Below are 137117 nucleotides of genomic sequence, written 5' to 3'. Positions count from 1 at the left end.
TTTGGGAAGGAGGTTGCACCAAGACCTGGGTGTCTGGTTTGCCTCTTCCACGAATATGTTCATGGGCAAGGGTAACTTCAAGCTTGGCTCTGATGTAAGACCCCACACATTGGTGGCTGCAGGGTGGGAGGGGTGTGCTGCTGGCACGCACCACTGGGCAGCAGAGGGTCCCTCAGAAGCTGCTGCGTGGCATGTCCCTGTGGGAAGGCTGCTGTGCCCACCCCATGCCACTGGCCATGCTCATATGGCCAGTGACACCAATCTGGGGACCCTCTACAATGGCATGTGCTGCAGAGGAAGAAATTGGACTGGCATGTCATTTATTGTGGGGAGGTGGCCACTATAAACTTGACTTGTGTATGCTAGTAGTACATCACCTGCTGAGAAAGCCAACTGTAAAATTAATTGTCAGGAATACAAGATGTATATTTTTCTTAATTGGCTTCAGTGCAGTCATATCCAAAGGCCCTTTTTGCAGTCATTCACAAGCTTAATTGCTATAGTTTAATATTACGATCTAAAAAGGCCTGGAAGGAGAGCTGATATTAGGCTAGGTTCCTGATGAATTATAATTATCACTTTGTGCAGATGGGTAGAAAACATTTCTTATGAAATTAGTCTTGTTACCTAAATTAATATTGTATTCTGGATAAAGCAATTCTGATTTCACATCTAAAATATTTTTAAGAGCACCAAGTTTGTGCCAGAATTTCACTTGGCAGGTCAAATTGTCTTTTAAAATTACTTGACTTTTCAGTAGCATCTTATGATAGGTTTCTGCATTGAAGATGTTTGGCAATGACAGAATGATTCAAGAGTTGGACAGCAAATAAAGTAAAATATAATAAAATAAAACTATGCAACTAGCATAATTTCCTAGTTCTATGAGCATGGGGGATTCACAATCTGAATGACAGGAATTCATAGCATGACTGTCACACATTTTCTTCCTGTATTAATTTCATCTTTGTCTGAGGGTGTCTGCGAGACATGAACCACTAATCTAATACTTTGAAAACAGGAAAGCTCATTAGCAGCTCTAGGGAAGGGAGTGAGATGGGTGAGGAAGGTGCAGGTCATTGAAGGTTTACAAGTAAAGGAACTGTGAAAGTTTTAAGAAGGATTACTCCACACGCAATCTGTTTGTGCTTTGTAAAAACCCCAAGTTTTTTGTATATCTTGTATTTCTTTCTCATGAATGAGACCTGCAGTGGATAAAGTAAACAGGCACATGGAAAGGCGTCAGCTGAAGATGTCAGGCTGCATTTCAAGGAGTGGATTATAGACAGCCATTCCCAGACAACTGGCAGCTTTGTGGCCTAGTACATGCAGCCGACACGTCAGGTGTTGAACACGGCCCTTTCCACTCTCATCAGACATTCAGTTTAAGTTTCCAGAGCAACTGGAGTCTGTGACTCCAACAGGGTATTTTTCAAGAGCATAAAGTGGGAGCTAGATGGCCACTTTCTGGCAGAAGATAGTGGGAATATTGTGTCAAGACATTCTGTGCATATTGAAGACCGTTCCTGAAATTTTCTGCATGCATGCCCTCTTGTATATGCAATACATTACAGCTTACCATATATATAAAAATTTGGCACTACTGTATCTCCCTAAACATTGCATTAATCCATCTGTCTGTCACCATGGTAACAAGGCTCCCTATTGATGACTGAAGACGAGCTGAACCATTAAAACTAAATGTACACTGTTAAAAAAAAAAAAAAAGTAAGGTCACTTGGAATAGCACTACAGAGACACAAATGGTCAAAAATAGGCTAACTAATACTTTTAATGCATTATTTTTATAGAATATATATATTATAGATCTGAAATAAAGCCTGTTATTAAAATGATCTTTAAATCTGATCTTTGCTTCTCAATATCTATTTTTTATATAATATGCTGAACTCAATATTAAAAATTGTGCATTTTTTCAGAAATTTACATGTTCCATACTCATTTGTCCCAGCGGTTGGAAAGATGGAATTAATATCTTTAACACACCACATTCAAAGCAGATTAGAAATATCGCTGAATATTTTACTGCACTTTTTCTTTCTCTCTTTCTCTCTTGCTTCCATACTTGTAACTTTGCCAAAATAAAATCAGTAAAGTGCATGCATTCATTAAAGGATCAATGTCTAACTGAGCACTGTTAGTTAGTTGGACCTGAGATTTTGAGAATCACAACATTGTGGAAACTTTGACATGAATTACTGGACTTCATAAATCGTTCTTGGACAATGAATTTCCATTTTTTATTACACTGGCGCCATGCGTGCAATTAATGGTAGGTTTGAGTCTATAATTCTATTAGGCTTTAAGGAGGCCTTTGATTTTCAAGCCAAAATAGAACTTGAAGTTAACAGCCAACTTCTCATCTCCTTCTGTGTTCATTGGATGGTGCTTTTGATTCTCTAGAATTGAGACGACTAGGGAAAGAAATGGGAATACTGCATTTAAGAACGCTTTGTCACATTCACTGAACTGAAAGTATGAATATTCTTATTTATATCAGGATTGATACCTGGTTTAAACTATGGTTCTAATCTCATAATAAACCCTTGGGTCAGGAGGTAGCTCACAAGGGTACTTTCTCAGCCCCATGAAAAGTTGACAGGTTGGAAGGTCAGATGGGGTCATTGCTCTGTCTGTCTGTGGATGGGGATATGGAGTTTGTACACGTGCACGTATTTTGCATGGATGTATATCACGCAGATTTTATTAACTCTAACGTCCCAGTGGGCAAACATGGATGGTTTGCTCTGTTACGGGGTATATGAGCCCCTGGAGGATATGAAATATCAACCTAACCTAGAAGATCAACTTGGTAGAACCAGCTGGCACAGATGCAACTAAGCAGCCTAGAGTTTCTGATTAACATCTGTCCTGGTTTAGGGCAAATTTGGGAGAAAACCTCCAGTGGGGCTCCCCCCGGGAAGCAAACCCACATGGCCCTTTTCTCCCACCCCCCAACCGGTTCAGGAAGAGATTTCTCTGAGAGAAGTGGAAAAAACCTGTTTATTTCACAGGCACAGCACTACCCAGCACAAAAATGAATGATACCACATTACAAAACCTCTCGCCCTTCAGAAGAGATGACAAACTTCAGAGGGTCTCTTTCCTGTGGGTGTTCGCTCTGTTATCAGTCCCTCTGGCGCTGGAAAATGCCGCTGCCCAGGCTGGGCTCCCGGTAGTCCACGGGTGCAAGCTCCCGGTGCTCCCCCGAGTCCCCAGTCCAGAGCAGGTTCGATTTGTTTCAGAAAAGGGAAAGAAAACAGTCCAGGAAGACCTCTCTGCTCCGGCTAGTTGGAAAGCCAAGGCGATCTGTGTCTTGTTGTCTGTCTGTGCTGTAGTCAAAACTCCCGATGCGGGGGGAGCCAGTACAGTCTCTGATAACAGACTCGGTGCTTCTTTTCCACTCACTTTTACTCTTAGATGGAATTTTAAGAATACAAAACCTGTGTCTGGGTTAGGTGGACGAATGGGGATACAATTTAACATCATAATCAACCCAGGACACATCTGACATTTAGACTGCTTTCAGCTCAGAAGAAGCCACAGAAACTTACAGATGTGGAGGAAAGCTACCTCGCTCCCTTCTTTCTTTCCTCCCTTCCTCTTCAGATGGGTGAAGAACTGTGATCCCTTGAACTGATAGAAAAGGGTATTCCTGTCTGATGTGAAGCAGACAAGAAAGTAGCAACTGAAGAGAGTCTTCCTAATTTCGTCTTTGACAGAAAATTCTGAACTTTAGAAACGCCAGGGTTGTGACATGTATTACTCTGGGTGGACAAAGACATGACAAAATGATCTGACAGCAAATGCTTTTGGAGGGTGTAAAAGTAGCACTTGGCCATGCAGATGATGGGGCCGTGATGTATGTTGTGATCTAATTTGTCTTTGTTCCAAGCAGTACATCACTACCACTGGATCCAGCAGGCCTTCCAAAACAGTGGCAGCTACAAGCACAATTTCTCAGGGTTCTTCCAGTGAGCTAAGCTGTCTCAGATTTTAAGGAGATCTTTGTTGGTCAATACAATTTATTTTGCTTTCCCAAATGTTAAAACAGCAATGTAGTATGTTCTGCTGATACAATTAATTTCAAATAGTTTATTATATAAAGAATAATACAGTGCAATAGCATTCCTAAGGATGGAAGGAACTTTGATTTTTTACTTACATAATTATAAATTTTATCAACTTTATAATTACAGTTCCAAGGAGTGTGTAAATATTCAAAATACAAAAACCTTACCATTCAAAATTAGTGCTCCCATCCTATTCCCATCCAAATTATTACTGAAAAAAAGTATGTCTCTCAAAGAAAGCATTTTTAAAAAGAGTATTATTTTTTCATGATTTTTAGAAATCACATTTCTCTTTGATTTTTTTTTTATTTTGATTGCATTTTGCAAGATCTGGTCAACATCTTTTGTCACTCCACTGAATTCCTTCCTCTCTTGAAGAAAATAGGAAAATTTCCTTTTCTTCAGAAAAGGAAATTGTATGCCATTGTAATCTAAATTTGGTTTGAATCCTCACCTAGCATGAGAGAGTTATTTCCCCCTCAGATGTATTTCTGTCTTCAAGTCATGCTGTAGTTATGTCCTCTCACTCCTGCTGTAAGAAATTTGAGTGTTGAGGACATGCTTCTGCACTCCTGGCGGCTTTGGCTGCTAGTCATATACTATGGAGCATTTCTTCAAAACCTGTTTTGGCACCTTCCCCTTTTAACAGCAACTTTCACCTGGTTAAAACCCTATCCAAGGAGGAGCCACATGGGTTCTGTCAGCCCATCAAGCAACAGAATTAGCCCAAGCAGTTCCCAGCCTGAGCATCTCTTATCCATGGTGGCCAAATCCAGTGTTTCTTTCCTGGAGTGGTGTCTGCATAGCAACACTAGATGGAGACTTAACACATAAGTACTTGGGTTTATTTAATTCAAGAGGGTTAATTATGGTGAACTCTTCTACTTGTGGGAAGTACTTAGATCCATATGTATTGTACAACATGTTCTTAATTAAAGTTTTCTGCTTGCCATCCATTTTGAGTGAGGTCTTCAACAAAGGCAGGTGTTATCTTCTTTCATCTCAGCTCCATGGCTGGCCTCCTGGAGAAGGACATTAGGGAATATGGGCTGCCTCTATCTGGCAGGGATATGGAGCAGGAACAGAGCAGTGAGATACAGCTGATCTGCCCAAAAGAGTTTGAGTTTTGTTTTTGTGTGCGTCTCTCAAGATACAGGCCTGATCATTGACCTTCAAAAAGAGCATTCTTACTGCTCGGAGGCAGGGGAGGAGCTAATCTTACAAAATGTAAGAAGATGGAGAGCTGTATCCTTCAGGTAGGTTGGTGGAGAGAAGAGATAAATGATAAACTGGTGGTTTTCATGAGTTTGGAAGGATGTGGGAAAAGGAAGTGGGAGGATTTTCTTCTTTTTTTTTTTTTTTTTTTGGTCTTTTTGTATAGACAGGAAACTTGCATTTGTCTTCTTGAGGAGGTACAGAGAAAGGAAAGATATTAATACCTTTTTTTTATGTATGTATGAAGAGAACAATTATGCCCTGTAAGCACTGGTTGGAATGAACATTCATTGAAATAATGCCTTTCTTGCCCTACAGACTCAAGTGGTGCTTGTGAGGCTTTGTTGTTGCTAACACATACTTGCTTACCATCCCAGGGCTCAGAATTGCCTAGAGGCAGCAGCACTGCTGAGCTAGATATAGACAGACTGAAAGACATAATTTTACCAGGCTTTACCACATTGAAGGGTCACCAAAACAGAGATGATGTGGGATGTATCCAGTCATAGGGATTCTCACAGAACTTGGAAAATTGATATTCCATGAATCCTGGCAGCCCACGTGGTCAACAAGCTGAGTGCACAGTCCCTCACAACACAGTATGTGTGCAGCTTGGCTGGGTATGGACACTTCATCCAAGATAAAAAAACAGCAATGCCTGAAATAAACACAAGTTCTCCAGCTTTGCAGAAGCTGAGGTTCTGCAGTGGGAGAAAGAGTGCCAGCTACCCACTCTGGAAGAGTAGAGAATTGACAATGACTGATATTTTTTCTCTTCAGTGTAGTTGTAAGAACTGCATAGTCACATCCTGTGGGAATATGAATTCTGTCTTTTTTTCCTGGCAATGGGGGAGTCCACACTGGGCAGTATCAGTATTTTCAGTGTTGCTGAAGATTATGTAGGGATATAAGCTGTGGAGAATGGCTTTGAAGATCTTTACTGAAAACAGACCCACCTTAGATTTGCTGAAGCTAATCTGTACTAGATGCCTCCTGAATATGCATGGCTGCCCAAAATGCCAGTTTGTGCTGAATGGCAGGTGCTAACTCTGAGACAGGCATCTGGCATGCAGAGTGCTTTTGATTATCTGCTGCTTGTTCCAAATACAGACCATAACATAGTGCCACAGGGAATGCTAGTCTTCAAGATGCAAAACCTCATAAGTTATGAAGTTAAGTTATTGGAAAAAAAAATGTATTTTATGTAAGTCTGGAAGTTCTTGTGAGGTATTGAGATGTAATATCTAGAGTTGACTTATCTGGCCCAGGTAGGCTCAGGAGAGGCCCAAGATGCTGTCATGATTTCCTGAGTTGTTGCACAAGGAGCAGGTAGAGTGGCAGCCAGCAAGCAAAGCAAAATAACAGGAGGTGGGGTGTGTTTGTAGCGTAGGCTGCACAAAGGTGACGGATGTGTGCTAGGCTTATTCTGAGCAACATGCTGTGGTTAGGGACTGTGGTTAGAGCAGACAATTGCTGAACGTTGTGCATAATGCATGACAGGCAGGGCTGTGCCATGCAAATATAAACAGCGTGGGATGGGTTTTGCACTAAAATATGCTCTGTGAATGTGAAGAAAGGATGGAGCCAGTCCGCTAGGAAAGCCCTAGCTTTGACCTGTGTGCCAAAAGCTAGTCTGAGCCAGATGGCTTGGATGAAGAGAATCACCCGAAAAAGGGAAGTTAAATTGGGTTCTCATAAATCCCCGTGAGCTGCCCCTTCATGCCACCAGTAATTTGCTTTTTGTTAGAATTTCTCTGTGGAAAATATCTTCCTAATTGCAGTTATCTTCAGAAGTGGAAAAACAATGCAACTTTTTACAGATTATTTCCCCTCACAAGGTGTTCCTTCCTTCCACCTGCACTTTCTCTCTGTTGATGTCTTCTGCCCCTAGTCCTCAGCTCTGAGTAGCCACCTGAAGATTCAGCCATCAGCTTTACCAATTCACCATCTCTGAGGCATCATGGCTGATGCTGTTTGCATGAAGGACTCACACTACTCATGGAAGAAGACTTCATTCTTCTATATGAAACCCCATTTAATACATTTTTGCATATACATATTTATGTTTGTATCTCAAAGTTAGTTTTTTTCCTGTTTTATTCCCTCTCATATTCTGTACCTATACTCCTCTTAATCAAATAAAACATACCAATTCAGAATGCCTCTGAGACTAATCTTTGCATATTATTTACTGCATGAATAATTTTCTTTAGAATTCTGAATAGTTTTCCTTGTTTTGCTGGTTAGTTTTATTGGTTTAAAATGTGATTATACTCCAGACTGCCATTTGCTCATCAGAATTAATTTATATGAATGCTAATAGATTAGCACTAGAGTTAGGTTAAACTAACTCTACAAAAAATCAGATTGATAAACTCATTCTCCTATTATGGTGTAAAAAGCATATGTTCTAAAGTATTTACAATCATTCGCAGAACTGTGGCCAAGACATTCTCTTGATCAAACAAATAATGCCCTAGTTTTTCTTATAAGAAGTTCTTGAATTTTTTTTAGGAATAATTATTGGTTAAAATAATTTCAGTTAATAAACCATACAGGAAAAAATAGAAATAGGTCTAATGACACCCACATGGACATATTTGAAGAGGACAAACTTCTGAGAACACTTAAAAGTGAGCCATTATGTTGATTTCAATATGGAATATGCATTTATTAAGTGAAAATCGGATTTCCATCAGAAGATGTTGTACTAGTAGCAGAAGTAATTGCTAAAACTCTGCTTCCATAAACACATATGTAGTTGGGCACACACTCCTGAGCAAAGTCCAACCATTTAAGTGTTCACAGAAACATCAGAATGATCACTATAGTAAATACATAAACAAAAATAGCAGAAAAAATGTTTTTGTTTTATGCCTCTGACCACATTTGTGTATGATCAGTATCACATTTCTATTGATTGTCAGACTTCCTTTCTCTACTGCAGTGTTGTCAGCCATATGATTCATGAGTCATATCTAGTCCTTTGTATACAGAGCTCATTGAATATTCAGATTCCACAGAGTATAAATTACCAAGTAAATGAGCTAATTTTTTTTTATCCTGTTTGCTATAGGGGGAAGGGAAGTAACCCAGGCTTTCCAAATTTGAAATTAATTCAATCATTGCAGTGCTGCACCCCTGAGCAGCAGTCCTGGCTTATTGTCCTGAATACAATAGCTCTGAGAGGTGTAAAATGACATGTTCTCCCTTATTCTTTTTACTCATTGTTTTAGGCTAGGAAGGCGAGAAAGAGGGGTTGGTATGAAACCCAAGATCAACACTGCTGTTTTCTGAGATAAAGTATATGCAGTGAGGGAGGGCAGATCTAGAATAGACACAAAACCAAATGGAAGGCAGGGAAAGAAAGGCTCAAGAGAAAAGCAATGATATAATACTAAATCTTCCCCGTTAATGATGTTGAATGTGACAATGAAGAGATTTTCAAAAGCAGTTAGCTCAATTTTGAGATGGCCTAGTTAAGTGTTTAATGATGCAGGTAGCCCCACTCGGATTCACAGAAATCTCTAATTGCCTGATTCCTCCAGGAAAACTTTGACGTATTTTGTGTTAATCCATGTAAGCACACATCACGGATGTGTTCCACTGACAGCAATGGATGGTTCTTCTGTAAATGTTCAAAGTGTGTAGTCCAAAACAGTGAAACAGCCCACAACTATATTATGAAAAAGGCTTTTCTCAAAATGAGTGTCATGCTCCCACGTAAGCTGGATGGAGTCACTTTCTTGCACTCTGCAGCAAAGCTTAAGCTCCTACTTTCCCACAGTACTGCAGGCGGGTGTTTACTGAGGCAGCAAAGAGAAGGAAGAGGCACAAGGAAATATACACAGAGGGGGGCAAAAAAAGGCTGTATATGAGAGAAACCAGAGCATATCTGCAGTTGTTTTGTCAACCAGAAGTACAGTTCCTTCTATAGCCTCAAGCAGGAAACAGGAGGGAAAAAGAAAACTTGTATAAAAGGGATATATTTTTAAACAGGAGATACTTGCTAAAGAACAGCATCAAAACATTTTTACTATGTTAGTTGGTTAATTAAAATAATTGTAGTTGACAGCGTTCCTTTAATTGCATGACATTTTGTAGGTGTGTATTTTATTGTTCTTTGTTTTGTTTCCTATGGGAACAGACTTAGGCAATTGTTTAAAGTGTCAGTCGGACTTCACCGAGAATAAGTTGAAACTTGCTCAGCTGAATGGGAAAGTAGAGGCTTCAAGTTTAACTATCTTTTTAAAAAGTTTCTAGAAAAATCAATGAAAGAAAGACAATTTGATGCCAATGCTTTTTAAAGTAATTGGGTGTGATGTACCACCACCCTGTGCAAGTCATGATGAGCTGGCTTATGTAACAGCCCATCACTACGGGATGTGAAGGTCCTGCTCTCTCCCTTCCTTTTCTGTCTTTAAGCTGCATCTTGTGTCCTCCCATGTTTTGTCAGCTCTTGCATCCTATGAAATGCCTCCATGAGCACATCTGGTTGAGCCTGAAGTTCAGTGGCAGCCTAGACCAATCCAACTGCTGTCTACAGTCCTACACTCTGCCCCTTTATATATTCAAGTTTATATAACAGATATTTTTTAAAGAGGAAACTCTTTCCTCTTTCACTTCCCTTTCCCTGAGCATTCTGTTCCTGCCCCTCCCTTGTTGCAGTCCTTTGTCATGCTTTGTCATGTCCTTTGCCAAGCCATTTCAGCATGTTAAAGCAGCAGAAAATTAACTTGCTGAAAAAGAAAAAAGTGAACGATGTTTTTTTTTTATTTCTGCTGATATTATTGTACCAAGACAGCTCTGCAAAACATCTGATGAGCTGTGGTGAGAGTGCAAAGGAGAGGGTGGAAGGATCTGAGGAGAGGACAGGGCAACAGCCACCCTTCATTGCTGGTTCAGGTGCAAGGAAATGTGAAGCAAGAGGCCTTCCTGCCTTGGTGCTGGTTTTCTTTCCACCCATCTTTGTCACTTCACTTTTGGTCATGTGGTGGCAGCCAGCTGGCCCCTGGTCAGCCTGTGGGCAGGCTCCCATTAGCCACAGTGCGTGGTGCTGGCGTCGCGAAGGAAGCGTCATGCGGATCATGGGGCACAGTGAGGTGGCTGTGATGGGGAGAGGAAATCCAGCTTGCTTCATCCACTGCCCACACTGACAGCTGTCTTTATGTTAATTGTGCAGAACGCAAAGAACGAGACCTGGCTCGGTAAGGTAGGGAGTTGAAAACAGACAGAAAACAGCCAGAAACTGAAAAGCAGGTGTGTGGTAAAGTGTACAGATAGGTATGACCCATCATAATTTGTTTACTTGTCTGAAGTGCTACATTCATTTCCCATACACATCCCTAAAAAAAAATATTTATATATATATATATATATATATATATATATATTAAAGAGGAAGCCCACTGAAGAAAAACATCTGGTTTGATGGAGTGGGATTAGGATATTAGAAATTTCTGTATAGTACTGAATTATTATGCTGTTCTCCATCTACAAGGCTCTTCACGGGGAAGCAAAGAATCAAACAAACAGTAATTCACTCAGTTCTGTGCAGTGTACTCTACTAACACATGATAAAAAACTAAGGAAAATTATTTCCTGGCTCCAGTGAGGAAACTTTCAACGTGACTGGTAACACTGGAAAATGTAGGGGTTTTCTTCATGTAACTGTACTTTCTTGGCTCTTTCTTTTGGCTGGCTCATGTTCTGTGTAAGCTTCCCAGAATGAAAGAATTATATTTTTTTTCCCTTCAGTCAATTTAGAGCAAGATAAAATGTTCAATAGGCTTCAAACACCACACGGATAATTTCAGACAATGCTCATCTTTATTTTTCCAGTTGAAATTGTAAGATCTTGAGGCAGTCTACCTTCATATTTGGAAAGAGTCATTGATCAGGGAAGCAAGGCCAATTCTAAAAACTTCTGGAATTTAATTGCATTTTAAGGAGAATTCTTTTTTATTCTGTTGGAATAAATTAAAATATCCATAGATTTTGACTTCTATCCAAAGCAATGAAGTTGTATGGTAGAAGGCCAAAGTCAGAAGTTGAAAAGCTACCAAAATATTCCAGACTTTATATGATTAGGCAATTTCAGATTTTTTACTTTCAAACAACTGTGTTTCTAATGCTTCAAAACAGGAAAAAACAAGTCACTCTGATCAAGAGATATGACTTCAACATGCAGTGGATAAATGTAAATACAAAATTGTTTCTGGTCTCCAGAACTTGCCACGAAAAGCTCTCTTACCCCATCTTGCCTTCTAAATTCATCCACTGCAGAGAAGTAATATATGTTAGACCTTGTTAGGAGACTGTACAATGACAGTCATCTTGGTCTTTCAAAAGCAAGATTTAAGAGACACTTAACAGCTTTTTGGACCTGCTTAAGTTGATCACATTGCTGTAGTAAAAAACCCAATTTCTTTTTATTCTTTAGAGAGATTCTGATGTGCATTCTCACTCTCTGCTCCTGCCAACTCCTATGAAATGTAATATTTCTAGTTTGCACAAAACCTTTTTCAAGGAAATTAAGTATTTTCACAAAATGAATAGTTGGTAAGACTCTAAAATGATGGCAGGGAGAGGTAATTTCTGAAAAACAGCACAGAAAAAGGAGAGAAATATTTGGTCAGAAAACAGGTGTATTGTAGCAAACTCTTAGGATTATTTGCTCTTAACATTGTAAACTGGCATGTATGATGTACTGTAGCATTCAACAAATAGGGAATGTGCAAGACATTGTCAGTGTCTTGCATGGTAATGGTATTATTGCTAATTTGTTTGAATTTGTTTAATTTATTTTTCAAAATTAATTGTGAAAGGTGTCTAAAATGTGTCTAGAAAACATGTCCACAGCAGTGCCAACTCACTTTCCTTCTATAAGAATAGCAGGACTTTCAGTTCAATCTTTGACACTTCAAGTATTTTAGATATTTGTTTATATAATCCCCCTTTTTGATTGGAAGCAAAAAGCAATTTGGCAGTGTTGGATATATGGTATACAGAGACCTTATGACCAAAATGCTGCCGTTTGCTAGTTTGTGTTTATTTAACCACTTAAATACTTTTTCTGATACTTCTTCCAACATATGCAAGCAGATTCTGCTATGAAGCATGGTAACAGATATTCTATATATGTAAGGTGACGTGTCATCAGAGCAAATTAGCTTCCCTGTTGTTTCAAGATTTGCCCTTGTGAAACTTCCACACTGTAGACAGGGTAAGAGACAGGAATTTTCAGCAGCAACAGCTTTTTCATTAGCATTTGCCAAGATAGTCTGTCTTGGTTTCTTTTAAGCTGGGTAACATTACTACATCATATTCATCTTTTGCATGAGATCAACCTGAATCACAACTAAGAAATCAGAAGAGTACATACATAACACATGAATGCAACACAAAGTTTTATGAAAGAAGAATATTTCTCCTATTGTAAGATTTCAACTATTTAAGTGCCTCAAACCAATTTTCACTAATGTGAATAAATACTTTGAGGAATAATGTTGAATCGTGTGAAATATTACTATATTTAGTACTTTTTTTGAAGGAGTTTTTAAATAGTCTTGAAAAAAAAACTTCAAAGAGGTATTAATATAAAAGATATGATTAATACTTTGAATTCCAATGCAATACTAGTACTGATTATGGACTAAAATAGCCTATCATGAAAAGTACAATGTGTAGGACTGGATAATCCTCATAGAATCAAAACAGATTCACTATTGAAAATAAAAGTGTGTTTGTTCTCTGAGTTTGACTTTTAGAATTATTTTTCCCAGCACTCCTCAAATTCCTTTATGTATTTCTCTCAAGTTAATATGCTTGAGGTTCACTTCTCAACTACATTTTAAAACTCAAGGAAAGACTGTAGCATGAGACAGCAGCTTGAATGAGGTGCTGGTATTGTTTACAATTATTATTGTTTAACTTCTGAAGAGTGTTTCTGAAATTAGCCTGACTGCTACCTGTGAAGATAAGCCAACAATAACATTTTTGCATGTACCATTTACTCTATTTGTGAATGTCTAAAATATTCCGTAATCTCAGGAGAGAACAGTGGCATTTGACATGATACAGTCATTAATATTGTCAAAGCACTGAAGATAGAGCTCCAGCAATATGCTAATAGAAACCTGATGAAGACTAAGAATGCTTGTCAGTGAACCAAAAAAAATTGTCAGCAGCCTTCTGAATACATAGGTGTTGTATTCATTAAGAAAGAAAGAAAAGTTATTAACGGTTTATAAAGACCATTTCAAAGAATAAAAAATGCTGTGATATCTAAGTTATGAAATTGCAGGCAAACTGTTGACATCAGGCACTACAAGAGGAGGAGGAGACAGGAAGGAATAATGTAGCAGCATCTAATACATGTGTGGAAAAAGGATGCCAATGCATTTTCATGAGAGATGATACTAGAAATTATTTTTACATCCTGCTGCCAAAGGACTACTTCTTTACACCTTATAGAGGGAGACACCCCCCCATATTTTTGCCATATGTCATTAACATTGCCAAAATTATTTCTGTGTATCAATAAAACAGATTGTAGAATCACAAGGAGAGTGTGTCTACCATGCTACCCCGTGTAATTTGGTTACCAAAGTAATTAATTTCCTCCAAGGAAAGGGAAGTTATCCAGTGCTGGTCAGTCTGTTCCACGGTCCCTTTGTTATCAGGCACTGTTTATGGATAAAGAATTAGCTTATTGTATTAAAGGGATAAATATTCCATTTCAAAATGAAATTATGAAAACAGAAAACACATTGCCTGAGAACTCAGCTGCATCATTACATGTTTTTGCTGTCTCTCCAAGGACAACATTCAGCCATGAGAGATGCAGACAATTATAATCAACTTTTTTTCTCAACTTTTTACAGAAGTTTGCTCAGTTTGCTTTTGGCTTTTCTGAACTGTATTGATTCCTACCACATTTCCCTATTTCCAAACTAGTCCATTCTCTATAGCTTACACAGCTCTGCTAGTAAATTGCAAAACTGTAAAAGATGAATCAAACTGAATCTTTGTTAGCACTGGTTTATGCCTGCTTGCCCATTGCAGATCATAAAATTATAGAATCATCTAATTTGGAAAAGTCCTTTAAGATCATTGATTTCAACTGCAAACCTGGCACTGCCAAATCCACCGTGTCCCAAAGCACCACATCTACAGTCTTTTAAATACCTCCAGGGGTGGTGATTCTATCACTTCCCTGGATAGCCTGTTCCAATGCTTCCAGTGTAGAAATTTTTTTCTAATAGCCAATCTAAACCTTTCCTGGCACAAATTGAGGCTATTTCCTTTTGTCCTGTTGCTTGTTAGTTAGAAGAGACCAACCCCACCTGGCTACAACCTCTTTTCAGGTAGTTAAAGAGCAGTGAACTCTCCCAAAGCCCCCTTTTCTCCAAGCTAAACAATCCCTGCTCCTTCAGTTGCTCATCAGAAGGTGCTCCAGACCCGTCAACAGCTTCATAGCTCTTCTTTTGATACATATGGAGAATGTACTAGGCAGAAACAAGACCAAGCAACTTTGAGAGTGGCTCTGCCTCAACTGTGGGAAGCCTCCCTGGTGCTTCTGCAGGCACCCCTGCCACCAATGCCCATGTGAGAAGGGCTTGGTACAGGATGGCATTTATAGGAAAGCTTTCCCTTCTTGGGGAAGGGAAATATATACCTTTCTGGGATGTGATGTCAAGACACAGTGAGGGTCTGTACAAACATGTCGGCGTTGGTAGACAAACCTTGTACTTCCAGCAATGTGCCCGCGTGGAAAAGAAGGCCAATGGCCATCCTGGCCTACATCAGGAATAGTGTGTCCAGCGGGAGCAGGGAGGTTATTCTTCCCCTGTACTTGGCACTGGTGAGGCAGCATACTGAGTGCTGTGTCCAGTTCTGGGCCCCTCAGTTTAGGAAGGAGGCAGATTCAGGAACGTGTCTGGAGAAGGGCAACCAAGCTGGTAAAGGGTCTGGGACACAAGTCCTAGGAGAAGTGGCTGAGGGAGCTAGAGTTGTTTTGCCTGGAAAACAGGAGGCTCAGGGGAGACCTTATCAGTCTCTACTACAATCTGAAAGGAGATTCTAGCCAGATGCAGATAGGTCTCTTCTCTCAGGCCATCAGCAATAGGACAGAAAGACACAGTCTTAAGCTGCCTCAAAGGAAGTTTAGGTTGGACATTCGGAAATTCTTCAGAGAAAGGGTGATTGAACACTGGAACGGACTGCCCATGGAGCTGGAGTCATCATCCCTTGAAGTGTTTTTAAGGTAAGGATGTGGCACTTAGTGCCATAGTCTAACTGGCAAGATGGTGTTACTTCATAGGTTGGACAAAGGTTGGACACGATGATCTCAAAGGTCTTTTCCAACCTAGCTGACTCTGTGATTCCAGCAACATAATGGAGCATGTGGATGCCGCCGGTGGGGCAGTGAAGCACTGGCATGCACGAGAAGCAGGGACAGCCAAGCGCTGGCCCAGCACGGCTGCGGTCGAGCACTTTGGGCAGCTGGGACAGGAACACCTCCGACTTATGCCGAGTGACCCGACCGCGGGGGGCCGCGCGGCTCCCGACGGGACGGATCAGGACTTCCAGCGTTGGCCTTCCGGCCTGACTGAAAGAGAAACCCGGACGCAGTCCTCCGCCGCAGAGGAGGGCACGTAAGGCTAGCTGGGGAGAAGCGGGACCGTGCATGGGGATACGAATGCGGGGCACGGCCGGCGCAGGCCAGGCAAAGTCTCCGCCCGCCGAGAGCCGGTGGGGCGGGGCGGGGCGGGGCGGGGCGAGGCAGCTCAGCGTAGCGCAGCCCGGCCCGGCCCGGCCCCGCCCCGCCAGGACGGCTCGGAAGGCATGCTGGGGCTTGTAGGCCCGGGCGACTCCGTCCCACCTCCGGCTGCAAAACTACAAGTGAGCGAAACTACAACTCCCGGCGGGCGGAGAGGTGTGTCTCCAGCGCCGTGTCCGAGCCCGCACGGGGCGGGGGCCGGTCCCGCTAGGTCGGGCCGCGCGGGCGGGGCTTCTCCGTGCCCATCGTTCGCTGGCGGGACTCGCTCGCCCTCGGCCCGGCAGCGGGGCAGGACGCGGCTGGCGCCCGGGGCTGGCAGCGCACACCGCTCGCGGCTCAGCGGAGTGTGGGTCGGGGGCGGCTCGGCTGAACGGGAGGTGGCGGCGGGGGGAGCGGGGCTCCAGCGCGGACAGCCGCTGCCCGGCTCGCTGCCCTGCGGTTCCAGCCCGGCCGGCGGGCGGCTGCCTGCGGGGAGGTGGCGATGGAGAAGAGTTAGTGCAGTCACCGCGCTCCCGTGGCCGGGGAGAGGGCCGGGCCGGGCCACCTGGTGCATGGAACCAGCTGCCCTGTCGCCGAGAATCGCCTGAGTGACCGACCGGTCGAGGGCGGCGGAGGGTGCGCGCCTGTGTGGTGCCGTCCCCCGCCGGCTCCTCCCGCGGGCGGGCGGCCGGCGCTGCGGTGGTTACCGCCTCCCCCTGAAAATGAAGAGGTGGTGGCAGCTGCTGCTTCGGGGTCTGGCTGCCGGGGGGAAACCTGGATAGAGGCTCGTAAAGAAGGGTGAAGAGAAAGTCGTCGCTCTCTGGTTCGCGAAGGGGGAAGCCGGGCGTTTTTCTCACCTTGCTGCGGGGCCAGAGCAGAGCGAAGCCAGGGACGCCGGCGGGGGGCCGCTCCTGCGCGCCGGGGGAGGGGGCGGGAGGGGGGGGGGGCCCGGCCCCGCCGCGGGCCGTGGGCGAGAGCCTGCGGCGGGGCGGGGTGCGAGCGGCCGCGGCGGCGCTGAGCCGGGCGGCGAGGATGGTGCGGGGAGGGAGAAGTCCTGGCAGAGATCTAGCGGCGGCGGAGCCTCCCTGTCCCCTGCCTCCCAACCTCCCTCCCGCGGGGCCGAGGCGCTGGGGAGCATGAGGCGGCGGCGGGGACCTGTTGTGTAGGGGGAGGCGCGGGCAGGGAGGATGAGGAGGACCTGCTCCCGAGGCGCTGGTGTCTGTCGGCGACCGGCCGTGCCCCGGGCTGCCACGGGCTCGGTAGAATCCCTTGCTGTGGAGTGGTGACAGGGGAGCCCTGCGCGCCTAGGTCTGCGCGGAGCGGCGGCCGCTTCCCGCTGGACTGCGGCTTCAGGAAGAGGAGAGCTTCAAGTGTTCTTCGGAAGCTGGAGTTGCTGGTTCCTTACTTGCCTGTTTTTTTCTTTTTTTCTTTTTTTTTCTTTTTTTTTTTTCTTTTTCCTCCCCTCCCCCCTTAATGATTTGTTTCGCGTGTCTCTCGAGGGAACGTCTTAGGAATGGTCATTTTTAGCAGTGGAATCTGCTGCGCAAAGAAGGATTATAACAAATCTCTATGAATGATAGACTCGATTGCTAAACCTTGCCTTGACCAACCTTCTGACCCTCGGAGAAAACTCTCAGGGTGTGCGTGGGAAGGAAAAAGCTTTCCCACTTGAAAATAAACTTGATAAAAAAAGACTTGATTTTTTTTTTTTTGAGAGCCTAACTGATTTATAATTACTTTTTTTTTTTTCTTTTTGTCCTGTTTTGTGATAAGTTGTTTTTAAAAGGATTGTCCTACGTGGTTGTTTTGTACCTGGTGGAGGAAGGAAGGATCCCTCTCAAGCGTTTCTGATATGACAGCTTTGGTTTCTGAAGAGTTAAGTGGTGTTTGCATGATACACCTATTGCTAGTCTGGTAGCAGAGTTTTATTTGCTTTTTTTTATTAACTGGGGCTGGTGGAGAGGGCTCTCTTGGCCAGAAGAATATTTGCACATATATATTTGTATATATTTTTGGTGGGGTTCTCCCCACATTTTACTCTTTCTTGATGACTCCTGGAGGTGGTAGTGGGCCCATGAAAGACTGTGAATACAGTCAGATCAGCACACACAGCTCTTCGTCTCCCATGGAGTCTCCCCATAAGAAAAAGAAATCGGTTCCCAAGAGAAAATGGGAGGTTTTTCCTGGAAGAAACAAGTTCTTCTGCAATGGGAGGATCATGATGGCTCGACAGACTGGAGTCTTCTACCTGACTCTTGTTCTCATCTTGGTCACCAGTGGACTCTTCTTTGCATTTGAGTAAGTAACTTTAAAGTCTTCATGTATTCCTTCTCCTCTAGTTATTTATTTTCTGGCTGAAAGCAAAGTTAACATTTTTATTTAGGAGAGAATGCTGTCTGAATTCCACTCAAATTGATTTATGTAATTGAAAATATGATCTGATAAGATGCTGAGGGGTGCACAATACAGTTCAGGTTATCATGCTCTGTGGAAAACTAATGAGAATTAAGATTGAAGTTGCTTTTATACCACAGGTTTCCAGTCTTGCTGGTGTTGAAAGAGGAGTGTAAAACAGCAGATTTAGGATGACCACAAAATGATGAAGCTCCTCGTTTGTCACTTACTCTGAGAATCAAAGCTGGCAAAAATACTGACCCTTCATCACAGAACTGAATGCAAGAAAAGTGATATTTTTCATTAGTTTATGAATCAGGCATGTTTGGTTTTTTCTCTTGACATGATTTTAATAGCTTGTAGATGAGAATTTGAAGTGAGGAGGAAAAAAAAAAGCTGTACAATTCTGCATGTACCTAGCTTTCCACCACTAGGTAACAGCATTACTTTCTCTTTGTGATAACTTGTGAGTTTAGTCTTAGTTTAAGCTACTTTGGCTTTGGAGGTTTGGACTGTATTTTTTTTAAGTAAGCTTCTGGCATCCTTCTAGGGCCTTTTTCTCCGTAGCTCTCGAGTCCTTTTCATCTGTATGGAGTGAACACACAGTGACAGCAAATCAAATGTTCTGATTTTTGCTCTTATATTGTAGTAGTTAAATTAACTACACATGGCAGTAAATAATTAGACACTTAATGTGAGCAATATAGTGTAACTTTTATTTAGGAACCAAGTACAAAGAAGTTTACGCTGCTAAAACACTTCCTATAAGAACAGCTGAGTTTTCTTAAAGGGTTAGTGCTCCTTTACCTGCTTTAAATTATTGTAGTTTAACTTGTGGTAGAAAAATATCTTTAAATTACTTTTTTTTTTTCTGCAATACGAGCTATTGTTTATAGTTAAACTTCAGTACTGCCTCCAGAAATTGTTTTGCTAAACAGCACAGTTGAAAAACAGGTCGTTCATTACTTGGTGTCTTCAAGCAAGGAGATAGGGGCATTAACAAACCCTAGATTGTACCTGTTAAATGCATATCATCTTAACAATAGTGGTAGCAGTAAAGAAGATAAAAGTGCTCAGCAGGTAACTAGTGGCTAAATGTATATGTGAGCTCAGTAGATAAATTGTCATTAGTGGGCTCCAGGTTACTTTAGAGGGGCTTATTAAATGTAAATCTTCTGCAGACATTATGAAGCTGCTTGAGTATCATTTGAGTAGTTGAAATAACACAGGCGATGATAGTATCCACACTGCAAGTGTGTTTACTTTCCTGGTTTTAAACGGGTATTAAAGGTGTAACCTGATAGTATTGCATTAGGACTGGGTGCTACTCTATTCTGTTTGCCATGATTAAGCCTTTGCAAAGTGTTTCTATGTGGGCTGACACATCTGTCTGTGTGTAGTCTCATCACCTTCAGCACAGCCTCTGAAGCCTGCTGGACTTCCTGCAGATACCAGAACATAAATGTAGGATTGAAAGTATAATGTTTTATAATCAGGATTGTAAAACTGATTTATTAAGCCACCATTTGCAATTTATTTATATGTTTTAACACTTTGATCTTTAAGAGAGAAATTTCCCTTACAGCTGCATGATTCAGAGCTGCTAAAGCAAGATGAGCTGCTAGCTGTTCATCACCTTCTGATTTCATCACTGCTGTGAGCTACATGCTCTACCAGTGTTGAATTCTGCAACTTCCATCATGTCTTTGAGAATATTTGCAGTGTAACCATATGTGATTGACAAGATTTTTAGTCAAGGATTTTCATATATCGTTGGTGCTTATTCTTACTGTCAGTCTTGAAGCAGAGAGGAATCTTGGGCTTTATATAATAGAACTGTATAAATTCTATGTGTGTACTGGTCTTGAGTCATTCTTGTATCACTTGCACTCTCCTAAGGAAAATCAAAGAAGAGGGTGACAATGGTATCTCATTTTTATAATCATAAGGTAGATTTTGGTCTTTAGAAAACACTTGCATTGAAAAGTTATTACTCATGCTCTGAAGGCTAATTAAAACCCAAATCTAAAGACTATGAGAATGGTGTTCAATACATCTGTGATGGATAAACTGCAGAGGATTGTTAATGTTAGAAAAAAAGGGGAGTCTCTTACTGGAAAGTGTTACTTTCAAGCAGTTTCTACTTGTGTCTGTTCCTAGTAGTGTGAAGTTACTATTTAATGATGAGTGATAACATGCTGAGCGTTAAGTGTCACTGCCCTTATTGGGCCATTTGATTATGGCATACCTCATTAACCAGTCATTTATTGAATATGACAGAAAGGCTTTTCAATCCTTCATGTACCTGTGGAGCAAAGTGTTTTTTAAATGAATGTGTGCCGTGTGTATCTGAAACATAAGGTCAAACTGCCACTGAAGAGGAGGGTACCCTGTATGTTCTTGGAAATGTTTGTTCTTTTTTGCTACAGTGGAAATAAATTGTTTTGTTCCCTTTGGTTTTGGAAACTTGAAAATGGGTACTCAGGGTTCAAATCATTCCCCAGTTAAAGGCTGGGAAGGGAGGAAGTAGGAAAGGTTACTTTGACAGCTAATTCCTTGGAAAGAATCATGCTAACATAAACAGTTGTCCTTTATACTGTGACTTTGTTTGTTCCTTCAGTGTGATTTCCCTCCCTTCTATTTTACTCTTGACATCCATACATCCAGAGCTGTATCTCTTGCTTTGGAATACTCTCCAGGGGAGAAATACATTTCTCAGAGTCAACAAATCCTATGTCTCCAAAAGCAAACATATGTCACGCATCTTGACCTGTATAGCTTTTGACATTGAGTCATGCCTCTGTAATCTTTGTTTCTTTATATTTATGCTTTTGTGCTTTATTCCTGCCTACTTTCTCCAGCTCCTGCTTTCAGCTGGTTTTATTCCTTTCTCTCTGTTGACTTTTATCTCTCATATACTGGAAGTGCATCACCACTTTTTCCTTTTATCATTTCACTGTTCTTTTTCATTTTCAAAGAGATAAGCCAGAATTTTCTTAAAAGAAAAACAACAAACCATGAGTTTTCAAGTAGGTAAAATATTTATAACTACTGCTTCCCTCCCTTTCCAAAGGAAGAGAATGCAAATAACAAGCAGTTTTATTTCTGTAACTTGTTTATTAAATGTAACATGAATGATTGCAAGCACTTTTGGGTCCTAAGAGGGATGCTGTGCTGGGTTGTTCTTAAAAACTATTGCTCAAGACGAGACACTACAAATTACTGAATTTGTCTTTGAAGTTTGGGTATATTACTTTACCTTGAAACTTTTTTTCTAACCCTAACCTTGAGTTATTTAGCTGTTTTTAATGTTTTCATGTAAATTTGGCCTCATGTTACATTTTGGTTTTTCCCTTTGCATTGCACCTGTACACAGACATATATTTTTCCAAACTTTTTAGCACTCATTTATCAAGGTAGCTGCATTTAAAGCTTAGAAAACAAATTCCTCTCCACAGAGCAAAGATAGCATCTGTGACTGAAGGGCAGATCTGTTGCTGTGTGTAGCCAGTTCAACCATTGTATTTACATGTATGTGAAGTCCTTTATTTGTGCAATAGAGGCAGAACTAACATACTTCTTACTTACTGCACTTAGCTAGGTATACATATTTAAAAGAAATAAGAGCCCCTTATGCTCATGGTCATTTGGAGTCCTGTTTCTATAGATTACAGGAAAGCAAGATGGAGGCTGAATGACATATTTAACACAGTAGGATTTGTGAAACAAACATATTGTTGTTAAATGGCAAATTTTATGTGGATGCACAAGATCACAATTTCCAGAGTGGTGGCTGACGACCTCAGCTATGTTGCTACTGTGAGTTGCCTCTGAGTGCTCCCTTTCCTCTTGGGCCTCGCTGGGCAGGTAGCAGGAAGGAACATGTCTTCAGCTCAGGCTAGCAAATTAAACTTCCTATAAAATGTGGGTTTAAGTGAAGCTGCCGATTGAACTGAATTGACTCGGACACAGTCATGTTTTCTTCTGTCAACTTATTTGCAGGGTGAGTGGCTCTAGAAGAAGGTTGAAGCAGATGGTAGGATGCTGCAAGGGCTGAAGCAATGCAGCTTTTTTTCTCTGTAAATGTGAATCAGAGCCCTATCACTTCTGATACCATTTGACACTTGCACTGATTCAGCAAGCTGGAGGGTTTTTTAGTTTGTTTGTTTTGAGTTAACTAACACTTGATTTTTAATTTTTTTATATTTTTTTTTATGAGCATTTGTGTAATTGCATTTTCTTGCAAAAGATGCTTGCTGGAAAAGTATTTAAGCTGAGGCTGTTTATGTGCATACGTGTGTACAAACCATTGATTTCTATGCTCTCGCAGTTGCTGGCAACCTGCTCCATGCCTCCCACTTTGAAAACCAGTGTGACTGGAGGACATTCATGAGTCACACTTTCTGATGCTGTGTGCGGATTGTTCAATATTGAACATCTATGCCGAAGTGGTGTAACTTGCTGCTCACTGAGACAAACCTCTGTGTGTAAACAGTGATGTCAGTAAGCTGAGCATTTTCACTGTGGTATCAACAGCCCTTCTCATGTTATGGCAAGTGTTTTCTGCTCTTGCAAGAAGTGGTCTCTCAGCCTGAGGCTGTATGCCAAGTAGGTAGAATGTTCATCTAATAACCTCCTTTATCTTTGTTCTGCTCTTAAGACAAGTTACTTGTGTCTCTTGATGACCATGTCCTTAAACTGAGTTCCTTAGAAGGAAGTGGTACCAGTCTGACTTCAGTCCAACTGTTAAGGGCTGCTCTAAACTTATGGGGCATTTCCTGTTGAGGATGTCAAAATGGATTTTAAAGCAAAGATCATAGTATACAAACTATTATTCAAAGAGAGACCTGCATCTTTTTCTATGTGGAAGACAGTCACTGTCTAATTGTGCATGGTGACATAGGTTAGTGCAGTGTTGAGTAGGTGTTTTTTTCTCCCAGTTTTCTTTGTTGTTTTGTTTTTTTTTTTTAAAACCTGTCATTGAAATTAAACCAGAGGAACATTTCTGTTCCTTATTTTGTCATACTATGTATCTCTGATAACTTAGTGAAAAAGGCATGGAATTTCAGTAAGTCTGATCTTTAGGGTTTACACTTTGTATTGAGCAAATGATACCATGAATTTCTGAGGGACCGTATGCATTCCAAGCAGAATGTTTATTCTTTGTGCTTAACTGCCCTGAAAATGTTAACTGTCAGGATCAAATATCTCTCATGTACTAACTATATCTAATACTTTTTTCTTGACGAGGGACTTCCTTCATTGCAAAAGAGTTTGCTTAATCTCCTAAGTTCTCAGTGATCTGAGCAAGTGTGAATGCTGAAGTTTTTCCCTGGCCAAAAGAGTGTAGTTTCATACAACCATATCTCAAAAGTAGCATGTCACTGAACAGGTATGTCAGTATAAACTTGTAAACCTGCTTTGAATGAATTATATGATATAAATTGAAATCCTTCTGCCCAGAAATTAACTAATGGCATTTGATATTAGGTCATGCACTTCTGTTTTTCAAGGCTAGGTCATGGAAATGGACAATGATTAAATGCTTCATTTTTCAGAATAAAATTCTGTGAGGATAACAAAAGGAAGGATAACCTCTCATGTTTTTAGAAGCCATGTGTTCTTTACTTCTCCTGAAATTGCAGAAACTTTTAATGGTTTTGTAATGCTAAATTGCTTTCCAAAACAGCTGTTGAACAGCTTTTTTTTCTTTCTTTATGAAGGTATTTTGTTTATTGGTTTTTGGTGGTTTGGTTTGGTTTTGTTTGCATCTGGGTTTGGTTTTATTTGTATTCAGCTTAGTTGATGGCCTTTATCTGCTGTTTCATGGAAAAATTTTGAACACTTTTTTTTTTCCCTTCTACTTATATTTCCCTTTTTTCTTTGTGGAGGTGCAGGGAAATGAAAATAAAGACTATAGTGGTCTAATGGAATGTCAGCTTCTGGGTTGTTGGCTTCTCAGAGACTATATCATTTGGGGACCGTAAGGAAATCACTGTGTAGCTCTGGATCATCAATACACATGCATCTGCAGAGTGAAAAGTGAACGTTAGCAGTCAGCTTTGCCTGATGCTACCCTAACCCTTGGGAAATTCCATCACTGTTGGCTAGTGGGTGATTTCTAGGCTCACCATAAGTGTTGCAGATACGTGTAAATCCTTGCCTGGAATATTTTATATTCATTCCAGAGAAGGGGCAAAAATTTTAATAGTAATTTTAATAATTTAGTTATTTTAATAGTTTAGTTATTCCTGTATATATATGTATGTATGTGTGTGTGTATATATATGCATGTATGTATTTACAAATGCTGATGGCTAATACTTCTCTACATCTTGAATCTCCAGAATGTAAGTATTGACTTGTAATCTTGTGACAGTTGTTCGATAAAATCTATCTTATCACTCAAAAATTTGAGGTTTCTATTGTTGATATCTGCATATTATTCCTGTTTTATTTTGTCCTTCCCTGAGGAGGTGCTGCTGTCCCTTTTTCTGAATAAATGTGTGTTAAAGGCATAAAGTGTATCTTTTGGAGACTAGTGTGGTCATGTTAAATAACCTTACACTATTGAAATCTCTATCTGTTCTTCTTGAAAGACTGGTATTGTTATGTGGCTGTCTGGAAGTCTTCTCATATCAACTCTGCAGAGATTTCCATTTGTGTTTTAAAGGAAAGATGGTCTTTTCAGGTGTATTTTCAAGTTAGTTTCTCAGGAATCATGTTTAGGTTTGTGTAAAGTATTATTTTCATTCATGTTGAAAATTGGACTAATTATGCAAAAAATACCTTTTTTGCTACATGATTTCATTTCTGTCATAGCTGTCATATTGCATTATTATTTTTTAAATGGCCTTTCATACAAAACAAAGTATCTCTGGTGGATCTGGATGACCAAGAAGTTGCCTTCTGGATGCGGGTGGGGGAGGGGTGGAAAAATACTGTATTAAAAAATATCTGAGTTTTAACACCTAAGTTTTACTTTTTAAGTAGTTAAAAACCCCAGCAAAATAAAGTTTCTAATGGAAATGGTCTCTCTGTTCTAGTGGAGCACTGAACTGTTGACTGTAGCACTCAAACACAAACTAATGAGAAAGTGAAAATTGCTGCAGAAGAGGAGAAATCTAGGAATATTTTTAACTTTATAAGCTGCGTGCTTGTTTCATAATGGCCCAGTCAAAAAACTCTAAAACACTGGCTTAAAATACTGGAACATTTTGAAAAATTGCTTAAAATTTTAAACAGCTTCACCTAGAAAATTTTTGTTATCCTGATAGGTGATTCTTGCAAGTGAGGCTGTAGTAACTGATGATCACTTCAGGTCCAGGCTGCCAGTAAAGGTTTGCACATAGCAGTGCAGTTCATCTTTCATGTGACAAAGCTGATGGAGAAAGGAGGAAAATCCCCTGAAGTCAGCTGGAACTACCAAAAATTTATTAAACTTCATATAATTACAGCCCATTTGTTTTTCAGAGCTGAATACAAAACTGTAAAGTGGATAAGTTTTTTACAAATCAAAGAAAAAAATAAATTGAGAAATCAAGATGAAGCCTATATGTAATAGCCCCAAATAAAATTCTGTTTATATTTCTCACCTTGCAGAAGTACTAAATGATAGTAACATGAAACATACTTACGGAAGGATGCTGAAGTTGTTTTGAAGTTTCAGTTTTGGGAAACACATGCCCTGTCCCTTACTCTGTTAGTATTTGAGTTCCTGCTTATACTGCAGTGAATATGCAAAGGGGGCTTTGCATTTGCAAAGCCTGACCATGGGCTTTTTGCAGTGCGCATTAGTGGAGCTCTTACCCAAATGGATCCTAGAACTTCAGCTATGAAGTTGACAGTGTGGTGTAGTGCTATATGATTATATATGATTCTGCAGTTCTGTGTATGATCACTTCCATTTCATCAGTGTCCATAGGTTTTATTCACATTATTGTGGGATGGTGCCTAATGAGGTCTTACATAATGAGCTTGGCTAATGAGATCACAGCTGGTTTTGTTGTATGTTTTTCCACCCCTGCTGTCCCCTGAAGTTGCTTACTGCAATAAATGCTAGCAGTGTGCATTTGTTGTGGTAAATACAGAGTCAGTTAAGCTGCTTCTATACATTTTAGTCTTATTAAAAAAAATTGTGAAACAAATCAAATAGAATACTGAAAACCAAATTGAAAACAGAGAACCTGAACTCAGAAGCTGATGTACATAAAATCTGAAGTTTGTGAATTTCATGTTATAGTTTAAGTGCAGGACACCATTTTTACACTGTCTGCTTTGAATGAATCTATGAAATTAGTTTGAAGGCTTTAGTATACATTTCTTGTACATATGATCAATATATATCAGCTCTTAAGAGCAAGAAACAGATATATTGGAATTTGTTAGTATTTTAACATAAATATTTGGCATAGTACTACAAATTATGAATGTAGATTAAAAACAAGGTCAAGAATTGGAAGCTTCCTCTTCCCCCCACCTTGCAAATAGAGAACCAATACAAAATTTCCCTGATTTTGATAAATTTTGTATTCCCTCTTTTTTGAACTGTGTATCACTGTCTGTATATTAGGGACTTGCAGTCCTGGTCTTGCATGTTCATTACACTGTGAGATACTCCACTGGTTAAGAATGCCATGATTCTGGGCAGAGAAGCAAGTGTCAGACCAGCCTGTACTTAAATTTTGCTGGCACGCTTGTTTGTACACGTGGTGTGGGTTTTCATGGCACACCTATGCACGTTTCTTAGCAAATACTTTTATTAGCAAAAAGGGTTTTCTAGTGTTCAGTTTGTATATGGAAGAGTTATAATTGTGCTTTATTAGGAATTGTGTAGAGCAGTTATAAGTACTACAAAGAAAAGTAACAGCTAGAATTGCTGTGACTTGTCTCGTCAGCATTGCAACTCATTAATAAACTTGCTTCTTGTGAATATGGTTTCCTTAGAGCTGAAGCTCATAATGCTTCTATATGAGGAAAAAATACAATTTTTAAGATACTTTTATTATTTAACAGGATTTGAATTCTTTCCAAGGCTGAGAGACACTGAGTGTGGGAACAGCAGGTAAACTGTATCATTAGTCAGGGTAGATGGGTTCAAGAAGTGTGCAGCATGGTGTGATACCAAAGATTGGAGTGCACTGTTAAGAGCATATTCACTTCTGATTTGCTTCAGTGCATTAGTTTGGAGAAGAGGAAGCTCATGGGGGAATCCTGTTTAATAAGTACCTGATTGGGGAGAGGGAGTGAAAAAGAAGAGCCTTGGACACAAAATAAATTACCATTAAAACAGAAGAAAAAAGAGTGGAGGATTGGGGATTTTTTCTCTTTTTTTTTTTTTTTCTTTTAGTCTTTTTGCCTATTTGTTTTGATTTGTGGGGTTTTTTTTTCAGCTGTGAGGATGACTTGACATGGGCTTAGGCTGCCCAGTAAGACTATGGACTTACTGAAAACCAACCAGATACAGGCCTGAGCAGTCTCCTCTACCTGACCCTGCTTTGATCTGGAGTAGTTAGACTGAATTTTCAGAGGTCCTATCCTACCTCAGCTGCTCTGTGTTATCTGTGAAAATCAGAGAATTTATCATAACACAGCAAAGCAAGAGGTTTTACATCTAGCAAGATAATTTTAATCTTGTTTTGATGACTCATTTATCACCTGCATACTTTATGAGAACTTCAGTTTTATCTAGTCATAAAATGTGAACCTAAAGTCTCGGTCTAACGAAACTTAAAATTGCCAAGTAAAGGTCATAGCTGTTCTTCCTGACCCTTCTCTTTTCTCACCCTTGAATGTGGCTTTCTCAGTTCAAAGTGCATTTTCCAGCAGTTTTTGGAGGTTCTTTTCCTGTTTTTTTCTGCTGTTCCTCAACAAGCTTTGCCCTGTACTATTCATCTGGCTATTGCTGAATTATGGTTAGTATTTTCTTTTCTTATAAATAACAACATTAAATTTTAATAAATTTCATGCAGAAGAATGTCTCTATATACAACTGTTTCAGCAATGTTATATGCTCATCAGGTTGTCCTTGTCTTGCTTTCAACAAACTTTTCTCTCCTTCCATCAATATTCCTAGACACTTGTTCACTTTTAATAGGCTAAGATCACTGTTGCTGTAGAAGGGCTGTGAAGGCAGTAAAGTGATGTTGATAGACTTAATTTTTCCCTTTCATAGTCATAAAAAATGAATATATATTTTTTCTTTTTTTCCTATAATCTGCACTGTTTGCCTATATCATTATGCAGATATGTGAAATCATGGGGTCTGTCTCCTAGTGCTTGAGCCAGGTCAAAAAGTCCTTCAGATCCTGCAGGTTCAGCTTCCTCCCTGAGCCTGCTACTTGGCAAAAGCAGTTTCAGATCAGCTTCTGTACCTTAAGTGATAGTGTGTTCCAGCTTCTGAATGCCTAGATATCAATGAAATGGCTTGTCTGAAAAGCTGCTAAAGCTGGATTAGTTACCTTTGGGAAATGGAAAACACCCTAGATATGTCATATTAGTCCAAGCTCCTTTTAAAGGGTGATTTGCTTAAAAAAAAATTAATGTGTAAAAAATTCCAGCAAGGCAGGTGTCCAGTTCTGGATTAAAACCTGGAAATAAAATAATATGAAAGCTTAAATGATACAGAGTGTATTATATATATATATATATATATATATATATATATATATATATATATGTGCGAATCTCTTCTGTCCCATAGCAGTTATCAGAATTAAGTTTCTCCAAGACTGGTGAAAGCCAAGGGGGACATCTTCTTATACCACATAGCCAAAGCACTGGGTTTTTAAAGTGAACTTATATCTGTAAATCTGCCTGCTTTGTTTGAGAGGTCAGAAGTTGACATTCTGCCCAAGAATTCAAACAAAACTTGAGAGTATTTTATAGGAGCATCCCAGTTTCCTTTCTGTTTACAAGTCTCTGTTGTAGGAAGATGAATCAGATGGTTTTTGAGTGTTGAAAGGGATGCACCCACCTCTTCCCTTCTCCAGACCTTAGATGTCATTTCTTTAGTCTTGCTCTGCTGTTTTCCCCACCAAATGGTGAGCCACTTCAGGGAGTTCCCGTCCTGCACAAAGCCTAACCTTCCCTTCTGCCCACCCAAAGAAAAACCTGCTGCTGCTTAAGTCACCGAGCTGAATCCCTAAAAATTCAGAAAAAATGTTACTTGTGGGAGGTGGGAGGTTGTCAGTTCGTCTTTGCTGTGATTTGGCACTGTATCCCAACTTTAGGAAACTTGTTAAGTAGTCTTGGCTCTTTGACATCTGTGAGGGTGCAAACAGAACATCTTAGTTGCTTAATGAAAATCTACGGAGTTCTGGCTATTTCACCATCCTTTACATCTGAAGTAACTGGGTTGTATTTTGTAGAACTTGAACTGCAGCATCTTTCAAATAGCACCCCTTAGTTGGGCATATCTTAGGGCTTTTCTGATTTTTTTTTAATTTTTTTTTTAATAGACATCCTGTTTTTAATGCAACGTGGGCAGTAGCTGAAGCAGTGTTTCTTCCTGCATCTTTTCTTGGGTAGTCTGTTCCCCATTTCCAGACTGCAGAGGCAATGTATTGTATTGCATTTCCTAGCAGAGCCTATGGAAAGCTCCATGAATGGGTCTTGACTTTAGTCCTCATAAAAACAGCTGAGTTAGCTCAAAATATGCTAAACTATACCAGGAAGGGAGTGAGTATTGTCAATCCTTGCCGTTTTTCCCAGCTTCAGCTTAGATGGCATGTAACATAGGGAAGTAGCATATTCTTTCACAGTCCCATTTAGTTGCCTGCTTGGGTGGGGTTTTTGTTTTGTTGGTTTGTTTAGTATTGTAAATGTTGAAACTTTCAGCTTAGGAGGTTAAAAGAAGGACAGTAATGCAGTTAATGGAAATCTGAGCAGCCTGCATGCAAGAGACTGTCAGAGTGTATGTCTCTATTCACAGTGCGATTAAAAAATGGCCTTTAAAATGATTTTGTTAAATAAGACACCTAAAGCTAATTAGAGCAGAAGGAATTGTCTATAGAGCAGAAGACTGGGAAGAAGTTGTGGACTGAAATCTGACAGAGATTCATCTCATTCAGTATAAGACCTTGGAAGGGTAACCATTTTTTTATGAGACACGAAGCTCAGAAGGCTGTCTTCACCTTGAGGTGTGGAGGCTTTGAGAATTCTCATCACTGATGAGATCAGAGTTCATCTTTAGAGTAGAATATGGGTTTTTTTCCTCCACAGACTCTTTTAGGATCAAGCTGCACTGTGTATTGTTTTTTAATACTAGCCTCTGAAAGCTGGAATCTCATTTCCAGTACTTGAGTATATCAAAAGTAATGTGCTGCAAAAGGACATTGCAGAGGAAAGCTTATAAGGACTGGGTGGAGTAAAATAATTTTGCATTTTTACTGAGCTCATACTTAAGAAGAGTTTTGGAAACAGACAACTGACTATGAACGTGAAAATCCAAATAGTCTGATATGTGAAAAACAGCTGACATACTTGAGTCCCAGTAAGTGAAACTGTTATGGGCTGATATCCAGCTTGATTAATAGGTAAACATACCCTTCCCAATGCACATACCTTTCTATTATTGCATCCTAGAAAACTTTAACCAACAGTTCAAGTTGCTAAATGATAGTCTGAAGGTGCAATTACCCAGTGGTTGAATGTTCTTAATGAAAGTAAGTTTATTTTCTGTTCTGAAATTTTATAAGTAGTTGCTGGCACTAGTTCTTGCTGTTGCAAAAAAGAAATACCATTTGCGAAAAGAGATCAAAAGTTTGTTGCTTCTTAGTTCAATACAAAAAAGTGACATTTTATTGAAATAAGTCACATATAATAATATTCTAATTTCAGCTATATTGCAAATATTATTTCTGACTGCACAGTAAACGTTAAAGATTTAGGGAGCATATAATTTGTCACTGAAGTTGAGTCCTACAGATAAGAGTTGCCTAGTTCTGTTATTCATTCAGAATGTGTGCAACCCTAAGCCAGCTATAGTTGTCCTGATGAAAAGATGGACAGTTTTTGAAGGTTGTTCATTATTACATGCAGAAGAGTTGAGGGGGAACAAGGAGTGGAGAAGAACTGAACTGCTGTAGTATTTGCTTCTGGAAATAATTTTCATTTACTCAAGGGAAAGTTGTTTTGTTTCCATGTTTAGTTAGTACCTATAGGTAAGGCAGTAATAACTTTGGATACGCATGCTGGATATTTCAGTTACTGCATCCAGTACTGTAGACATAGTTGGACTGTACTCTTAAGGTGCTTATGCATGTTGTATCATATCAACATCCCGCTCACCTCAGAACCTGAAAGTAAGAAAAAATAGGTGTGCGTAGATACGAAATGTTGACAAGACTGAATGATGAAACACTGACAGTCCTGCTTCATCAGTACAGAGTCAAGAATGCTGGCAATGACAGCATGGGGCATAAAACTTTGTTATTTGACTCCTTTGGAGTTTGGTTATTTCTATATTTGTTTTAAAAGGGGGTCAGGAACGAGAGCTGTAATGGACAGTTATGCTGGTAATGCTTTAAGGTTTCAAATTCTTTTTGTGGTGGGTTTTTTTTTCCTTCGGTCAAGATATACTCTTCCCTTTTCTTACCATTCTTTATTTCTCCTGTGTTAATCTTTCATGACAGGGAAGCTCTGTAGCTCTGACCATTGTTGTTCTTTTTTTGACTTCCAGTATGACGGTGGTGAGAGAAAGACCTGGGAGATTGGCTTGCAGATTACTTATAGAAGAGACAGTGGGTTATTCTGACTCTTCGTTATACATAGACAGGAATCTGCAAGCGTGGTGGTCTCTCAAAGGTGTGTTTTGTGTTGTCTTCATAAAAGTACTGACATTTGCCAAGAACTTGATTTTTAACAAGTCAAATGTGATACCTGTGCCTATGCTGGACATGCCTTTCTGAGGGCAAGGCAGAACTTCTCCGAAATCACGGTTTTGAGCAATGCCAGGCTAACCACAAGTTTGGTAGCACAGCTGGTTTTGAGAATTAAGCTCTGCTCTGTGGAGCTATTTTCACCTGTGGCTGTAGGCAGCATTAATGAAGAATCTCTTTAAATTCCTTCATTCACCACTTGTCTTCCAGTTTCTGCAATCTCAAGTTCTGTATAGTCTTATTATGCAGAAGTAATCTTTGTGTAAACTCCAGTTCATTTCCAGAACTGTCCCATCTAAAGCTGTAAGGGAAGCAGGATTCTCTGGGGGGATTTGAGGTGGAGGTCTTAAAATAAAAGGCATATGACAGAGGAAGGGGGGAGCATGGCAGAAGAGTATCAAATTTAACTTCTCCAGGCATGCTGGCATTTTATTTCATTTTGGCAGTCTTGAATGCAGCAATCTCGTAGTTTGTTTTAGAATAGCTTTTCTATGTGTAACTATTAGTCCAGTGAGCTCCCAAACAAGCACTCTGTTCTTTTCCACATACTCCCTCCTAAATCATCCTCTCCCCTTCTTTTCTCTTGTAGTACTAACACTTGCATGTGCTTGCTCTATACTGTTATGTTCTATGGATTGATGCTTCTTCTCTGGGTCTTTTCAGAGAGCCATAAAAGGAGAAGCACTGCCTCTTCTGCTCAAGACAGCTTTTGAACCTGTTTCAGTGATGGGAAAGGTGAAGGCAAGGGCTTCATTAATTTTGTAGTGATGTTGTAGTCTTGCATATTTTTACTTAATTTTTGCAATTCCTCCAAATAAGTCAAAGTTCCTTTTGTTTTTCAGTGCTCCTCTAAGTAAGGAGGGAAACCACAGATAATGAGAGTACTAGAAAAGAAGAGTTGCTGCTCTTTGTAGTTTGGAGGTATTTGGCTGTTCAGGTGGCACTTACTTGCCACAGTTATCTTTCATAGTTCTCACAGTGCAGTTACTGGAAGAAACTGGAAGTTGTTTGAAGATGCTCTTAGCAGGCAACAGAGTACATTTGTGAATGAATAGAATTGGGTGCTCCGCACAGGAGGCTACTGCTGTGGTGTATGAAACAAGGTGGCTTGATGCATCACCTTTTTCTAACATGGTGCCTAATGCATTGTACAGAATACTTGATCAAGTGTGGCTAAATGCTGCTTGTATAGGAATAAAAATATAAACCCCACTTTGTAATCCTAAATACTGATACTGTTTTCAGTCAAAGTTCTAAGCATGTTGCATAAGTGCAGCTGTTTGATTTAAGTACACGTCAGTAGTGAACCAAGCAGTGCACCAAAGTGACCAGTGGAACTGCCTAGGTCTTGATGACATGGAATTTGTAGCAAATATAGGTTAGCAAAGTCCATGACATAATGGTGTTTAGTGTATACACTTTTCATTTTGTGACCATGTTATGTGCTTAAGACACTGTTCTTCACAAGGTAATGTAATGCAGATAGTTTGATAATTAGTCACACCAGCCCTATATTGACTGGTTTTGATTTTCATATTGTAGTGCTTCAGAACCTTCTTGTTTGCTATAATTTTTTTGTCATTACTTCCAACATAATTCTTGTGTTCTGATTCTGACAATCAGCTTTCATTTGTGCTTTTTATATATCAGCATTAAATATTAATTTATTATTTTTTTTGTTTTGAAGGTGCAGAAAATTTACTGCTTCAGCTTTGGTCATATATCATAGTTCTAAATTTATTTTCAGTTTGTAAGATGACTCTACCTTTTGATATCTTGTGTTGACGGAAGTGGACTAAATTTCATTTTGCAGTGGAAGAAACTGAGATCAGCTTGGTTTTCCAGTGATAGCATTGGTTTAGTATGTATGAAAAAAGAATAAATACATCAAAGTAGTGTTTAAGTAGTAGTTGTAAGAGGGTCAGGCGTTAATCAGACTACAGGCAACTCAGAGGTGTGTGCATGTGTGTGACAGACATGCTGGATGAAGATTTTTGTTCCAGTAGAGATTTTTCTCAGCTGTTGATCAGCAGGCACAAAACCTAGTTAATATTAAACAGCTGTCAGGATGAAGAAGCAAAACTACTTTTGCTTTGCTGTTTGTTGTTATTTATTATTCTACTATGACTTGGGATGGGTTTTTTTGCAGTAAGATTGGCACTGGCTGCTTCCTCAGCTAGTTATCAAGGCTCTTTGCCATTTTGAGTTTATTTTTCTTGCACAAAGCCTGGGAAAAAATATGAACCTTGTTCTGAAGGTCACTATGTCCAGCTGTCTTTCTGAGCAATGGGAGTGAATGCATTTTAGAACCACTGACCTCTCATATATAATATTGTGCCACTGACTGCCCTCATTTAAAGCAAGGACCCACAGGACACTGAAAGGTTTTCAGCAGCGGTGGAAATGAATTTGGAGCATGTCCTGTTAAGGTAGCTGAATGCAGTGTGTCAGGATTCTTGTATTGGCAGGTTCCAGTTCTGGAATTTTCTTTAAGCAAATTCATCCACAAACAAACCTTCCTCTTTATTTGATGACAGTAGTGTTTTAAAGGGGGTTTCTTTTTCTTCTGGTAAGACATCAGCTAAATTTTACTATTGTTTGTGACTTTGATACATGAGACTGTCTGCTGGGAGAGCTTGAGTCCTGAAATCTGCATCTGTCTCTCTTCGAAATCTCTTCATCTCATGGTTGTGAACACAGCTATGTCATCAGTTTAATAAAGATATATCTGTAGGGTGGAATTTGACACATGAAAAGGAGAAAATCGCCACTGACAGATGCAATATTCACCTTTTTTTTTCCTTTTTTTGTTTCTTTTTGACTGGGCACAAACTATGTCCTTTAGTAAGAAGTATCTGACATGCAGTTGTGCTCTTGAAACATAGTGTTTAGCGTAATTCATGCTACAAATTGAAGGCCAGCTCTAAGGTCTTGTTTATTACATGCAGAAATATCTTTAGTAAGGCACTGTATTTTAAGATGGTATCTTCCCAGGTTTTTTCCTATGGCCTTCTCTTTTTTTTCACATGCTTATACTTGAAACTTCTTCAGAATCTCTGTATTTGTGTTTGTATTCTGCCAGTAGGACTAACACAGTCAAATCAAACTTTTCAGAATAGTACATTCCTCCTTGCAGCATTGCTTGGTTATATGCAGGATAGCAATTCAACAAATTGTGTGCTTTGTGTTGTGCAAAACAACAAAGCAAAAATTTGTAAAAAGAAACTTGTTGATGAGGGGCACTGAACTATGACAAATAGGGTTTTAAGAATCCATTCAGAAACCGTATTAGATCAGATTATTCTTCTCAGATATGATTGATTTCTGTGAAGTGAAATCGTCAAATATTTGGAAGACATCACAGGCAATACTTAAGATGTGTACAAAAATTGTTAAATCCTGTTAATGTCAGTGTAAACTGTTACTGTAGATCACAAGTGGCATGTATTTAATTATTTGAGCATGTTGCTTTTACTGGAGAACTCACTCTCCTTCCTAATAGTCCTGATGGTGCATGGAGTGATACAGGCAATATAATGAAAGATGCTGTATTCCCTTGGGTATTGTTTTCCTAACAATGTGTAGGTTAGGTTGTTAAATTGAGAAATCTTTTGAATATTTTTGCTTTGATTTCCTGAACTTTTTATATCCCTTTTATTTCTCTCAAAAACAAAAAACACATCACTAAAACTGGCGGTTTTCTTAATCACAAGAATTTCTTCCTTCTCTTCCCCTTCCCTCTCACAACCCTTAAAAAAGGTTGGGGTTTATTTTAGTCAGAGAGGATGATGATTAAATAGTTACATTTATTCCTTTGTTTATGTAGAAGTATGATAAAAAAATGGTTCTCCACATTGCTTAGGATGTGACAGGGCATTATGACTTGTAAGTTGCAGGAGGAAGACTTCCGGTTAGAGCTTAGTAGATAGAGAAAAGGACCTTTTCCAAGAAAAAGTATGGATGAGAACTGAAATAAATTTCCTGGGAAGATTGTGGAATTGTCATCACTTGAAATTGTTTGCAAGGCATGGTAAAACTGAAATGATTTGTGATGTTTTCTTGAAGAAGACTAACTTCCAAAGATGGTTCCACTGCCATTATTCATGAATATATCTATGAAATACTAGAAGGATTTTGTCTGAAACTGTTGTTTTTCATGTCTCGATTAATAATGCAGCACAGCTGGGGGTTGGGAGAAGGAATGTGCTGTATGTTGAGTAGAACAGAATTATGTCAGTTACCTAATACATTGCAACTGTTACTACACAGAGGTATATTAAAAAGTGGACTTTCAAAAACAGGGATGCTATTGTGACTTGCATAAGAGTTTTAAAATGAATCTACAATCTAGAGTTTAGAGAAATCATAGTAGACTATTTATGTCTGAATAAATCAGTATAAATATTCACTGATGTCTTGGGAAAGGTAATTAATGAAGTATGACATTAAAAATCTCCTAAGTTACCAAAGTGATTAGATGGTATTTTCCAGTCTTACTACATTTAAAAAAAATACTTTATTGTAAAGCATAATCTTTTTGTTCATATTAATCAGCTAGTTGTAAATGTATTTTCTTACTAGTATGAAAAATCAAGTGTACATACAACTTGCTTTATTGCCCGCTAAGGTGATTCATTAGTCTGTCTCTTGCAAAGCCCATGGGGTTTTGAAACAGATGGTACTGTAGTCCTGGGCATATTTTTTTCATGTCACCTATGGTATGTATTTTGTTGTAATAGGGAAGAATTGGGACCTTTTATTCCCTGTGGAAGAATAATGGCAGATGAGAAGAACTTCGTGATGCCCACAGCTTCTTTGATGGTTAGAGGTAGACTGGACCAAGTAATTAGGAGTGGTGTTTAGCTCTTGCCTGCCTGATTTCTTGAATAGCGTGTGCATAGTTTCAGGGAAGCCCTGGAGCTGTATATGTACACTTACCAGCCGTCTTGACATGTAACATGGAAACGGCAAGTGCCTGCAGCCACATTCTGCTGTACTGTATATACTGCTATACCTTATTAGAGACTGTGTGGTCCAGTATCCTAAATTTATTGAACTAAGATCAAAGGTAGGATGAAATTTGCAAAACTTCCAAAGGGCTTCCATGTGATTTATTGAGCTCTAAATATGTGAATTTCTAAATTATAGTATGTGTTATGACCTTCCAGTGAGTTTCAGTAGCATTGACAAGAGATATTTTAAAAATCAATAGTATGTGAAAATATGTTTGATTTGGACTACGTAAATGTTTATAGGATCTGTTCTTACTGTTTGCATTACTAAACATCTAAATTTTAATGAACTAGTACTTAGGATGAGCTAGTACATAGGATTATCTTAGTAGGTTTACCTGTCCCATGCTAGCTTTGGTATCAGAATAAGTGACGAAAACCTTAATTTAACCAGGTAACTTGTAACTGTTAGGAACACTTGGAAAACATTACCTATTAAGTGGTTTGAACCCCCTCTTACTTATAATACTTCATTGAGATCGACCCAAAATCATGTACTAGTCTTTATTCTCAGTTGGTATTTTCAGGTGTATAACCAGATTAGATGAAAACTTTCTGTGTTAAAGAGACCTGGGTGTTTCAGTGCCTTTAAACCAGAAGACAGTTTCTTCATATATTCTACTTTTTTTTTGTAATGCACAATGTAAATAGCCATCCTAGCTCAGACTGGCATGTGAGTTAGAGCACTTTCTGTAGGGTACACATCCACATCAAGTCTGCTTTATTTACTCTACTTTGTTGTTTTGGTTTTTTTTCTGACACTAACTTATGTTAGATTTAGGCCTTGTTTGAGGTATATACAGGGTAATTGGTAAAATTAATTGAGAAGTCTGATTTCTGTATGTCATTTCATAATGATAGAATTATGTCTTTGTTATTTTAGATCAAAAATGTAGTCACCAGAGTACTTACCTTCCTGGTTTGGCAGCCCATAATATGCTTGGATTTTTTATGTGAGGTTTACCAGCATCAGAGTTTCATTCTGGAAAGTGAGTAGACTAGATTGTTTTGTCTTTCCAAAACTTAAAAAAGTTCTTATAATTATAGTTCTTGGGAAAGGGAAAATAGGGCATCACTCAAACAATAGCCAGTTTCATTACTGTTGAAAGATAGTAATATTTCTGTGACTACTATCAATTGCAGAATTTTGCAAAGAGGCAATGGCAAAATGGCTAACTCCTTTGATATAGGACAAAAGGTCATTAAATCAATATGTGGGAGTTGTTTGGTTTTTTTTAAAATTTGCTGTTGCATCTTTTAAGGTTTTCATTAGTAATTGCTGGGATAGTCAAGGGAGAAACAAACTTTTTGATGAACAAGTTCATTATTCATCCCATGCTGCCTGTTCTTGCCTGTTTTTTAAATACTATGTGGAGATCTTCTAACTTTAAATATTTTGCTTTATTCTACACTTCTGTATGTTATGAAAGACTTTTTTTAAATGCAAAATATTTTTCTGATTTTTTTTCTGTAGTACAGTCTTCTTTCAATATCTGAAAATTGCAAATTGAAATTACTTTCTGATTATTTTCCTAACTTAATAAAGTGCTGCTGCAGAGTCCATGAATTTTCTTTCTCTGATTTTCCTAGGTTAAGGAATGCAGGTAAAGTGAAGTAAAGCTTTCTTCCAGGTTTTTCTTTGGAGTTTGTTGTCTACTACTTTATTGCTGATTTAATGCAGCAACATGCTAGATAGTTCAGTTAATTTCTTTTGTATGACTCTCTTTTCTTTTATACACTTAAGAGTGATCTGAAAGACTTGGAAATTAATCAGAATGGGTATCTGCAGGGTATTCTGGAAGTTTAAATCAAAGTTGTTTTGGATATCTTTTGGAATATGGATTGTTATTGTGTCTGGATGTGCTGTAGTTGGGGTTTGAGTAGATCCTGTACTTTGGTTAGCTGAGCCAAGATTATGTTGTATGGATTTTGTTTAAATAGATCTGGGTCTTCCTTTCTAGCAGATAATGAAGATTATATTAAATCAGCTGTAAAATCTCCTTTGCAAACGAGCCAGTCTGACTTCCTTCTCAATAGAAAAATAGGTTGACTTCTCACAATGATTTATTTTTTGATGTAAACTATTTACAATATAAGCAGTATATGTGGAAATATTGCATTTCTGCCATGACTCTCTTTAAAAAGTTTCTGGGAAAGAGGCCAGTCTGTTTTCAGTTTTTGTTTATGGATGAGATTATCCAAAGATAAGGGCAGGGGGAGACAGGACTACAAGGACAGTTAATTTATATACCTCAACAGAACAATCAATGTGCCTTGATGAGTTGGAGATGACACATATAATCATGGAAGACACAGAATAGCATAAAGCCCATTGTCATCTTTGTTTTGGCAGCTCTGATACATCTGACTGTGCAAGTCTTGTTCTCTCAACCTCTTTCAGGGATGTTTTATTGCAAGTAACTGGCAACTCGGGTTTAGCAAGACTAAAAGAAAACACATCCTCTTTCCACATCTTTGATCAGTAGTAGCAGTAAATATACTTCCTATAGACTTTGTGGCTTATTATCATTGAGTATGGCCACTGGACATGCAATGACCCAAATGGATTTCCTTAACTTGCCTTTTCTCGTCTGTGATGACAGTAAGAGCAGGAGGTTTTAGTCTTCTGTGTAGGCTGTGGGAAATACTCTATTACTCAAGTACTTCGTATGTGCAGCCCCCAGCTCTCTTGCTACTTGCACAGTGGTTTACGTTTGGTGTCCTGCCAGACGTTTGCTGGGATTTAGACATTTACTGAGGAAGAAAGATTTGTACAATGTCCACTGTAAATTCATGGAAAGGAATACAGGAAATACTGTTGTAGATGACATGCTTTATATTTGTAGAAATGTTTATAGAGGATGCTGTGGTTTTCAGGGTTTAGCAGGGTTTAGTGTAAAGCCTACCTTTGAACATGAAAGAAAACTAATTTGAGGCTATTTTATATCATGGCTGTCTGTAGACCTGACATCTGGTTGTGTAGTCCTGTCTTGTATTAGTAATACACAGTAAGGAGACTGAAGGATGTTAAAGCAAGTCTCCTTAAAGATGAAGAAGTGGTTAGAGAAATTTTGTGGACCAGTTGTAGTTTTCCTAACTGAGCATGTTTTAGTGTTGCTCTGCAGAGAGCAGGAGTCCAAATCCAGGGATTCTACTAAATACTGTAATTACTAAAAATCTGCTGTTGCATAGTTGCTTACAGAGGAAAGCAAATGTTTTTCTTTGTTACAGTCAGCAGAAATGTGAGCAACTCCCGTCAAAGAATTATTCCAAATTATTATTTTGGGTGTGTCAGTCATTCTACAGAGTAAGTAAAGAGTGGTGAGTTTTGGCACAGTTTCTTCATAAATTTAGCCTTGTTATCAAAATTGGTTTCCTCCTTCCTTGCAGGCAAGGAATTATGTTACATCATACTTAACAGAAATGCAGCAGAAAATAAAATTTTGTTTACCCTGTTTCACAATAGCCACAATTATTTTTCTTTTATATATTCAATAAACTCTTATTTTTTAACTTGTCAACCTGTGTTTTCATTGTTCCTAACATGTACACTTGGAAAAAAGGCATTTTTATTTAAAATTGTATTTTTAATAAGGGAAAAGTAGTGAAGCTACTTTTTTTAATCTTCTGTAAAATTCTTTTAAGATAACTCCATCTCCTCTCCATGAAAATGCCATGGAAAACCTGTCCCCAGCACCCTCTTACCTTCCTCCCATAGTATCACCAATATAAAAGATATTTAGTGGAGTACTAATTTCTTTGTCACCCCTACATTTTGATTTTAATTAGAACAAGCATATTGTTAGATATTCTTTAGTTCTTTGTACTTTCTCAAAATTGTGTGGAAGGTTTGTCCCTGTCTTTTGGAAGTTATGGAAAAAAAAGCTGGAAAAGAAAGAGTAGATGGACAGCATGATTGTGTGCACTCTGGTCCTTAGAATGTCTAAGATGACAATAAAATGGTTGAACTTCAGTTCTTCTTTACCTTACTTGTGTGGTGGAATGACCAGGAGAGAATTTTGAGTGCTTTTTGTACACATGTGCACGCTGTAGCATGCTGTTTTAAAGTGAGGTGGAAATACTCATATGATATTTAATGTAAAATGTAATTAATGTGCTTTTGTATGTTTCCCTTACTTTCTCTCTCTTGAATTCTTTTAATCAGAAATAGATAAACAGTTGAAACTTCAAAACTTTTTTGAAAACCGGGAGCTGAGATGGCATGCTCCCTCAATTTAGGCCTTCAATCACAGCCTGCGTGGAAGGAGAATGCGCACAAAATCCTAGAAGTGCAGATCACACACAGTGAAATTTAATACAAGTGAAAGGGTGATACTGCCTTGGATATACTCTAGTTTTCTCTTACAAAAACAACATGCCAAATGCAAGTTTGCGGTCTTCATCATGTCTTTTCCCAAAATAATTTCTTTTTTTTTTTTTTTTTTTCACTGAGATACTTTAAGGCTATTGGTTAAAATCTCAGCAGTAAGCCATATAATAGTTTATATCTGCCTGTTTCTTGAAAATATCTGTATTTGCTTTTGAATGTTCTTTTGTATATACTCTAAATTATTAGAAAATGCGTGAGAGAGTTCTGTAATTGTTCACCCTGCTTGGCCAAGGGATTCTGTGGCAGTTGCAAAAGTTGGATCTGCAACTAGAGAGAGAAACTATTTCAGCTGATTGGCAAATAATGTTTTTTTGGAATTTATACTGATACCTATATTTTCCTTGCAAAGGAGCTCAGAGACAGGCAATGCTTTGGCTGCAGCATGTTCTTTCGTGTGTATCTGACTGAGACAGATCCCTCTCAGCTGCCACATTTTTCATTTGAGAGCCCTCTGAACTTGAATGCATAACATGTAGTTAAAATTTGCTTTAAATATTAGCTAAGCCATAAAGATTTTTCTGCGTGTTTTTCACTGCTGCTTAGGTTTAATGGTATTAAGCTCTGTAGAGGACAGAGGAATTGGCAAGTTTGTTTTCAGCAAATAATGTCATCCACTTGGCCTAAACAGGATGCTTGTATATATTTTTAGCATAGTTTACTGTCTTCCTGGTAACTTCAGATATGTAAACTCCTGGTTGTGATGTATTAATGTTTTTTTTTTAATTTGAAATAAATGCTTAATAAATTTAAATCATGCTACTATTTGTTTTGCTTTTAAACAGCAGCAAAAATAAACTGTTTCATCTTTCTCATAATGAAGTTGATTTATATGGGATTATTGTACAAGGGGACTCGGGTGCACAGAGATGTTCAGATACCCAACATCTGATGGAATCCATAGAAATTCAGAGACACCTTAAACACGTTTTGGAACCTGGCCACAGCTAGTTTTAGTGCTTTTTAGGCCTAATGATAGCTATTTAAAGTGATCACTAAAGTGATCAAAATTTTGATTAAAAATCTTCTAAAGTGATTCCTTTATTGTTTAGAGCTGTAAGTTTCTCTTGCAAGAGGTATTGATAACTATGTATCACAGCAAGAGTAAGCATATTTCAAAAATTTTATGTAAATATAAGTCTGTATATACAAGCAAAGTCTTTTTTGCTTGCTGCCAAAGTGCTGTACAGTTCTGTCCTTTAAGGGAACTTGACTTTGCTTTAGGAGCTGTGAGAGGCAGTTACTGTTTTGGTAAATAGCCATGGTTTGAATATTATATTAAGCTGCCTGCTGACAGAAATTATTTTAATTGAGAATGTAATTAAAAAGAAAAAAAAACTAAAGAAGACAACAACAACAACCCAAGGCTGCTCTCCTAATTTATTTAATCTTCTTTAAAAAAGAACATCAGTGTGTGTGTGGGAGACAAAGATGGAGGAGTAAATATGATCAAGTACGTAGCAAATTGAATATAAGGAAGGAGAATGTGTAGCGGATTCATTTTGCTGTTCTACCTTGTAGATAACACCTCTTTACCTCTGGTAAAGAGGATAGTGATAGACTTTCAGGTTAGATAATGTGGGCTTGATTAAATTGGTTGCAATAATGTATTTATTACATGGTTTTCTTTAGGAGAGTTGTCATGGAGTTTGTGGCTAGAAGAGACCATTAAATTTCCAAGTCTGGTATCCTTTACATACAAGAAGTCTTTCTTTCATTCAGGTCTCTTGATAATGAGCCTTTTGACTTAACTGACCAAAATGCATTTTCAGTTTGTGCTTAGCTAAAATGCATTTGCCAGAAATATATCCATCCTTCGTTTAAAGATATCAAGGGATTGAGAAGACACTACATTTTGTGCTAGTTTTGCTCTCATGATTGCTTCACTTCCTTGTTTGTAGGGGAAAAAATGTACTTCTGCATTATGGCAGTGATTTACAATTGATCCTGACTTTTCAGGTTGATAACATGTTTAACAGCTGTATAATAGGAATGTATATATGTACACAGTATATACATAGGTCCATACACTCTGTCTTAATTCATTTTAATAATTTTTTTGGCTTGGAAATTGTGCTATGCCCTTTGTCTTTTACATATAATATATGAGTATAGTACAGAAATGACAAATTGATTTGAACACAAACGTTTTTATTTTAGTTTTATCTAGTACAAATATTTTAATACAATTCTGTAAATTAATTGATAGAAGCAAAATTATTTCAGCTTTTTATTAATTATCTTTGCTCCGAATTTGTGGTAAAGAGCTTTCATTAAACAGCGTCATCAGAATGAAATTGCACAAACATTTGCCACAGACTTTAATAACTTCTCATACTTATTTTTGAGCATGTACTGGTTGGATCTATAATTCGTCTAGCTTTTTTTTCCCCCACAATATTCTACAAAAGTTGTATTTTTATATTTATTTTTTTGTGTCAGGTGTTCATGTCCCTAGTCAATCAATTCCCGTACTGTATGGGGACTGAAAAAGTGTTTTGGCAGTGGACAAAATCCCTAATGGCTTTGCAGACTCCTGTGAGAGGGTTCTTTTCATACAGGTTTTGGGTTATTAGACTCTGACCCACATAGTATTAATAGGCCTTCAAATATGGTGTTATTTTCCATTACCTTCATTATGTTGCTGTCAGGCATGCTACTACATTAAAGTGCAAAATTGCTTTTGGTATGTATGTTTTGGTAGACATTAGTCGAGTTTTCTGTCTTGTATGGTTTGGTTTTGGTCATGTTGTATGTCCTCCCCCCACCCAGAACAAAGTTTCAGCCTTTCATAGGTAATCCTCTTATTTTTAGTATGGTGACCTACATTTTTCAGCCAAGTATATGTATTTGAGAAGCTTGGGACTAATAGCCGTATTGATGACTTTATTTTAGAATTTAGTTATAGAGTAGAGCTCAGTGTTGTGTTGAGATCTGGGCAGTATTCCTACATTTCCCACATTTCTTTTGGTGATTCTCATAAAACCAGAATTTCTGTAGTCATTACTTGTGGGATTTTTTGGGTTGACTTAAGAATCTAGAATTTAACTAAGAAAAGTGCTCTGAGCTGTCATATGCAATTGAATTAATGGTAATTTTGTGTTAAATAAATACAAAATTCTGCTTTTATAATAAAAATACTATGCAAGTACACTTAGTCTGGAAGATAGGCTGCTGAGTGATTCAGTTTGACACCCAAACCTTGAATGTTTTTTAGCATTTCTGTGCCTGAATTTTTCCATCTCAGGTTTTGAGGTAATGCTTTATAGATTTTAGGGACGTATTTTCAGGACAGTGTTTTGTAAGATGCTTAGTTGATGCAATTATAAGCGTTATTGAATACCACACCAGGAAACTAAGGAGTCCTTTTTACAAAAACTTGAATAGTGTTCAGTAGAGAAGGTCTCAAGCTGTAATTCAAATGCTGAGAAGAAAACAAACTACTGAGTAGTTGCTCAGTAAATGGGTGTTGATTCTTCTTTTTAACTGAATCAAGGAGCAGCCTTGTAGGTGGTGGTAGGATGTAATTCTATAAATAAAAACTCTCCATAATGCATGCACACAGGGCAAGGGCAGATGAAGGCTCCCAGGCATCTTGCCCATTGCTTCTGGCAATGACTTTGACATTTTCTGACTTTGGAGTGCTTGATTTTGCAGCTTGATTTTACTCTAGGCCCGGTGTCTGTTCCTAGCTGTGTAACTAGGAACAGCCTGCAGGACCTATGACACGAGTATGATATGGAACGGAACAACTTCTAAAAGTTGATTTTGACAAGGGCCATTGTAAGGTTGAAAAGAAAAATGTCATGCCAGAAAAAAGGTCAGGCTTTTGGGGTTAAGAACAAATGACTGGTATGCCAGTGTATTTGTAAACTGTGTTTAATCATTGCTGTGGACAATCCATAATTTATCTGCTACTAAGGAAAAGGAACATGGAATTTTCTTCTCAGAATGAGCAATCTAGTGTGGGAGCTATTCATCAAAGCTTGAATGTCAGAAAGGTCATGGGAAGAGATTTGTAAAATTTTCATAATTCCAGAAATAACCCCTTTGGCATCCAAAAAGAAACTTGAGTATTTAGGAAAGAACCTAGTGTATCTGATACCATCCTGCAGCAGGGTGGGTCAGCTCTGTGTGATGGATGTCCTGTTCAGCAGGGCTGTATGTTTTCTCATACCTCTCCCTTCCACCCTGTGGGAAGGAAGGGGGAGAGAAAATACACATTTTGTGAGACAAACAGAATTCATTCCCTTTGCTGCTTATGTCTGTCTTGTTTTGATTTTGCTATTCTGTATGAAAACCAACAGTATACTTTAGAGACCATATATTAAACTTGCTATTAATTAAGTTCTTCAGATAAAAATCTCCCAGCAGGAGATTTTTTAGTTGGGATGATTTAAACTGGAGCTCTCAAACAGGGCCTCCTGCTGTAACATGCTGTGCTCTCTTTGAAGGTTCTACATAACAAAAATGTCAGAATTTGCAACATATTTATCAGCCTGTTTGTTAATATTTTTTCTATTCAAATGTTTCTTACCTCTCTTCAGTTCTGCCTCTTTCCTGTCCTTATTTTTAAACATACTCTTTGTCAGAATGGTTTTCCTAGTGTATTTTTTTTCAAGTTCCAGCTCTTAAACTTGTTAACGTCTTGTGATTGCACATAGGAAAAGGAAATGTATTTTTGAGATTTTTTCCTGGATTAGGTATGTCAAGATGCAAAATATTTGGTTGCATATTGTAAATGTCTATGAAGTACTCTTGGAAAATTCTATTTTCAAAGAGATTACTATGAAGAATCAGTATTATTCCCTTTTTGCTCAGTTTTTTTCTCCACTCCCCCATGAGTTTAATACTCTGATCAGTATTGATGAGGTAGTAGTAGAGAATATATTCTTTCTAAAGGAAAAGTAACAGGAATAACTTTATTTTCTTTAAAAGCAAAGAATGTGGCTTTTAATACACAAAGAGATCATAAAATCATTAAATTGTTTGGACTAGAAGAGAGCTTAAAGATCATCTAATCCCAGCCCCGTTCCACTAGAGCAGGTTGCTCAAATCTCCATGCAGCCTGGCCAGGAGCACTCGCAGGGATGGAACATCAACCATGGAGTAAAATAAGTGCATTGTCAGATAAGGGAACACTTGCTACATAATTGGTAGGCTTATATAAATCTTGTAGGGAAGTATTTGATGGCAACAGGCGATATTGCAATAATAAAAAAGAAATTCTCTAAAAGAAATTTCCTCTTAAAAAATCCAGGCAGAGAGCAGAGGCCATTCAGGAACATCTTTGCTTCTTCCCTTACTGTTTTCACTGTTTGAGTAGAACCAGCATGTAATAAGGTTTTTGAAATGTTCTCTCATCCTTGATCTAAGGCTATTGATACAGTTCATATAAAAATGTGAAGCTTTCAGAAAAGAGTGTGGTTTTAACAGTAAAAAAATTTGTTTCAAGCATTTTGAGGATAAAGCTCACAATGAAGAAAAAATTCATTTTTCTATAGAAATTAAAGTATGGCTTCTTTAGTTTTTCAGTAATACCTGGTGTTGCATTAATGTTTTAAATTTTGCCTGTTTTGTCAACCATTTCATCTGTCTGCATCCAGTTTCATCTTCTGTGTGATATTCTGTGCCATTTTTTTTCTTTCTATTTTTCATAATATAGATTGCAGCCTGGCAATTTTATTCATCCTGTATAGTGTTAATACTTGTAGTAAAAGATTGGCACAAATTTAGCAAAGTCTTTTCTTGAAAATTGCTTTACAGAGGAGTTGTGAATTTACAGTCGTATGCTAATGCTGTATAAATGTATACAGAGAACAGGTTTAATTGTAATGATGTTTTGAAGTGCCTTGACCCTACTGAAAGTGGCTCCAGAAAGGATAGAAACTGCTGTTCCTTGTCTGAAATGAATTAGCAGAGCTCAGGAAGTGCTGTGCAGTGGTTTTCTTGATGATTCATAGCACATTTTTTAACCAAGAAAAAAAAAATTACTTCACAACCTGGTGTTGTTTTGAAAAACGATCAAAGAAATCAAGAGGTTTGTTCTGGAATGCATCACTCCGGTTGCAAAGTTAAAGTGGATTTAAGTGCACTAATCAGAATTAATTTTTATATATTTGGGTTTTTTAATACTTCAATTCTAAATTTAATTTTATTCTTTTTTGAAGATGGACTTAATTTATGGTAGAACTTTTTGATGGATTTTTTTAGGCCAAAGAATAATATGACTGTTACAACTTGTGGAGTTGCACTGTCTGTTTCACCTCCTCTTAATCTTATCAGTGCTTCTCTGCAACATACTTGCTGGTTTTAAACCAATTGCTAAATTGGAATAGTTAGTTCTGATGAGAGAAAACAATGTCAGAAATATTTCTTCTGAGCTTGCTTTATCAGATGTCCTGGGAGAGAATTTCCAGCTTTGCTCAGGCCAAATATATTTTTTATTCCTTAGAGTACCATATAGATTATGATTAGTAGTACCATAGTGTGAAGATATGGCTATAAATCTCTTGTCAGAATGAACTCCCACTGATGTTTGGACTTACACCTACCAAATGTTGGAAGTGGCAGTGGTTTTATATTGGCTTTTAATATATTATTTTTTCAGTGTATTGTCAAATTCCCCTTTTGTAGAGGTTCGGGTCAGCTTTTTACAGTTGGTTTAAAAAAAGCATGACTCTGGCACTGCTTGTGCTTAGCCTTTGCTTTGAACCTTTTTTCATTTTCCTTCCTCAGATTTCTCAAATTCCCCTGCACTAGCTAATGCCTGTGTCACCTGTCTTTGTTCTTCAGAGATAAAACTTCAGAATAGATTTTGGATTGCTCCATAGCTAGGTACAGTTGCACTGGAAGCACTTCAAAGTTCCCTGGGACCACGAGGGTCAGAATACACGTGTATGTATGTGTTTGTGCACTCATATGTATAAGGATGTATGCATATGAATCTGTACAGACTTGTATATGATATTAGATTCTTGGTTTTGTTCAGGACATGTGAAGACAAAGAAGTCTAGCAAATTCCTAGGGGCTTGTGAGATTTACACATGCAGCTATTTCAGAAGAGTTTAGAGATTGTATAAATTCTGTGACTGCATGAGGGGATGGATTTTAGTGCAAAACATTTTTAATTTGCTGTTTTGCCAAGAAAGCTGCCTGTTAGAGCGAGTGGTCAAGATGCTCATAATTTCATATATACAATTCGGGTATCTAATCACAGTTGGAAGTCCTGTAACCTTGTCCATCACCTTTGGAAGCATTAATAGAAGGCTAATCTTAAAGTTTCTTTAGCTAAAAAACTCTCCAGGTTTGGATGATACTCAACATGATGTGTTGTGGATTTGATGTGTCCTGTTGCTGTATCTGGTATGTGACTGCCAGCTTTTCTGATTGCTTTGGTAGCGTCATGATGTAATGTTGTGCTGAGAGTGAAATTTGTGTTATTTATAATGAACATTTTTTCTAAGCTTTTAGTAGTTGTATTTAGCAATACCATGAGTAAAAATAACATTCTGAAGTGGTTTTGAGGAAGCAAAATGAAATATTGAGGCAAAATGATGACTTAATGTCTTACTGCTTTACAATAGTGGCTGCTATTACAGCAGGATTTTTTTTCAAGTAGGAGTGAGACAGCAAATGTAGTACTAGAAAAAAAGACCTTAAATGCTGTTTGTGTTGGTTGTCTGCTGGGGATGAATTCCATGCTCAGCCAGAGTATCAAAATGAGTGGCTGTAAAAACCCTTGCAAAGCCTTGGCAAATTTTGAATATGAAAATAGGTATTGGAAGAATAGTAAACTTAGTAAGTTTTGGGGAAATGCAAGTCTTTGTTTCAAAGAGTGAGGCAGCAGTTTCGTCAGCTGAGACATGCTACAGAGCAGTCATTTTCCAAATACACCCTACATTAAAGTTCTAATTTTGAATATTTCAAACCATATTGCTGGTCTGTGCTACCAGCGCTGCTTGGCAAGGGATCGGATTTCCTTGATCTCTGCCCTGTGGGGTTTTTTTTGGGTCTTGCAGATCTCACCTTTTAAACATATCTTTTCCCACTTGTATCTTGTATCTTTTCCCACTTTAAGTCACATTTTGGTGACTTAAAATTCTTTTTACTGAAGTTGGACTTTTTGTCCAACTTTGGTTTATGAATATGCCTTCATATTTTGCATAATATCTTATCAATATGCCTATTGTAAGTTATAAATACTCTGAATAAGTTTCTTACAAGCTGCACAAATCTTTTCTTGTGAAGCTTTCAGTAAAAAAATGTTAACATAATTTTCTGCCTCAGCTCCTGGTTGATCTTTTTTTAAATCATATGCCTCTCTTAATCTAGGGATTAGTAATAATTTCCTATAAATTAAACAATTTAGATGAGGATAATTCTTTTGGCTAAAAGTCTTTAAATGTTCAGCTTTAACTTTATTATTAAAAGTTTCTTATTGACTGAATTTTGCTATTTTTATACAAGTTAATCATTAGTAAGAAGACTATTATTTAATGTAAGTGAGCTTTTTCCAGGTTTTCAGGAGTTCGTCGGGAATATATTTTTATCTCTTAGAAAAAAGTGTAAATTTGAATAATCAAGTCTAGACTTTCTCTAAGTCACTTTATCTGCTTTATGCCAAAGATACAGACTTTTATAGTTTTTTGCTTGGGGGTAATTTACAGGATCAATCACTTTCTGTAATCTGTAGATCAGTTTACTTTTATGTGTGCTTTGCTTTATCTTGTGTATGACTCACTTGTATTTTTCTTCTGTATAAAATGAGATGTAAACAGCTGTTTTTAGTGAAGCTAATTTATATGTTTGCTTTAAAAAAAGTTGCTTCATAACAGCCCTGTTAATAAATTAGGGTTGTTTAGTGTAGTAGTTATCTAGGATCAGTAATCTGCTTTTAAAAAGTGTACTAATTTGAGAAAAAAAAAATCATTGAAGCAGGCTGTCAAATAAAGGGTCAAGCATTTCATGTTGTCTTTTTGACTTATATGTGGAAAATCTAAACTGCCAAAGCAACTGTGGTAAAAGTGTGATTGTATTGGCAAATGCAGTGGATTATGTTCTTCAGAAATTCCTTTCTATTCTTTGTCTTTTATATTAATGGGTTATTCTGCTTTTGTGAGCTCTTGTTATGATTTACATGAGGTAGAGGTTTTGGCAATCTGGAGTACAATAAGGGTTTGGGACACTGTGCAGGTGTTTTTGCGAAGAGCACATAAGGCAATGTTCGTCTGGATAGGACAAAAGGCAGGAATTTCTTTGCAAGTATTATTAGTTTGCCTCAGTTGATGAGTAAATCAAGGTGCACTCTAAAGCACTTTTTATGGTCATTAAGGCAAATTCAGAGGTCTTTATTTGTCAGAATTGGTTTCACAAATGCAATTATTTATTGCTTGCTATTCATATGGTAACATATAACTGCTTTCTTAGACTAGTTACAAAAACTTCCTACTTAATTTCTGGTTTAATATGCTGCTTTTTTTCAGTTTTCTGGATTATCTTTACCATTATTTTTGATTTTTCACATTGTCTCTTCCAGGCTTCGTATATTCAAATGCAAATGTCTGTTACTGCTCTTCTAACCTCTCCTGAAAAAGTCAGTTCAGGTTCAGTTCTTTCATGAACTTTGCTGTAGTGACTACAGTCCCCATCTATATTGGCTCCTTTGCTGTCCTTGTAGCTGGAGAATTCTTTATGCTTTGTCTATGTATCTAGCTTCACATGGGTGTGGGAACCAAAACTCCATTATTACTCTTTGGGACTCCAAGATCTGAAATCTGGCTACTGACTTCATGCAAAAACAAGTTTAAGTTACAGCTTGTACACACAGGAAATTTCCTTATTTCCTTCCTATTGCCTCTGCTAGACATTTTTGCTTTGGTGAGTTGAATTACACATAAATTAACCTAAAGTGGATTGGGTGATTACCTATAAGGTGTAAAGCTGCTTCAACTTGCTTACAGTCCTGCTTTTAATTAAGTTGATGCAGCTCTGAGTGTGAATGAGACATGATTAAATCCAAAGTGCAGTTGATAGTTTCTTTCCATTCTGCTTTGTTAGACCAAGTGAAAAAAAGGGCTGGGAGAAGTGTTGGTGATTGAAATAATATACAAATCTAGTCTTAAGTATCACCTGTATTATATATAAAAGTCTGTCTGTGTGAGGATTTTTGTGGAATGTATTTTTGTACTTTGTCAACAAGATGGCACTTGCTCGTCATTGCCATTGTGTTGACCCAATTTACTCAATAGCATGTCCCTCAACAAAACAGTAGTGGTGGTGTACAGGTAGTTAGTATGATACTTGGAAGAAAAAAAACCTTGTTAACTAAGGATTGTCTGTATCTTGGATGTTTGCATTTCTTCAAGGATCTTTCTTTTGTTTTCTGGAGCTCCAGGCCATACAAGGACATATATTTTTGTATGGCATTTATCATTCTCTGCACTGTTGGGTTTTGGTGGGTTTCTTTTTTCCTGTTTCAGACTTTGCCATTGATTGCACAGTCACAGAGTGAGCTGCAGGGCAGAGAGGGAAATGTACTTTCCTGTCACTCAAAATTTGCTTTTGTTGGAAAGGAAGCATTGCTGAAAGGAACAAAAATGAAGCTATTCAGTCAGTGCTGCATTGAAAACGCCTTTCCCCCCAAAATGATTCTTTTCTCTTTTATTATAGGCTTATAACACTGGAATATAACTCTTTCCTGCCAGTTTGAGATAATTGAAACCACCGAGCTACAACATCCTTCTGTAAAATGAGGCTCTCAGGTGTAGTCTCCGTAGATGTTTCACTGCTGAGCACAGAGATTTATCCTCTGTCTGGAGTCTGCAGTGTTGAAGCACTGAAGTATTTGTCAGGTGCTGAGCCTTGTTACTTAAGTAGGAATAAAAAAATTGGTTGCATTTTTATTTAAAAGAACTGTTTATCAAGATGCTTCCCTGGACAGCTATCTTGTAAAAGTTAAATTTCACTGTGAACACAAGGTGCTGTTTTTATGGCTGCTATCCATGTCTCATGGCTAATGTGTATGGTGGGTGGAAGGACAACCAGCACTCAGGAATCTTCAATACTGACCACGGGGATTCTTGTGTTCACAGGAAAGGGCTGTGAGCTGAGGAAAGCTGTTAGTTAGTTTTGAAGAAAGGTGTTTTGGTGTTTCCCAGCTCAAATGGTCGGTAAGCTTCACTACTTAGTCCACTTGTAGTCCCGCTCCAGTGTTAATCCTTTCCCAATTTAGAGGTGTTTGTGTCGTCTTAGAGATGACACTGAACATTTGGCTTTTAGATTAGGCTCATGTGATTATTCTGTGTTTGCTGGAGTTCATTTAATCAACTCATACAGGCATTGGGAACAAATACAGATTTGCCCAGTTTCTTAAGCAGAGATTTCTAACAGTAAATGCCGGAGAGACTGATGGGGAGATGTGTTTTTCTTGCAAGTAGATAGCACAAAACACCTGATGTCTGTATTCAGGATTTAAAGAAAGTGAAAAATAAGGGAAGTTTGACAATGTAGTAGGATTTTTACCCATGAAATCATGGGATTATTTATAATTTACTTAAGCCTAGAAATTATATAGTTACTGAAGTGTTGTCACTAATGATATGTTACAGTGTGGAGAATATATATCAATGCTAACAATTTAACTGTTGTTCTATCTCAAGAAGATTCCAATTCTGTTAAGTAAAATCATACAGCAAATATTTTTGCCTGACACAAGAGGAAGTGGCAAATTAAACAAATCTTATATCAAGTAGCAGTAACTTTCATGTAATACCAAAGCTTTTTTTGCTGTCTAGGATTCAGAGAACTGCTATATAACAAAATCAAAAACAAAGGAGAGGAGAAAAGTTAGACTTCCCTTGTTGCTATAATGGTAATGGTAGAATTACTTTGTAAATGTAGTTCATATCTCTGCAGATGATGACCTATTTTAACTTAGGTAAGTGTTTTGATGAGGCTGGGTGAAATCAGGATTTCTGTTTCAAAAAACTTTTCTCTGTAAAATTCTGTGGAGTTCAAGAGCAAAATGTTGAAAGGGCTAGGGATTTTCATGTACTTTAGCTTATTTCTTTAATCAGTCAGCTCTGTTATAATGGGCTGCAAGATTAATTGAACCTATTCATATTGACTGTGAATGTCTGTTGCTTTCCTTTAAAGTTCAGTGTTACTACATAGTACTTACTGTGCTGGAGTCAACCCTATGCTGTGCCTCAAATTAAATGGAGGTGTGTGATTTTTCCCTAAAAATATTTCAAAGCTTTTCTCTCTTGTAGCTGTGTTTACAGTTTAACTGAGTATTATTTCAGATATTTGAAAGTTGATCATTTATTCATTGACAATCAACAATAAGTCACAGACAAATCTAAGCAATGAAAACTAGCAATTTTAAAAACAAACAACCATCTCACTTCTCACTTTAGCACTTACTCCCTGGAACATTGTGTCAGCACAAGGCAGGAGTGGAAATGACTAAGCTGTCTGAGAGGAAGAGGAGCTTCATTTGGACTGTCAACAAAAAATTACTCTCAGCATGTTAGTGATAGAAGAAATTACTTTGGTCTGTATGGACTACTGTCAATTCCTCACAGTAGCAAATAGATAATATCTGATTGCTTCAAGGCTCAGATCCTGAAATTCAAAAGGTCTAGGGCTTTTTTTGAATGAAATTATTTTCTTGAAACACACTTGTTTCTCAGTATCATTTATTTCACAGAACAAAGAAGAAATCAGGTATCTTTAGAAACTTTTCACCCCTCAGAACTTTGAAGTAATTTCCTTAGAGTTATTGTCTAAAATATTGACAAAGATGGGCTGACTATACTTGGAAAGAAACTTCCTAATGTGTCTATCAGCATCAGATTCCTATTAAATATATTTAAAAACCGGTAAAGTTCTTGTTTAAAGCTGAATTGTGTCATTTTATAAAGCATATAAAGGACAAACACCTTGTCTCTTTAGGAGAAGCTGAAACACTTTTGGATTGATAAATTTTCTTAATCTTTTTGTAATCATAGTATTTTTTTAATGAGACAACTAATAATCAGCTCAGTAACATATGGAGTTACTATTTTAAGTCCTTCTCCTTTTTCTTCCCCTATTGTATTGTGTACGCCAAGCAGTGTTTCCTGTTAGCAATTATTTGTATTTCAGTATTACCTAGAGATTCCAGCTGATTTGCTTGCTGCTTGGACAGTGTTTTTGTACGGTAGTGTCCAAGACCATCATCAGGGTTCACTGGCAGCAAAAAAATCCCCCAATAAAAAAAAATAACATGGGGAATTTTTATAGTCATACAGGATTTGGCATGTAATTTTTGTCTTGAATGTGTCCTGGATAGGTGTATGCTCTAAAAAAAAGAGGGATCATAGTGTGGTGAGTTGCCTTTGCACAGGGTCAGGCAGCAGAATGCTGGCTGATCCAGGAAGCCAGCTTTACTGATTCCTGGTCTCTTGCCCCATCCACTGAACTGTTTCTGACCTCTTTTGTAATGGGCCTCTCTTAGGTTGATCTGTCTCCTTTTTGAAAGAAAATAAAATATGATTTCATCAACCAAAAATGAAGTCCAGTGCGCACATTCAGTGTCCTTCAAAAGAAACAAAATAAGAAAGATGGATTTTGCATTTAGCAACAGTTGGAGGATACAATATTGTTTGTGCAATACTCTTTAGGTCTCCAGAGATTGTTTCCTAAGGATAGAAAAGCTGAGGAAGTGAAGGCATTGGCATGATGTTGAAGCAGCTGCAGAGGGTTGGCTAAGCTACAAGCATTTGACTGCAGAGTAGTTAAAAAAGTAAAGAATGTTTCTTTGTTGTTTTGAAATGCATGTATAGTTTTACCTAATTTTAGTATCAATATTATAATGTCATATACAAAAATAGGGATGATTGCACTGTAGGTCGTAATGTAGCATATTAGCAACTGGGGGGTTTATAAGATGTATTTCAAAAATATTTTCAGTACTTACTGTGTAGTCTAGACACTTCCCTGTATCAGTTTGACTCTGATAGACTTCTTCTAGCCAGTAATGCTACCAGGGCCTTTGTTTGCCCTTTGCTTATTTTGCGGATTTCCTTGGCATAGAGATTTAATATTTAATTTAGTTCCTCAGTACCATATGAGAAGTACCTTGAGAGGTTTTTGTTGAGGGCAGTGTGCCTACAGATGTTTTAATTACTTTTGTCAGTTGTATGTATGTTTCCATAAACAAGAGAGAAGGAGTTAATAAAGTCTGAATTAATAAAACTCTCTCAGAGACTGGATTCATATTGGTACTAGGTTCTATTACAATCAGTGTTAATCGTGTTCCCAAATGCTGCCTTTTTTCCTGGGACCTTACCCTAGGGTAGGACAGACTTTCAGAACAAGTGTTTACTTTTTTTTTTAGGTTGCAGAACAAAATGCATCTGAAGATGCTGTGAATGATTATCACTGCTGTTGAGAAGCAGCAGAATGTGTTCATGTTCTAAGAAGGAGATTTGTGCTGTCCTGAGGATGCTCACAGTGAGATAATCATACCCTTTGCTTAGTACATGAGCGTGAAACACAAGCCTGGCAGTTGTTCTGGGTTGGCAGATGTGGACTGTTACATTTTAATGGCTCTTTACTGTTCTAAAAGACTGAAAAATTGCAGAGAGCTCTTATCTTAGTATTTCTCAGTGCTGATGAGGATTCAGACACCAGTAATAGGGCTTATATGCATTCATGGCTATGAATTTTAATTCAAGAGTAGTTGCATTTAAAATCTTTTGGGAGAATGAATACAGCTATACTGGCAACATGGTATTTGCCATGCTGCTTGCTATTTTAAGGTTTGTTGCTTTTCTGAATAGAATAATTGCACTCTTAGCTCTTGAATGTTTACTTCTATTTCCCTCCAGCCCTAGTATTTTCTGCATGTTTTAAGTAAGGTTGTTAGTATGTATTTGGGACGTAGAGGATATTAATGCTGTATTGCAGTTCAGGACTAAAATGTAATGTTTAGCATTTTAATTAACATACATTTGAAATAGAATTTTCTCTCTAGATTAGAGTGTGGTTTAGGATAATGTCTGGTTTTTATAAGATGTGTAGTCTTCAGTCCTTTTTTCATCCATTCAGCAAAATCTCATTAGACTCTTCTGTATCCTTGTAAGCTTTGACTTCATGGACAGAATAGAAATGTATCTGACAAACTGTCCAATATGAGAAAAGAATGGAAGTGGTCTAGGAAAAAAGGGGTTTTGTAAACCTGTGAAGAAACAGAAGCTTGTGCTACTGGTCTGTCCTTTATTTGTAGAGGTTGCTTACTCTACTGCAGTGTTGGATATACACTTTGCTTTGTCATTTATCCACTGTGAGCTTTAGTGTAATTTTTAGAACTAGGAGCAGGATGCACCAAGGTTGCTCCTTTCTGAGCACTTGCAGACAGAAAATGCTATAAATCCCATTATGTTGCACCTTTCCATAGAAAAACTATTCAGAAATTGGCCACAAACCTGAAAACTCCTGAACTTTGTTATCATGTAAGGGTCACAGAAGGGAATGAGGAGCAACACACTGGGCATTTATCCTTTCATTTAGTGTAGCTATTTGAAGTGACACAATCAAAATGCTTCTTAGTTCCATGTAGCTCATCTCTTTGGCTGTAGTATGTTCTGCTAACCTGAAAGGCAAGCTTTGTCATGGAGAAGAGATGTAGTCAGAAGACAGGGTAGAGGAAGGCTATAGAAAGTTACCAAACTCTGGATCTTCCTCCTGATTACGGTCTGTGTTGCTGTGTATGAAGCCACTGATTAACCCATGGTAGCATCTTCTCTTTAAATTCAGTTGCAAATATCCTCAGATAAATTGAACAATGGTGGGATCCAAATTTATCCAATCCAGTCCCAGGCAGCTCCTCAGTCAGGAGAGTGTCTGGGGGACTGGGGGCCAAAGCAGCAAAACTGGTTAAAGACAGAAAGCACCAGGGCAAAAGGTGGAGCTCACAATCTCAGTGTTTGAAGGACTCAGTGAAATAGGTTGCATATTGGTGATGTACATTTAGAGATGGTGCGCTACAGAGATACAGGCAAATATGATGTCATTTTGTACAGTCAGTTGCAATCTCTGTTCTAGGTATTCAGAAGATTTCCATTTCTATTTAGCTTCATGTCCCACTGGTTTCCTGTTTATGTGAAAGTGCCAAAGTGAAGACCAACAGTTAGTGTGGTATTTGCATGGTTGAAAGTGTCTGTGAGAATTGTTTTTATGTCAGCATCTGAAACTGGAAGGTGGACAGCAGAACATGTTTGACAGTGGAAAGATAGAGAATAAATCTTGTGTTGCAGTTCCAGCAAGTAACAGTGAAGTAACAGCTTTTCTCTGATTCTCATGGCTGTAGAGAGTTCACATCATTCCACTTCCAAAGCCGTCTGTATAAATACTGGCAAAAGTAAGTATTCTTTCAGTGGGGATCATGTCATATACAGGTGCTAACAAGTTGCATAATTGAAATGTTAGAAGAAGAAAATAATTTGGAATTTATAGTCGCAGTGGATGTAACAATGACCTTTTCTTTGCTTCACCTTCTTGTGACAATTTTTAGTTTTGGCAGTCTGACAAAAATAGGCAGATGTTAAATTGAAGAAATAAATTACGCTTTAAAAGAAGGATAGCAGTAACATCCTGTGTTGGTTAATCTCCCCTACCTGAAATCCTGTTTTGGTTTACATTAAAATAGGGGTTGTGATAATTACTGGACAAAACTGGATATTACTTGCGAAGAGGCTTGAAAATCTCAATAAAACAGTAGAAAAGGAAATTTGCATATGACAAAAAATTAAAACTGAGTGGGAATATTGAATAAAATATTTTTAAGAAACTGTAAAAACTGGGCATTTCTTTATTCTACATTCAGATCTGGTTTATGCATTAGCAGTCAAAATATTTGGTTACTGTATGGCATATAACTGTAAAGTAACTGTAGTTCTTAAGTGACTGACATTTGTGTGAAGAACATAATTATTTTAAATGTGGAAATATTTTTGTTCGTGCACTTGCTATGGAATCTTCTGTGATATCCTCAACTTTAAATCATTAACAGGAATTATTTTCATCCTTAGTTTTTCATTTTTGAAGTAACATTTCTGTGATAACTTCCATTTTATTTTTCTGTTATATGTATTTCTTGATGTAGCTGGCTTAAGAGAAAACATGCTGGAATATGTTTTTTTTTACTTAAACAGGTGATTTAAATCACAGAGTTGATGTATGGTAGAAATAATTGGTGAATTATAGAAGAGTACAGGAAGAGAATATGAAATTAGTAATTTCAGTCAGTGGCCTTTCCCAAGAGGAAAGTGCCCCTCAGTCATGTGTTTGTGGAAGTACAGAGAAAAGTATAATATGATAAAGCCACTGATTTTCAATTTGAACTTGCTTATCTAGGTTTGATAAGTATTGAATATATTAGTCTATAAAGAGCATTTAAACATCTTCCAGAAAAAGGAGGCGCTCTGACAGAAGTGTTGCATTATTCAAACAGTGGAGTCTTTTCTGTACATATCCCTGAAGGTAATTAAATGCTATGACATTACTAAACTCTGGTGATTCCAAAGCAATCTTTCATTGTAGGGTATTTCTTAAACTTCTCATGCCTGGACTTCTGTGACTTGCACCCAAATCTTGGTTCTAAGGCAAACAGTAAAAGGCTGTTCCTAGCTGTTTCAATTATATTGCTAATCCAAATATTTGTAGTGGTGATGCTCTCTGTGTAGATGAAGCACTGTGTGCTTTATTTTTTTCTATGAAATAAATTATTTGCCTCAAGCTGGTCTTTGCAAGTTGATATATTTAAACTGACCCATTTTTAGATATGGCGATCTGGCACTGCTTTGGAATCATGAGTGCAAATTAGTTGTTGGAGTTTTTTCAACCTGAGGTAGCCTGCAGTATGCCAGTCTGCCTCTCCAATGAGTGCTTAGTGTGGGATAAGAGAATTCACATGAGGCTGTGAGGAGGCAGCAGGAGAGAGCAAAGGATGCCATTTCAGGTAAAACTCCAGCACTTGTGGAGACCCGTGGCTGTGAAGTTACTACACACAAGCCTCTTGAGTCTTTTTATAATCAAGTTGCTGAATTGCTCAGCTCTGCTTCTTTTGGGGAAGAGGAGGTTAAGCTCTCTTGGTTTTATCCTCCTCCTTGATGTTTCCAGTTGCTTTATTTATAGCAATGTGATATATACTTTTGCTGTGTAGGGTGGGTAGGATTATCAGTTCTCCATTTTTATAAGTAAAGGAGTCCTAAGAAGAGCTATATCTGCTTTTCAATGAATATTCAAAGGCTTTTATTATAGTGGCATTCACTGAGAAGTTAAGATGTAAACGTTTTTCCTGTATTTTAGATGAAAGTTTGTTTGTGTGTTCTGAACAAAAGACTTATAATATGGAGAACTGCAGAGAAAAGAAGAGTAAAAAAAAAAATAAAAATAAACCAGGGTAAATGGGTAAATGAGCAGTTGTGTGGAGTTTAGATACCTCCCAGGTTAAATCATGACAATAAGGCACTGGATCTGCTATTCCTGAGTGGGCTTTCTGCATAGCAGCTGAGTGGATCTAGAAATCACAGATGAACTTCATCCTGCCTTCTGTGTGTTCCTACCTGTTTTCTAGCACCCATTAATTTCACAGTGAATTAAATTGTTTAGGAAACTGATGAAAGGAATGTTTTTGGGAGTTTTTTGAGTTTGGTGGTTTTGGTTTTCTTGAGTTTGGTGGTTTTGGTTTTGTGGGTTTTTTGGAGATGTTGTTGTTGTTGTTTGGAAAAGGGGACAGATGAAGAACAATTCTGTTTTAACTTCATGTTAGCCAGCTCATTTGTGCTATACAGGGTAAGGGACAGTGGAGCGTGGCCAGAGGTAGGGATTGCATTGACAGGCCTTTGCCCTTTAGCAAGAGCTAGGCTTTACATATAGCCTTTAGACCTTATAGATTGGGGAGGGTGAAAACAATCTCTGGCTCATTGGAAGCTCAGAGTTCAATAACTGGCAGGAGCTTTTTGTGTGTGCTTCAGTTCCCAGAGGATCCTGTGAAAAATCATCTTGAAACTCACACTCCTTTAGGGACTTAGTTGTGGCGTAATGCATTTCCGCTTGTTTTGTCCCAGTTTTCATTTCAGTTCATTAGTACTTGGGATTAACCTGATGGTTTAGTTATAAAATCACATAACAGGAAATAATAAGAAATAATAAGGAAGCGATATGAAGCACAACAGGAAAGGAAGTGCTCTATATGGGTTGTTTAAAAGAAATTGCAAGCTTATGTATTTAGTCAAATTCATTGATTGATCATCTTACACTATGAAAACCAAACCTTGCACTGTATGCAAAACTAGAAAATTTAAGTATAAATGTATTTTTAGTTTCTCGAGTAAGTAATTAGTCAGGGAACGGAAATAGCAATAAAGCAAGACTTCAATTTGCTGCATGTTTGGAAGCTATGCCTTTTCTAAGTTTGTCTTTTAATGATACATACTTGCATTGACATTTCATAAGAGTCAGGCACTTGATGTATCTACCAGTTTGGTAGATATTCCCCCATTTTCTTACTATCTTGCTTGGAAATTTTCGGCCAACAGTCGATGGAATCAAAATTTTTTAAACAGTGTTTTGTAAAACAAAGATGTTCCTTGTCTCTAGAACAAAGTAAAATATAATTGTCCTTGCAGGAACTTCAGTAACCACATCTCTTTCAGAGACAGGTTCATTTTGCATTATGCATTTTATTAATTCCACCTTTGAAGTTTGACAGAGTATCATTAGAGTTAATTCATGTAGCAATAAAAATTGGGAGTTCATGCACGGCTGTTGCTTTGATTGTCGTATATCTGCTGTGTTAAACCCTTTACTTATAGGAGAGAGTTTGTGGTTATCTTTTACAATGTCATAATCAACAGTGCTTGCTTTGCTTCATCTGAATTCCTACATTCAAATCCAACCAATGTAAATCTTATTTCAATGGTAATGCATTACAGATTAATGGAGTCAGTGGAGCTGCAAGGAGTTCCATTGAATGCTTGCAGGTTTGAACCAGAGGAGAGAGGTCCCTGCAGTCCCTCATTCTTAGTAATTGCTCATGGATTTGAGCAGCTTTAAAGACCAAACTGCATCCAGTTTCTACATGAAACTTTGAAGACCAGTTGTTGAGCTTTTGCTGTTCAGGGTAATGTTAAGCTAATTTTATTTTGTAATAGGTTGGAGAGAACCTATAAAGCACTTACCTTATTAGGTTTAAGGATCATGCTGGTTCAGTAATCTGTGCTATTTCATCATATTAATCTTCTTTGTTTTAAGTAATCGTCTCTACGTGCTGGTAGAGCCTAGGATACTTAGTTATATACTAGAATTACTATTAGTTTATATGTGTTTCCACTTAAAAATTATTTTCAATTAGAATTAATTTTAGATGGAGTTAGCCCCAAGAAATAGAGCAAGTATAGAAAAAATACCGATTTAAAAAATGTATCTAATAGTGTAAAATAGAGAATAAGCTGGTAAAGCATTTAAGCAATGTTAAATGGTACATTTAAATGCCTCTCATCTGAATCCATTCAATAAATATGCCTTTCTGATTAGGGCATAATATTTTAGATTATAAAGATGATGAAAAGGTAGTATTCTGGCTATTGCTTCTCTTCCTGTTGTCATTCTGCCTTTTGTTTGACAACTGTTCTGTTTTCCGTAATCTTCACATGCTTGCAGCATTCCAGATTTCCTGAATTTGAAATAAGGCAAATTTTCAGAAGAGTGCTTTTTGTCTTGTATTTTATCAAGTAAGTTTCTAAAATTGCTTTACCACTGTAAAATGAAGGAGTGTGTGATTTAGAAAGAATGTTCAAAACAAAAAATCATAATGAAATAAATTAGTTTTTTAGAAGTAAATTTCAAGTCTTATTGAAATTAGTCTGTGTGTTCCTTAATATCCCTTTAAACAATTCAATAGGGATTTAAGAAGCTGTACAAAAGAATGAGGCAGATGTAGGAAACTAATGCAAAACTTCCTTAGCTAGTCTTGTTAGGAATTTCATGTAAAAATACTTGGACTAATCTATACTCAAATAATACCACATTTTTTGTGTGCCAGCAGCATTCTTCTGAAAAAAACAAGTAAAAAGAGGAAACCCTCTGAATGCCACAACAGTGACATTATTTCACTCTGATCATTCTCTTTGTCATGTTTATCTTTATAAATTCTTTATCAGGCAGCAACGTCCAAGGTTTTTGCTGTGCCCTCACATTTTGCCCATCTTTACGTCTTCCTCTGCCCGTGTTGTTCTTATTGCATGTCCTTGGCTGCTTTCTTTGTACTGGCAACTTATCATTAGAAAAATAAGTTATAAGCTATTTTTGTTCTTCTAGCCCAGAGTCTTTGCCTTTAATCTGTCTATATATGGGTATTTCTGTTGCCATCTCTAAATTGGAAGAGGTCAAGGTTAGAACATGATTTCACAAGAGGCTGTGGTCTGAATGAAAACTTTACTGACAGCTGCTGAACTGAGGTCTCATCCCAATGTCCAAATTTCCCTCTCCCTGTAGTTTCATGTGTGCTTCTTTCTCCCTTGCTTTGTGCCAGTATCCTTTTCAAGTGCATGTTTGGTCTGTTAGACAGAAAGAGAAGTCAACAAAATGGTGTCATTTTCATACATTTTAGTAAACTAACTTCGCTCACCAAAGAACCTGACGAAGATTTGTGTTGGCATAAGGGCAGAAGTTTGGGACAGTGGCTTGGAGCAATGATGCAGTGGAGTTGAAAGGAAGGGTAAGCTGAGAGGAGCCATAAATGAGAACAGAAGGAGAAACAACAAACCCCTTGGGCAGCCCAGTCTCATTCTGATGTTAACTTGTAACATGTGGAACTGAACCCAGGGTGCTCAGTGCCAGCCTTCTCTCTTCTGTTGGACATCACCTGCATACCAATAGCCACGGGCATGTTAAACGGGCAGTACGTGCAGAAACAGTAAGTTGATGATGTAGGACAAGGAGCAATAATTTTATTTCCTTATGTTACTTCGCTCAACTATATTTATATTATATTTTTCCTAGAGTTACACATATTTTATATCTGGTACAAAGAGTTTTATATTGATGAAAAGCTTGACATAGAGTATCCTCTTAACAGTCCTGCAAGCCAAGCTTGTAGGTTTGGGGCTATTTCATCTTAGCATGAAATTTGTACTTTTATGTTTTCTACCTGCCAACTGAGCAAATGTTAATTTAAATCTTCAGTGTATAAAATTTGAATTTTGGTTTCGTTTTGTTTTTTTTAATACATGCTCAGCCTCTACTGGACAGATTTGTCATTTACTGAGTCTCCCCATCAGTGAATAATTGTCAGTGAACCTTTCAGGAAAAGTCTTCATCTTTCCAGGAACGGCCTTGAGGAGATTTCTTCTCTTTTCTCCCCTTTTCTAATGACAGTGCTTGAAAGTTGTAGGACTCTGACTGTGCGTGCTCCTCAGCACAGTTTCTTGTATGTATTTTACTGCTGATCTCAGTAGCCATGGGGAGCATGGTTGCACAGTAAGTAGGGCTGCTGGGTGGTAAAGGTTGCTTTTGTGTTTCTCCTGCATCCTTTGTTCACAGGGGTGATGCTTGATAATTATCGCTTCTGTGCCAGGGTGTTTTTATTTTTATCGAGCTGTGACAGACTAGTCTTCCACCAGATTTTATTTCCTTCCTACACTCATGCGAACTTTCACATGATGCTTCAAAAAAGCAGCTGAGAAGCGAAGCAAAAAAGCAGGGCTAAAAGTATCAAAGTTCTCAATTAATTGCAAACTTCAGGTTATGCTATAGTTTGCCGTATGTAGATCCAAACATTTTTGTCTGAAAAAGCAATTTTCACAGTAATAGTTTCTAATGGGGTCTTTGGTCTAGTAATATTTTCTAAAAATGTTTTTTCTGGGATAAACCTAGTCAGTACTTGTTATCCTTACAGATGCTGATTAAAAGTAACTGTTTTTCCCTGTCTAAAATGTAGACTGAGGACGTCGGTTCACATCTAGTAGTTACCAAGTGCCAATTGGAAAAGGTTTGTCACTGCTTGCTCTGCAGTAGGACAGAGCTTTGTCCTGGAGCTCTGCTGTTTATCTCAAAGTGTTACTGGCAGTGGGCAGGTCTCTGCACAGGGAGTCCCTCTGCAGGGAAAATTCTGAAATTTGTTGTCAGGAAATACCCACTAATGTTTGCTTTAAAAACTCACTGAAAATACCTCCAGAAAAGATACTTCTTGTAATATCTGAGCTGTTGCCTGAAGGGATACATCCTCAATTAAATTAATTAAGGAATCTGAGCAAACATGAGGGATAATCTTTTTCTGTGTTCAGTATTTGACAATTCTAAAAGCAGTAATACTAGAAGTGTTTAAAATAATATTGACTTAATGTAGCAGTACAAATACATTTTTTATATAAGCATGCAAATACAAAATATATAAATATGCAAGTGTAATTCTACAGATTTATTCACAATTTTGAGCTATGATCTATGGTTTTAATTCGAAGTCACATTTAATGGATTTTTTAATAACTCAGGATAAGTAAGGTTTTTTTCCTCCATTTTTTTAAAATAAATGTGAAGAAAAAGGAAGTCTTAATGTTATCTGCTGGTTTTTGTTTGGTTTGGTTTTTTTGAAATTTAGTACACAAGTATTTAAAAAATTAATTGGATGTTTTTAAAGGAGAGATGTCATTGAGCTCTCTGTGAGCCTATGTAGTATTATATGGTCTGTACATAAATCAGACTGTATTAAATGATCCTGCCCAGACTTACTGTCAGAATCTCTGTAAGGAGCTGCAAGGACTGGTTTCTCAGCTTTAAATAATTTTTTAATTGATGGAATATTACTTGGTTTTTATTCCCTAAGATGCCATTAATCTTTCTGCATTACTGCTGAATTAATTCCAGGTCAAAGTTGGTAAAATATGTGTTAAATCTTGAAAACTTTAGGCAAAGCAGATTACTTCACACTTGCTTGTTGTGAAGATTGTACAGGGCTTTGAGAGTGGGGATTTTTTCACTGCAGATGGACTTGATTCATCAGGGTGGAACCAGATTTTTTTCATGCTTTTTTACTATGCTGAAAACGTCACTTTTCAGCAATGTTGGGCTTTCTTAGTATTTCAGCACATCAATTTGTTCTTTCTATCAATTTCATATGAAGTTACTGTTAAAAGGAAACATGTTAATCATGATGGCCCTTAGTTTCCATCCTGTGAATATCAGTGAGAATTTGTGTATGTAATGCCACTCTTGGTTTTGTGTTGGCAAGTGTCGAAATTGTACTGTGCTTACTATGCTACCCTGAGATTATCTCATGTTACCTTTCACACACATACAGCTCTTGTTTGGTCAACAGACTTCAGCACAGTTGCAATTTCTTGGGTACGTGCAATGAATAATGCAATAGAACAGTGAGGGAACTGTGCTATATTTAGTGTTCATTAATGTACATGTTCCCTCTAATCCTTTTAAAAATACATTCTTGCAGCCTATTTGTACTCTTGTCTGAGCATATTACAGTAGTTTTGATTTCAGTAATCCTTTGTGGCAAGAAATAAATTGAGCAGTAGGACATTCATGCGGTATGAAAGCTTTGGCTGTTCATTTTGACTGGCTTCTCCTGACATGATGGGGGCAAGGCTTATAGCTACCAAGGCTGACATCTTGCTGCTGCTTCCTTTAGCTAGCACTGATTTCATAAATCTGGGTCTTTGAAGATTTTCCTAAAAGCATACATTTGAAGGATGTTTCCTAGTATTTCAGCAGTCTGTTTGTTACGTGAAACCACAGTATCTCTTGGCACTTGTCTTTTTTTAATACCCAGTTGGCTTTTTAATCTTTGGTAACTTGTTGCAACAGTGGTATTGCATTCATGTAGGGAGAGATGATTTCCACTTGTTATTCTGTGCACCATGTATATGGACTCACTGCATCCGTGAAACCGTCTAAGTTTGGTGAAATACCCAAGTATTTTTAAAGGATTATGCAGGGAGATAAATGCTTTCTACATGGCAGCTGGTATGAAAAGTGTTTCCATTCTTTCCCCATCCTGTTGGCAGAAGTGATGGACAGTGGAGCTGACATTGTCATCACTTGCTCAGAGTTAACATTCCACTGAGGTTAACTGACTTGCAGTGCAAAAGCTTGCATGTCTGAATCATCATTTGAGGCAGTCAGCAGAAATAGGGAAGACAATATTAATTAAACTTGATTGATACCCAGAAACTTTAGATGAAGCCCTAAGGCCTAGAACTTGTTGATTTTTGACTTCTGTTTTTAGGCTTATTTTATGACTTCTTACGTAGATGTCCCAAATATGTGAAGCCATCTTGGTATTCTATCCACACGTACTTAATATAGGAGCTATGAAGAGAGTCTTCAGCCTGTGTGTTTTCTAAGATGGTGCTGCAATGCTTCTGTAATGTCTGAGTGTTCATATCCCTTCTTTTTGCAGAGCTGTAAAGAGATGCTTACATTTGTGTATTGGTTGGATTCCAGTGTTTCTGTCCATTTTGATTTAATCATATGTGAATCACAGAGGAAAATTTGCTAAAACTGTAATCCAGTCTTAAACCCTGTGTGTATATTGTAAATCTGGTGAACACAGAGCCATCTTTGCCCTGGTCAAGGGCTATTGATATTGCCATAGACATGCCCCTGGATTGTATGCTCACAGGTGTATTGAACTGCCATTTGTGTTCTTCTTACCTTGTAAATGAGTAAACAAGTTTACTAAGTTAGAAGAAATGGGTTAAGAAAGAAAATCAGTAGAGGTGTTTAAAATACTGATATACACCAAGACTATTAAAGGAATGTGTTGCATGTTCTTGAGCACTGTCTTTCTGGTGGATGATAAATGTGTTTTTAGACTTAATTATGTATTTCAGTGTGGCTTATTTCTTCATGTTATGGGCTTCTTCAGCTTATTTCCCCTTTCCTCTCTCTGCCCAATTTACTCTTACGTAATTGGGCAGCAGGTGAAGAAATATATAAGCTTATTATCCTGTGATAAAAATATTTTATCTTCTTATGTAAATGAGCATTGCATATTAGTGAGGTCATTATTATGCTACTTGTGCCTTTATTATATTGAACATATTATGAAAAATTCCAGAAGTGTCATGAACACATAAACAGAAATTTCGGCTTCAGTAAACATTCCAAGGCAAGTAATGTATCAAGTGAAGAAAGAGAATTCTTCATATGCATTTATAGAGGTAAAGAGTTTTTGAGAGCAAGTTGCATTATGTGTTGTTGATTGTTTAATCTTTTTCTTTTTCCAGTTGCCCATATTTGTCAGAGAAGATTACGCCTGCTATACCTGCAATTGGTGGGATTCTTTTCTTTTTCGTGATGGGGACCCTGCTGCGTACTAGTTTCAGTGATCCTGGTGTCCTCCCCCGCGCAACACCAGATGAGGCAGCAGATCTAGAGAGACAAATAGGTAACACTGAAGGTCTGTTGTCTCTTCGCTTTCCTCCCGAGGGTGCATGTACTGTGTGAAGGCAGTGTGCTGCTCATGGGAGGAGTTACTCCTACCTTGCCACAGGGATTGTTCTGGAGCTGTAATGTCAGATGACGTTGCAGTGATTCCTGTGGAAAGATGATTGATCAGTTCTTCACCAAGAAAGTAAACAAAGTCCTGGCCTTTTAGAGTGATAGGTATACTGTACGTGCTTCTCAGCAAGTCTGGTAGAAATGTCTCTGTGGTACATAAGAGAATAGTTTTCGAAGTGTTTTTGGCAAGAAAGCTGACAGTGCAGAAGAACTACAATTATGCATTTTTAAAACAGTGTATCCTCAGAGTTTAACGGAATTCAAGTATGTTATTTATATTGCAAAAGAGTTAGAAAAGTCTCATTTGTACTGTATGTTAACACAGTTACTTTTTTTTTTTTTTTTTTAGTAAAGCCAGCATAATTAGAGAGCTAGATTTTAACCATTCTCACTTAGGAAGAGCACTGTTAACTAAATTCTGTAAGTGAGACTTCTCCAGGTACAGATATGCTGAATAACTAAAATGTGCCACCTGGATAAGAAAACACAGGATGAGTTTGCAGAACTGCTTTATAAATAGTGGGTTTGTGTGCTTAGTAAGCTACTCAGCCTTAATAACTACTACTACATCTGCTTTGATATGATAGTCAGTGGAAATCCCATTTTCCTGAAGCAGTTTCAGAGAAATGCTCACTCATGTAATTGAAAAGACAGGTAACAGGTCTGTGCAAGCACAAGAGAAATGCTTGCAGCATCCTTGGTGTTTAATACTGTAGTGCAGTCTTAGGCTTTTTATGATAGAAGTATTAAAACGTTTGCTATTCATCTGAATTTCAGAAGTGCATAAAAATATGGAAAAATATAATGAAGCATTCATTTAGCACCTTTTCCTTACCAGTGTTATGGTTTACTTTTATTGATATCCTTCAAGGAATTTTTTACCCAGAATAAGGTACCACCCTTAGTCCAAAACACAGGCACAGCTTCCTGTTCAAGGAATTGCTTATTTGCCCTGTGTTCACAGAAACATTGATCTATGTCAGAAAATAAATTATCTCAAATAAGCAACTCATGACAATAATTTTATCATCAATTTGTCATCTGTCAGAGTTTTGGTGAAATACAAAACTAAAAATACAAATTGAATACTAGAGAGAATAGTCAAAATGTTCCTGTGTGCAACAATTTCAGAACTTGTGTTTACAAATTATCATTCTTTTTAAATAGTATTGCATACTTGTTCAGAGGTTGAGGCTGCTGTGCTGATCAAAGCCATTGACTTTTCCTCAGCAGTAGCAAAGGCAGTACTCTTCCAAGAAGGGTCCGTGAAGTACTGAGGTGAGGAATTACTGTGCCAGTAAATGTGGAGTTCCCAAGCATGAGGGCTTATGGCAAGTCTAATAGAGGAGCAAGCTACGTAGCTATAAGAAATCATTCTGCCCTAAACTTGTGATTCTGGATTCAACAATGGAAACAGAAAGAAACATTTTTTACTGTTACAATACATTTTTTTAATGTGCCAGTGAAAGGTGTATCTTAATGGAGTGGTATCTGTGCAGCATGAAAAGCTGAATGGCTCCTGCAATTGAAAAGAAGGCTAGATTTTCCAAAACTATCATTCAGACTGGATTGCCTTGTAACTTGCTGTACCTTTCAGCTTGAGGTGCCTTGTGAAGATGGGGTGCAAGGTTAACACTATGGGTTTTTTTAGACAAGTTCTTCAGATAACTCACATAAAAATAATGCCTTTACCAAATAATTTCTTTGCTAAAATGTGTTTCTGTAACCTGTCCTATCTGTGGCTTTACTTTATTCAAATCATTCTTAGATACTTGAGTCTTACCCTGTCCTACTGGTCTCTTAGGGAGGCAGCCTACCAGAAATTATTACAGATGCACTGAGAAACAGTTGTGTCCCAAGACACGGAATTGTGATTTAAGAATGCTATTTTGAAGTTCCCTTGAAATGTATCAAACCTTATTTTTTTACATTAGAAAGCACAGAATAGGAGGACCTGATTAGGAAGAATGGTTCTCAATATCAGACCTTCTAGAGAAGCTGACAGTACTTGTCTTTTCAGGTGACTTTCTGGAAACAGAATTTTTTCTGGAAGCATTTACAGGTCATATTGAGAGTGAAAAATGTTTCCACCTAGGCTATCAGCCTTCTTCAGGTGAAGATGGGGGACTAACTGAGCTGTGATGCTGCTATTTCCACCCTGTTTGTGCAGGAATCCAGTTATTTCTTGAGAAATTTGCTGTGTTCGTAGAAAAACAAAAAGTGAAAAGAACTGGAAAAAAAAGGAAATTGTCCAAAAATCAAATGGAACTTCTATTATTCAAAAATATTATTTTTAATGCAGATCATCAATCTATCCTCATATGGAGGAAGATTGGGAAGTGTAAGAAGAGGCCATTCTGACTATTTGATTGTAAGCAAAAAGATACTAATGTCAGAAGTGGAGATAGTTTCTAAAGATCAGTATAAAAAGGTGGCACAAGCATATTGGGAAAGGCAAAAGGAAAATAAAATCAGTTACAATCAGCAAGGAACAGTAGAAGACAACAGGACATATTCTGTTAGAGGTCAGAGGAAAAAAGAAAAGCTGAAGTCATGCTGTGTAGTTGGGAAATGAGAAATAGCAAAGGACAATCTGAAGGATTCAACACTGCTTTGATCTCAGAAGATGACTTGTATGCTTCTTGATATCTGAGAGAGCAGGTCAGAAGAAAGGAATGTAGTTGTGGTTTAAAAGTCTGTTAATCTGCTATACTGTATCTTTATTGGCTTATCTTGTGTTATGCTTTAATAGGAATCTGTCAATTCTATCACTTAGAAACACTTCTCTGTCTGGAAGGACATGGAGTGCGCTGCTACATCATCATTTCAGGAATTGGGACTGTCAAAGAGTTGGGACTTGTGGTTATTTAAGTCTCAAAACAAGCAACAAAGAATTTAAAGAGGAAATCAAGTGTAACCAAGCTGATACCCTTCATTGAAAGAGTAACTGTCTTGATGGGAAAGCAGAAGATGTGCTTCATTTTTCACTCTAATTAAGCTCTTGATGGTGTCCTGCATAGGATTCTTTCTATATGAGTTTTGGAAACAAGTTCTAGATGAAATTGCCACAAAGTCAATAAGCACCTTTTCAAAAAGACACTATAGTAGCAAGTGCTAAGTGCTCAAATAGGACCTTTTGGAGACTGATTGTGAGCTCATGAGGAATATGCTTAACTGTGAAGTTGGTGTTGAGATGGAGAAATTTGCAATCACTGGGTTAGATTTTTTTTAAAAATATTTTTTAAATAGTTTGGGCAACGTTAGGGAAAAACCACAAAATGCATGACTGCAAGTGGAAATCAAATACTACTGGAAAGCATTTTAAGTGGTGAATGGTGCAGGGAGAGGACACTTGAGTATTATTTCCAAACAGATTGAGTTAGCACTGTGATATGGCAAAAAGGGAAAATCATTTTTGCGACATGTTAGAAGAGGAATAGTCACATGAATCAGAAGAAGTGGCATTCTGGAATACCCAGTGGTGACAAGGGCTCAGTTCACTGTCTGGTTTTCCACAACACATGTAGAAACTCTAGAGGAAGGTGGCTAAACAGAGAAGTCTAGAAAACAGGACCTGTAAGAATATTTAATACATACGTGCATTTGGCCTAAGAGAGAGGAGAAGCAAAATTCTTAAAATACTCTAATTTGCTGGGGTTTTCATATAACGTAATAGAACAAAACCAAGTAGATGTATGAGGCTTATATAATGTAAAATCACTGAGAGTAACTTTATTTGCTATGAAAGTGCTATAATTTCACTGAAATGCAGCAGGATTTTTTTCTTTCTTTAAATGAAACATTAAACTTTGCGATGTTGTATTTTTACTTCAGTTATAACTTTCATTAAAATTGAAAAGTAATTTTGTCCAGGGGTACCCTAGCTGTAATTGCATTATTATCATGGTGCATATAAGCATGGCTTCTGCAATCACACAAAATATTGTATCGAGAGGGGCTTTTTTTAAATGGAAATACAAATATTAAGAGCAGCCTTATTTTGTAGCCTCTTTGCAGTTACCATATGTGTCTCTTGTAGTTAGGTCAGTGTTAAGTCACTTCAAGTGGAAAAATTGTAACCTTCTGAATATGAAGGCTTAGAAGGATAACCCAGTCCAGGAGAATGGGTTTTGTAGGCGGGAAAGCGTTTGTCCAGTTGATGTATACAAGTTTAACGATTCTTCTGCAATATCTATCTTGTTTGCATTGGATAGGTAATGGAGATAAATTAAAAGATGGTCATGGTAATTTATCTTTCCAGCCTTAAAATGCTTTGGAGTTTTCTTCAGGCTGTCACAAGTATCTTCCTCATTTAATCTGTACAATTAGCTCAGGCCAGTTCACAGGACAGCTTTTGCTTGCTTGCTTTTGTGTTTTCCAAGCCCTGAACTCAATGTATGACCTACACCAGCAAACCATCTCTGCAAATTGTTTATGTCTTGGCCATCTACTTTATGCTGATGCTCAAGACCACATTTGAGACTCCTTCACAATTCCTTGCCTGTCTTTCATTTGTTTTGAACTGCACTATTTGATTTCATTATAGCCTTATAAAATTAAATCCGTGCCACAGACATTTCATAGAACTGGCAATGGCCTAAACACATACCATGTGTAGTTATCACGTTTTTCCTTCTTTACAAAGGTGGGATGCCAACTTCCTAGGCTTATAGTTGTACTTGATACTGCACTCTTTAAACAACATTCTTAAAATAAATATAGTGAAATTACTTTGTGTGTCAGGTAAGTCTTAAAAAGCTCTTCCTGTCTATGCTTCTTCCCCTAGCAAATCACTAAAGATTACATTTCTTTCTGGTAATGAGCATACCTTTCACATGAAGATTTAGGCTTCAAGAAGATCATGCAACTCTGCTTTTAAGAAAAAAATACATTATTTCATGAAAGATCTAAGGCAGCAAGTCCTTAAAGTCAGGAGCAATATGTGGTCGATACTTCTTGATGGCTATCAGATGAAAAACTATGTGAAGAATGCTGTTAGCAGCTGCTGGTTTCAGTCTAAACCAGGTTCCCAGTATTGTTTGTCCCTGAGATTACTGTTTGGAAGCAAGAGCATTTTATTAAAGTTCTCTTCCCTCCAAGAGATAAATTACTCTTTTGTCTTGTTGCCCACTGTTAAATGGGTAGCTTAAATTTAAGTGGTTAAACACAGAGGAAGACGTTTCTTAGAGGTTTGCAGTTTGGCAGGCTTTGTTTTGTTTTGGTTGGGTTTTTTTTCTATTGTTTTTCAGATGTTATGGGTTATATGAAGAGATTCTTTTCATTACCTTTTCATTTAGTCCTCAGGAAACATTAGAATTGTTTCAGTTTACTGACGTCTCAAATAATATTATTTGAAGATTGAAATTATCGCCTTTTAAAGTTGTCAACAAACATTGCATGATATGGATATGAAGCTTGTATGCAGGAAATGTAGGGTTGCCTTGTAGAGGCTGTTCAGGTTCTTAGGAACATTGACCAAAAAATCCAGCTCTTGATTGAGCAGGAGAATCCTATGATATTTATACAAATTTGTAGCTTCTGTCTTTCGTCAGCACCGCTTGTTTGTAGCATAATAAATAGAGAAATCTAAGTGGAGTTTGTTGTCCCATTAGAAGGTTGCTTGGCTGTGCTGTATCTCCATTAAATACTTGGAGTATCTTTCTTGGAGCAATTCAGGTCTCTTGGTCCTGCAAGGACATGGATTGCATGTATGGGGTTTTTGTAATTACAATGATAAAAATGCTGGAGCCCCACCTAGTACATGAACAGTTAACCCTGCTAGAGAAGAAAAAATATACATACAAAATATGTCAGAACAGAGGATGGATGGCAATCCTGTTAGTGGGTAAATTTTACCTTCTTTTGTGAAAGAACTAGCATTACTACATCAGTATCAAGTTGGATGAGTAAAATGTAGGAGTGGTCAAACACAGTTTATTTGGGGAAGTGATTCCATAAAGGCTGGTCTTTTTCTTCCTCCAAGAGACCTCATACATTGAAGATTTAACTTTGTTAGACCCCAAGTATAAGTAGTTGAATTGAAGTCAAATTACAGTCTGAAAACTCACAGTAAGACCAGGACATGTTTAGCACATTTTGGTTAGATAAATTGTATTAAATCCAAGCACATTTGACCTTGCTCTGCAGCTTGTTTCCAGGAAAAAGATATTAGTAAACAGAAAGACTGGAACATTCAGGTTTGATTACGCAATTTAGGATTTTGTGAAGAATTCTCAGAAAAATTCCTTGGAAAGTCAGCAAGACTGTTTACATTGATTTCATTTGCATCAGCTTTCACCCTTGGATTTTAAGGTTAATTCACCTTGGAGAGCTGGGATTTGCTGTGTCTGTGAACTTCCCTGCAAATGTTTGGAGGAAATCCTCTTAGAAGACCAGTGTTGTAAATAAAATGGGTTGGATGGTAGTCTCACTTCTCCACCAGAGAAGACAGAAAGTTGCCTTTGAGATTCTGCCAGACCCATTTAAAATAACTGTGGTGCACTTTACAGACACCTTGAAAGGGAGGGAAAATACTGTTTTTAGTCAGTGTGCCTTTTATAAAATAAATGTTTATCTAGGAAAAAGAGCATTTTTCCTCTAAACAATTCCCTTTGATTGGTTTAAGTAATTTTCTTTCGATGATTATGTACATACTCAGGAATAATAAGACTTTTTAAAAGAAAAAATCTGAAATATCATTTTCATGTTAAGAAATTCAATGCATCAGTATTTCTAGCATACAAAGCTACACCTAGGTGAAATTCAGGCTTTAGTAGTATTTTTTATAATTATGCACCTAAATTTGAATACCAAATGAAATCTTTGGTTTATTAATGAATATGCCATGCCAGTATGTGTTAAATGCTTTAGTCAATTAAAAAAAATTAAGTAGGGCTAATGACCTATATTTATGTTCACAGTTTAAGTCTTATCTTGACCACAATATGGTCAGAAAGGGCTGTAAGATAATGTTTTATAATGCCCAAAGATTTCTGTAAGAACTATGACTGTTACAGGCCAATTGGTTATATGCCACCAGAAGCTTTTTAATGTAATGTGAATTATAAAAAATTCTTCCCTGTTTTCTGGATTTAGGTAACATCAGCTTTAAATACTGTAAGCGCAGTTGTGCTACACCTTTCAAATAATATCTTTTTAGCTTATACACTGAAATACACTGGTAGCATTACTTAATCATAAATATTTGTCAAGTAGTGTTGGCCTTGAGTTCACAATCAGTGTAACTGCTAAGGTATTGGAACCACACAATAATCTGTTCTTCCATGTGCAGGTTTTAGGACCTGGCCAAGCATCACAAGCACATTGCAGGAGTTGGTTTATATCTAGCACAAGTGATTGTCTATAACTCATCAGGCTGTAGGAAGCTGCTTCTAAGCTGTTCTTTCTTCAGTATTCACCATTTCATTCTCATAATGGATGTTTGGGAGCTTTATACACAGATTCCATCCATCCCAGCTATTGCTCCCTTCTTTTCATCCTCTTCTCCACTAGAGTTTTCTGAAGTCTGGTTGTTTTAATGGTCAAGTTTACAGTGGTGTCCCACAAAGACTTTTATTGGTTCATATTTATGGGTGAGCACATTGCAGATGAGAACTCCTTAAGCTGGATTTGCTGCCAAATCAGCACGTTGTATAATTGCACCTTTCCTAGCACAGCTGTGCTGTTGCCAGTTTGAAAACCTTGCTAGGTGGGAGACTTTCTTGTTGCCCTTTTGGAAAATACGTAATTTGTAGGCTGTATAATAAGATTGTGGGTGGTATTTCTAACAATTTGATCTCAAGTACAAGTCATAGATCTTTTAGTAACAAGCTTCACATGAAAGGGGAACAACTTAAGACACAGTTCAAGTGACTTGACTGTGACTTTGAAATGTATTTTCATTCATATATTGGAAAATATTTTATTTTACTTCCCTATTGTCTTAGCTGTTCTATTGTCCAAATGTAATAAATTTAGGGTTAGTTTTTGGGTTTTTTTCACTTCTGTGGTTTGATTTGATTGTGATTACACAAGAACAGATAAACTTAGAAAAAGGCACCACTTTTACATGTTGAGCTTTCAGAGTAAAGCTCAGCTTGGGAAAAAATTGAGCTTTAATGGTTTAGTCTAAGGAGTCCTCTAGATGCTGGTAAAATTACTGGTAATATCCTAAAATAAAACAAAAAGAAGCTTAGAAAAAACCCCAAAACTCTACCACTTGTATCTAACAGGGTAGTTGGAAACTGGTTTTTGTGCGACAAACAAACTTCAAGGTGTGTAGAAGTAACACTGGGAATTGGGTGTTAAAATTTCTAAACAGCAGAAGCTGTAAAATATTTTCATGAATATTCAGAATTTTCAGTTGTATCATAGCATGCAAAAGATCTCAACATTCACCAGGCTCAGATGACAGAGCTGCTTTTGCTTAAGTAAATGTGCAGATTCTCTATTAGGTTGTAGAATTTCTGCAGCACTTCTAGGGAGATTTTTTTGTTATTACAGGAATTCCGGAAAAAAAAAAAATAGGAAGATTCTAAAGGTAACTTTCAAGTTTTGCTGTCCTACACCAGTAGTTATAGTTGTCTTTAATATGTTATCTAAGAACTATTAGGGGGTATGAAACTGTAAGAATTTTGGGATCAAGTTCATTGTCAGCATTTGAGAATTGAGTTTGGATGGTTTTTTTGATTCAGATTGATTGGCTTTGGATGCTATTTGCAATGAAATATCTTTTTGCTACTTACTACTTGAGAATTAGAAGGGGAAAAATTGTTTGTTTTAAATGTATAAATACAAATTTGAAATCTGGTATGGATTGCCATCAAGGACAGTTTTGTGCATACATAATAGCTCATGTACAACACTTCATGTCTTGTATTTTCATGTTTAGATATAGCAAATGGCTCCAGTTCAGGAGGATATCGCCCCCCTCCCAGAACAAAAGAAGTGATCATCAATGGACAGACAGTGAAACTAAAATATTGTTTTACTTGCAAGATTTTCCGCCCACCTCGTGCCTCACATTGCAGCCTTTGTGATAACTGCGTAGGTGAGTAAAAAAAAAGATACGGCATATGTTCTATTTAGTAGCTTATATATTGTTATGGATACTTTTCATAAGAGATGGAAAAAAATCAGTTAGTGACAAGATTAGTCATGAGGTGACTTGCTCTGTACATCTTCCTTTCCTACAAGATCTGTTAAGCGGTAAGAATTTTAGAGGAGGCAGAAAAGGAGACTTGGCCTAGCAGATGTTGCTAGTCTAAGAAGGGAAACTATTTTCTGATGCATACATCTTTCCTAACCTGCTCTAATGACAAGGAACACAAACACACCAACTGAAATAAGGCCGCATATAATGTGCAATGACCTTTCCAAGCTTTTTGAGAGTCTCAGAATTGTTTTCTTCACCAAACTAAATTGAGGGCAAGGAGCTGCTTCTCCAGTTCATTAGTAACCAACTGTAAGGCACAGTTCAAATGGTTAGGGCTGTATGACCAAAATACACGCTGTAGGTGATTCTTACCTTTGAGCAGTTTTATGACTAGAAGTACTTGTGTCAGAATCCATAAGAAATTACTGGGCAAACATGCTATTTTGAGACTAAGTACATGTTGCCAGGACCTAAGCATATTTTATAATTATAGGGTTGGGCTTTTTCTCTCTATCTTGTCCTTTTTCATTACTATTTCCCGTGGAGGTCAGACAAGGTGATTAAGATATGCTTGGATTTAAAAGCAAACCAAAAAACCCCTACCAATCAAATCTGAGCAGTTTCCAGTTAATTAGATCACATTTGCAGTTTAGTGCAGTTGATTAGCACACTGTTGAGCCTGGATCTTATGCATTCAAGAAAATAATGTAGAAAGATGTCTCCAGCTGAGAAATGTAATTGCAGCATTCAGCAGTGATATTTTTAGATATAAAGCAGTCATTGGAAGAATTGGAGTTTTATGTTTAGATGATACTCATTTCGGGAGTACACTTACATCAGACTGAAAAGCTTATTAGCCTTTGGGCCCTATAGAATTGATTGGTATCTGTAGATGGTTCCTTCAGTAAATAATTTTTTCTGATGTGTTAGAATTTTGTAAGTGTTGCAAAAGCTATTGAGCAAGTAGGGATGTCTATGAATGGCAGTTGGCACATTTTTCAGAAAAATATTTTTAGCAAATGTGTAACCTGAACATTACAGTGTAGTGATATTACTCAGCAAACTGGGTAATACGTAAATACAGTTGTTGACCAGTGTGATAAATAAAAGTTGAAAAGCTGTTGTCTTTACCAAGAGAGCAAAAATAAGAGCAACTTCCCCCATGAAGCTTATTTTAAAATAAAGTTTTGTTTTTTTAATGCAGTGGTATGAAGGATTTTCTGATAGGTTATTCTGTATTCTGTGTCCTTTTCATACCACATCTGGAAAACTTATTCTGTAAAACATAAGAGTAGTGATGGCAGGGAAACAACTTACACAGTCTTCTGATCATGTCTGTGATGAAAAAACATATGTGAATTATTATGAATATTTATCAGAAAAGAGTGAGGAAATGACTTGTATAACTGAGATATCTTTTCTGCTCATAAGATAAGTATGATCATTAAAATTTCCCCTTGCACATTTTTAAATTTGGACTTACTTGCTTTAAAGTAATTTAATGAATTTTCTATGTTTTTTCTCCTCAGTGTTTATAATGGGAAATACAATAAATTGACTTTTTCAGGGTACACTGTATAGTAGCTTTGTTTCCTGGTTAGATACAGGTATTTGTCATATAAGTATTCAGGTGTTCTGAATGCAAAAAGTGAAATCTACAAGTATCTGAAAATAATTTTCTATTAAAAATAAGAAAATTTTATATACCTGTGGAAATCTAACAATCTGCGAGTGTACATTTAATCAGAGTGTTATATAGTTTGCCACCACTCTTAAGATAGTATTGTCTGTATGATGATGTTTTTATTTAGTTTCTGAATAAATCTTTTAATAGCAATGAGTGTTCCTGTGCCTCTGTTAGTTCCTTACTGGTTTAACTAAACCCATGGACAAGTAGTCCTACTTCACACGCATATGGATATTTAAGTAACTTACGTTGTTTAAACATAACGTATTTAAGCAGCTCACTACCGGTATGGCCATGCATTCCTTTTTACCACATAGTTTCCAAAGATTTTGCAGCAGTTACAAATCAGCTAGAGAAACTCAGTGGTACAGGAATGGAGTCTGTCCTCAAACTAGCACTTACTGCTCAGAAAAAGCAGTGTGCTACTTTTACCTAAAGGTGTCTTATGATACTTGGCAAATGAATGCAGTGTGAAAGAGAGGTTCTTTCATTCTGTGTTTTCTATTGATGTTTTTTATTCTGTGAGGAATCTATTGCAGTATTTTAAATATGTAAGTACATACAGAAACTTACTTTTTTTCTGTCTAATTGTTTAGTAAGCATATCTGTTACTTGACCTTGTTTGATTTTTGTTTCATCACAATTTTTTATAAATGTCTATGTGGTATTTGCAGATTAAAAAAAAAAACAACAAATAGCTTAAAATAAGAAAAAAAAAGAAGAAAATATCTAGTTTGAGTTCTAGCCATGGTAATACTTCAAACTCCTTTAGCTTTACAGTATTTTCCTAGTAGCGTCCAGAAAAATATCTATTTTCATACAAATGTAGTTTGTTCCGTTTATGTAATACCTTAAAAAATTGGAAATTGGTTGAAGAAGTGTTCCCTGAAGCACATACCTTGGGTGTATTCCTGATTTGCTTTCTTTACTGCCTGTGTGAATGTCAGTAGGAAGTTAGCCCCTCAAGGGTTTTCTGTACCATTATGTTGCATAAGAATTATAAATGAGTTAAACATAACATGCATCTAAAAACAAGAGATAAAGACTTTAGAATAAAAGTAAGCAAGCCAGACATAAATTCTGAGCTCAAGCTAGTTATTGCTGTGTTTTGACAAGAGGTTTTGATGGCACTGTGTAATGCTAGAAGGAAGGCAGTGGTTGGACTTGCTTCTGAAATGACCTAATGGTGGCTCCTTAATTTATTTTTGGTCATTGCAACATCGACTGTGTAATATCCTTTTGTTTGGTTTGGTTTTAATAAATAATTTTTGTTTTAATTCAATTTCTATAATGAAAGCTGAACAAGAAGCAGGTGGCTATATCTGAACAGTATGGGGAATTAATTTCCAAAGCACACATAACACAGACAATGTAAGACAAAATGAGAATTACCAGTGTGTTCTGGGGACGAGCTTTTCCCTGTGGTTACTCCAGATACCACCATCTTCCAGACTGAAGAACACCAATTACTTCAAAAGCAAGCTGAGAGGTGGCATTGTGAAAGTTTGGCTTTTCTAATGCAGACAATGTTTCCAAGAATAATTTCCTCTGGACTTTGTAGTCCTTTATAATCAATGTGTATGTTGGGACTTTGGTTTCTTGGTTTTAATTCTATTCTGTAGCACTCTTTCTTCATTACCTTATTATTTCCTTTCTTGCCTTCACTTCATTTTCATGGCCTTTGCTTATTTCTTTCCTTACATTTCCTGCAGTGAATAGAGTATAATTTTCACTTCATTTTGAACCTGTTAAACCTTAGCTCCAGTTGTCTTCAAATGACTCTTTTGCTGAACAGTTTTAAGCACAAATTTGGCTGCTATGACCATTCTTTTCTTTTTTCTTTCTTCTCTTATGCATTTTTCCCAGTTTTTACAGGTGAGAAGTGGCTTGGACTGTTTTTGTTTCGGTGCTCCAAAAAGGTAGAACAAGAAGCTGCCAAATGGGAGTACTCACCAGCACTCACAGAAGTGATATATTACTTATGATTGTGCCACTTATATAATTAGATGTACTTTGGAAATTCAGGGAGCGTGGCATATGTGTCAGGGCTTCTAAATCCTAAGCCAGAGGACTGCAAAATATGTCAGTCTCTTTATAAAAGAAAATCGTATTATAGGTTACTTAAGAGAGGTTGTGGCTTACACACTGGTCTGCATATGAAAAAATGCAGAGATGATCAGAACATCTGACTGTGTAAATGATGTTGTAAATCTCAAGGTGTCAGAGTAAAAATGAAAAAGAGAAATTACTAGTTAAAATTAAGAACCTAAGAAAATAAACACTTATTTACATTCAGTGCAGTAACAATTTGCAGAAGGGTTAGAAAACTCAAATTCAGTAAAAGACCACAATGGAAGCATGTAAAAAAATATGCTTTCCTGTGGAAAAGAGAGAAATTCATCCATAAACCTTGTGAATGCTGTTACTTGGTAAGGATACTATGCTTTCTCTATGGACAAATATGGGGGTTTTAAAATCCCTTCCCCCACAGTTGGGTCTGTGGCAGGCACTCATCTGGGTATGTACTCGAATGGGTACCTAATGAGATATTGTTAAGCAGTGAGATACTTCACTGTGCACTCTTTGTACCTCTCAAAGAGCAGCCATTCTAAACTTCTGCTGCTGCCTTTGAAAATGTCACCATTAATGTGCATACAGTCAAAAGAGTTTGTTAATTAGTCAACGTTTATTATTGGAGGGTGCAGTGAAGTGATCTATGTGACAATACAGTTTAATTACTATGAGCTATCCTAGGGCAATGGCTGGATGTTTTCCTAATAAATCAATTGCTATTTTTATTTTAAAAATTAAGCATGTTTATTTTCTTTTTGTGAATAGCAATAGTCTGCAAGCATTGAAGTTGATTAGCATGCAAAAAGTTGTCATTGCAACTTATTTTCTTAAAACCCCACCCAAATAGCTTAGCTGTCTGGAACACTTTAAACAGTCATGAAAGTGAAACACATGTTAAGTAGCACTTGTGTTTGTTTTTCTGATTGACTTTTTGTTGTAGATACCCATGCACATTATTAACTTATTTCATTAATAGAGCCCCATCTTTCCTGGTGTTACATTACTGTTTCAGTTTGCACCACCTTATAGAGATTAGTGTCCAGAGTGTAATTTGGAGCAAACTTTTGGTAAGTATTTCCCAAATGTTAGCATGAGGCCAGAAGATGCTTTCTCTCTGTTTGGTTTTCATGGGGCTTTTGATTTGGAGTTGGTGTATGAAAACATTGAAGCTCAGTGATTTAAAGGATCCATTGTGCATTGTCCATAACAGATGTTCTAAAATAACACCAGTGTGCATATAAATGTAACTTGCAATTGATCTTTTGTTATTCTCTGCTTTTTTATTTAAATTTTTACTCAAATTTCATTCCACAAAAGTAACAGCAAAGTTATTGTCAGGGGAACAACTGTCAGGCAGGTGAATGGTGTGTAAGTTAAATTGATGCAAGTATTTGATTGCTGTTGCCATTTGGTGGCAAATCCCATCAGTGGGCATGTTTTTTTAAATATTATTAAATAAATAATTTTCTTAGGAGTGATGATTTCAATTGGTGAAACTGAATATCAGAGCTAAGGACAGTTTTTATGAATATGTTATAATTATTGGATATAAATTTTTGGTATGTTAAATTATTAGACATTTTGAACTGACTGTAAAGGACTTAATGTAACTGTTATATTTGCTTTTGTGCATGTGTGCATCACTTTCAGCTGTTGGGATTGGACTGGTGTGTCTTAGAAGAAAATAAATACTTTTTGTAATAAAATATATTTCTGTGTGGACTTCTAAAATCCTCATTTGTTTTCTTTTCAAGAGCAATCAAATTCTGAAAGTACTGTTTGTCATACAAAATGTCAAGTCAAGAAGCCTGAATAGATGTGGTCATATCATGACATCATAGTCCTTCAAAAAGCTTTAATTGTCATCATTATAAATAAGTGCAGATGTGTCAGTCTCTCTACATAATTACTCAGTGTGACTCCTTGACAATGGGTATTGTAGTCCTGTGTTGTACTACTGCTACTATCCAAAGTAATTTTGAGTAATCCTGGCCCAACTGATGGAGCTGTAATGTGACTTCTTACTGAGGCGGGATTTGCACAGTGGGCTCTTGACTCTTTCCAGTCATGGGATACAGGTTTGCATGTTTTAAATAAAAAGAAACATTCAGGGAATGGCTTAGGTTTGTGTCTTTGCCCTACAATGCTTCACTTGCACAGGGTGGAAAAATTACCAAGCGAATTCTAACTTGTGCTCACTGGTAACATGACCTAGATATTTCTGCACCTGTGGACTTCTTGTCTTTGAGTCCTGCCTTTACATTGAGCTTTAGAAAATATATGCTGGTGTGCAGTGATCCAGCTGAGCAAAGAAAAAGGGAAACAATAAATGCTGCAAACTGAAGGGCCAAACTGTCCTGCAAATGTTCCATTTAAAAATGCTTCTGCATTCCTTGTAAATTATTAGGCTTTCATGAAATGTTTTGAAGAAGGAAGGAAAGCATTTGGGTCATTTTGTGCATGATTTCCTGGAGTGTAATGACTGAAAAATGGAAGCAGAACATTTAAGTATTTAGGAGTCTACATGCTGTGCTGTGGAAAAGTAGAGATTTGACTCTTTGGTTCTGAGCAGCAAGGAACATGCTTTGGTGTGGCTTCTGAAGGAAACACTGCATGTGAAAGACCATGGCTTAGTAAAATGGGAAATGTTCTCAGGTTTTTTTTTGTCTGAGATATCCAACAGTTAATGTTTCTTATGCAAGTTTTAAATACAAGTATTTCAGGTAAGGTAAAAAAATAGGAATGTCTAAAGTACAAAGTATAATGTTTTTCTGTCATCCAGTTAGCATAGATTTTTAGGTGCATGTTAATCAGAGCATTTGGGTGAGTGTTAATGAGACCACTGAGTCATGCTGACAGCTTGCTGCTTCCAAAGGGATTTGAATGGCATCCTCTTATTTTTTTTTTCCTTATTTCCATGATTCTTTTCTGTGCCTGTTCACAGAGCATTTGGTAACACACACACACACACACACACACACACACAGAGCCATTGGTAAGTCAGTTTTTCTCACTCATCAATGAGCAAAATAATTCCTTTTTCTTCTTTCCTGTCAGTCCAAGGAACTGACCTGATTCATCATCCGCTTACACAATGAAACAAGGAAGTGGGATGAAATGGCAGGCAAGGCAGCATATGACCATCTCTTTCACTGCTACTAAGGTTTTAGATTGGCTCAATTATCTTGGGAAGCCTCATCCTTTGGATTTAGTTATGGGGGTACTGGCTATCCTCAGAAGTTATTATTTAAATTCAAAGATGCTGATCACCTGGGAAAGAGTAATGAAATAGTCTTTGTTACTGACAGTTCCTGAAATTTCTTACCTCTTTGGTTTTCTGTGACTTGTACAGCAGCATTTTTAGTCTCCATTTACTCATCTCCTCTTTTCATTGATGCTTTACTTTGTACACTATTCACACATTCTTTTTCAGTCTTTTTTTGTTTGCTTCAGGTTTTGCTCTCAGATCCCGAAAAATTAATCAAAACTGGATTTCTGCTGCAGTTGTGATAGCTGCTAACCTGTAGTAAGATTGATGTCATAGCTGGGCTGAATTTACACTTAGCTGCTTCTGAAGGTGTTACTTCACCCCTTCTCTGACAGTGTGTTCCCAGTGCTTCACTTGGGCCAGCCTTGGTGTTTGTCTGATGAGGTGATCTGAGGAGAATAGGCAAAAGCAAGCCATAGTTTTAGGTTCATCTGGCACTGTCAATCTGCTCCCTGCAGGGTAAAACGAACACTAGGCTTGGCCTAAGAATGGAGAGCCATGAACACACAGGCAGAAGACTTCACAGAAATGCTGAAATGGTAGAAACTGGACCATCTGTTCTATCAGTAGTTCTTGATTAGGTAGATACAAGATACAGCTGTAACATCAAGAAGGCAAATGTCTTGCTGCTTTTCTTTAAATTTGGGTGTAGGAGGATGATATATCACAATGTTTCTATCCATAGAGTGCTTCAGCTTCTTCCTTCATTACAAGTTCTAATACACTTATATTAGCAGGAGTTTATACTACCAATGTTTTAATTGTCTGTGTTTGCCTCAAATATTTTTACATTAACCTTGCCACAAATGTTTGTTTGAATACAATAGTATGTTAACTATCCAGAACTGCAGTCGTCACCTCTTAACAGTCTGTTCTTCACAACAAGAAATTGTGTTTCTCTTTGCTCTGCATTTTAAGTTCATGAGGGGTGGAATTCCAGTTTTTCTCAGCATCAGTAGTTCTTCATTTCTCAATGAAATTGTCTTAATTTTGCTGACAACATTGTCCAAGTGGAGATGTCAGATAGATCTTCCTTTACAAAATCATTGATTGTTCAGTTGTCAGGCATCTGGAATGCTGGAGGTGAGCTTTAAGACATTGTGTTACTTCTTCATTAATACTTATTAGGTTGTGTGTTTTTCTAAGGAAGAGGAAACAGCTCCACGTTTAATAGATTTTATATTTCTTTACAGCATTAGAAGTTTCTGCTTAGCATTTGTCTCTTCATTTTGTGAGGGCTGGCAGTTTTCTCTTGCATTAATAACTAAGCAGAGCAGCTCACAAGCTGTAAGGCTGTTATCTTTAAATTGCATTTACATATTTGTGTTCTGCTGAGTAGAATAATGTCTTGCCTTTTAATATACTGTGTTGTGGCACATCACATGCCTTTCTATTTTCTGACTGAGAAAAATGAGACCAAATTTATTTATCATGAGATTCATGTAAACCTTTTAATATGCCTCCTTTTTCATTAGAGTTGATTCCAGTTTAATACTGTAGTATTGTTTTTTATATCCGGCATTTTTGGTCCATTCCTCCTTTGTAAATATCTTAGGTAGTTACTCAGCTTCACAATGATCAGTAAGGTATTTATTGAGAAAGCAGAGCCTTTCAGTTCACCAGGAAAATTTGAAGATGGAAATTGAAGAGGACTGACAAATAGGTTAAAAACACCAAGTCAGTCTTCAGTACGGAGTATGTGTATGTATAGGAACATGAGTTTATAGATAGATGGGTTGTGTGTATGTGCACGTTTTTGTCTGCATTTATCTGAATCCATCAAGTAGATGTCTGCATTTATCTAAATGTTGTGTCATGGCTAGATGCAGCTTTATGTCAATATAATTCATTTTCTGCTGTGTCAGCATAGAAGAGAATGAATCTGTATATACAGAATTCATCTTGCAAGACACGTAATGTATTTTTTCAGCAGTAGGGTACAAAAATACCCTAGGATTCTGCTTTTCAAAACGGCTCTGTAGCTGAGCTGTGCTTCTTTGTGGTGTTGTTTGCTTATGAGTTGTATGTATGAATTAATTTAAATTGAGTGTTTATCAGAATATGAAGGCTCATTCAGAAGTACAGATTTAAAGACAAGCACTTTTAAAAAGCAATATCAGTTTATTTTGGGAATACAACTGTATTGCACTGAGAAGAGGTAGTATCACCTACCCAGAGTGTTTAGTTCTTGGTATTCTTAGCAGTACTCACTCAAAGTATTCTGAAGCCTTATCCTAAGAAAGTTCAGTAACTTCACCTTGAATAGCCCTGTTGGAATTTGAAACAGATTTATGGAAGAAACATGTGGTCCAAACAGCTGTCATGCAAAACCATTTAGAAAAAAAAAAAAAAACAGATTTCTGGTGGACTCAGAAATCCGTTGTACATGTGGTTTTTACTTTTTTTACATGAAGATTATACTAAACAAATCCTTCAAGAAAAACCTCTAATGTAGGCCTTTAACATAAATCCATAACTAAAATAAGCTGGTGTACTTGGTCAGATGTACCTTTCTATCACAGGGCTTAAAGGACTTCGGATTTATAGCTTGCCTTTCCTGTGGAATTACAAATAGTTTGATAGTACGTCAGTGGAGGCATAAAAGTCACAGAAAACAAACCAGGATTTGGACAAGGATCAGAGAGTAAAAGAAAGAGCATGAATGCATCTGTCTTATGATCTTGGGTTTGATTTTAAAAAAACTTAAAATTCTCTCAGTGTAATCTGTCCAAAGTAAAGTTAGGAAATGCAAGTTTGTTTCCTGGCAATAGCTGTTTCCATTACCAAGCATATTGGGACATGGAGGGTGGATCCAGGCTGCCTGGGGAGAAGCAGAGTAAACCATGCCTTCTGCTGCTTCTCAGCACTGAGGCATTTCCCCCATATTGGGGACGCTTGTTTCTGATCCACCCTGGCCTTTTCCTATCTCATGAACGAGTTCAGACACAGAACCTATAGTGCAAAGAGTTAACAGAGCATGCAGATTACATCTACCAGTCTTTATACCATGTGTTTAAATTTTAACATTTGAAAAATGTTGGATGTGAATGATTTTGCTATTTTTAATGATCTTGTATGACAGCACCAACTCCAAGTGGAAAAATAGGTTGTCTAGAATGAAGAATATCTTGAGTGAAGCAATAAAAGGAAGTGGGAAGGTGCAAATATTTCATGCTCCATAATGGATGGATGATATGGCATAAGTCAGAGGTGTGATCATGACAGATGTAAAGGAAAGAACCTCAGAAATTCCAATTTTGAGTCAAAGATGCACTGAAGGGGAAAAAACCCACCTTGTTTTGAAAAACTCAAATACAACTGAGTTGCTAATGCTCCATGTGACAATGGATAAATACATGTTTGCTGGTCTGACTGCACAATTTGTCACAGTAAGGCTGTTAGTTCAACAGGAATTCACCTCAGCCATGCTTTGATTTCTTTAAAAACTGTAAGGTTTCATTCAAGTACTCCTTTTTTTCTTTTCTATTTTTTGTTACTTTCTAAATAAGAACTTCTCTGTGGCTACTTTGCAAATGCCAGTTAAATCATGAGTTTTAATATAGTATTCAGAGAGCATTTTTTCAAATAAACAGCATTTTATTAATTGTTTTCCATTTTTTTTTCTTCTGCCTCTCATTTCAGAACGGTTTGATCACCACTGTCCCTGGGTAGGCAACTGTGTGGGGAAAAGAAACTACAGATTTTTTTATATGTTTATTTTATCTCTGTCCTTTCTGACAGTCTTTATATTTGCATTCGTTATCACCCACGTCATCCTTCGTAAGTATGCTGATGAAATCAGATTACGTATGTAGCCATTTGCTTGAGTTTTTTAAGTTAATATTTTGATCATTCAGGGTTTATTTATTTATTTATTTGTTTATTTACCTTTTCTCTGAAGCTTCACAATCCCTAGTGAGTCCCATTCTGGTCTATAGTAGGCACTGTTCATAGTAGTCATTGGCCTGGCACTGGCTTTACCTTAACGCAGTCTTAATTTTTTTATTTTTATTTATTTTTTAATTTTTTTTGGTACTTTTATGGATGATTTATTGGGAAAGCATCACAATCACTGTATGTTTAAGTAAATAGGTAGTATCATTTACCTAAAGAACTTCCATGTGCTTTTTTAACTGTAAGCATGGGTCACTTGCCATCCAGACAGAGGTAAATTACTAGAATTAGTAATACTAGATTACTATACATTTTATAGTTTGCTGTTTAGCTTTACACCATTCTCAACCCTATTTTAACACGCTATTTTCATTTGCATAGACATTCTGAGAATAACCAATTCATAAATAACCAATTCATAACAGAGTGAATCAGAAATATTACTGAAACTGATTTTATTTGTATTCTAGGTTGAGTTTGAGGCCAGAATTCTTTTGGGTACTGTCTTTTTTTTTTTTTTTTTCATACCCCTGACTAATTTTTCTGGCTCCTATATGATGATGATGGTGACATTTGTAACAGGTTACATGACTTGTCTTTAAATACCTTTTGTATGTTAGGTTTTTTTAACCCACTATCACTAGAAGAGCGTTCTATATTTTTCACTAATTACATAGGATATTGCCTTAAAGAGTGTTTCTTTAACCACTTTGGAGATGTGATGTGTTTATTGCTTTGTGTTCTATAGTGCAACAGAAACCTGAGAGAAATAATAATTTCAGTATATAACACATTTATAAAGTTAACTTGATAATAATATATTCAGAAAATGTTTTACTGAAAAAAATATGTCAGATTGTGCTCAATTTCCAAAATTGTTTACAACATGCAGAGAAAAGTTGTATTTTAAAGAGCAGAATTCCTGCTCTGACTTTTTCTTCACAAAACTGTGATGCAAGTGCTGAGAGGCTAGAAATGGGATATATAATTTTGAGGGAGTCTGAATGAGCAGCTTGTTCACACTACCAGATACTGCATTTCTAATACCAGTTGAAAAAAGCAGAGATAGGACATATATATAGTTTAAAAAGGGAAAACTATTAGAAAAAGAACACTTGCCATTAATACTTAAGTGCTTGTTATTTATCTGAGCATACATGAGCATATACATAGACACCTTTTACATTTAAGAAGACATGTTTTTTCTTGAATCTTTGCTGGTATTCAGTAGTTGAAAACATTCCTACTCTGACAACATAAAGCTATTTTTTACACTAACCTACCTTCATTTCACAAGGACTTCAGTGCTTTTTCTTTAGTTTTCAGTATATGAGTTATCAATATAACATCAGTATTTCATTTTTTCATGTTAAGTAGGTTTATGTAGTGGATTTTAAATTTTCAGTGTCCCTACCTAACTCTTGAGTATGATTTAGACAAAGAATGGAGTAATTAATTGTGCCTCTGCATGGTTGAGAAACACTTAAGCATTGTGTAGGTGTTATAGATTATGTATAGTAAATGTTGAATTTATATATAGTAAATGTTAAATGCTCAATTACCTGTCAGCTGCAAAATATTCTTGCCATGGAGGTTCATCTACTTAAGAAAAACATATTTAAGCTCTAAAGATTGGTCAATCCTCAAGGGCAATGGGAGGAGGTATGAAATGTGATTAGTTCCTTGATGTTTAATTGATATACTGGAGCTTTAAGTCTAACTTTCAAATTTGTCTGCTATAGTCTTGACAGTTTCCAAAAGAGTTCTATACAAATAAGGTTTTCTTATCAATCCATTGTCTTTGTGCCTACCATACCTCTAGAAGTCCTCCTGTCCACCTTTCTGATAATTACCACTTAACAATTTGTGTTCTGTTTTGTAGCTCTTCAGTTCTTTAGCTGATGCTAACTGTCAAGCAGGATTCTCAGTTACTTAATCTGAACCTTTGCTCTTGGCATAGACAGCATTTTGTTAGTGTGGCTTAAGGAGGGATTAGTTTTTAGACCTTAGACTATGACCTTCCTAAAATATTTCAAAGTCATACATAAGTCCTGGCAAAATTATTTTAATGCCTCTTGATTTTGACAAATTTTTAAAGTTTGTATATTTTTATAATACATTTTGCAATCTGGCATTTTATAAATTTTGGTGGACCTAAGTTGTGATGAGATATAAGACAAGTCTTTTTGTTTTCTGTGGCCTTCTGAGGCATATGTTGGAAGTTTGTTCTTTCTAGGTTTAAGAATATGTGCACGTAACATTATTGAAGATAATAAAACTAATTTTTAAATCTGAAGGTACTGTCTTGAAACATTTTCTTCCCTCTCCCCAAGTTGAGCACATTTTCAGTAGTAATACCTGTCTTTACAGTTACTAGTCTCTGTTAGAGGCATCAGTATTTCAACTGCTTGTTGCAGTGAAGCCTTCACCTTCTGATGTTTTGGGCACTGCTTGGAAGAGTGGGACCCAGCAGTAGGGTATAGGCATCACAGCTATCTGCTGCCATTGCCATTAAGGATGCTAAAAATAGTCAGAAGGCAGGGAAAGTTCCTTTAGTCTTGTACCTTGAGACTGAGAACCAATTATAAGAGTCTGAAAAGGCTCAGAAATACAAGGTAAGTAACTTCCCACTTGTAACAATAAACAGTAAAATTGACGAGATAGGTCTAGAGAATTATACGTATATTTATTTATTCTTGTCAAGACAAGATTCTTCTCCCTATACAGATCTTCAGATGAATTAAGCTAAGTGGAAAATTTTTGCTGTGGGGAAAACTTTCAGCCTGATGAATTTAAATCATTTATGTTATACAGTAAAGTTCAAACTGTGTGCCTGTAACTATGTCACATTAAGTCAGTTTCTACATAAAATTCACTTGTTGCAATCAGCAAATTGTCAAATCACCCTTTGTTATTAATATCTCATGGTTATGGAACCCAAATGCTTTTTTACTTTGCATGCTTCTGCATTTCTAGTTGATGGGCTCATGCTTCTTTTGAGCTCTTTTCAGCTACTAGATTGTCTTTTATTTGCCCAGAGGCAACAGTAACCTATTAGAAAAATCTTCTGTGTAGGTGCAGTAGGAGCAGAATTATAATCAAGAGAGCTTTGCTTCCAAAACAAAGGATGGAAAGTTGGGAATCTGAGTTTATAAAATAAACTTTCCAAGTCAAAAAGTTACTTTGAAGAATAGTGTTTCAAAATGAAAGAGGAGGTTATATTTTTTTTTTTGTTTCCATATTAGGTCTGAAAAGAACAGGGGTAGTCAGAAATCTTTTTCGTGGGAAAGTATGTGTGCATCAATTTGGTATGACTGGGAAAATATCCTGCAGATGCTAAACCTGATAAGGTGCTCAAGGGCTTTTTTGATGTTGTTGCTGCTGAGCAACATATTCTCAGATTCATATTAGTGAATCTATTCTATGATTATTTGGTTATCTTCAAATGTTAATTGTTTTAGCTATAGTAAAAACAGCCCATAGTTCAGTTTCTTACTTGGCTGGTAATTTTGGGTTCTATTTCTACAGGTTCTCAACAAACAGGGTTCCTCAATGCTCTGAAGGACAGTCCCGCAAGATATCCTTTTCTGAAACATATTGTAGATTTTGTTGCAAAATAACATGTGAGGTGGTTTTGCTTGGTTCCTTGCTGTTGTTGAATGTATGCTTTTAGACTTTATCAGTTAAAGATTTCATCACTTCCTGCACAACAGGATTTCTTACCACATGTTGGAGGTAGGAATAGCCTGGAGTGTTTTTTATTCACCATGTTTTGTAGAGCAGTACTCTTGACAAAGATCTGCAGTTTCCATGTTCCATATGAAGCATATTTTGTGATGGAATTCATAAATGAATTTTGCACTATACACATGCTGTGGTTTCACTAAAAATATTCAAGAATTGTTTTGCTTTTACGACTGAAGGTATCCAAATGATTCTTTCCAGGGATAGAAAAAGTAGATTTCAGAACAAAAGAAACAACATACTTTCCTTGAAGAAATCAATTTCTGAAACTATTCTTTTTGTTTTTAGAGAAGCCGTTTTCAAGTAGCAACTTGTGTTAAGTTACATAGCAGTGTGTAAATTGTATACACAGGGACTACTATTGTTGTTCAACCCAGAAAAGACATGACTCTGGGGAGATCTCATTGTGATCTGTCAGCATATAAAGAAGTCCCATAAGAAAACCAGAAAGACTTCTTAGCACAGCCTGTAGTGACAGAACAAGATTTTAAGCTGGAAGAGAGTGGGTAAAAATTTGCCATAATAAAGTTTCTGACATGAGATTGGTGAGACACGTGAACAGCTAACCCAGAGATTTGATTGATGCCCCGTCTCTGGAAATGTTCACGGCCAGGCTGGATGGTGCTCTGAACAACCTGGTCTAGTGGAAGGTGTCCCTGCTCACGGCAGAAGTGTTGGAACTATGTTACCTTTTAGGTCCCTTCCAACCCAAGCCATTCTGTGGTTCTATTCTGTAAATGCTCCATGCACTTTTTATCACTTCATTGGAACCTTCTGTATATTTTCTGCTCAGTGAGAATGCAGTCAGAAAGCAGCTAACATCATGAAAAAATGGGAAACTGATGAAACTGCTGGTCTACTGAGAGTAAGCTTCCCATTGTTTATGTATGTGTTTTGAATGGTTCCTGTCTGAATAAACAGTTTTTGCCTCTCACAAAGACACTATAAAAAGAATTCTTCCCCATTTGTCCATTGTGCCTCACACAGTTTGCTTTTCCACACAAAGGCAGGAAGAAAAACTGTCATTCATAGTTGTGCATAGAGACCTCTTTCCAGGTAATTTTTCCAAGTGCCAAATTCCACAGATACATTTTTCGTGTGCTTGTCTTCAGGTAGAATCACTGAGCTGTAAACTCCCTTTTTAAGCAAAGCCATGTTCAGATTTTTTTTCTCAAATAATTTTAAAAAGCACAAACAGTTCTAAATAGCCTAACAGTAGCTTCCAATTAAAACAATTACAGTCAATTCTTACAAAAGATAATTCTTTCAAACTATTTTCAAACTGAGAATAGCTTTCAATTGTCTTTAAATCAAAAGGTAATTGCTTATGCATTTGAGGATTTTTGTACTAGAAAAATGGCCTGAAAATTCATAATTTGTGTTCAGAGATGTGCTGCTTTAAAACGCTCAGTAGCGCATCTTGCAGAAATGCATGGTTTGTTAGTGATATGTTGGATAATTTAAAAGCTTGGTTACAATTAATAACAGTAAAAACTTAAATTGTCCAAAAAGTATTGGGAATGCTGCTTTGGAGCCAGTCAGTTCAGGCACAGAGAACATGGCCATTTCAATCTTGCTAACAGCCCTGTCTGTGTGAAATACTAAGGGAAAATTATACTGTATGATTCTAGTAAGATACTATACCATAATATGCCAGAAGGTTATACTTTTTTGAGAATATATTGCTTTTTTGTGTTTGTTTTACAGTTAATGGACTTGGGTTGAATTAGTGGATTCTGTTTTATTTGACATAAACAACCCCTGCTGTTCTCGAGTTGTTTTTGGAAACTGAAAGTTGTTTTGGGGAACTGAAAAACATCTCTTCCTGTGTGGAACTGAAAGAGGTCTTGAACTGAAAGGAATTCCCCCTTTTTCTTTTCTTTTTTTTTCCCCCAGTAAGAATTACCGCATGGAGGGAGAAACTCACTTTTCAGTGCCCTTTTGAGTATGATTGTGGTGAGGAACATCCTGTTAGTGATATGTTCAGGTTCCAGAGAGCTCTTTTTCCTCTAAGGTTCTTTTCTGACCCGGTGAACCTTCTTCCTGGTGTGTAGATTCTATCCAACAGTGCTTGTCTGCAGCCTTCCTTACTATTTTTACTCTTTCAAAGCCCAGTTTGTATTGTGCGTGATGTTTTGGGCTGTTTCCTTCTTTTACACATTCTGGAACCCTCTGCCAACTGTCTGTTTCCTTACCCATTATTGATTGTACTCCTTGCTTTAGATGTGGCTGTTGCAGAGAGTCAGAGTTTCTGTCTTGTGTTGGTTTGAGTTCACACAGCCTGAGGAGGAAATGAGAGGCAGAGAATAGTGAACATACTGCTCAGCAGTGCCCTTTGGTTATCCTGCTGCTTTTGGAGCAGATCTGCTCAGAATGCAAATGGCTCTTTCCTTGCTTTAAATCACTCTGATTGAAATAGGTTCTAGGGAAGATGACACAGATACTTCAGGTATCTCCCAGTTCATTAGGGGTGAGTAGCTCTGCAACACAAAACTCTACAGTTTTAACTAATGTTAGGATTTTTTTATTGCAAGTATTTATGTCCATCCATACTGTTTCCAGGCTATGTCTGTGTGTAATGGTGAGGAGCTGTAATTTTTTTCTTCTATTGATAGGTTCAGTGATAAGAGCGTTTTTTCTGTGTTCTAAGGCTGTGTCCTTGTTCTGGAAAATTTTGAGTTGGCGTTGTCTTGGAAACTGACTTCACTAAAGGTTGATATGGTTAATATACAGATTATTTTTATCCTATTCTTTTCTCATCATTTTGTTCCTAGTCATGAATTTTATGTATTTTTCTGGGAACCAAGCCTTTTCTTCTGTTGGTTTGTATTCCCTAAAAGAAAACAAACCAAAAATATTGAAGTATTATAGAAAATAGCATTCTTAAAGCAGATATATTCTGAATTCATGGCTATTTTGTGTAAATAAATAAATAAAAGCTATAGAAGGGAGACTTCTACAAAAAATTCGAGAAGTTTCTCTTTAAGCTTGATTCTGTAAAGTTTAGAAGCAACTTTATTGTCTTTCTTCTGAGATGATGACTCTTCTAGAGTTAAAGGAATTATATAAAGTGTAGTAAGTGTACAATGCTGAGTGCTGACTGTTTTTCCTAGTACACCAATCCACTTGCACACCTTTGCTGCTCCCTTGGACGTGAGGGTGCTCCTGCTGGACATGTCCCTGTACTGTTGCCTGTAAGTCACAAATGAGAGCACTCCACGAGGTCCCATCCGTGTATCTGGGGTGTGCAGCCCTATACATTGCACCTCATACCAAATGTGCTGGCTGGACACACACTCCTCACAGTGCTTGGTGTGTCTGGGCCAGGCAGATGCCTAGAGTTTATTTTTGGCTGACCCTTTTGTAGTACTCCAGAGATCTCAAAGGACTTGTGGACTACCCTGGATTTTGTGATTTTAACTACTTGTTACTGGATTTTTTTCCCCATTTGCATTTATTTCCTTGACTTTTAATTACTGTGCTGGAAGCTGTGGTGTGTTTTTTCTCAGTATGGTCCATTGTTGGCCTCTCAGGTTTTCATACGTATTTGATCAGCTCCAATCAAACAACAAATGAAGATGTAAGTTTGTAGTATATTTCTACATATGTATTTCTAAATAGCAATGAGAAGGTTTTTCTCAAGTCAGACATGTCTGCATCATTTGTGAATACCTCTGTAGGAAAGAAGGAAAGTAATATGGTCATGCTTGATTCAAAAGGTGAGATGAAATCTTGACTATATTTGTTGTGGTTTGAAGATAGACATACTATATACATAGTATGTCCATTATGGCTTACATACATAGGATTTCTGTCTTGAAACAGGAAAATAAAGGAGGGAGGAGATAAACAAGTATTTTTATACAGTAGAAAATTAACAAGAACTTGTCAAGTATCTCCTGTTCACTGGGAGTGGTAAATATTCTTTAACTCAAAAATTGCTTACTGTAAAACTTGAAAAATGTGTTGAATTCTCTAAAGAAAAATTTTATCTTTTATTTTATCTTACCTCTGAAACTTCTTTGCCATTCTGAGGTCCAAAGCCTCTGGCAAGGAGTACATCATTAATTTAAAGGTCAACTTTCTCATTTCTACAGCCATCTATTTTGCATCTAGGATTCCTTTGTTTTGGTGTTGAATTATGTTTAACTGTATGTAGAGTCTTCATGTGTCCTTCCCTAACTAAAAGGAGAAATGTGTAATGAATGAAAGGAGAAAATAAAATTAGCTAGGCAGCTATAGAAAGGTTTTGGAAATTTAATACGTGATTTAAATTTAATAAGTGATCTAAGAAAGTGCTGCAAGCTTTAAGTTATTTTATTGTAATTTTCTTTTTGTACCTTTTTCATAGGTATCTGGTAGATATAAAAGTAGCCTCTTCAGTATTGTCAAATATGTTTTGTTATTGTTTAAGGTCACAGTTAAAATTACAAATCTTACAGTAAATAGCAATCAACCAGAAAAACACTTCCCAAGCAGGGTCAAAATGAATTGTGCCTCAGCAACAAATATCAGAGCAAGTAGCCTGACTTGGAAGGAATCTACTTTGTTAATAAGACAGATGAGATACTCAGTTATTCCTCAGTTATTAGGTTTGCACCAAGGTTGTCTCTCTAGATGGACTTAGTGTGCTTCCACCCACTTCCCTCAAACAAATGTCTCTTCTGGATTGTTGAAAGATAGCTGGGAACTGCAGCTGTGGAACACATCTGAATATCAAGTAAACTGTTTAGTAATTTAATTTAAAACATAAATTCCCAATTGAATACAGCAAGACATTTTATGCAGGCTCTCAAGTATCTCACAAGCAGAAAAGCAAACTAGCTAAGGGAAAATGTAATATGCAGTAAAAGGTAGCAATGCCTGCATTTGCTTTACAATATTTTAGAACCATTTGGGAACTTTAGGGAAGATAATGTTGTGTGATATTGTGCAGCTTGAAAACTTACCCAAGAGTATGGAAAATAAGTGCTTGATTGCTGGCTTTAATAATATTTTGCAATTGAGCCTCTTCTGTAAAACATGCTATAATATTTGTAAAATTGAACTTGGACCATTATCTTTAGATGCTGAAATTCCTGCTTTGAATATATTGATCTCTTGAGATTGTGGGTTGTCTACATCTATGGAGGTAAAGCATTTGCTCATAGGGTCCAGCCTTCATAACAACCCAAAACTCTTAAATTGTTTGGAAAGCGTCATTATGGATTTTCTGTGGTCTCTTCTGCAAGTAGCATGTTGTAACCTTAATTTCTCACAGCCATTTTCTGTATTGTATTACATGTGATGCATGTTGTTCATATCTCTTCAGATTAAAGGATCATGGTCAAATAAAAGAGGTAAAGAAAACTATAATCCCTACAGTTATGGCAACATCTTTACTAATTGCTGTGCTGCTCTCTGTGGGCCCCTCTCTCCAAGGTAAGAGTATCAAAAGTATTGTTGGCATAAATGAAGCCATGTGATTATTAATGAAAAAAGTATTCTTTTTGATTGAGTTTACTCAACAAAATGAAGGTTTTGGATTAGAGTCTGTTAGAAGCTTTAAGTTTTTCTTCAGTGGTAAAGAGATAAGTTAGTAAACTGGTTAAATCAAACTGAGTTAGTGATCAAATCCTGTAAAATTGTATCTGAAATGAAAATAAGCTTTGTTGTTTGAACTTTCACCACTGCAGTTAATAGCTTACAGCAATAAAAGATTTCTAGTAGTTAGTTGTTGCATGAAGGTCAGCCTGGAAGTTTATGAGACTTACATATCTAACAAATGTGACATGAGTTGAGGAACCTTAAATCTACAGCTAGCTTGATAATTGTCAATTTTTGTCTTTTCACTGAAATGTTTTATTTAAAGAGATAGTTTTGCTTTTGTTTTCTTTAATACTGTTAACATATGTAAATTAAACTCATTTTGGTGGTCTTACACCAAAGCAATTCCAAAGAACGTGTCATGGATTATGTTTTGCTGAATATATTTTCACCTTTGGAAATTTGATGTTGGAGATATTTTTTCAGCTTGAAGAAAATGTAGTACAGAGCTGAGACTAGAGAAATATAACTGGCAGCCAGAAAAACTTAATTCTTTTCTTATTCCAGTGCTCAGTGATTAGGCAATTCATGTACTACATACACAGTAGAGGCCCAGTTTCACTGTAGAAAGGGGTAGAAAAACTTGTAGATAATTTTATGGCCCACTCCTTGGTTGGTGTATTTTGCTTTGCCTGGAATTGCGAAGTTTTAAATCTGAACAAGAAGAAAGAAAGTAAATTAATTTATGTCCCAGTGGTTCAGGTGTTTAACTGGAGTGGGGTTTCTGGCTTTGCTGTCAGTAATGTCAGAGGTGGTTCTACAAGCAGCCAAAGTTCAACAGGGGAGACTGACATCTTGTCCTGGAGAGGAAACAACAGAATAGAGATTTCCACATATGGGGTTACCCCTGGTGAGAGTGAATAGCTCTGTCTCTGCTTCCTGCCTGTATGGATGTTGCCTGAAGCCAACCTTTTAATTCTAGAATTTTGCTTTTGATAAAAGTACGGGACATGAAAGCTCAATGCCATGCTTCAAATTCTTTTGACTCCAAGTGGAAATCTTTATTAAAACTATATCATGTTTCTCAGTATATGGAATAGTCTATTAGCCTGATAAAAGTAGCAACAGACAGTTGGACCAGACTGGTACTGGCTCCTGTGTTTTAGCAGAGTTTGTGCATTTTTTCCTAAATTCCATGTAGCAGCATTACTTACTTAGACATTGACATGTACATGGAGAGGTTCTGCAGGGAGGTATTTTGTGACCACAGGGAAAAATATACTGACTGTAACATGTAAATTATAAGCTTGCTTCTTTTAATCGCTGCTGTGTCCCAAGTCACTAAATATCAAGTTTTTTCCTTAAATTCTGGAAAAGTGACTTACCAGCAATTTCAGCTCAAAATTCAAAATGTTCAAGTGCCTTTGACCATGGAAAGCTGATGAAGAGAGGATGTGTAAATAATCAAAACTTTTCTCACTTCTGTTAAAGATCATTTATCATTTTTAAACCTACACTAGCAAATTCAGAATGTATTTTACATGTCCTCAACATTTACTTTCAAATCTTAATTTCAAAGTTTGGGCCTTGAGTTTCCACATAGGTTTAACCAGTATTTTGGTGCAACAAATCATATAACTTCTTTAAACATCTTTAATCTTTAACTGGGTTGGATTATTTCATTCTATGTAATTTGTGTATAATCTTACACAGATTTTTTTACTTACATTTAGTAATTTCTCCACAAAGCATTTTCTTAGAAATAAGACACTTTATGATTGCATCACTTTGGTTAGCACAGTGGAACACTAGAAGCAGTGTTAAGTAGTTGGAACACCTGGCAAGTTAAGTTGTCTGTCAGAAAGAAAGATGAACTTTTCTTCGTTCTTCCTAAATTTTTTTATTAAGTAGTTTCAATTTAGATTTAGAAACTGGTAAAAAAAACCCAAAAAAACATTAAAAGAGTTACTATATCAAAGTGCCCTAATGAGTTTTGTCATTTGTCTTTTCACCTGTGGTTTGAAATTCTTTGGTTTTGTGGTATCTGCTGGTAAGCTTCTAAGTCTACTGTATGTGATAAGAATCAAAAAGTAGCAGTACATGTGATTGTCACAGGCAGTATCACAAAGAACAAGTACCTTACTGATGAGTAGAAAATGAAGTCTAGTACTTAATTTGACTAAAAGGGGACATTAGAATCTATTGGACAGGTATTAAGGTCTGTTGTATGATGAAACTTTTTATTTCTTTTTACTGAGAGGAGATAGTTACTGACCAGCAATGTCTCTAATACTTCTCCTTTATTGTGATTATTCTGCAGCTTAATTGACAGAAGAGGATTTATACAGCCAGATACACCGCAATTAGCAGGACCATCAAATGGCATTACCATGTACGGGGCCACACAATCTCAGAGCAACATGGTAGGAATCATCCCATAGTGTTGTTCATCAAGATCCCTGTGAATGTTTTTCTTCTCCACTTTCATGTGAACTAATCAAGTAATAACTAACTGGATACAGCTGGCACACTGGGTGGAATCAGTTGTTTAATAACAGTAAAGAAAAAAACAAAATCCAAGGCTCTTTTTAATGTGCATTTCACACAGCGTAATAGTTATTGCTTGTGGATTCTAAAAAAAAGAGTCTTTTCTACGCTGTTGAATTATTGAATATACTGGCATTTTGACTTTTGCTGTTGACACCTACTGTGTTTTGAACTGGAATATTCAAGTATCATGGACTTACCCTGGTTCATCATTTTCCATCTAATTGTTATTTTGTGTGGCACTTTCTTCATACTCTATTTTCTTCTTTGCTTATACCCTGTGATTTTGCATAGACTAATGTATTTTAAAAAGCAAAGATGAACAAAGAGGAGTTTCAAAGGGGAGAAATATTTTGAAGAAAGAGCAGGAGGACACTGAACCTGAACAAAAAATGGCAACTGGATTGTTACAACAAATGTTTTTTAAACATCTTTGAAACTGTGCCAATAGTATTTGGGTTTTTTGTTGGTAGCATTGGCTATCATAATGGAAGATTGGATTTCCAGTGCCAAGAAGAAGAGAATAACTGGAAAGAGATCTTTTTCTGAAGGCAACCATCTTGCATATGTGCCTGTTTCTGAATTGCTGTCCACATATCTTCACAGTATGTGGGTTCTAATACTTTGTCAAAGAAGTCGTGAGTTACGGATACCCTCCCTCTGCCAAAAAAGAGGAAGCCACGAGGCCTTCTGACATAGTTCAACCTTTCTTTTGAACAAAAGAAGACACACTCTTCCCAGACAGATTAGTTTTAGTGTCACTGATAAACTCATATAAAAGTTTTGTATGAGTTCCTAATGTAGTTCCTAAACTGGTTTTACTTAATGTTTTGAGGATTAAATAGATTTGTTAGTCTCCTTAATAAGAAAATGTATTAGAGACATGGTATTAAGTCTGAATCTTCTGAGGTGCAGTTGAGCAGAACAAGGTAATGCTCTATGTAAATTTTACTCAAAATATTATAATTCTGGAGAGAGAAAAGGGAGTTAAAAAAAAAAAATATAAAGCAGATGAAATGGGCTGAGGTCTTTCAGGGATTACCCAAACTTTCTGACACTGTCAAGGCTTCTTATTTGTGAGGATCATAAACCCACAATGTGTCCATGGCATTAAATTGTCTTATCATTGCAAGAATTTAGACACTATCATTATTCCTAGATATTAATGAGAAAATCTTTGCCAGTTTGGTAGAAAATTGACTAAGTTTGTCTCTAGAAATGGAGAAATCTGTTATGGTATTATTTTAAGTCAAACAGGTAGTTGTTACAATTTTAGAGAGTAATACTTCTAATTACACAAATTCTTCAAAGATTTCTTCTTATATCCTAGAATACCATACCGCATGAGCTGGGAAAAGTCTCCTCTTAGAAGACGCTTGAAAAATGTAGTATGTCTTGTTTGGTTTAAAGGAATATTTTTGAAGATTGTAATGCCATTTTTCTCAGGGCATCTTTTCTCTTGGTCTGTATCCAAGACCAATTGGTTTCTAAGGATTCTGGCTATCAGCATTAAAATTTCTCCCTTGAGTTTTGTTGTAAACTGCTAAAGGCCAGCTTAGTTTACCCGTCTCTCTAACACTATTTTCCCTTTCCTGTTGAAGGGGCTATATCTGGTACAGGAGCTGGTATTATTATGCCTTCAGATAAAGACAGACAAAGTAAAATTCCTTGACTTAAAGGAGCATGTGTAGATCATAGCTGTAGACCATAGTACGTTTCAAATGGCAGAAGTTTGGCCATTTATACATCATCAGAGATGTTTATACTATTTTAGCAAGCTTACTGCTTTTGAGTACAAAAAATTACTAGGAGTCTGAAGTGCATTTGATTACACCTTTGTGGTATGTCTCTCTTGATTTTATTGCAGAATGTTTTACATCAGGTCTTCATGTCTAGATGTTAGCCTGCTTAATCCACAGTGCACTAAACTATCTCTCCTCACCATTGACATAAAATAAATATTTAAATTAACATATTCTCTCACACTTGTCTTTTCTTATTCCTTCCCTCTTTCATTTCCCTTTCTTCCATTGAATCTTTTGCAGAATATGGGTTGGAAAAGACCTTTGAAATCAAGTCCAGCCTATGACCAAACACCACCTTTTCAACTAGACCATGGCATTAAGTGCCACATCCAGTCTTTTCTTAAAGACCTCTAGGGATGGTGACTCCACCAGCTCCCTGGGCAGCCCATTCCAATGCCCAATCACCCCATCTGTGAAGAACTTCTTCCAAATGTCCGACCTAAACCTCCCTTGCCGCAGCTTAAGGCATTGTCCCCTTGTCCTGTCACTAGTTGCCTGGGAGAAGAGCCCAACCCTCACCTGGCTAAAACCTCCTTTCAGGGAGTTGTAGAGTGCAATGAGGTCTCCTCTGAGCCTCATCTTCCAGCTAAACAACCCCAGCTCCCTCAGCAGCTCCTTACATGAGTCAGTGACTTGTGGCTTTCTAAATAGAATTCTTGTGCTTCACCCAACAAGTCTCGTGTCCCTCATTAAATCTCTATGGGTTGCTTAGTATAATACTCTGTTTTCATTTATTTTAATGAATCTTTTAGCATAGCCTTAGTTTTGCAGTTAACTTCAAAATAAATATCAGGCTAAGTAAAAGTAAAGTTGCCAGACACTGGTTTTCAGTACAATACATTATCTCTTATTCAGGATACCATTTGTGGGGCACTCTTTTTTATTTAACAGCTTTCATAGTAATTTTGCCTCTGAGACTATGAATATTTCATACTGAATCTACCCTACTTGTGGTAGTGACCCAATTTGTCACAATCTCAGAAAGTCAGAGTTGTAGCTATAATCAGCGCTTGGTAGACCCATCCTGTGATTTTGGTTTTTTTCTAGATCTTTATACAAGAGTTTTAGAAGTTTAGAACTTTATAGAAGTTTTTCTCATGTTCTCTCTGTCGTATCTACCTTGTTTTAACAAAAGCTGAATCCATATTTACTTCCATGAAGGCTGGAAGCACATACAGTTATTTTCCTGGTGCATTCCCAGTGTTTTTAATTTATTTTCCAATATAATTTGAAATTAGTCTGGTAAATTCATTAGCCAACTTCTTAATATCCTTATCCACATGAAAAGCATGGTGACTTGGAGCTCATAATATGTAGATCTGGTAATTTCCAAAGTATTTCTCTATTGCATTTTATTGCTGATTATTTTTATGAGCTCATCATTAGTTTGATTACCCAAGTAATTTCCTTATTCTCAAGAATTTTTTTTGTATGAAGCACAGTATCTCACCCATTATGAAATAATATTTTTCTCTGTAATTTATTCTTTCTCTTGCATTTTAAAGTTTATTTTCTTTGTGTTCTGAAAAATGTTCTTATTTACCCGTAAACTCATCAGTTACTAATACTTGGGTCTGGACCACTGTAATACTTAATTTTACCTTAAAAGCTGGAGTTGATTCTTGGGATTTGATATAGGGTATTTTATTCTTTAGTAATCCATTAGGAGGAAACACAGAATCTGTCTCACTCCATGAAGTTTTTTGAGGAATTAGTTTGGTTTATATTCACTTTTATGTCTCTAGGAATTCTCTAATCCCCTATAAAGTGATAGACTTTGTTTCTGTTTGACTGTGTCAGGACAGGTTTATTTCCTTGTTTTTAAGAAATGTTCTTGTATTCCTGCATTCCTAGACATCTCTTCCTCAGTGTATAGGTAGCTCTGTGTGTACCAAATTATCTTGTTTCTAGTTCTCCATTTCCTTTCAGTCAAGAATTTCAAGATGCAAATTCTTTAAAGTGTTGTCTTACATATATGTACTACTGAAAACTGTAGGAACTCTAGTGCATGCACAACATTTATTACCAGTGATAAGTGCAGGAAAGTCCTGTCCTACATGTTCGCTTAAGTATTTCTGTTACTGATCTGGAAACAGATCCAGCTGACTCAGGGAACATTAACTCTGACCATCCTGGTGTACTTTTTCCTTTGCTTTTCATATTTTCATTATTAGGAGTAAGTATTTCTATCATGACAATAACAGAATTGGCAAGGACCGAGTTTTGTGATGTATTTCCTTGTATATTTACTGATGTACTTCCCAGATGCCCAAAACAGAACTCAGGACTCTTACCAAGTCAACATTACCACAGTCAAGGTTGATAGAGGTTTTTCATTAATACATTTTACTTCATGGCTAAAATGGGTTACAGGCACATGCAAGTAAGTAAATTTCAGCATTTGGCTTTTGGTTAAGATATGTTTTAGGAGTAGTTCTTTTGATAGAGCATGTTTACTGCATTTTTATTCACATCTCAGAGCAGTGTCAGAGCACATGAACTAGATTTATTTAAGAAGATACACCTCTGGAATGCACCCAAATTGCTCTAAGCTTTCTCAGACTTTCAGTCCATAAGAACAAACAGTCTCCAATCTGAAGTAAAAGTCTCTGGGCCAGCTGCAGGTTCCTGTTTGGCTTCAGAAGTGTTTCCCTTCATAGATCTACTCCTCATGCACTGTACTGCTTGACAGTGAAGCCATTGGCTTGGTGAGGTTTGTGGCTCAGTTGTTGCACAATATCCCCAATACATTGATTTTGATTGTGAACTCCTATACCTGCTGGGAACAGTTACACAGCTCTACCCCTCCACTCTTCACCCATTTCTTTATCCAGAATATGGTATTTCAGCATCCTTCCTGTAACTCCATACCACTGTAAGCCTCCTCTGAACTCCTTTTTGTTTGTACTTTATTCAGAGATTGTGAGACTATTCAACCTGCTTTTCTCCATTTTTGAGAACTGTAACAATTCTTTAATGTTACTATAATTTAGGAAATTTTAAACTGAGTTTATTTAATATTTAAAGTAAATAATTCTGATTATTTTGAAGTAATCACATTTAGAAATGTGAAAAATAGATTTCCGTGTACAACGTTATCATGTATTTTCTGTGTAGCTTAGAAAAAACATACTTTCTTTAGAAAAAAAGAAAAATATTTTTCTTTAGTTGTTTGTATTTATTATTTGTGAAATAAACACAATTCGAGGTTTTGTTCAATTTGCTTTAATTTGTGCCTTTTTATGTGGAAATAGATATTTAAAAAATTCTGTGCATATATTTAGTTCAACTTTTTTACTTGTAGAACTTACTAAACTTGTCTTACCTTCAGAATCTGCTGTTTCTCTGAAACAGTGGAAATTTTAAGTGAAGAATAAAGTCAGCATACCTGAAATAGGAAGATGCTGGTGGAATAATTTTTGAGTAGATTTTTAGTTATTTAGATTTCAATGCTTATCTTCCTTTTTCTTACAATCATGGGCTCTCTTTGTTTCATTTGAAATTCTGATGTTGGATAATTCATGTGATTAGTAGCAGCTATTTTATTCAGTCAAGAGTGCAATAATGAAATCGAGGAAAAAACACCAAGCCAACCCTAGAACAAATCTGATTTCCTTGCTTTACTTTTGTGTTGGCTGTTTAGAGTCAAGAATAGTTTACCTCTATATTATGTGTTTTTATCAGTTGTTTTTGAGAGCCTCATAGAACACATATACGTTTTCTGGCTTAGACCCTGCTTTCAAAAGCTCTTTACAGCCTGTATTTTCCTAAGGATTTTGTGCTGATCACTGTTGAGCAGACAAGAAGAAAACCTGAAATTTATCTAAATGAAAGGACAGGCTTTAGGGAAGTGACAAGTGCATGGAAAATGAAGAGGTATATAGCACCTGAAGTTCATAACACTAGTAGTTTTATGAGGCTGCTTTATCTTTTCTATATTGGTTTGACTGAAATGCAGTAGAGTTCTATTAAGAAAAAAAATAATTCAAACTATACAATGAGTTCAATTATTCAGCTAATACAAAGCTGTGTACCTGTATTGCCTGGAACATGTTAATGATTGCCTTTTGAAGATCAGAGCTGCAGGTTCACTAAAGCAGTAAGTCAGCTGCTAACATTATTTGTTTTCAGTGTACCCTAGTGATTGTAAGCATTCCTTTATAAAAGGCTACTGCCTTTTTGAGAAAATAGGTTTTGTTGGTCTTTTTGAAGTTTGAAAATTCAGTTAACATATTTTTAAGGTCTGATAGTAAGGTTGGTTGAAGTTTTAATTTAAATAAGCAGGCGTGAATAACAGGATATTAATCAAGAATGAGTTATTCACACTGAATTACTAATTGAAAGCTTGACTTTAAAAGATGCTGACAGTTTTCTTCTTAGTAAGGTACTTAAGCAAGGTTATGGCTTTAAGACTGTGAGTAATCCCTCTGAAATGATAGGGAACCACTTTAGTTGTTTGGCTGAAGCTGTTCATCATTTTGTGGGGGAAAGATTGCTTGGAATTTATATGAACTCAATTTATGTAACAGGACAGTCGGTTTATCTTTCTGAAAGCAGAAGTAAGGATTGAGTAAGGATTGATTAAGGATTGAGCTTCTGCCTATCAAAAGTAATTGGTCTGGGAGTCCTAAACCACTTAGATGTGTTTTAAACACTACCTGTCTATTATGACCAAGTAGGCAGCTTGCTGAAAGTGTGCATCCGTCATTAAGCTATTCAGTGGTGAAACTGGATAACCTAATTTTCTCCTATTTGGAGAAAATAACAGAGGAAGCATTGTTACTCCTGGTTTTCATCATACCATAAAGGAGGCAAAAGTCTTCCATAAGTTTTCAGAGAGTGTGTCACAGTGGCTTATTAAACTCAAATGGGCGTTTTAGGGAATTGCTGTAATGTTGGTAATGATGGTTATGGTCAGGAATATCTGAACAGATGATGGATCTGTAATATGTAGTAATTTGATAAAAATCTAAGAAGTCAGTCATAGAGCAGAACATACTGCTTTAACAGAATACTTGAAATAATAGTGAATAGGATGTCTTACCTCTCTGGATATATCTTTTATTCCACTTGCTTGCTTCTTTGCATTTGTAGCTGTGTTCACTGATTGTAGTGATTTTCTTACCCAGCAGAACAGTATTATGGCAAATGAATCTAACAAGATTTTGAAAAACTGCAATGTTACAAATGATCAGGCTATGAATTAAATATTGTTTCATTAGAAACTCTTGAAAATCATGCCAATTCATGTTAAAGAAACTTAATTTGGCAGTAGATATACTACCCACTTAGCTAGCTGGATATTACTGAAATACATACCTGTCTTGTCATCTCAAGGAATGAGTGGTAATTTTGTATAAACAGTTCTTAGGAATAGTGTAGAGCCAAAAAAAAATTACTGGTAACACTCACTGAGCTTAATTGGATTTATATAGTGATGAATTTGGCTTGTTTTTTGAGACAGTGATTGCCAGAAAACTTGTGTTTTATACCTCGATTTGTCACATTTTCAGGATTAATCAAGAAACAGCCTAAAAATCATTAAGGTTGATCTTGATGCATCTGCAGTGCTGCATAGTTTCTACACATCCTCTGGAGTATGGAATATAGTGTAGGACATTCTCTAGAATTCATATATAATGTTTTAAATTGTGAGGCAAAAACATTTTACTCAGAGAGCTTTATTATTAGCTGTGTAAGATATCTGTGTCAAAAGAATTCTTGTTCTGGGAAACGTCGGTGGTTAGTTAATTCCTACATGTGAAGACCAGTTAAAAGAGGAAATTTTCCAGGTGTTTTTTAAAATGAACACTGTAAATATATATCATAATTTACTTCAATAATAATCCAAAGCATTGGCTCAGTTATGCATGCCTTTCTTATTTTTTTTTCCTGGGCAGCATGCAATGGGATGTTTGGGTGGCTAACCATGGAATGATACTAATGGCTTTCTTTTTTTTTCTCTTCACATCCCATTCTTTTCCATACCTTTTTTTATCCATATTCTTCCTTTTTTTTTTCTGTTTTGTTTGCCTTACGTGATTTTGACGCCCTTCCATTCTACAGTGTGACCAAGATCAGTGCATTCAGAGCACTAAATTCGTTTTGCAGGCTGCTGCCACCCCCCTCCTACAGAGTGAGCCAAGCATAACTAGTGAAGAGCTCCCTTTACCAGGAAAGACTTCTATCAGTGGGCCTTGTGCAACTCTGACTCTAGGGCAACCAACACCACCATCTTCTATGCCAAATCTTACATCAGATTCAGGTTTGACAGACATCATACCATTAAAAGAGGAGCACGAAGGCCATCAGTTTCTCACTCCTGAAGAAGCTCCATCACCCCCTGGGATGCTGCCAAGTGGAAGTCCTATTACACACAGCCATACAATGCACGTCCTGAGTCTAGCCAGCCAGGACTCATTGCATGAAGACTCCGTGCGTGGTCTCGTAAAGCTTAGCTCAGTTTGAACAACTTCTCTGAACATCACACCTCATTTCCTGGTGTCTATAAAAATCTGTGCTTAGCAGGAATGACACTGCAGTACCACTGTAAGGCTTCGTAACATGCCTGTATTGGAAACTTTATCACTTAATGGAGTCTACTAAAAGGACATTATTTTCTTCAATGGAGCTATGGCATTTTTTTGACCAGGTTGTTAATGGTTGTGTTTTGATGGTGACTGCATTTTACTTTTAAATAAAACCAGAAAAGGTCAGTAATCACGTTTCCTGAAGCTTGGGTACAGCGAATAGGAAGACAGCCTGTAACAAACACCATGTACAGTACAAAAGAGAGAGATTCTTGGATGTAAGTGTCATGCTCTGTGTTCTATGCTCTTGTAATACACACTTGTTACGGCTTACCACACCTGTGGCCAGAATGATCTGCACTTACATGTTATGCTACCAATATCTGAGATAGAAAATTACCATTCCATTTGTTAATACAAAATAAAACAAAAGACTGCAGATGTGGATTTGCATGCCACGCTACAGTATGTGTTACAGTGGTGTTGGTATTAAGAGAAAGTGCTGCTTTTTTATTTGTGACTTTCAAAGTGCTGTTTCGTTTAAAGACAGTACAACAAACAAATTAATGGACTATATTTTTTCAATTTATTAAATTTTATTTTAAATTAATCAGTGGTGCCTAGAAGATGATGAATTACTGATTTGATCATGTTGCATATCATTTAACCTTCTGTTTAAGTGTTTAAGTGAGGTATTGTGTTGTGCCATACACAAGATTCTTCCACTCCCTAATGTGATACAATTACCTGTGGACATCCAATAAAATGACATCCTCTATTTCGTGGACGTGTACAGTTATCCTTGCACAGTTTTTGTGGGGAAAGAGGGGGAAATCATGACTTGTTGACATAGTTTATAAAGATTTGACTGGAATGTGTACATGATAAAACTAAATCTCTGGAGGAATAGCTGGTTACAATTAGGATTGCTTCATCATTTTTCATGGTTTTGTTTGAGATGTGTATTTGTTCCCATAGGAGGTCTTTGTTTGGAAGCAGTAGAATTAACCTCTGCTTGCCCTAGAATTCAGGGTGGCTGAAGGGTGAGGGGCTTCAGAGTCAAGACAAAGACAGAGCTTAGTGAAGTGATCTTCAGTGATTAATGGTCTGTAGCTGTTTCCCAGCCATCGTTCATCATTTGTATTTGTCCTTTGATATTTTAAATGGAAATCTTGATTTAATGGAATTCTTCTGTGCTTTTTGTTTGCTTATTTAAGTAAACTACCACTGAAAGGTTAAAGAGAATTTATTAAGTATTTTTTTGTGACAGCTGAAGAGAACCTTAGTTAAGCTGAAAAACTGTAATAGCTTTCATACTGTATTTACCTGCTTTTCAGGGTGTGGAACCTGGATTCTTCTATTCCTAGGACAAATTATGTCCTGAATGGGCTTTATCTGATGTTTCTATGGCATGAAAGTATTTGCCAGTTAAGAAATGTAACAGTTCTATATTGTTGGCCATGGTCATTCACTAACTCCAAGCTAAAAATCTTTTTTCTTTTACCTTTGGTTGTTGAAATAGAGAACAGTCAGCCCACAGAAAATCATTCACCCATGCTATTGAAGATTCAGACAAGATACTGACAAAATCCCTACTCCTGTAAGATTTCATGAGCAGTCTGTTGCTAAAAGTGATGATGTTAGCTTGGACCTAATTCAGTGTGTAGAACATGGCAATGTCTTCTGTCTGTAAGTGCCATAATGGCTCCACCAAAGAACCTCCAGCAGACAAATCTGTCCCAGTTATGTGAGCCACTGAAGAAACTCTGGCTGACAAGTCTGTCCCAGCTATTGTAACCACCCTCCCAGCATTTTCCAGAAGCTGGGACAGCCCAGAGTTCTTTCCACCAGCCAAAGTGTAGTGAGTGACATGTCCCAGTTGGCTGGTCTCCCAGTAAGCTGTGAGTTTCAGCACTTCTTTGTCTGCTCTTGATGAAGTCAGTGATGCTCATCTTCTTGATTTCACCTTTCCTCGACACAGCTTCTTGCTATGAACATCTGTATTAAAGCAGGCAATGGATTGAGGGCTGGAGATGCTGACAGACCTGGGTAAAGATCTCCAGCTTCGAGTTTGTAGACCAGTACGTGATGAATCATTCTCTTCTCTCATAGGTGTCTGTGGGTAGTTAACTCTGGATGCATTACTCACTACTTAGAAGGGCAAGTCAAATATTTTTAATGTGGTATCAAAACTTTCCATTTGTACAAGTCATGATGAAGATGATTATTTTAAGGAAATTGTTCTTTTTAAGTTTCCCTGAAATAGCAGGTCGATTTTATGTTTCCAAGAATACCAACTTCGTGACAACATTTGTATGTCACTGCCACTAGGGAGTAGTGAAGAAGGCTCTATGCACAATAAAATCAGTGTCAGCTTTAACATGAAAGGGAAGGGAGGGGGACAGGATTAGAGTCTTTATGCTGTTTGCCTTCTGCTCGTGCTTTTCACCGTCATTTTTGAACCTTTTGTTTTGAAGTGTACATGAAATGTAAGAATTATGAGACATTGGTGGAAATACGCTGCTTCATGTACTTGTTCAGGTGACTTTCTTTTAGTTTTTAAGAGGACACTCCTTATTTCTAAACTTGCTGCCTGTGTTTTTTAAAATCGGCTTTTGAGAATACACTGAATACTGGTTTGTATCATCCCTATTTTAAGTCTCTTTTCCTCCCCATGTCTGCTTTAAATGGTGACATCTGGAACCTCCCAGACATGCCTGCCTTGCGAGGACATCTGCTGGAGGGCTTCAGAACTAAGTCCTAACCCGTTCTGATCGGTAATTGCAGCCTTTGACTGACAGCAGTCAGTGATTGATCAAAAAGATGCCTCTAACAGGGTTTTTGGTCCCTTCCCCTCACCTCCATCACACCTGGCTGCAGTCCTGGGCACTCCCTCCATTGGAACTTGTGTTCATCTCAAATGAGTCAGCAAAGTAACTATTCATCACCTTCTCTACAGATTTGATTGTTGATATTTTGATGACAGAGCATGCACATAGGGATAATAAGGATCCAGAATTATAATTCTTGTGAGTACTGCACAGGGTTTTTTCTATTTTTTTTTTTCTGTTGCAGTATATTAATATTAAGTAACTCTTTCCATGTTTGATTTATAAATCTAGAATAAAAATTGACATTTTTGGAAGAGTAAATATTTTTTTCTTAAAAGTCTAAAATCTTTGAATGTGTAAAAACTGGTTAGTTTATCTGATTTAAAATATTTATTCTGCTTTGGTTTTTTTAATAATATTTTCACCTTCTAGTTGTCTATATAACCTTCCTTGTAGAATGAAATACAGTGCTTCAGAAAATTTTTAAAGGCTATTTTTGTGATTTCTTAAAGACATTTCTATCTTGAAAGGGAGTTTATATTCATAGCAGTTAAACAGTAATAAATGTCCAAGTGTTACTGTATTTTTGTATTATAGTACATCCTGTGGCAACTTCTCATCCCTTCCTGCTAACTCATGATACAGGTAGATGTATTTCTGCATGCCTTAAAAATAATATAGATGGAAGATCAGCTGTTTTGCAGTTAATCCTAGTGAATGCTCCCAGAAGAAGCAAACTGATCTCATAAACCCAAAGACATAAGACCTGGGTAAGACAAATTTAAAAGACATGTCTTACAAATGTGATGACCAACTTGTGATAATGCAGATCTTTTTTATTTTTTTTCCCAGTCACAGTTTCACAGATTGTAACAGTTCACAGTACCTAAATGGTTGCCTAATGTTCAAAATACTAACAAAGGGGCTTCACTGGAGAGCCAACAAAACTGAGCTTCTATTTGTCTTTTAGTTCCTAAATTCAATACAGCTTGAAGAACAACTCAGCAATGTTGTAGAGAGATCCAATGCTTACTTTAGTTATATACTGGTTTAAATTATATGAAGGAACTGTCGTGTATTTGTTGACTTACTCCTCTCTCCCTTCCCCTCCTTATCAGCAGTGTTACTCTGAAGCTGAACATGGTGTGTTTGACTATGGACCATTCTCAGTCTTGGTTTTAAAAGCCAGGTGCTGCCCAAATGATGAGATTTGGGAGTGACATAAAATGAAGTACTACACTTCAACACACTTTCAGATTCTCCTAGGCCCAAAATATGAATGAAATGTGCTTTACACAGTTGCATGTAGATTTAGTTCACTTAAATTAGAGCAGTCCTAGTTTTCAGAATTCATCTGAGTCAGGGCTCCTTGATTTTGCTTGCCTGCCTGCAAAGATGTTGCAGTTTGACATCTGAGTGCACTGCCTGGCTACCAAAAGGCTCATGAGATTAAGTGAGCTATTTAAATCTGTGGATATCTAGATTAATTATTAGTCATTGCAGCAATTCAGTTCCATCACCAAAAGGCAGATGTCTGTTAACATTCAACTATACAATTTGAAAGTTCACCACAAACAAGGCAAGTTGGGGAGGAGAACAAGGTTTATATGTTCTAAGGAGATTAAATAGGAGTTTGTTTCTAAGGTAGGTCAGGGAGGACAGGAATAAGAAGATGAAAGGGAGAAGACTGAGTGAAAGCAGAACAGAGATTATCAGGTGACATGGAGGAAAAGAAAAATTACCTGTAAGCTGTGAAGGGAAAGGGAGGGGGTATAAACAAAAAAGCCTCAGGGGAAAAAAAATGAGGACAGCTGACAATATTGATCAAACAATATTTTCAAAAAACCCAAAATAACAATTACTCATTGGTATTCATATTTTTTTCTGAGAAATTTCTTAAAAGTCATTCTAGAAAAAAATAATGTCAAACTTTTGAGAGAAAGGAATTGTAGGAAGATGGTAAGGAAAGTATGAGAAGTTAGTTTGCCCTCAAGCTCCTCTCCCTTAACATCTTTCTCTGTTTCTGTTTTGAAAATACATCTGTAAATACTAAAACAGGTAAAACCTAGGCTCTTTAGAATTTGACAGGAATATAAGGACATTGACTATGATAAAAATGGCAATTGCTTTAGCATTTTCAATTTCCATACTGTTAATCATTTGGGCATTTTGTATTTCCATGCCAGAAGTGCCATTGCCTTAAAAAAATGAATGGTGTAGTATGGTTTAATGTTTCTTGGTGATGCCTTTAGTGAAGTGTTTTCCTAAGCAGTAGTTTCACCAATTTAGCATGAAGCCTGGAATTCAGTCAGTTTCTGTGATTAGTGTGCAAATAGGCATTAAGACTATAGGCTAGATAAAATTTGTGGTTTGAAAACTGGAAAGATCTGTCCCACACAGATATATTTACTTTGCAATATAAAATGAAGTCAGTTCCACTGGCAACAAAACATTAGTGACAATGTTATCTTGATGTATTTTATGCACTTCCCAACTTTAGCTACATTGCCACTTCTGAAAACCTGGAAAAACAGAACTAAGCTTAATCCAACCATAATTTAAATCTCCTCAAACCCAAAGCTGGTAACGGCTGCTGGAACTTATCTGTGTGAATTTAGGTGTAGTTGCAGAAAGGACATGAAGGGACCAACTTAAAACAACTTGGCTGAATGATACATGATGTGAGGAGAGCTCTTGTAGCCTTGTAGTTCACACATGGAAGTTCATTTCTCTATTCCATGTTCTTCATAGTAGCTAGTATGAGGCTACATTTTGGATTTGTGGAAACAGTTGATAATTCAAGGATTTCATAGTTTTGCAGGCAAACCACAGCTTCATTGCAGTAAAACAGAAAATTGGTTACAGGATTTCTGATGTGACTGCCCTGCTACATGCTTTGTGGTAGTGGAGCACACGATGGTGGTTATTGGCTGGAATGGAAAGGACGCAGCTAGACAAACTTTCTTTTTTTAGTGAAGTATTAAGTTTCCTTCTATGTAGGTCACAGAAAATTAAAAGCATGCTCTGTAGTGCTAACCAGCTAATTTTCTAGCGTGCAGAAGATACCTATAATTTTTATGTACCTTGGTTTTCTTCCTAAATTGAAATGATAAAGTTCAAAATAGTTTTTGCAGGTTCTGGAGACTACAATTGGATTGCACAATCTTTTGGAACACTTTTTTTTTTTTTTTTTAAATAAACAGTAGGTGTTTAATGTTTATTTTATTATATATATGAAATTGAAATATTAAAAAATTATCTCAAAGTTCTTCTGTTATTTTTATATTCACTGTGTCATAAAATGGTTTGGAAGGGATGTTAAAGTTCTAACTATCCAGTTCTAACACCTCTGCCATGAGCAGGTACACGCTTTTGCTACATTTATGGGTGAAGAAGAAAACAAAGTTAAATGCTTTATTCCATAATTACATGTGTAGCAGCTGTTTCTAATATTCTTGTCTTACTCTTGAATATTTTCTTCTCTTATGTGAAAGATTTAAAATTTTCTTCCATCGCTAAATGAATGTTCTGTAGCACATTGTAGGTTGGTTTGTCAATTATTTAGTAAACTTCTGATGGGATAAGTCAGGACTACTAAAAACAGTTTACACAAATCAGGGGGGAAAAGTCAGAATGCTATTTTTATTACTTCTGCCACAAGACTTCACAATAGCAATAGATTCATGCAGTTGATATGTGATGGTTTGCTCTGGATTCCACATACTGACCTATATATGTAGGAAACCAGACTGCAAAAAAAAAAATCTAAAAAGTTTGCATTGACAGCCTAAAATATGTTACAGGAAAGGAATATATGGGTGAGGAGGGAGCAAGAAGTTTTGATGAGAATGTTCTGGATATAAATGCCTGGGACTGAGTTTGTTCTGGCCTTTGGTTGAGTAGGTAGCCACATAAGTATTTTAATGCAGTTTGGAATTTTTTTTTCTTATTACCTCTGCTTAGCACTTCGACACATTCCATGGAGTTGTCTTGTGAAACAGATTATATTTCTTTTAAATAGAAAATAAACCAGACGTTAAGTTCCAGCAGCATACCTGATGCAATCCAAATTCTCACAGGACCAGACTGGAGTTGGTCCAGAGTTTCTGTCCTCAGAACAAGTACAGTGAGGACATGAGGTGAACAGCATCAAATGTCTTGCTGCAAAAATTTATGCATATTAAACTCACTGCTTCTGAAAGCAGATATAACCATAGATTGATTTTCCAGCTGACTTGTATTGTTCCTCTGATTCATACTGCTGAAATTGTGCTCTTTCTTACCTGAAAAAAAAAACAACTCACCAAAAGCAAAACCCCAAGAACCTAGTATATGTCAAAATCAGCTTTTATGAATTCATAGGTTGTTTTCTTTAATAAAAAATAATTCTTACATGGGCAATGTGTCCAAAAAATGCTCCTGGAAATTTGTCAAATCCAAGACTAACACATGCTTTTCAACTATGAGCTTTCAGTAACATCATATTCCTCTATAAGCTGCCTGTTCATTCTAACGACCTGTTGTCTAGAAATCTTGTGGCCTCTTTTCTAGTACATAACAGTTTGGTTAGTCAGGAAGCCTTAACATGAATTATTATAAGGAGATAGCTTCTACTTTGTTTTAATTTATGCAAGTATATTTGAAGAGTTTAAAGTGTGTATTATTTCAGCTATTTATGTTGTTGCTGAATTATAGCAAGTTTTGTGCCTCTGCTCTCTGCTCAGCAGGCAGTTGTTCTGATCTTACGTCCTTGACATAGTAATTAGTGATCCTGATGCCTAAGGAATGGATTCATGTTTTAAGACTTACGGTTGTGTAATTTTTTTCCTACATGCTTCTGCTGGCTGTAATGACAATAGCATCCTACAGAATTTTTCTGACACATATGTCAAGGATAATTAAGGAGCACTGATTAGATTACATACCTAAAAATCTTTAAGAGGTGCATTTCTCCCACTGACTGTAAGGAAAGAATGTTGGATTGCGTTAGAGAAAACAGAAACATGGTGCAGCATGTTGGATTTTATCTAGTCTCATTCGAGCAGCATCGAGTTCACACAAACTTGTGTTTGTCTGTGGTCACACTACAGCTTATGGGAAAGCAACGTGAGTGTGAAGAGGTAGCCTCAAAGTCTTTAATTCAGTGTCTTTCCACTGAGGTACACAGCAACAAGTTGTTAATAGCACCAGTTCAGTGACAGATGTACTGCCTTTTCATTAAAGGAAAGTGTGTGAGGAATGCTGCATGCAGCCTGGTAAGTGATTCACAAGGACTGTGTGCAAATTAAGCACATGTGCAGGCCTAATAATTTCAACTTGTTAGTACTTTTGTCTTAGTCCAGAGACTAGCTCTTGACCCAGCATGCTGTTGATGTTATCCATGCTTGAACATCTGTGTTGAAGCAATTTGTTCATACTGAGAATTCTGTACCAAAGCACATTGTAAGTAATCAGTCTCAAAACGCATCAATTTCTTGATTTTTCCTGAAGCTACCTTTTGCTTATTTCTCAGGGGAAAAAAATAAAAATAAATTTTTCCAAATGGTTCCCCAGGGTTATAATTAGGCAGTTTTATATAATAAAATGTTTGAGCACTAATAGGTATTAAAGGACATGCAGTGTGACATGATTAGTTATTAAGATTAATTTTACAATTTGTAAGTAATTTAGAAATATAACCACATGCATGTCTTCATGTGAAATCACAATTCTGGATATTTGTCTTGGGAGTGCTGGTAAGTTTAGATAAGAAGTGGAATTTCCAAAAGAAAAATATAGCTTAGAGGCCAAAATCTCTGACCTAGATCAGGCAGTCCCACATCGGTAATTTTTTTATCATTTTTATAATTTATTTTGGTTTTATCATTTCAGGAGTTACATAAATGGCAAATAACTGTGTTCATGTAACAGTATTCTTGACATGCAGGCTCTTGTTATTAAATGAGCCATATTTTATGAGCAAGATAGATTAAAAGCCCAGTGTACTATTTCTCAGTGTAGAAAGTCTGTTTGATTTTTTTTTTTTTTTTAAACACAGCTTTTCAATATTCTGTCCTATTATATTCGATAAGGTATAACCCAGATCAGAAGTCAAACAAATATCCAGGTTTGGTGCCTTGGTAAGGTGTTTAGCTGATTTCACAAAGCCTGGTGTTGTCCCAAGACATTATCATCATGTAGATATGAGGTGCTTTTTCTGTCCTCACAGATTCAGGCAGTGTTCTGCTTTATTTAGTGCTCAATGTTAAATCTTTTTCTAATAGGCAATGCAATTGGCTACAGTTCTGCCCCAAACAAGGAGCAGGAAATCTTTCCAGGCTTTTTTTCTGCTACTTGAGTATCATACTTACCTCTAGTTTCTCCTGCACTTCCTTTATTCTAGTTTCTTGATTCTGCTCTGTTTTTCTGATTTGGTTCTAGAACAAGATGTCCTACTAGGAACTTCAATCTAATGGAACATTTAGCTGTGTTTCTCTTTCCAGTTCTAGTTGCAGCTCTTTCAAGGAGGGATCAGCTATAAATGGAGTTTCAAATGTTCAGTTTTTAGAGTGGAAACTAGTGAGGTCTGTAGCCTTCTACAGGGCCTCAAGTGTCATGTCTTCTGTTTGAGACAGGACTTTATATGTGCGGGTTTTTTCCCTACTTGTCTTTTTTAGTTTCCTCAGTGAACACAGGAATAACAAAGATGCAGTTATATCTATGGTCAAGTGAGTAGGTACATTGAAATTTTTTTCTGATGATGCATGACTTGAAAAAGGTTTCCTCATGGTTGCATGAATTTCAAAGACTAGGGAATAAGAAGATTGTATTGGGTTTGTCAATGAAATACATTTAAAAAACAAAAAAGTGCATCCAATTGACATGGGAAATGAGCTGCTCTACATTCTAGGATTTTTAAAGGAGGCCTTTTTTTTGGCCACACTCACCTTTATTACTTACACTTAACTGTCACTTGCCATCACTACTCATTTTTGTGTTTGCATTTGCTTTCTAAATTGAAAAGACACTGATTTTGATTCTGAGCTAGGTGATGGAAGAATATATTGCCTCACTCTTTCCACTTCAAGGGTATTGGTTTCCTTCCCAAGACTTGTATTTTCTATGATTCTCTTGCCACAGCAGCATGACCATCTCCCACAGCCTTGTAATGTTAATGTATGTGTAGATATAGATACACACACACATGTGTATGCTCCAAGGTTGCTTCAGGGTTTTTTTGTGCTCCGGCTGCTGTGCTCTGCATTGGCTTTTGCTGAACTTCACAGGGATGCTGCCTTCATCCTGCCTCAGGCTCCCTTAGCAGCCCTTCCCTCAGCACACTGACAGAAGCCCATCTCCACCCCCCATACAACAGCTTGCTGTCATCCTTCTCTGGTAGTTTCAAGGTTTTTAGGAGGATCCACACCCTCAAGCTCAGGCTGAGTGCTTGAGTCTCTTTCCTTACAAGACCCTTCTAAATATTCTGCTCAATTTAAATAGTCTGTTCCATGCTTTGACTTTCTTTACAAGCAAGTCCACTGTAGCATGGACTTTTATCCACACACATGTAATGCTGAACCTGATTTTGTTTTCCTGTTCAAATAATAGAAGCCATAGAGTAGAGCTTCTTTCAGTATACTTTTGCAGCTCCCCTGTGTTCCTGAGTTTTATCTAAAGTAATTCTTTGAGCTCGTTTGAAAGTCTGCTGAAAGCTTCAAGATAGCAGATTTGTGTAAGTGGCTTGGTGGACGACTCAACCAGTAAATTATTTAGTACCTGTTTTTCCAGAAGGGCTGAAGCTAGGTTATGTGTTCTATAATTCAGGAAATACTTAACACTTGAGTGAACAGGCACATACAAAAAGAAAAATGATTCACCCATTATTAAAGCAAATCTGTTGCTTTCAGATGTATTTTTTTTTTCTTCATCATTGTTCAGTGTTCCTCATTCTACATTAAATAATGTCAGGGATGTAGGATTATGCATCTAGATCTAGTAGTAACAGGAACAGCAACAACCCTGTTTAATTGTAGCATTTAAAACCTACTGGATTATAAAAACTGATGTTGTTTTTTCCATTTTTCTTCCAGAATAACTGCTTGTTTTGGTGCAGTTGTGTTTAATGATGTGCCATTTCAGTCCTCCAGAAAATTTACTGCTTCTTTTCCTGTGAAAATGTGTATTTTCAGAAGGGATCTGTGCTATAGACAAATGTATTATCTAGTCATCTTAATATGCATCTCCATTAATTTATATATTTATATATATTATATAAATATTTATATTATATAAAAATTATATAATAATTATATATATATTCTATATATAAAGTATAATTCATAGCTGCTGTTTTCTTAAAAAGGAAAGTTTCCATGCAGTAATTGTGTCCCCTTAAAAGAATATGGGGAGACTGCAGTGTAGCTTTTAGTGAAACTGAAGAAAAACCACTGTAAAGTGTGACTTCACATATGCCACCTGTGCAAAGCTGTGGTCTCTATGTCTTGTGTTGTGAACACTTTGTTCTTGAAATGGGAGTTTCATTGGGAATTAATGTATTTATCAATCAAAGAAAAATAACTGCTTTTTTTTAGGATCTGATGTGTAGACAAAATTAGCAAAATGGTGTGAATAGGGAAGTTTTGTAATAATTCCCAGGAGGAAAAAAAGGACCCCACTTCCCCAGTTTTGTCTGCAGTCAGGATCATCTGGAAGTCTTTTCCTATCTACCTGTAATGCTGCAAAATATGCTAAGCAGTTGATAGTTTTACCCATTGCATGTAACAGAAGTTGGAAGCTATTACATATGGTATTACACAAAACTTCGTCATCCAGGGCTTTGATCAGCTAAGATTTAAATAAGATTAACAAGTAGAAAAAAAAATCCCTTTTCATTTGATCTCTTTATTGCATTATCCGCCAAGCTTTGAGTCACCGTTGCCTCAGGTTAATGTTTTAAAAGAACAATTAAGTAAAGAGGTTTGCATCGATGCAGGGTTCAATTTTTAAATTATGGAATCAGTGGTGCTCTGCAGTGATGAGAGTTAGATGAGTGTGTGACCCAGCAAATAGATTACATTTTGTTTTCCTCTCTTGTTTGCTGCTTTAATGTTGTCTTCAGTAAATTCTGGGATTTGGAGTTCTTATTTGTCTCTTACAATTTCCAAGAAAGTAAGAATGTCTTGTGTCTTTCAGGAAATTAGCTGGGGACTTTTTTTCTGCTTGAAGCCTCTCAGTCTTGAAATTGGTGTCATTTTTTCTAATTTAACCCATGTTCTAGGCTCTGGGAATGGAAAGTTTAGCTCTAAAAAGAAGTGAAAAATGTTTTTTAAGGATGTTTTATGTTCCCTACTCCCATTTTCACTGTGAGGAAACTAAATTAGAGGTGTGTGGCCCAATCAAGTCATCCAACAGATGTTAGTACTGCAGTAGGCTATATCTCCCAGAAAACAAAATATATGGGTTGAGTGTTAAACCCCAGATCAAATTCAGGAAATAGTTACTGAGAAAAGTTATTGCTGGAAGGGACCCTGAAGGCTTCTAGTCTGTCCTTATGTCTCAAGACATACAATACCTGTCTCAGTTACATCTGAACTGTTTGTGGTTATTTCATGTTTAATGAGGGTGACTCTCCAGGCTCTCGCCTTCTGTTGCTTCAGCAGCCTGAATTCATTAGACGTGTTTTCTTAGGGTCTCAATTAAATCTTAAATTGTATTTTCTTAGAGTCTAAATTAAATCTCCCACAAGGTGACTGGTTTCCATTATCTCTTGTCATGGCTCTTGGGGGCATGTTGGTCAGGCAGCGCTTTCCTTGGCACTGGCACCCGAGTTCTCCTTGGGCAAAGGTGCTGCTGGTTTCCTCTGGTGATGCTCCAGCTCTCTGACCGTGTTCATTCCCCCTCTCCCACCTCTCACTGGACCAGCAGCAACCCCATGGAAAGCCAAATCTGAGACTCTGAGCCCCAAATCTTTACTGAGGAACTGCTACCAGCTCTGCTTGCTTGAGCCATGTTCTGCACTGTTTCCATGGGACACTTGGAGCTGCTCTGTAAAAATAAGAAACTGTAGTTGTTTAGGAAGGCTTTATTAATTCTGCTTGTAAAGGTCTTCAATGGACGTCTTAGAGAAGATCCAGGACATCTTATTGGATTTGATTTTATTTTGGTATTTTTTTCCTAAGATGCAATAAAAGTGAAGAAAATCTGAACAAGTACTTAGATCCTATTATCTTACCTGAAAGCATGGGGAAAGTAATGGAAGATAATCATTTTAGTGGCTGATAATGGAAGATAATAATTTCAGTGGATGCTGGTTGTGACAGTCTGTTGATACCATTTCATCCAAAATTCCTCATACAACTGGTATAATTCTCTTGAAAGAAAACTTGTCTTCATAATACAGTTCTGATAAGGTTTTGGTACAGCACAGATAATTCATAAGTGAAGGTGTGTTGGGAGACATGATGGGGAAGGAGAAGGGGAGAAGGAAAGGGATGGAATAAAGAAGAAACATGTATTTCTACAGGCATGAGCTATTACCTGGTTTAAGTAAGGTTATTTGTACGTAGTTCTGCACTTTAGGACGTGTTGTGCTGAAATGATTTGGATATATGGAGTCTGTGCTTTGCTTTTTACATGCATGTTCTGCTTGCTCAGCACAGAGTAAACAAATTTTATGCTCCAGCAGCTGCCTCCTGATTGCTCTGTGGAAAGGACCTTAAAAGCAGCACATCCCCTGCTCTCACCCCAGAGAAAATAGCGTAAATAACAAATGCCTAACCAAATGGAACATAATGTGTAATTTCAAGCCACCCACCATTTGCAAAGTACTTGTGGATTTGCAGTGTTCATTTAGTCCTTCAGGCTCCCTTCTCAGTCATGGGGAGCACCAGTGGTCCCCAGTAATGCTGCAGTAAGTGCTGAGTCCACTTGTGGTGAAATATCCTGGGGCTCAGGTGCCCCAGCAGAAGTCTGAGGATGCAGACTGGTCAGTTCAGGGGTTCTTAGCTCCCTCCTCTCACATACTTGAAATGCAGCCTGCTTATATGAGACATTTTTTGCTGCATTTATTTATTTATTTATCAGAGGACTGGAATTAAGCAGCATTAAACACATCTCTGTTTGATGAGAGGCTGTGTAGGGCCAGAAGGGCGTTACTTTTCACTGGCAGGTAGCGTGTGCCTCGTGGTTCATCCAGTGCTCTAAGGGTGTTCAGAGGATTTGAAAGGGAGCTCTAAGGAGCAGACGAGAGGTGTGTATGCAAGAAATTTTGGGTACAGGTACCTCCTGACCTAAACAGGCAACTGCACTTCCAACAGTTCAGTCTTTTCCAAAGCAATTTCAATTATTTACAAATGGCTTGATGAGATAGTTGTAGAGGAAGAGAGAGGTATGAAAGACAGGTAGAACCTAGAATGCATGTTGGGTTCTGGTTCAGCTCAGCCCTCAGCAGAAAACTTCTGAAAAGCCTGGTGTCTCAGCAAGCAGAGATGAAGAACAGTCCTCAAAAATCCTGTAAAATCATCACTGGCCTGGAAACAGCAGGGCTCTGAACTGGCCGCTTTGCTGAAGCTATCAATTACGCAGAGAATTGGAAACAAAAAAAAAGTAGGAAACTCAAAATTATAATAGTCGTTGCTATGAAAACTTGATGCTTCACACACACTCAAACCTCATGATTTTTACAAGTTGTCTGTTGCTGAGATGAAAGCCCTCTTTTGAATACAAGGCAGTAGCACTAAGGGTTTATTTTTTTCTTTTTTGCAAGATTGGGAACCATTCAAGGCACAGTAATCATAGGCTAATTAATCTTGGTGTTCAGTCAGCAGAGCCAGTCATCTGGAGCAAGTGTGCCGTGCAAATCTGCGCTTCGTGACTGAGTCGTAGGACTCAGGAAACTGGATGGCTGACTTGCTTTGTGTGATCTCAAGCAAGTTGTTTATTGTCATCATGTTTACTGTACCAAATGTTCTACAAACTGGTTGAGTTCATTTTGGGAACTAATGTTGTGTTACAATACAAAGATAGTTCCCAGACAGAAAAGCAATTTCTCATAATCTTCTGTTTCCTCATACGTAAAATGTGGTTTCTTGCTCCCTCCCTCCCCTCCAGAGAGGAATTGTATTTGCTTAAATTTGCTTACTTCAATGAATACATGTACCAGTGATTTTGAACATGAGAATTCTGGAGTTCAAGGTCACCATGTTCTGCAGTCCCCAGGTGCTCCAAGTTGCTGGATTAATATGTGCTATATGTGATGTGCTTTAAGTGTATGTTATAGCACGTTATAGACTTGTTTGGGATCAAGTATTTTTCACACAAAAATTTTCACACATAAATTTACTACTTGCATATGTACACATGTACCTACACCTAAACACATTGTAATAGCTCTACTTTTGTGTAGATAAACATGATCTGATATTGATAGTCATGGCAGGTTACAGTCAGCAGAGTTCCTGAGTTGTCATCAGGCATTAAACTGCCTCCATTCACAGGGATGCTGAATGGAGAAGGGAAAATGTGACAATCTTGCACTTCAGTTGAAGTTTACTTTATTATATTATACTTACAAAGAAACAAATTGATAAATTAAGTAAATACTATATTGTTAATTAGTATATAATGCAAAATGGCATTGTATTTCTAAAGTAGAACGTGTTTCCTATGGTATGCTGCTGAACAAAAGCTTGTGGTAACTTTGACCATGTGTTAGATGCTATACAGGGAACTAATGCTAGCTAAAATAATGGTTTCCAAAGTCTGTTTCTCAGACCACCTGCAATTTTTTAACTTCCTGTTAGTAGTCTGTTAAAAAATGAGCTGTTCTTGTTTGCTGCTGCTGTTGCTGCTGTAGTAGACTTAACAGAAGCCGAAATTTATAATTTGATTTTTGCTTTGTTGCCTCAGTAAGAAAAAAATTGTTTTATTGCCATAAAGATGTTATCAGTCACTAGCAGAAGGAAGAGCAGTCATTTTCAGTCTAGGAACTGAACTGAGAACCTCTGGCTCTGCCAGACTTTTCCAGGCAACGTTTCTGCAGTGTCTGCCAAGCCACATGATTCTGTACCGAGCTGAAATCTTTTCCTGCTCACCCAGAATCTGTGTGGACAGATTGCAGTCCAGGTTCAGAAGATCTTGGTGCAGCTTTGTTTGCTTCATTATAAATCTGTCCTTCAGATTCCCAAGAGTTGCACAGGATTCAGACATGCCAGGGTGTTGAAATCATGTCTTTCCTCTCCCAGCTGTCTCTCCAAGGCATAACAGAAGCACTTTCTGGAGGCATACCTGAAACAGTTTTTATGGAATTCTTATTTATGGATCCTACATATTGGTCATAGGCGGGATAGTAAAGCTCTGGGGGGAGAATGCACAAAAATTGCTTTACTCCCTCTGCTGCCTCAACCAGTGACAGCTGTGAGCTCTCCTGATGCTCTGAGTAGCAGGTTGGTGTCCTACAAATTGCTGCAGCTCAGGTTTATCTGCGAATATTTGCAGGAATCCAGTGCTGCAGAAAAGAGCCGGCAGAGTGTGAGGATCCACACTACCTCATCCAAGAGGAATGTGATGCAGGTGCTGCACAGTCATGGTGCCACTGGAGATTTACTCTCCAGCATGGAGACCTTGCAATGACATCAGCCTTAGAGACTCTTAGTGCTGCCAGGGTAGTTCAAAGCAGTGACTGTGCAAGCCAGAATCTAAGCCAGTCCCTTTTTAAGCACATGGAGTTGGAAGAGAGGAGGAAATATTCTGACTTCTGATATTTGGGCTGTGGCCTGAACGAGGCTGTCTCATTGTTGGTAGAGATCAAGTGTATTTGCCAATGTCTGGCAGATGTGTATGCCGAGAGAATTGAGAAGCAGGAATTAAATGGTGTTGTACCAGTGGCAGGGGTGTCCTTACTGGATGCAAAATAGGAAAGGGAAGACAAATGTCCTTCCAGCTTCTTTCCCTCGCAGTCTAGCACTGTCCCCAATGTGGACAGCAAGTTTCAACTATCCCATTAACTATGACCCCTTCCTTACCTTTGTGGTTATCCAGAGGTGAACGTGTGCCTGTGCTGTAGCTACCCTTGTTATTAATTAGCTTTCTCAATCCTTACTGCTATTTCCTAGGAGTGTGTAAGACAGTATTTTCTGTGATCTGTTGGTTGGTTGGTTGGTTGGTTGGTTGGTTGGTTGGTTTGCTGTTGGGGTGTGGTTTTTTTTGGTTATTGGGGTTTTTTGATTGTTTGGGTTATTTTGATAAGCCAATAGATTGCAAAGAGAGGAGGGGTTTGATTTCAGTCAGCCAAAGGTGCACATTGCATGCCTGCAATAGACACAAGGGAATGAGGACCAGCTGTATCTGCTTGGCTTGCAACTGCTCTCCAAATGCCCAAATGAACAAGAAAAGATACCAACAGTTCACTGAGTTTTATTTAATTCTGAAGCATTTGCTCTATACAAATTAGCTTACTGAAATGAATAACTTCTTTCTTATTGAAAAAATCTGGAAAACTATGGTGAACCTCTATAAGTAATCTCAGCAAACTTTAGGAAAAGAGTAGTTTTTACTGCTCCTTTTCACTAGTGTTAGTGTAAAAGTAAACACTGTTCTGTAGAAAACTTCTGACTAATATCACAGTTTTGTTCGCTAAAAATCTACTAGTAGATCAAATCTATTCAAAATGAAATTAATTTGAAGTTGTGACATTATAAAAATAAATTAATTAAAATTATTTATTTCATTTTATTCCTTGGGAACAGAAGAGGTGGCATCTGTAGTGTCCTAATAAATCATTTAGATTAACTCAATCAGGACTGGTTTTACATTAAAAAGTTCCTGTTTCTTTATTTCCTTATTATTTGGGATTCTTTTAATCCTTTAGAGGTGTCTTTCTACAATTAATAAAATAGAAAGTCAGAGCAAGTTTCAGAAGTAGAATTATGTGTTACTTCAAGTTATAAATTTAAACTTTGCCTCTTCTTTAGGCTTAATTAACATCTAACATCTAACATAGAACCAGAGCAGTGGACAGGTTTAATCTGTTTAAATGTTAAAGTGGATCTGTTTAATCCAGTCACATTTGATTGCAGGGGCCAGAAGGAAGCTGCACTATGTCCTGCCATGAGAAAAGTGAGAAAATAATATCTCAGAGGAAGGGCAGGCCCAAGATATGAAACCTGATGACATTTCATAACATCCAGGATGGTGGTGTTCTCTTTTCATTCAAAAAAACATATATAAAAAGGTGGCTTTGTGTTTCCCTAGAAATTTCCAGTGCTTTTTATTCCCACTAAGATCTTGGAATTTGTCATACATGTGATAGTGGTTTTCCCAGCTTAGTCAGTACGTGTTTCCTCCCCAAAAATAATTTTTCAAATACTTTGTTTTCTTACTTTTGACCTCCATATTAAATATTTTGTTGTTGTTTGGTTTGTTTTCTCCTTTGCCTTCTGAGGCACAGCAAGCAGGTACATTGCTTGTCTATGGTACGAGGTCATCAGTGAATTTAGGTGAATTAGTGAATTTTGCTTGCACGTAGAGACGGATGCAGGGCCAGTTCTGCAGAGCAGCACTCCTTGCAGATCATTCCTCTTCAGAGCAAAGCTCAGGACACCGTGGGCTGTCTCCAGAAACCACTTTCTCCAGGACTTGCCTCCAGTTAAATCACTGGAGCTGAACTGGGGTACCTCCTTCTGGGCAGCTGCCCAGCAATAGAACTGCAGAGCTTTAACCATGCAAGCATTTAAATGTAGCAATGTACAAAGCCCTCTTCCACAGAGGCTGAGAGAATATACATTAATGTCTCCACAGTGCCTGCATGGGAAAGCTGCAGTGTTAATTAGGGTCTACAAGCAGTGCAAATGTCATTTTGGCTTCTGGCCCTCTGATATTTGTGCAGTGGTGGCAACAGCCGGTATCTGTCACCCAAGCCCTGTGCTCAGCCTCTGATGTGTTATTTGCTCTTAGAGTACATGTCTATACATCCACAGGGGTTCCACTAATGTAGTTGAATTCCAGGGAGCTTTAATTATGCCCATGCTTTTCCTTCCCTCTCCTCTGGTGCCTCCTTGTAGCGAAATAAGACCTTGTAATCAGGAGGGCACAGAAGGCTGACCACCAGTGTTGGGAGGCTCTGGGAGAAATACTCAGGCTTTCCTCCCAGGGCAGCAAGAAACTGGGGCAAGAAGGGTTTGGCTGCCTTGTGGTTGCTTGCCTTGTTGATCTCAAAGCAATTTTTAAAAAGCAAAAAATCAGTGTTTTCATATCCTTTCTGCATGACACTTGCCAGTTTTTTTGCAGTGCATTTTTTTAAAAAAGGGGTGCATTCTGCTGCACAGATACCCAGCTGGACTAATTCCATCACTACCCAGTGAACCAAATAGTTTTGTTTGAACAAGTAATTTTCTTGGTGAATAGAAGCAGAATAAATGAGTGCTCCCAATGTATCCTCAGCAGAAGGCAGTGGTTTAGGTTGTGTACAGCACTAACCATGCAATACAACCATTTTTTCCCAAGCTAGGGAATGTGAGGTTCAATCAAGTGTCTGTGCAGGTGTTCCCTTAGCAAAGCACCTAAAACCTTGTGCTCTGAAACAGCTTTACTTTTAGCAGGACTGATTTGTTACCTTTTTTCCCTATCACTTTGCCATATTCAGTAATGCATGCCTGGGGAATTGTTCCAGACTCCCTCTGGGTTCTTATAAAAGACAGTAAAAAAGCCATGCTTATTTATCTAATGGTGAAAGTCTTGTATTCCACCTTCTCTAGGTGACAAGCAGTAGATGCTGAAAAGGGTTGAGTCTTCTCAGGGTGTATTTGCAAGAGAGAACTTCAGATTAACAAAGGAAGATCATTAGTATATCCCATCCTTACTTTATTTTTGAGCCTGGAGTTTCATTTTCCTTTCTGCCAAACTGTGCTGTCGCCTCCTGCTGCAGTTCCTGCCTTCCCAAATGTTAAACTCAATTAAGTAACTAGCACTTCAGAGCCAACCTGAGTCCTAACAGATTGCAAACCCACTGTGAAGCAGAATGCCCTTCCGCATGAGGCTGGACAACATTCATATTGCAGGTTGCAGGTTTTTTTTCACATTATTACCCATGTAGTTGATATGAGTATATGAATTTATGGGGTATTACAGAGTATAATTTGTCATATAAAATTAATGGGGTTTAATGCACATAAACCTATTAGTGTGGATGCAGTATAGCCTCTGTGAAGAACAGCTTACCCAAACCCTGCTTCTGAGACAGTGAGTTATTTCTTCTTGTGAATTATTAGTCAAAGCAGCACACTTTGGCTTTTGTTTGCCAAGGTGTGAGAACTGAAACATTATCTGGGACCAGATCATTCCTTCTACAAAAAGAGGCCTGGGGGGAGCTGTGGGACAAAATCTCTGTCAGCAGACGGCACCACAGTCCCTCACTGGGGCAGGAACTGATGTACCATAGGAACCTCCCCAAGAGCTGGGAAAATCTGGGACCTTACAAGACCTAGTACAGGATTCTATGCTATGTAGGAGGTTTCCCCCATGGCAACTCCCTGACAGCTTCCTCGGGATATTTATCCATCTGTATGGGGCTGTTACTGTTGTCTGAGGTGTTGCTTCAGGACCTGTCACTGTCACATCTGAACACCTTGCACGTGTCCTGCTCTTGCCCAAGATATGTGCTGGCACCTGCTCATAGCACGCTGCACCTGAGCTGTGCTCCACCTGCCTGTGGCCGTGGGCTGAGGTGATGGGTATGGCTGGGCTCTTCTACAACCTCCCTTCAAGTCCTGGAGATGGACTGCTCATATCTTTGATTCTACACCAGCACATCTACCCAGTAATGACCAGCTCTGCAAAGATAGTGGGCACCTGCTACCTGCTCCGGCAGTTTTTGTAGGAGTGCAGGCAATTAAATAAGTCTGGTGCTTAAATTATTTTGAAGATTTGGCTGTGAAGCATTTGAGTAAGGCTGTGTTAGAGCAGGGAGTTGAGGTGCTCCTTCCAAGGCTAAATGACTTACTCCTTCTGACCTCTTCTGGAAAGGAAAAAGGAAGTCAAGTCTCCTGTTCCTGGCACACTCCAACTGCATTTCCTCCCCAGAGCAAGCCCCCAGTCCAGTCCTTGCCTGATGGATGGGAGCACATCGTTGCACCTGCCTACAGATGGTGCCCTGCAAGCATGGGATCTGTGGGGTGCGCACATGCCCAAGTTTCCCCTTGCTGGGCATTTCAGTGCTGCATCCTTGCAAGAGCAATAGGAATTATAAAGCAGCCAGCCAGCTGGTGCCCTGGCAAGTATTCAAGCTTTGCTTAGAGTAGCTATGTTGGCCAGAACTGCACAGCTCCCTCTTCTGCCTTCATCCTGGCTGAATAAATGTAGAAAGACACCTCTCAGTTAAAGAGCATTCCAACATCTTCCCTGGTGCTTTGAAAGATCTTCCTATCTCTTTTATCTGTTAGCATTGGCAAGTGCCTGTGTTGGCAGCTTTCTGGCTTTTGTCAGAAGCCATTGTGTTGCTCTGTTAAGCTTCAGGTCCTGAAGCCAAATGATAAATGACAACCTCTAGTCTTGGGGGATTTTTTTTATGGCTGACAAAGAAATGCCACCATACCAGAATTTTAAAATCTAGAAATTAGGGGCAAAGAAAGAGAAGTGATTATTCATAGTTGTTAATAATAATAAACCATGATGTTACACTGCTAGTCACATTGCGTGCAAGACTTGTGGCAATGAATAACCCTGACCAAAGGTCACAGGAATTTAAAATTTTGCTAGGAGGAAATTCTCCAGGTAACAACACACTGACACAAATCTTCATGCTGTATTGGTTCAGCCATTTGGGCAGCGCTGCTTGCCTCTCTTGCAGCAGGTTTGTTGGTGTCATGGCTGGTGTCTACAAGGTCCGTCGCTGTTAGCAAGGACATGTGGGTACTTTCCAAGGGAGATCAAATTCCCTTCCTTCAAATGCCTCTCTGTGCCCCAGGCTTAGCTTGTTAGTCCTACCTGCAGCCCTTTCTGTGCCCTCTTTCCGAGGGAAATGTGGCAGCCAGCCAGCATCTCTGAGCAGAGGGGATGACACTGTTGGTAAGCAGAGGTAATTTCCATTATTTCCTTTGTCACTAGGACAGAGAATACAACACGGCATAGCAGCTGCAGGTATCGCGCTGCTGGAGCTCAGGAAAATGGCTCTCGGGGGTTAAAGATTAGCAGCAGCACACCTCGATGACTCTGCCCCTTGCACTTTGCTCCGTCCCCCGCTGCGGGCTGGCTGTCCCAGGGACAGAGCTGATGCCTCTGCTCTCCGAAATAGAAAATCCCCTGTTTGTTCCCTGGGGAGAGCCGTCCTGCCCAGGCAAACCCAGCTGCCTTATCCTTTTCCAGGGAGGGAAGTAGGGACAGAGAGGTTAAATGACTAAGTAAGGCCAAACAATGAGTCAATAGCAGCAGCAGAACTGGAGCTCACGAGTCCTTGGCTTCTGCTCCCATGTTTTCTCTCCTGCTGGAGGAGACGGGAAGCCGAGAGGCGGGCGCCGGCGAGGGAGGCAGCCTGCAGAGGAGCGAATAAATACTCGCTTGTGCGCGACTGAACACAACCTCGTCTGTCCTCTCCTGTGCGCTGAGAAGGAGTCCAGTGTGTGCTCCTGCCATAAACTGGAGAGCCAGATCCTCTCCTGCACTGCGGCTGCTTTGTGCTGCCCGGAGGAGCGTGGCCCCAAGGCTGGCACGGCCGGGCAGGAGGGGACAGCTCCGGCTGGGCGCGCTGTGCCGCCACGGCTTTCCCTGGGGCTCCTGCCCTGGCACGGAGGGCTCGTGTGCACCTGCAGATGGCTGGCAGGGTGCTCCTCCAGCCTCCAGAATTTAGGGAATTTTGAGGAACCTACGAAGCATCAAGATCCCCTTGACACCCGAGTTCTGGGCCCTGTCCTCGGCCACTGCTTGTAGCATGACGAGCGGAGAAAAAAATGTGTTACACTGTTGGCTCGTTAGATGAAAACAGCTTTTCTGAAAGCACTGCATACTTTTGATCAATATTATTAATGTTATGAATCCAGATGGTTTGAATTATGAATCTGGATGGTTTCATGCCAGATTTCAGTCCAGACTGGAACTTTCACAAATGAAATCTATCCTCTCCTTGAGGGAGTTGCTCATGGAAAGAACAATAGACCTTAAAATGCACTGAATGGCACTATTAGAAATAATTCTCTTACAGTGTCGTTTAATGTGTATATAAAATTAAAAAACTTAACTGCTTTACAATTTTCATGTAGGCCTTATATAAATCCAGTGAACTTGTTAGAGGATATTATGATGCTTGAATTAAATAAAGCTGGATTTGTTGCATTCTTGGTCCTGCCAATATGAGGTGACTAAAAGGCCACCTTCATTGACCTCCTGCCTTTTTATTCCAAGATGCTTTTGACTGTTTCCTGGCTTTGTTTAGCAGAACTCTGTCACGGAGCTGACAGTCACTGCTATATTTATACTTTATGCAATATTTGTGTCAAAAAGCCTCTGTCTAAACAGACTCAGTGTCAGTAAGAGATGACCCTGGAACAAATGGTCTGAAGTCCCAGAAAGCTGATCTTTCCCAAAAGTGACTAATGTGAGGCAAATGGAAAATATTGTTCTGAAAGGAGACTGGTCCAGCTGTGTGCATTTGATTAAAATCATCAATTGCTAGAGTTCTAGTCCAAATAAATTATGACATGTTTTGGTTAAACAAAACCAGGAAAGTTACAATTCTTAGGATGTGTTTAATTGTGTCAGTATCTATTACCTCATATACTGATACTTTTGTTATCTATTTAAAGGGACTCCAATGTACAGACAATATATACTCTGACTTTTATCCCAAATTGCTTTTGTTCCCTTGCGTCCAAGATGGAAGTTCTTGTCCCCCGGGTGATCCATCTCAAGCTCACATGCAGCTGGTTTTCCAGTAAGTCAGCTGCTTCTTTCCAGCTGGCCTTCTGTGCAACTGGATAGGTTTTTTCAGATCTTGTATTGCTCTATCTGGAGTGTTTTCACTGTAATCTGTACTCTACATAATAATGGGAAAATTTTTTTAAAGTGTGTAAAAGAGTATAAAATCTAAGGAAATCTGAGAACTCAGAAGAGAAAAAGTCAAGATCAGAAAAATTATGTCATTTCAAACACAAAACATAATAACCATTATATAGAATCCCAAGAAATTCACATCAGCATCAGTGTGGCCGTATGCCTTTGGAAAAAGCTGAAAATGCTTCCCAGCATCATTCTTCTTAGGGCTTAAAATATCTAAGAATCTAATTCTAGTATCTTAAACAAACAAACAAAAAAGTCAGTTCATCAGTTGAAAAGGAAATCTAACTCTTAAGGTGTATGATCCATTTACACATCAATAATCATAATAATCTGCTTATAATAATGAATTTAGTAATTACAGCCAAACTCTAGTGGGCATAGCAAGTGGTGGGAAGATTTACTACAGAGGAGATATGGCACTTCTTTCTCAAGTAACACAATTTGCAATATTAATAGTACATTTTCAGGATGTTGGACTGCTTGAACTACTCTGAACTGTTGAAATTTGGGCATGTGTCTTGACAGGGAATTCTGCATAACATGCAAGAATGCCTTCTAGTTACAATGTAATGTGGCAAGTAGTTTTCAGGAAATTCAGCCTCCAATGAGCAGCTTGGGACACAGGGCAGAAGGGTACAGGAACTAAAAGCTGTATGAGATGATGTATGTTAATCCCCATGGTGTGCTCTTTTGTAGACAGAAGCAGAGTGGGACAGCAAAGAGGATTGTTCCTGGATTCAGCATGAAGTGGTTTCAGAACGCTCCTAATGAAACAAGAGGAGTTACTTCAGTACAGCAGCCCTTGTTTCTGCCCAATTTGTTTGGGGAAAGGGTGAGCCAGTCCATTACACACAGTGCAAGGGAATGTCCTCTGCTCTGCCAGAGGATGGCAAAATAAAAATTGCCTCAGACTGAACCCATCTGTCACCACAGCATGTTTTGCCCTCTCTGTAGCAATGTGGTGATAACAGTTCCTGATCCCTCTGGCATATCGCCCTAAGGCAGGCAAGGAGATTAACCTAAATTTAGCATGATATTGTTCAAAAAATAACCCCTTCTCTCTCAATTCTTTTTCCCTAACTAAGCAATACCATTCTGGTGAGGGGAGAAGGTAGGAAAGGGAAATGCCTTTTTTGTAGGATAGAGGCCTCCTAAATTGCAGGATACCATCCATCTTCTCAGGATGCATCTGACACTGAATTTCCTCCAGAGGCTCGTGAAAAAGAGATACTTTATCAAACATCCTGAACTTCACTCCTGTTTGGGTCTAATTATGCCATTTGCTAGTCAGGATGATTCTGAGATACTTAAATATGCTAAGATACTATGAAGTTCTTTGAAGGTCTTTTTGTAAATTGTTTTGTAATTATGCATAAATCCAATCTGAAGCAGATGCATACAGATAAAGCAGTGAAGGTTGATTAAAGGTATGTAGGTCATTAAAGTGAAATTCAAAATTTGTGTTGGTTTATGTTCTTACTGCCTCTACAGGATGCCACCTTGATAGTTGCTACATGATGTAACAGAAAAAAAATGTATCTTGCCCAAGGATATGTGTTAAATCTATTTCTTCTGTTGTAAATCTAACTATAATCTAAATTATATAAATTCTTACTGTGTATAGTAATTGCTGCTTCCTGCAAAATATTTGTGACAGGCATCATAGCAGCTATCAGGGGCTGGCTTTTCCAAGATTTCTGTGCTCTGAATTTTCAGATTCTTCTGAAAAAATTCTCATTTAATGACTGCACATAAGCTGAGCTTGTGTTTGTTTGGAGATTTTATACTATGCTGTAAAAAGTAGTCAGGTATTCCACACAGGTAACTTATACAGAGCCAGTTCTGGATTTACTTGTGTTCACTGGGTTATTTTCTTCAGCAGGTCTGTCTGTAGGGGTGAGAGCACAAGGAACTTAGAGAAAAAAACAGGGGAGAGCCAGCATTGTTTTGAGGATGAAGTTCAGCACTAACACATGTATGGGGCACCAGCCCTCTGCCTTTGCCTTGCTCCAGTACAGGCTGCTTCGCAGAGACACGATCTTGTCACTGTGTTTTTCAAGCTCTTCCTGAACCTCTTATCACATGGTCCTTATTTGTGGTTATTGCATCAGAACAGCGTGAATAGGCTCTGTTTGCTGATGGGTGGAGGACTGATTTGGCAGAAGAGCGTGATTCACTTTGTGAAGAAATCTGGCCAGCGAGTCATTCGAGCACGCTTGTGGGCACACACACACACACAGAGTGCAGCCCTATCTGGGGATGTTGTGTACATAAATAATGAGCAGCAGAGGGGATTAAACACCTGATGACCCAGCAGGCTTAAAGAGCTGGGAGCAGGAAGTTGCCTATAATCCAGAGCAGAGCACGTGATGAAAGAGCAGCGAATTCATGGTTTAGGAATCCCTGAGTGGATAATTCAGTCTTTTCAGGCTGCAGTGATGAATCACTGAGTGTTTTTCTGGGTGTGAGCCCTCAGGTGAGGAGATGCTGGCCACAGTGGAAGTGACCTCGACAACAAGCTCACTGGCACAGATCAGGGGCTGTTCTAAAGCAGAAAGGCAGTGGGCCAGCAACACAGAGCACACAGCTAGAGTTTAATTGTAAGGTTAGGATTAAATAATGATTTGTCAAAATTTAAGAGTACAGCTCTATTACATGTCTGAGGCCAGATAGGTGCTCCACAAATGATAATTATACATGCTACCTTCAAAAGAAAAGTAATCTGTGCTGTGGTGAAATGAAGTTATGAAGGTAGCAGTGACTGGAAAAAAACATGAGAGATTTCTCCCTTCTTTGTCACTGCAAAGCACTGATGGAAAGACATTCAGATTTTGGGTTTGGAGACTTGTGATCAAATATAACATTGTTGTAGACCCATCAAAACTAACAAAAATACCTTAAGCATGGATTCAGTCATATTTCTGTGATTACAGAATGGTGTATCTATCTTAAAATATAGTATTTGAACAAAACACCTGAGAAATCTCAACACACTCCAGAATTTTTGAAGTGCATTTGGAGTTTTGACCAGGTGCGTTTGGGTAGCTGTGTGTACATACTCAATAGCTCTCTGTGATATTTTTTGGGTATTCTGTAAAATAGGTTATCTTGTCATGTGGTAAGTACCTTCAAAAATCAGTTATCAAAAAAGCAAAGAAGTAGAGACAAGCTAGCACAGCAAGCAAAACTACCTGTCCCTGCATAAACAGTGCTCCTGTGCTCCAAGAGAACGGACAGACAGACAGACACCAGTGTAATTGTAGTGAGGGCCGGCACCTTGCAGGCATCAGCATTGCTGGAGACGAGGGTTTGGATGTCACGAGTTTCCATGACCTCATTGCTCACAGAAGTTTGTTGTCTGGGCAGAACTGCTGTTGCTGCAGCAAGCCAGCTCTCCCCCCGGCAAGGACTGGGTGAGGAGGGCAATGAGGGGGAACTGCATGAAAACTTGACAAATCACTGCTGCTACGCGTTGTTGTAGGAACTGTAAGAATCAGGAAACACAAGACTTAGTCCTCTTCACCTCCCAGATTGCCTTGTAGCACACGGACAGCAACAACACGATTCTGCAGCCTTCTCCAAATCTGGTGGGTCTAAGGGGCAATCATTTTAAATTTTATAGGAGGACAGCCCTGCCTGTTGGCAGGAAACAACTGCCTGCTCATTGTACTGAGTCACGCTCCCTTCCACGAAAAGAGGTTAATCTGTCTGCCCAGCCACATCTCTGACTTGTGGCTCAACATAAGGCTTGATCCAAAGCTTGTCTACCGTCACTAAAGGGGTGTCTGTCAGCTTTGGTGAGACTAAAACTCTGTGAGGATTCCCAGTATAGAGATAAATCTGTGCAGGGGCTCTTGGGCTACAGAAAGGAACACATAATGTCTAGTTTTAAGAGGCAACATGAAGAGTGTAGACTTGAGCAGAATGTGGTGTTTGAGCAGTGTCAGTGCCAGTAGATTGCTGAATGGAGTTAATTCAAGAATTCCCTTGCTCACCAGGCTGTAAAGTCTCCATTAAAAAAAAAAAAAAACAACAAACCAATCAGCAAACACTTTAGCTTTATTTATGCTATTATGAAAAGCTGAAAAGAGAATGAGGGAAAAAAAAAGAAGCTGTTTACAATTTCCTGAAATTTGAGACAATGTAAAATGTTGTCTTGATTTGCTTTTTAAGTGCTAAAAGAAGTTTCCTATAGCCAAAAACAATCTCTGCTTTGATAAATCCAAATGTACACATTCCGTCAGCTGAGGCAAAGCCAAAAGGATTTGGAACGTGGCAGAAAGTTTTATTAATGAATGATTAGGATTTATCCTGCAAATAATATTGCTTTGTTTTGATCTGGCATAGGTCAAAAAAGGATCTGAGTTTTAGAAGCTTCCTCAAGAAATCATTACCATAAACTTAAAAACACCCATTGCACTTCAGAACAGGAAAAATGGAAATAAGCATGCTGTGCTGACTGTGCCCTCCTCTAATTCTCCCTCTTAGAGATGGCCCTGGATAAAAAGCTGCTGCCTCCCATGCCAGCACCTGCTCTAGCATTTCAAGCGTAAAGAGAGGAGCAGATCTGGTCTGGGGGCATCATCTTTTGTGGGGAAATATTATCTGCTGTGAGTCCAAAGAAATGGATGGAAGAGTGGAGCTGATAGAGGGCACTTGGTGAGATAGCTACGACTTGGTGGCTAAACCACTCTCTAATCTGTTGGTCACTTTTACAGTATTTTC

General features: G+C 37.7%; 1 protein-coding gene across 5 annotated transcripts; it reads left to right on the top strand.

Moving 5' to 3' along the window:
* Positions 1-16483: 16483 nt before the first annotated feature.
* On the top strand, positions 16484-109327 carry ZDHHC14 (zDHHC palmitoyltransferase 14). 5 transcript variants are annotated; one of them, XM_014263564.2, is made up of 10 exons: positions 16484-16894; positions 17845-18369; positions 68039-68211; positions 77203-77361; positions 88137-88274; positions 91917-91965; positions 95610-95712; positions 97444-97553; positions 99979-100081; positions 108077-109327. In XM_014263564.2, exons 2-10 carry the CDS (start codon positions 18119-18121, stop codon positions 108476-108478), a joined length of 1488 nt encoding a protein of 495 aa, XP_014119039.1. In that variant the 5' UTR covers positions 16484-16894; positions 17845-18118; the 3' UTR covers positions 108479-109327. The 5 variants fall into 5 exon arrangements, with proteins under 5 accessions (XP_014119039.1, XP_087908689.1, XP_014119040.1 ...); XM_088052563.1 differs by lacking the exon at positions 16484-16894 and adding an exon at positions 88859-88886 and having other exon boundaries at positions 17090-18369; positions 88137-88162; XM_014263565.2 differs by lacking the exon at positions 16484-16894 and having other exon boundaries at positions 17091-18369; positions 108122-109327.
* Positions 109328-137117: the final 27790 nt, after the last annotated feature.

This window comes from Pseudopodoces humilis, chromosome 3 (assembly GCF_049639895.1).
Source record: "Pseudopodoces humilis isolate 2021_Gansu_Grassland_sample_001 chromosome 3, ASM4963989v1, whole genome shotgun sequence".
NCBI classification, from domain to species: domain Eukaryota; kingdom Metazoa; phylum Chordata; class Aves; order Passeriformes; family Paridae; genus Pseudopodoces; species Pseudopodoces humilis.
Note: the sequence above shows the minus strand (reverse complement) of the source record. Positions and strands in the feature narration are given on the sequence as shown.

Bases quoted from the DNA above. Each gene is read 5' to 3' on its own strand.
- ZDHHC14 (XM_014263564.2), top strand. From the start codon at position 18,119: ATGACTCCTGGAGGTGGTAGTGGGCCCATGAAAGACTGTGAATACAGT. The intron at 77,362-88,136 runs GTGAGTAAAAAA...CTCTCATTTCAG, and splicing joins CCTTTGTGATAACTGCGTAG to AACGGTTTGATCACCACTGT. The intron at 95,713-97,443 runs GTAAGTTTGTAG...ATATCTCTTCAG, and splicing joins ATCAAACAACAAATGAAGAT to ATTAAAGGATCATGGTCAAA.